Here is a 140,729-nt window from a genome sequence, read left to right on the forward strand (position 1 = left end):
GTCGAGTGGAGGCGATAAAGCCTATCAAACACCAAATTGAGAAGATAGATGATGCCATAGTTGCCATTATGGAGGATAATGCTATGACAGGAACTGTTTGTGGGAGAACAGTGGCAGAGGGAAAGGGAATCACCAGAAACATACATAACTTCAAATTTCTGTGTGGCTTAGTGTTGTGGCATGACATACTGTTTGAAAGCAAGAGACTCCAAGGTGTTGACCTTGATATATCTGGAGCAATGGAACCAACGGGACAAAGCAAAGTCATACCTACAGTCTTACCAGTCAGATGAGGGATTTCAAAATGTTCTGAAGAGTGCACAGAAGTTGGCAGAGGAACTTCACACTGAAGCTATTTTCCCACCCATTCAAGAATACAAGGATCACCGAAAAAGATGACATTTTGATTACGAGGCACAAGATAATCCCATAAGAGACACCAAACAACAATTCAAAGTTGAATTCTTTAACCAGGTGCTAGATCGTGCAATACAGTCAGTTGAACATTTTATGCAGCTCAAGGAACGCAGCAGTATATTTGGGATGTTGTATGATATTCCAAAACTCCTCACGATACCTGAAGAAGACCTACACCAGCAATGCAGGGCACTAGAGACAGTGTTGATACATGATGACATGCGTGATATTGCTGCGAGTGATTTAGGTGATGAACTAAAAGCCCTTTCAAGATACATTTCAGCAGGATCAACTCCAAAGGCTGTTCTGGAATATATGTCACAAATAAGATGACCACCCTCTTTCTAAATGCTTTTGTTGCTCTGCGCATACTTCTAACACTTCCTGTAACAGTTGCCAGTGGAGAACGCAGGTTCTCCAAGCTGCAGTTAATAAAAACATATCTACGCTCCACAATGACACAGGAGAGGCTGGTCGGCCTTGCAACCATCTCAATAGAGCATGAACTGTCTCAGACTGTGGACCTTCAGGAAGCAGTTCAAATTTTCCGCACCCAAGAAGGCATGGAAAGTACCACTTGAATTATTCAAATAGATAAAAATGCCAGTGTTTACTATACAGGCAAGAAAAATTACATTTGCTGTTCAGGCGTTTGAAAGTTAAGTGTTACTTAATATTTTTGAACAAGACATTTTAAGTTGAGTTCTCCTTTATTGGGGTAGGTAGCAGAGCGGTACCATGAGAGGAGTAGAACAGGCAGAACTGAGACCTTTCAAAGTTTTGGCCCAAGTGAGGGGGCATGGGGGTATCATTTGAGCTCCCTGCCTCGGGTGCCAAAATGTTGTTGGGGGCCAGCCCTGGCTCTAATACTGGACAGATTCAAGTGGAGATCAGCTCTTCTTGCTGTCCAGGTGGATTATTAATAAATGCAGTTACCTACCCCCACCCTAGTGGGCCACCCCATTGTCGCAGTGATTAGTGATTAATCAGGTGCACAGAGCCACAACTTGCTTCTCAAGAGTCCACCCTAGTGCATGCAAAAGGTGCTGCCTGGCCCAGGCACCAACTTTTCCCAGCGCTCGTGGGTGCTTGCGCCTCCACCCTGTCCCCTGCCCTGCCCCCATTCCAACCCCTTCCCCAAAGTCCCTGCCCCTACTGGACCCTTCCCCAAATCCCCACCCCAGCCCTGCCTCTTCCCTGAGCATGCTGTGTTCTCCCTCCTCCCAGCTGTGCGAAACAGCTGTTTTGCGGCATAAGCGCTGGGAGCTAGGGGGAAAAAGCAGGCAGGCGGTGCGCTCAGGGGAGGAGGCAGGGCAGAGGTGAGCTGGGGTAGGGCAAGGAGCTGCTCCTAGGTGCAGAACCCCCACCCATTTTTCCCCGTGAGTACTCCAGCCCCGGAGCCCCCACAGCCTTGGCGCCTATGCTGCCTGGCTCTCTTGTATTTCTAAGGTTCCTAGCTCTGTACTCAAGGACCGACTTAACCCTTCAACCGGTGCAGCTGAACAGCAAGGCCCAGCCTCTTGCTATGTTTCACGTCTAGCACGGCAGGAGCAGGTGGCCTCCAACCGCACGCAGGCCCGGGTCCCACTGCAAGGGGGCCACTTGTGGGGATGGACTGAGCCATGGGCCCTGGCCGTTAGAGATTAGAATGAGATTCAAACGTCTTGCACAGGGAACCAGAGTCCAGCCAGTAACTTGCTGCTAGTGTGGACTGGACTTGAGCCAGGGCCCGTGAAAGATGCCATCTCGCAATGTAGCATCCAGCACACCCCCTCCTCACTCATCTCCACCAGCAGCAATTGTGGGCTGCCCCACGTTCCTCTCAGGCTGGTCACTGATCAGCTGCACTGAGGGAGCTGCAAGAGCCCGTTTTCCCAGCCTACAAACATTCAAGCGTTGGAAATATTTTCCCATCCCAAAGTGGGCTGAAGGGCAAGTAACGTTTTCATGAACTGAAATCCAAAAAAAGTTAAAACAGTGTTTTGATTTTTAACCAGTTTCAGAGTCGCAGCCAGGTTCGTGTGTAGCCGCAGAAAGAACAGGAGTACGTGTGGCACCTTAGAGACGAACCCATTTATTTGAGCATAAGCTTTAACCATTACTTTAAAATCGGGGTGGGAGGCATACACTAATTAGCTTAAAATTTGAAGCAAAAAGTTGTCTCAAGTTGGGGGGGGGGGGGAATTATTTTGAAAGAGTCAAAAATCTCCCTTTTCTTTTTTTACAATCTCAAGAATTTCTTGATTCAAAGCTTTCCCAACCCCCCTCTTGCTTTCAACAGCTTAGAACTCTATTTTTGTTTTTTAAAAATGCCCACCTCTCCCCTGCAGTGGGGTGGAGAAGACAGCAGCCCAGAAGGGGGGGGGGGGGAGAATGGAGAGCAGGCAGGTTCCCACTGCCCCCATCGTGGCCTCTCCTGGGAACGGCAGGCTCAGCAGTTCTGGGGAGTGTGGAGTCAGCAACCCCCCCCCCCCCCCCCAACAAGCCTTTCATCTCTCGGAGCTGCAGCAAAAACTGTTTGTGCAACTAAACAAACTTTCAGGTCTTCAGAAAACACAGCCAGCCTGAGCCGGCAGGGAGAGAGGCGTGAGGGCAGCTGCAGCAGCCCTGCTGAATGCAGTGCTATAAACCCCTGGGGGAACGGATTACCAGTTTACAGCCTGGGGACTTGAGAGGTGAACTGGCACGTGAGGCAGTGTGGCCTGGGGGACAGAGCACTAGACTGGGACTCAGACCTGTGGTCTAGTCACAGCTCTGCCACTGGCCTGGGGGGTAGCTTTGGACAAGTCACCCCAGTGCCTCAGTTTCTCCACCTATAACTGGGGCTAATGATCGTGACCCTGAGAGTGGAAAAGTGCTACGTCAGAGTTACTTATTATGGCAGTGTGGAGGTACAGGCCCCCAGGGGCTGGTACGGGGGTAGGGAGAGGGGGGAAAGCTGTGCCAAGGTCAGGTGAGGGGTTCAGAGAACTCAGATCGTTCCCTTGAGCACTAATAAGCATGGGCGTGAGGGGGATGAAATTAGAAACAAGCCTCAACTGCAGCGGGCAGCTCTGGGCTGCCCCAAAGCACGAGCACCAGGGCCAAGAGGGCTGGGGCATCCTTCATGCGCCCCTGCAGCTGGGCTCGTGGGCCCCAGTGGCAGCAGGGGAAGAGAGGGTGGGGTGGTGCCTGTCATGCTGCACAGGGCCTCCCTCTCCCTCGTTGTCTCCTGAGGCGGGGGACGAGCCTGCCAGCTCTCTTGGGAAGGGGCCCTCTCTGCACCGGGGAGGGGAAGAATGCTGGGGTCAGCTGCTGGGTTCCATGAGCCCCAGCTAGCAGGCAGTGGAGATGGAGCAGGCCTAGCTACTGCCCCCACCAGCCTGTGCCGTTCTCACTTGCACCCCCCCCTTCCCTGGAGGAAATTTCTACTAGAACTCTGGCCTTGGCGGGAGAGCCCCCCCACTCCCACCCCAGCTGGGAACTTTGACCATGTTACAGCTCACTGACCCCCCCACTACAGCTGCTGCCTGCATTCAACTACTAGGTCTGGGCCTGCAGACCCCTGCTCACTGCAGGCCCATGGGGGTGGGGGAAGAAGTCCCTGTGACTATGGGAAGGGGAGCTGTCCTAGCCGCTGCGGCCTTAAACTGCAGCCCACGCTGGCCAGGGGCCCTGTGCTCAGACTTATCAGTGCCTAGGGTTGGCTCCACCTTGCTACAGAGCTGTGGGGTTGCCAGCTGCCTAATCCCACAAATCCAAACACCCTTGCTCTGCCCTCCCCCGCCCCCAGGCCTTGCCCCACTCACTCCATCCCCTCCCCCTCTGTCGCTCGCTCTCCACTACCCTCACTCACTTTCACGGGGCTCTTGGCTAAGCTTGGGGCAGGGCCGGGGGTGGGGTAAAGGAGAGGATGTGGGGTACAAGCTCTGGGAGGGAGTTTAGGTGCAGGAAGGGTCTGGGGGTGCAGGCTCAGGGAGTGGGTTTGGATGCAGGAGGGGGCTTCAGACTGGGGTTTGGGTGCAGGAGGGGATGAGGCGTGCAGGCTCTGGCCACGCGGCGCTTACCTTGGGTGGCTCCTGGTCAGCAGGGCTAAGGCAGGCTCCCTGTCTGCCCTGGCCCTGCACTGCTTACAGAAGCAGCCAGCACGTTCCTGGCCAATAGGAACTGCGAGGGTGGTGCTTGCAGGCAGGGACAGCACGTGGAGACCCCCTACCCCTCCTCCCAGGGGCCGCAGGGGCATGCTGGCCGCTTCCCAGCGCGGCGTGAAAGCAGGCAGGGAGCCTGCCTTAGCCCCACCAGATTTTAAGTGCTTAAAATCTCCTGGCTTGGCTTCAGTAGCCTCCGGAAGCTAGAGCCTGATTCCGGGAGACTCCTAGCAAAAGCAAGAGGGATACAAACCCTATGGAGCTTGGGAGGAGGGCCCACCTCAGCCCACTGTGGCATCACAAAGAGACCCCCTTTGCTGTAGGGCAGTGAGATCCCTGGCTTAGCCCCCTGGAGTTAGGGGATTGTGATCTCCCCACACTGCCCCTAGGTTCATCCCTCCCCCTTGTCTGCAGACACTGAGTTGTCTTAATTGCAGACCCCAGCTGGCTGCTGGTCTATGTCTGAAGCCCCTCCACTCTAGGGTTGCCAGGTGGCTGGTTTTCAGCCGGAACGCCTGGTTGCAAAGAGATCCTGGCGGGTCTGGATGGCACTGCCGACCAGGCCATTAAAAGTCCGGCTGGTGGTGTAGCGAGGGCCTGGCGTTAAGACTGGCTCCCTGCAGCTCCTGGAAGCAGCCGCCAGGTCCCTGTAGCTGCTAGACGCATGGGCTGCCAGGGAGGCTCCATGCATTGGCCCAGCCCTGAGGACTGGCTCCGCAGCTCCCATGGGCCAGGAACTTAGCGCAATGGGAGCTGCAGGGGTGGCAGCTGAGGGCAGCACACAGCGCATCCCTGGCTGCCCATGCGCCTAGAGGCTGCAGGGACCTGGGGGCTGCTTCCCAGGAGCTGTGGTAAATGCCTCAGCAACCCTGCATCTGAACCCCCCTGTCCCAGCCTGGAGTCCCCTCCCACACAAACCCCTCACCCCCTCCCATACCCCAACCCCCTGCTCCAGCCTAGAGCCCCCTTCTGCACCCCACACCCTTCATCCCTGGCCCCACCTCACAGCCTGCATCCAGAGTCTATACCCCTCTTCCCACCAACCCCAGGCCAGAGCCCCCTTCTGCACCCCACACCCTTCATCCCTGGCCCCACCTCACAGCCTGCAGCCAGAGTCTATACCCCTCTTCCCACCAACCCCAGGCCAGAGCCCCCTTCTGCACCCCACACCCTTCATCCCTGGCCCCACCTCACAGCCTGCATCCAGAGCCTATACCCCTCTTCCCACCAGTCCCAGGCCAGAGCCCCCTCCCTCACTCCAAACCCCTCATCCCTGGCCCCACCCCACAGCCTGCACTGCCAGCTGGAGCTCTTGCACCCCAACCCCCCTGCCTCAGCCTAGTAAGAGCAAGTGAGGGCAGGGCCTTGGAGAAGGTGGGGCAGGGGCATTTGGTTGTGTGTGATTAGAAAGTTGGCACCCCTACTCCACCCATGGGTGCTGGCTGAGGCCCCTCCCTTACCTGGAAGGGAAGGTGGCTGATGTGATTGCAGAGCCATTGGCCATTGCCAGGAGCTTTCAAAGATAATCAAGGGGGGTCCTGGATGATCGGAAAAAGGCTAACATAGTGCCCATCTTCAAAACAAGGGAAGAAGGAGAATCTGGGGGACCTACAGATCCATCAGCTTCACCTCAGTCCCTGGAAAAGCCGTGGTGCAGGTTCTCAAGGAATCCATGTTGAAACACTTGGAGGACAGGAAGGTGATCAGGAACCATCAACATGGATTCACCAAGGGCAAGTCATGCCTGACCAACCTGATTGCCATCTATGAGGAGATAACTGGCTCTGTGGCTATCGGGAAAGCAGTGGAGAGGATATATCTTAACTTAAGCAAAGCTTGAGATACATCTCCCACAGTATTCGTGCCAGCAAGTTAAAAATGTATTAATTGGATGAATGGACTAAAGTGGATAGAAAGCTGGCTAGGTCATTGGGCAGTGATCACAGCTCAATGTCTAGTTGGCATCAAGTCGAGTGCCCCAGGGGTCAGTCCTGGGACTGGTTTTGTTCAACAGCTTCATTAATGATCTAGATGAGGGGGATGATTTCACCCTCAGCAAGTTCACAGCTGACACTAAGCTGGGGGGAGAGATAGATACTCTGGACCCTATTGCTGCCCTCCAGTGTGACCTAGACAAATTGGGCCAAAAGAACTCTGAGGAGGTTCAACAAGGCAAGCGCAGAGTCCTGCACTTAGGACAGAAGAATCCCATGCATTGCTACAAGGTGGGGACTGACTGGCTCAGCAGCGCTGCAGAAAAGGACCTGGGGATTACAGTGGACGAAAAGCTGGATATGAGTCAGCAGTGTGCCCTTGTTGCCAAGGAGGCCAACAGCATATTGGGCTGTATTAGTGGGAGCATTGCCAGCAGATTGAGGGAAGTGATTATTCCCCTCTACTTGGCACTGGTGAGGCCACAGCTGGAGTATTACATCTAGTTTTAGGTCCCCCACTACAGAAAGGATGTGAGAAATTGGAGAGTCCAGTGGAGGGCAATGAAAATGATCAGGGGGCTGGGGCACATGACTTATGAGGAGAGGCTGAGGGAACTGGGTTTATTTAGTGTGGAGAAGAGTGAGGGGGGATTTGATAGCAGCCTTCAACTACCTGAAGGGGGGTTCCAAAGAGGATGGAGCTCAGCTGGTCTCAGTGGTGGCAGATGACAGAACAAGGAGCAATGGTCTCAAGTTGCAGTGAGGGAGGTCTAGGTTGGATATTAGGAAAAACTATTTCACCCGGAGGGTGGTGAAGCACTGGAATGGGTTACCTAAGGAAGGAGATTCCACCACTTCCCTAGGAGTTTAAGGTCAGGCTTGACAAAGCCCTGGCTGGGATGACTGAGTTAGGGTTAGTCCTTCTTTGAGCAGGGGGTTGGACTAGATGACCTGAGGTCCCTTCCAACCCTGATCTTCTGATTCTATAAGCCCAGCCCTGCCCTCTTGGCACTCAGCAGAATGAGCCAGGTATATCCACACTGCAGCCCAGGGAGACACGTGCTAGTGCCTCTTACGTTAGTCTGAGCATGGCAGAAGGAGTGCCTAGCCCCCTGAATACAAGCCTGGCTGAGCTCCTGGGTCTGAGCCCAGCCCCAGCATCCACTCTGCTCTTCGAGCTTGAGCCGAACTAGCACCTGCCCCGCTTGCCAGATTGGGAGGACTGGTCCCAGCTGCAGTGTAGACAGGCCCTGCCCTGCCCTCCTTTCCAGCTTCCACCCAGCTAAACTGGAGCTTCAGCCACAGGGGCCCTGCAGCCCTGCCCCCACCCTGCCTGCTCATGTGACCTAGATCGAGGGAGAAGAAAGGAGACCAAACCGGTGTGCGTTTCAAGTGAATACATGAGGCCGTTTTATTGAGCAGCATGAGAGATGTAGACTAGTAGGAATATTTGCAGTTCTAGAGAGTATTTAATACCAGCTGTACTGTATAGGAGTAACTGTGCATCTATACAGAGGGGGTGGGTCTGTTTGCACATCCGGGCCAGCAGCTACATGGTCAGCTCCTGTAGGAGAGAGCCGAGGGTTAGATGGGGACTGCAGGGTACAAGGAGGGGAGCACAAGGGGTTTTCTCTGGCATCTCTACAGGAAGGCCCTTGCTTAGTGCTTTTATGCTTTAAGTCACCCGTTTTCAGCATTGTTACACAGGACAAGGCCTGGGGGACACCTGGCTGGAAGGTGAAAGGGCCCCTGGTGGGAGGTGGAAGGCCCCTATCCATCAGATCTTGGCCTGGCCTTAGAAGTACCTCCCCCTACAAGCCTTCTGCTCATGAGCAGAGCTTCTCTCGGCAGGGGAGGTTTAGTAGTTCAAGCTCTGTGCTCTGCTAGGAGGTCCCAAGTTCTAATCCTGGCTTGGCCAGCTACTGCCTTCTTGGGAGACTTGCCTCTCTGCCTCAGTTTCCCCCTCTGAAGTTGGGGCATTGCTTCCTCAGATGGAAGCTAGTCTGTGACTGCATCTGCACCAGCAGGGCAGGATCGTATGGCAGGCGGCCAGGCACAGTGCTCTTACCATGATGGCGTTGACTATATCATTGTTGTTGTGTCTGAGCGCCCGCACGGCTTTGGGACGCGACACGTTGGCCTGGGCCATCACCAGCTCGATATCTCTCACCTCCAGGCCAGTCTCATCAACCTGGGGAGGGGAGGAGGAAATCATCATGCTCCAGACAGGGAGGGGACACAGTGCCACCCCCAGACCCTGCTCACACCCCAGCACCAAATGCATTTGGAAGGGGAGGGAGAAGAGGAATTGGCTCCAAAGGCAGGAGCGTTACCACTTCATCCTGCTGGTCACTTGGACAGACCTGCCCTGGACAAGGGTTGGCCACTGCCCAGGTCTGTCCCCTCAAGCCAGACTGAGCTAGCCAAGCCCACTCCTTGGCCACCTTTCTGCCTCCAGGTCTGGCCTTAGGCACAGCTATGCAGCCCTAGGAGAGCGATCTTACCTCTAGAGATTAGAGTCCAGTCTTCATACCCTGGGGTGCACTATAGCACTCACTGCTGCTCCCTAGTGGCTAATGCGGCATCCTGCCTTCTTCCCACTGATCCCTGACAATGCCCCAATCTGCACTGACCAGTTAGGGCTGTCTCCTGCCCAGGTAGAGACTAGACTACTTTCTCCCTCCCGCTGCTCTAAAGGACAGGAAGGAAGCTAGCTACCTAGGAAACTGGGATAGCTTCCAGCACCCAGGCAGGGCAAAGGCAGACAGTAGCGTGCCGACAGCATCCAGCCAGCTGAATGAGCCTCCAGTGGTTTACAATGAAGACGGGCACAAGAGTTCTCTCCCTTGTGGCTGGTTCACGTCTCCTCCTAACCTCAGGAACATGTAGGCTGGGCCCAGCGACGAGCTGCTGGGCACTAGGGATGGGGCGGAGTCCAGGACCAGACAATGGACTGACAGCAGGCGGTGAGGCAGCAGTCACCTGCCCAAGGGAAGGCCCAGGAGCTCCGCTGTACTGGCTACACCCGAGGACCCTGGAGGGGGATGAGGTGTCACCAGCTAAATCTCTTCTGCCTCCACCCCCAGCCTGACTCTCAGCGCTGAAGCTGGCACCTAGGGAGTGTTGTGGAACCAGACTGCTACTGCCCCCAGCTTCCTTCTTCCAGCCCTTACCTCCTCCTCTTCCTCGCTCTCCTCTTTGATCGTGAGGGCCGGGGCCGTCTCTGTGATCAAAGGCGAGTGCTCCATCGGCACCTTGAACTTCTCCGCGGCTGCCTTGTGCACCTGCTGCGACAGGTCTTCGATCTGCAGGGACAGACCCAAGTCAGGAGGGGAGGCCGGCGGAGACTCCAGAGAGCAGGCTAGTGATTTGCCAGCCGTACAAAGGACTGGGTGGAGTGAGAGCAGGGGGAACCTGTCTGAAGTAGAGGAGAGCTCCTCGCCTGCCTCCAGCTCCGAGGACATGGATGAGGGTAGGTCATGGGGAGCACCAGCTGTGCACCAGTGCCCCCGGGAGCCCCATGGTGCAGACCAGGCAAGGAGAGAAGAGTTGTTTGGGGCAGGGGGTTGCAGCAGGAAGACTCCTGTGCCCAGACTCATCTCCTAGAGGAGGGGGAGTCCATGGGTGGTCTAAGCCTAGACTGAGCAATGCACTGTACTAGTGAGGACCCTGTCGCGCAGGAGCTGGGTGGCAGGTGCTGACCCAGTTTTCCTTCTCTACAGCTCTCAGAGAACAGCCCCATTGGGGCTGGGAGCGAGTGATTGATGGCCAGGCTAGTGCCAAGCCCCGAGTGGCGGCTAGTCAGGGATCCTGTTTACACCAGGTGCTAGACTCTGGCCAGCAAGAGCCAGTCAGATTCCAGGCCTCCCAGCAGGACCCGAGCGGCGGCTCGTGGGAGTCCCTCACCAGTTCGAAGTCAGGCTTTGCCCGCCTGGGTAAGCGGCTAGCGCTGGGCCACGGTGCAGTGGCAGGTGAAATACAGCAGGCACCTGCCGAGCACTGGAGTCCCAGGACACATACAGCAGAGGGGTCGGGGTGCCCCCAGCCCTGCAGAGCCTCACCTTGGCCTCGCCAAACACTATGTAGATGTCGGAAGCCGGGCTCTTGAACACGTCCGGCTTGGTTATCACAAACAGGATGTTCTTGGACTTCCGGATCGTGATCCTGGTGACGCCGTGAATCTGACGCAGCCCCAGCTTGGACATGGCCTGCAGGGGAGATGGATGGACATGTTACAGTGGCCTCAGGCAGCACCAGCCACTGCAGCTGGAGTGACGGAACGGGGACCCTGGAACAAAGCCTCATGGACAAAGGCATGGGAACGGCCTTCAGTCTTTGTGCGGTGACCTGTCCGAGGCCTTTGGCTGGTGCAATGAAGTGCTGATGCCAGGACAGTCACCACGGCTGGCTGGCCATTGGTTTAGTCTCTGATCAGCAGGGTCTCCAGGGATGCTGGATGGCCTCCATCTCAGAGTGCAGGTTGGGTTGTCTGGGGCAGCACAAGCCGGGGAAATCCATGGGTAGCGCCTGCTGGCCCATTCCTAGGTCTGCTCCTTGGAGATGCTAGACTCATCTCGCACAGACCAGGGATGTTGTGCTGAAACGGGCCATTGATGGGTGGCAGGAGACACCCACAGCTAATGGTCACAGGGCCAGTCTCCCATCTCCCACGTGAGCTCTGCCCTGCCAGAGAACCCCCCGCCTCTGGGACTTGCATTATGCCTGGTGCCACTTCCTTGCTCCACAGGGATTTTACAAGCCAGGCTGGGGAGAAGTAGGCATGTGACCCTGCCCTGGCAGGGAGAGGGGCAGGTAGCCCAGTGAGTGTTCCCCATCCCGTGACATTGGGAAATGCCCTGTACAGCAAGGCCGGCCATCCAGACAGTCCAGAGCCCTTCTGTGCAGTGGTAGGTTAGCCCTGACTCCCACCCAGCCCAAAGGAGTTTGGGGATAGCAGGACAGGGCTAGTTGGGGCTGTGTGGACAGGACACAAGTGGTTGTACAAGGTGTTAATGGAGCCATCCCCAGGCACATGCTCCAGCGCCCCAGATCCTCCTTGGGTATCGGCCCAGCGGGCTGACAGAAGAGCAGGTGCTGCCAGAGGAGACCTGGGTTTGGGCCGTGCAGCTGCAGGAGGGCTGGGAGCAGCAGGGATGACAGGCCTGACCAGGCAGCACAAGCCGGAGCCCTGGGAGTCCACAGGCTCCTTGGGAGCCCAGCCCACCCCTCCCTGCCTCCACTCTGACCCCTGTGCTCTCTCCAGCAGCATCCTGAGCCGTCCTGTCGCTGGGGAATGGTGCCAGAGGCGACCCAGACACTCCCTGGGCAGACCCAGCAAAGCCACCTGCCACAGAGCCTTGTTCCAGGTCAGAGGTGCTTTAATCGGGGCTAATCTCCAGAGCCAGTGATGAACACAGACGGGCTTATCCAGCCCCTAATCCCCCTCAAACTGGTGGCTAGTCAGCCAGCCTGGGTCTCATCTCAGCCACAAGGGCTCCCTGTTTCTGCCTCCCACTCAGCTCCACAGCCCCTTGTGCCCTCACGTGGCTGAAGGGGTGGCACTGTTCCTGCTCCCCAGGAGGCCCTGGCTCACCGTCCGGCCCATGGCCTGGCCTGGTGTTTAAAGGCTCCCCACACGCTTACTCCAGCCAGTCCCCGTCTCTCCACCCAGCGGCTGTCCCTGCAGATGGAGCGTGAGGACTAGCTGCGCCCGAGGGGCTCTTGGAGGAGTTGTGCTGGGTGGTTCGAGGGTTAAGGTGTATCTCGAACCCGGGGTCAGTCGGTGTTTTGATCATTCTTTGGCCAATTCAGCAGCCCCCTCGCAGGAGCTGCTCCAAGCGGAGTCACCACCCAGGCAGATGGAAACAGGTGTCTGATGCAGGCCTGGCGCAGGTAAGAGCTTCCACCCGCTCCTCCAGCCCCCAGCGGGGCCCTGTTGGCAGCACAGTAAAGCCACCAACTCCCAGCCCCTGCCCCTAGAGGCCCTGCCCCGGCACAGAGCGAGTCCTGCCCAGAGACCCAACATGGCTTGGGACAGGCATTGCCAGGAGCCTGCAGTCCGAGGCCTCCCTCCCCCACTCCAGCTCCGAGTATCACAGCAGGAGCTCACCCGGGGAGCCAGACCAGAGGGGCTGTCCCAGCTGGCCCCTTCCCTGGAGCAAGGTGCAGCAACCCCATGTTCCCCTCCCGGCACACTGACCTTTCTGGCTTTCTTCTCACTCCGGCTCTGCTTGGCTTTGCTGATTGTTTCCTCCCCGGTGCTCAGCGAGTGCGTTAGCTGTGCCTGCAAAACAAGCGCCTGTAACAGTGGCTCCCCCATGTCCCGGCATCTAGGGGGAAGAACGGAGCCATGCACAGGGGCCAGGACAGCCGAGCATCCGGCCACAGCCAGACTGGAATGAGGGAGGCTGGAGCAGTGCCAGAATCCAGCCCCTTCAGCAGAGCGCCAGGCTCTTTCGGCCTGAACAGTCACCCCCCGGATGGCGTGTCCGGCGGGGGAAACAGGCACAAATTAAACCATTTGCCCCAAAGCCAGAGAGTCTGGGCTAGACCCAGACTGGGTGTGTGTGTTGCAGTCCCCATGGGATCAGAGTGCCATACAAACATACTGGACACTGTGCTAGCATCCCAAGTTCTCCCGTCTCAGGGCAGGTAGGAATGACCTCAAATGTCATTTGCCGCCTTATGCCCCTCCCCAGAGACAGGTGTGATAGCCACTCCCCCCACCCCCGGTTTGTCTCAGGCATTCTGGGAAGGCTCTGGCAGAGATGTAGGTCTAAAGCCACCACAGGAAGAGCGACAGCAGCTTATCCCTGCCCGGCCCTCAGTGCTGTTAGCTGGGGAGATTGTGCAGGGTTTGCAGACTGGCAGCTCCGGGCACCAGTGCACTGAGCGCGTGCCTGGGGCGGTAAGCCACGGGGGTGGTGTGCCGGTCGCCGTGAGGGCAGCAGTCAGGCAGCCTTTGGCGGCATGCCTGTGGGAGGTCCGCCGGTCCCGCAGCTTCGACGGCGGGTACGCTGAAGGCACAGGACTGGCAGATCACCCGCAAAAACGCCACTGAATCCGCATGACCAGCAGACTGCCGAAGGCCGCCTGACTGCCATGCTCGGGGTGGCAAAAAACCGAGCCGCCCCTGTTTGCAGATCACTGTAAGGCACAAAGCACATGCCCGGTGCCTTAGGCTGGTTCTCAGACCCACCCTCCAACTATGAATTGCACCTGGAGAGCTTCCCTCAGGCGCTTTCCTCCTGGCAGCCAGCACTGCCCCCCAGACCGGTCTGGAGCCCCACCCTGAGGTGGGGGAGACAGTTCGGCTGTGTCACACGCAGAGGGGCAGATGCGGCTCCTGCTGCAGGAAGGCTGTTCGGTTGCACGTAGTGCTAGGAGAGAAGCAGCAGGCGTGGCCGCTGGCTCGGCTGCAGCCCTGTTCTCTAGCTCAGAGTGAACCTGCGTCTCCCTCAGGCCACCACCACCCTGCTAGGCTCCAGCTGGGCCTGCCCCACTCGCAGATACTGCCTCATGCCACTGTTTCTGCCTGCACCTCGGGCCCCATGCCCTGGAGAGCAGGATCTCCCCAGCCCAGCTGATCCGAGCCAGGACCCCCAATCGATTCACACGGGGGGAAGCTGCCCACTGGACGTACTCCTCTCCTGGAGCAGAGCGGCATTGGAGGGAGAGGGGAGGAAGCCAGATGTGGCTCATTGTCCTTCTGCATTGCTACGAACTTGGGGGGGGGGGAAGAAGATAAATCTGGGGATGACACTGGAGCACTGTCAGACACTGCCCCAAAGTGTCTCCAGGCCAGGGACAAGGATACCATTGCCAAGGGCCATCCTGCAGCCAGATCACGGCAGGGATCACAGGGCACAGCTAGGGACAGCTCCCAGTCCAGGGACACCTGGTGACTCTGGGAGCTGTAGGAAGAGGAGTTCCAGGGCTACAGAGGCCACCTTCCAAGGTCTCTTCGCTCCAGAAGGGTGCTCTGATACCAATGGGGGGTGGAGTCACCCATTGGTAAGCCCTGGCACCCTGCCCCAGATTTATCCAGGCAGAGGGAGCAATACGACACTCCGCCTCCCATCTAGTTATATAGCTGGGGTGGGCCTGATGCAGAGATCTGGTCACAACCCCTTGACGTGGATTTGGGGGGGGGGGGGGTGCTCTTTTTTGGATGCCATGTACTTGGGCTTCACAATCCCATCGCCTGAGGCCGGTTTTTCCCCAGAGCTGGGGCTGTCGGCTGCCGAGTCACTGCTGTCCTGTACCCCAGGCCTCCCCTTTCCCAGCAGGGGGCTGGGGAGCAGATTAGTCAGGCTAGTTCAGTCACTGTGCCCAGCCCCTGCACCGGGCCCCTCAGGCTGTGTGGGCCTCTCCCCGGGCAGCCCCGTACCTGAGTCTGAGCTGTCCGGGGTTCGGAGATGTCCGGCTCCTCCAGCTCCGGAATAGACTCATCGTTGCTCTCCGAGTCGTTACAAGAGCCTGGGAGGGAGAGGAGACCATGAGTGCCACGGCTGGAGCCCCTCAACTGTCTAACCCATCCTAGCGCCCGGGGCGAGGACACTCAGTCCCTTCCCCTCCCGGCACCGAGTCTCAGCCCCGATGGCCGCGGGAAAGGCCAGTTGCACATGTAAATTCTTTCCCAGGTTGAGGCCACAGTACTGCTTCCCTTTCGACAGCGGCCCTGAAACCATTGCTCGGCAGGAGGTGCGGGGGCATCCAAGGGGCAGGAATGCAGGACAGTGGGTGGGATGCACCTGGCTCCGTTCCAGGAGGGACTTGTCCCTAGGTGCTGGACATATGTAGCGTTATGGCCAAGCTGGACAAGTGGTGGGAGGGGAAGGGACACACCCAAGGTCACCCAGTGGGTCAGTGGCAGAGCCAGGAGACCTGTGCTCTGTTCCTAAGAACCAGCCCTGTGTCCTGTTCATGGGCTGTGCTGTCTGTCTTGCATTTACACAGCCCTTTCCATCTCCGGTGGATCCCGACTGCTTTAGCAGTGAAATGCAGCCACCTCTGGGGTGGAAGGGGCACCTATTTACCAGCAGCATTAGCTCATTGTCACCTGTCTAACGGAGACATTCCACATCGCTCACGTACTGGGACTCCTCAGATTGGCGTTTGCTCAAAGTTACCAAGAGAGAACCCTGCTCCTGGGACCTTTGCTACCCAGAGTGCTTTGCGCCCCTCATTGAGGGAGGCCATGTGACTTGACAGATGGGGCCCAGGCCATTGCCCTAGACACTCGAGTGGTTTCCTGGCTCCATCAGTGACCTTGGGCTGCTCACTGCCCCTCCCATCCTTTGTCTCGTCTGTTTAGACCCAGTCCCTTGGGGCCAGGACTAAGGCCCATCTGTTCCTTACGAGGTAAGCTCTGGCACTCCTGGTGTGGACAATCCACTCCCGAGTGTCGTACTGACCTAACCCCGGGTGTGGACCTGGGTAGGCGGAGGAAGGAATGTCCCTATTGACCCAGCTACTCATTCTGGGAAGAGGGGTTCCTACCCCAATGGCAAATCCGTCTGTCACCGTGGTCTGCGTCTCCACTACGGTACCTGTAGCGCCTGGTGCCTAGGGCCCCTAAGCTGTCGGGCCAGACATGCTATGGCTGTGTTGCTAAGCTGGGGCTCTAGCCAGCGGAATGGCACGTCAAGGCCTTGGTTTGCCAACCCAGAGGCAAGAGCACCCTGCCCCAGTGAGTCACTGACAGACAGACGGGTTCCTGGACATGCCAAAGCACCGAGAGCTGCTCTGGGCAAGAGCAAAGCCTAGGACCCGGGATGATGCTACAGGAGCCGTCCTGGCCAGGGAGGGCCCCAAGGGTCTCCTGCCACACCCAGGCTCACCACATTTGATGCCCAAGATGCCTTCTCAATTCTCAGCCACCATCCTCTTCACTGAGGGGGGTTGGGGTGGGAGCCACTGCTCAGAGCTGCAGGGGTGTGAAACTCTGCAGCCTCCCACCCACACTGGGCCTCTGCCCCAGCTTTTGGTTACTTCCTGCACTGGTGGTGTCCTTCGTGGGGCTGGCAGCCCCCCCCCCCCAGCACAGAGTGGGACGGGAAGCTGGGTACATGCCCCATGCTAGGTAGGGGCACAGCCACATCCACCCTCATTTGCTTGAATATTGCACCATCGTGAACCGGGGCCTAGAACCCCACTCACCCCTCAGGGATTTAGCATCCCGGTCTGAGCGGAGATCGGCTCCTCGGCACAGGCCCCAGGCCCAGGGAGCCCGTGGTGTGGGACTGGGAAGGGCTAGTGATGCAGACCTAGGTTTTATCTGGGCCTCCAAGTCAGTGCTGGGAATTGCATGGTGAGAAGCTCTGAATCCAGCAACGCTTCCTTCCCCTCCCCCCGTGTGTTTCAGTTCCCGCTGGACAAGGAACGGGCCTGTTTGCGTAAGAGGGGAAATGGAAAGCTTTGAAAGCCCCACCGTGCAGCTGGTCCGGAGGGCAGCGCAGCCAGCCAAGCCGCTCTCCTTTGTTAGCTGCACTCAAGAGGGTTTGCTTTGCAAGAGCTCCAGCTGGAGCACCCCTCCCCCGCCCCACGGCACACTCAGCCGTACAATGCAGGAGGCCGCGCCGGGCACGCGGCCCCATTAGAGCCTGGTCAGATGCTATCCGGCAGCTATTACAGGAGCCCAATGTGGCTCTGCCGATTGGCCGGGAGACAAGGATTAGATCAGCCTTCCTGCTTTGCAGGCATCCACAAGCCAGCTCCTAGGGCAAGTGCCATTGCCCCGCCCTGCCCCCTGGGACGGAGCCTGGCACTGTTACACCTCGAGGCTGGCTGTGGTACCCAGTAGTCCCAGGGCCAGGGGCCTGGCTGGAGGAGGTCAGGAGAGCTCCATTGAGATCAGTGGAACCATGCTGATGAGCAGTGGAGGATTTGTAGGGTGTTTTCCCCAGAGGTTCTGCAGAGACACCCGCCTGCCGCAGGAGAGCTGCTGTGCTCCGGTGAACTAGCAGAGGGCGTTGGAACAGGAGAGGCTGCATGGAGCTCAGTAGGGTCGGGGAGGAGGCCGTTCCCCTTCCTCCCACCCGCAACACCTGTACCTTTATGGTTAACTTCACAGCTTCTCTGCCCCACCAGCGGCTTGTCCTCCAGCAGCGCCATGCCAGCCGCCTCGCGCAGGCTCTCGATCTCCGGGCAGCGGTAGGGCAGCTCGCTCTCGCTGGAAGAGCTTGATTCCGACTGGATGGAGCCGCGGTGGGCTCGCCTCTCTTCTGCGGAGGCGGAACCCCTCCCTCTGGCGTCTTTGTTCCCCGGGAGCTGGGGCCTCCCTCGGGAATCCTGGGTGCTGAGGAAGGGGTCTCTGCATGGGACCGGGGACACAGAGCTCTCCAAAGCTGCAGGGGAGGGAGGAATTTCATTAGGCTGGGTTCCTGCCCCCCCCTTGGACATAGATTAGTGTTTCCAGAGCGGGGGCCCACTGCATGGGGACACATTTCTCCTCTCAGTGGCAGCACTGGGACCAGAACCCGGGGTCCTATTCCCAGTCCCCTGCTCCCCCAAGCCTTCCAGCTCCTTACAAAGGGAATCCAGCTGGAGCCCTCTTTTCAAGCAGGTGTAAATTCCTGCTCAAGGAGACCTACCCGTGGCTCTCTCACTGAGCTAGTATGTAGCCATGGGGGCTAGCAGCTCAAGCCACATAAGGACAGCAGCAGACCTGGGCTAAGAAGCGGAGAGTCACATCCTCACATTCCATCAAACCAATGAAATATCGGGCAGTTAGGAGAGATCCTGTCCTAGTAGCACCCACCGTCCGAGAAAAACAGAGCTTAGGCTGTGGAAAGAACACTTGGTTTGACAGCATTCCATCTAGCAAGGAATCACTGAACAGTTATGAGTGGGAAATCTACTGCCCTTGTTTTGCCTTTGTGGGCCCCACTTCTCCATTGTTCCTCTGGCTGGTTCTTTGATCGTTTCCATCTGTGGCATAACTAATTTTGCAAGATTTAAACCAACTAAGGTGGTGAGCTCTGATGGGGGGGGGTCAAGAATTGTTTTGTAATGGGCTGTGATTGGTGAAGAATACGGTTTGGTAGGACTTCCGTTGAAAACGATTGGTAAGGTAGAGCTAATCAGGACTCAAGTTTAACTCGATAAACTGAGGTCCAGAAGGAAGTGCTTTTGGGAACCAACTCCAGGATACAGCCCGTGCTCAGAGCTGCCAGCCCGCAACATCCTGCCAACCACATCGTGCAGGAAACTGGGGAAGCCCCCTCCCCCAACCTAATCCTGACTGGCCACCAAAGTGCACCTGCTTTCTTGGGAGTGGTGAGCACTGGGTGCTTAGCATGGGCATGCTGGTCGGTAGCTGTTCATCGAGGTTAAGGCGATTACTAGGTAAGGCCACTTCGCTGATAAAAGGCCCTGCAAACTCTCAGCCCTAGGAACTGGGTCTGGGTGAGGGGTGCCTAACTTAACCAGGCCCACAGAAGGGTAAAGGTGAAGTGCCCTAGAGCGGGGTTCTCAACCTCTCGTTGAGCGCTCCCCCAGCCCCATTGCTATAAAAATGCCATGGCCCACCTGTGCCATAACAACTGGTTTTCTACATATAAAACCCAGGGCCGGCATCAGGGATAGCAAGCAGGGGCAATTGCCTGCCCCCCCCCCCCCCAAGCTACATTGCTCAGGCTTCAGCTTCAGCCTTAGGTGGTGGGGCTGAAAACCCTGGGCTTCAGCCCCATGCAGTGAGGCTTCGGCTTTCTGTCCTGGGCCCCAGCGAGACTAATGCCGGCCCTGCCTGGTGGACCTCCTGAAGTCTGCTCATAGCCCCTCAGGGGGCCCCGGACCCCTGATGGAGAACCACTGCCCTAGAGTGTGAGTAACACTCGCACTCCCATGGCGACACTAGTTTTAAGCACATGAGTGCTGCTCGGGCTGGTGGGGGTACGGCCCCTCAAGCTGGAACTTGCACGGACAGTTTGAAGAGTGGACATCTGAGCTGGTACGAGGTGGTAAAGCTCCACTGAGATCAGAGACAGGACAGTTAACAGCAGCTGGAGACCTGGCCCTTTGTCCTGAGGTTCAACAAGGACAAGTGCAGAATCCTGCACTTAGGGCGGAAGAATCCCATGCACTGCTACAGACTAGGGACTGAGGGGCTAGGCAGCAGTTCTGCAGAAGAGGACCTAGGGGTCATAGTGGATGAGAAGCTGGATATGAGTCAGTGTGCCCTTGTTACCAAGAAGGCGAATGGCATTTTGGGCTGTATAAATAGGGGCATTGCCAGCAGATCGAGGGATGTGATCATTCCCCTCTATTTAGCACTGGTGAGGCCTCATCTGGAGTACTGTGTCCAGTTTTGGGCCCCACACTACAAGAAGGATGTGGAAAAATCGGAAAGAGTCCAGCAGAGGGCAACAAAAATGATTAGGGGGCTGGAGCACATGACTTATGACGAGAGGCGGAGGGAACTGGGATTGTTTAGTCAGCAGAAGAGAAGAATGAGGGGGGATTTGATAGCTGCTTTCAACTACCTGAAAGGGGGTTCCAAAGAGGATGGATCTAGACTGTTCTCAGTGGTGGCAAATGACAGAACAAGGAGTAATGGTCTCAAGTTGCAGTGGGGGAGGTCTAGGTTGGATATTAGGAAAAACTATTTCACTAGGAGGGTGGTGAAGTGCTGGAATGGGTTACCTAGGGAGGTGGTGAAACCTTCTTTAGGAGTTTAAGGTCAGGCTTGACAAAGCCCTGGCTGGGATGATTTAGTTGGGGATTGGTCCTGCTTTGAGCAGGGGGTGGGACTAGATGACCTCCTGAGGTCCCTTCCAACCCTGATATTCTATGATAAGTAACTTGTCCTGCCACGCACAGCATCAGCATCCAGCTGTGAGGACCACCAGGCCTGCCCTCTTGGGAAGGCTTCTTTAAGAGCAGTGATTAATTGGCTAATAATTCCAGCTGTTCCTTCATGTAGTGGCCTAGTTCGTTTTAGCAGAGCTGGCCTGCCTGCCAAGAGGCTAAGCAGAAAGGGCTGCCACCTTTGGGAGATGCCAGCATCACCCAGCACTAATGGAGTTCAGAGATTTGCAGAGGTCACTGACGTGGCAGAAGGGACATGGCCAGGGCAGGAGATAAGAGCCTCAAGGTCTAGGACCCCCTGGATGAGGAATGCAGCTGTTCCTGTTTGAGAGAAGCTTCCTCCCAGTCCAAGAGCTAGTGACCTTTGCAACGCATGCTTGAGATTGTCCATCCCTCACTATAGCCAGAAATGCAGCTCTCTGGAGTGGAATGAGGTGTCTACTAGCACCAGCCTGAGAGAGAGCGTCAAGGACACTCTCCCAGCTGAAGCTGCAGATTAATTTGATTGGAGCTCAGCTAGCCCATCACCTATTCTTTCAAGGAGCACCACGGGATCCTTCATGGCCCAAAGGAGTCAGGATATTGGTCTTGAGGAGCATCAGTTATGGGCACCCAGCAGCCGGGCAAGCCCTTTCCCCTGCGCCTTGGATGGGTGCTGGTTCAGTACCAACTTGGAGGGAAGGATGCTATCCACGGAGCCGTCCCTGTGACACATTTGAGGTAGTAGTGTGCTAACCACATCATGCCTACCTTGGGGTAGGTGGTTCCTGGCTCACATGAAGGTTACAAGATGCAATGAGAGTCTAGCCTGCTCGAGTCCTAAGTCCCATTCCTAAGTCCAAACACAGGGCTTGGGCAAGAACCTTAGAGCATTGCCTGAGCCATATCAGAGCAGAACTGGGGGCCTTCACTTGCCCCATGGCCAGGGTTTGGGCTTAGTCCCATTGGTGTATGGGGGAAGGTTAAGGGCTGGCAGCAAGGGGAGCTGGAAAACTCTTGTTCAGCCCCAGGAGCTGTACGTTTGGTCAAATGCACTGCAAGCTTCTCCCTGCTCTTCTGACTCAGTGACACTTTCCCAAGGGAGCAGGTCAGATGCCAAGTGCTTTAGAGAAACACGTCTCCATAGGACTAGGCCAGAACTGCTGGTGGAGGTTTGTGTTGGAGAAGCCTATCCTCGGAGGGCCCACCAAGACCACTGGCACTAGGTCCACTAAGCCTACACTGATATTGGCCTGTTCTGTAAGGGAGAGGGTTAGAGAAGCAGCTGCCTTCTACCCTCCCTGACCTGGGCAGACCAGGTCATTCCCAGCAGATGTTCATCCCCTAATACAGGGAGCAGGAGGGGGAAGAAGGGACGTTACCTTCTAAATATTTCCTGGAATCCAGCAGGAGAGATGGCTGGTCTTCAGCGTGAGCATCCTCTGCGACAGAGAGCGTGTCAGATGCGGGGAGCCCTGAGGTGTCTTTTTGGCCTTGGATAGGATCCTCTGAGCAAGGTGGCAGGAAGGATAAAGCAGGAGGCACTTCTATGAGTTCAGAGCAAGGAGGAGGGGAAGGTGCATCCTCCACAGTGGCTTCAGGAGAGGCAGGCTGACCTGGCTGGAGGGGAGCAGCTGCAAGGATGGGGCAGGGTTCTGGTGGAGGAGACTTGGAATCACTTGCCAGGGATACTGCCGAGGGCTCAGGAGAAGGTGCATCCTCCACAGTGGCTTCAGGAGAGGCAGGCCGACCTGGCTGGAGAGGAGCAGCCGCAGGGATGGGGCAAGGCTCTGGTGGAGGAGACTTGGGAGGCTGGGAATCACTTGGTAGGGAAGCTGTTGAGGGCTCAGGAGAAGGAGAGGAACGGAGTATCAATGGACCAGTTGCTTCTGTAGTTGGAAGCGTCTCATTCTCTCTGCTGCTTTCAGTATCATCTAATGGGATTTGGCTTTGCTGATTACCTCCGTCTGCTGGATGCTGTGGACTCTGCAGGTGTCCTGCTTGGCTGGCCTCTGGCATGGCCCCATCTACACCTGCCTCCCCAGGGCTCTCCCAGGGCTCTTCCTCCCTGGGTGAGATCCCCAGCTTGGCAGGCTCCTCCAGGCTCAGTGACCTCTGGTCCTGGTCTTTGGCAGGAGTTCCAGAGGAAGCCTGGATGGCCTCTTCCTCCAAGGGCCCTTCACTGTGCAGGCCAGAGTCTTCCTCTGCTGAGAGATCCTGTTCCTCTAGCACAGGGGTCACGGACTCACTGCTGCCCATGGAGGAAGTGAGCAGCACAGGGCTGGGCGTCACCTCTGCTGCAAGCAGCGTCTCACAGATGCTCTCCAGTTGTGCTTGTTCTGAGGCACACTCGGCCTCGGAGGATTGCAGAGTACCCTGGTCCTCGCTGGGCTGCTGGGTGGCACTGCCAGCGGCAAGTTCATGAGTGGGTGTTTCAGGTTCAGGCTGAACTTCGACCACCCAGTCTTGTGCTTCGCTGGCCCCCAAGGAGTCTGGGGTGGCCTCTTCCGAGGAGCTCTTCAAGACCCTCTCCTTGAGGCTGGCAAGGACACTTTGTGCTTCTGTCACCATCTGGCTGCTCACAGGACAAAGAGGCCCCACTTTGAGCTGGGAGGTCTGGAGGTTCCCGAAGGAGCCTTGTAACATGGCGGTGATTTGCTGCCGCTCACGAGATGCTGCTGGAGGGTCAGCAGGGTTCTCCACCAAGGCACCAGATGGCTCAAGCAAGCCAAGGCTGACCGACAGGCTTTCTGCAATGACGGCTTTGGATTCCAGCGAGTCAGGGCCCGTTTTTGTTGGCGCTGAATATTCAGCAGGACCCTCTGCTTCCTGGCTTGTGCTGGGACAGCCGTCCCCAGGCTCTGCGGGGGGCTGGTCACGAACAGCAGGCTCGCCGATGTAGATCTCCTCCTCAGAAGCTGTGAAGAGCAGCTGCTGATTGTTAGGCACTGGCACGTCAGCTCTTAATCTGCTGCGCGCTGAGCAAGTGGAACGTGGAGCTTCTCGCAGGGAGGAATAGTGCAAACACAAAGCCAGACTGTGCTCAGGGGGCTCTGGGGCCAGGCTGTGCTCTGCTGAAGACACCCCTGAGGGGCTGGGCACAAGCAGTGTTGGAGTCTCTCTGCTGCGGATGCCCACGTGGAGATATTCCGGTGGTAGGACTGCTTCCTTCAGCTCTGTTGGAACGTCCCCCTCTTGCTGCTCTGTCAACTGGCTCTCTGCTTGTTCGGGGGCGCCCAGTTCTCTCCCTGCCCCGGAGGATTTCGGCTCAACTAGTCTGGTGCTCTCTCCCGTGCTCTCCTCAGAGGCCATGAAGCTGGAATCCGTGTGCATGAAGGACTGTGTGGTGTCCAGTGGCTCTGGGGAAGATTCTCTGGAGGAAGCGGCCTGGTCGGGTTCCTCCTGTGTGGAATCTGCAGTGGTCATCTTATCGTCATCAAAACAAAGTGGAGGACTGAGCGCTGCATGGCCTGGTGTTCGCCTGCCTTCCAGGGAGTCTCCACTGGGCAGGTCATTGCTGAATGCAGAAGAGCTGCCTTCGGAAGCTGCCTCCACACTCTCCGCCAGCTCCACCTCCCTCTCTCCTTTGGGCAGGGGAGTTCCTCGCCGACTCTCTTCGGGCTGAGCCTCGGCCTCCCTCTCCTCGTCTGTGAGGCAGACCCCCTCTTCGGACGTAGCCTCAGAGCCGAGCGCTTCCTCTTCCGGCCCATCGCCCAGACCCTCACTCTGCTGCAGGGCGGCTGGCTCATCTTTTGCTGCTGCCTTCACTTCCAGAGGAAGTTGGGTGCTACCCACCCACTGCTCTTGGGTGGAGGCCCCCTTGCCACCAGGCAGCACATCATGGCCGGGCTGGTCTCCAGTTGTTTTCTTGTCTGTTTCTTCTGCATCAGTGCTCTCCATTTCCCCTTTGAGCACAATGTTCTCGCTGCAGCTTGTTGAGACAGAAGAATCTTGATCCTCTCCAGCACCACGCTCAGGCTCCCAGGGAGACTCCGAGCTAGCGGTTTCCAGTAGATTCATGTTGCTGTCCCTCAACTCAGGCAAGTCTGGATCCAAGCTGCAGACACATGGGGCCTGGAACACTTGAGCCCCTGGTTCGGGCAGGGTTTGGCCTGGAGCAGCTGCAGTGGGAGATTCCATTTCAAGTTGGTCTCCCAGGGGGCAAACCTGAGCAGAGACCGAATCTGTTGGGCTGCATGCCTCACTTCCTGATACAGAAGTGTCGGTGGCTTCCTCAGCAGATCTGGTCTGCAAGTCAAGGCTGACAGTGCTGGAACAGGGAGCTGGGGTTACCATTTCCACAGGTTCTCCCAGGCTCTCCAGAGCCTGAGCAGCCACCTTTGGCAGGGTCTCTCCCATCGCAGAGACGGGCGAGGCACCAAACTTGGATTCCAAGTCAGATTCTGCAGCCTCAGCCGTGAGCCACTTCTCTTCTGTGCTTGCCATGAGCTCCTCTCGATTCTGGTCTGTGCTGCCGTTCGTTTCTGCTGGCATCCAGCTGCCAGGAGAGGCAGGGCAGCTCTCGTCCAGTTGAGGTTCTCCTGAGTTGGAGTCTTTGGTCTCTCCTGTCCCTGAGCATGGCCAGACCGGCTCAGGGATGTGGTGGATTGCCAGGGCTGGCTTCTTGCCTAGGGCTTCTTGCCCCCAGGTTGGTTGGGTGCTCTCTGGAGCGGCTGTTGCCTGAGGGAGCAGGGAGAACTCAGTAGTGCTGAAGTACCTTTTCACATAGGTCTCGATCTCCGATTCTGAGCTTGCGTCCAGCTCCCCGCACTCCTGCCTGAAGAACTGGCTGCTCCCATCCAGTCTCCTCTGGAGTTCCTGCAGGCCTTTCTGCATCACGTGGAGGTCCAGGCTCTGGGATGCGGCCTCCCCAGGTGGGAGAGGGGGCTCTTGGGGCTGATCCACTCCCACAGCCAACATGGGCTCGCTCTGGCTGGCTGTGTCTAAGAGCACGTTTGGCTGCATCTCATTTTGTCCCAGAGGGGGCAGGGAATCCAGGCTTGCTTCCAAGGACAGCTCCCCTTGTTCCTCGTTGTTGTTTACTTGATCGAGAGAGGCAGCCTCCTCCAGCTCCTCGTCAGAGGAGGAGAAGCAGGCGATCAAGCACTCTCCTGCTGGCTCACTGTCAGCTCTGGCCACTTCAGGCTGTTCCAAGCTGGCGTCATCGGAGGCTCCCAGTCGGGCTGCGAAGTGACCTTCCCTCTTCCCTCCCAGAGAAGTGCTGTCCTGGTCTAGGAGCTCCAGGAGGTGCGTTTCAGACTCCTTCAGCTTGGTGCCCATCTCAAATACAGAGGCATCACCGGCTTTCCTGGCGGTAGGCTCAGCGAGCTCGGTGGGAGCTGGCTTCTGTTTCCATGGCAAGGGTATCACAGATCCTGTCCCATCCCCGCCTCTCCATGGTGCCACACACACTTCAGCAGTAGCCGACTGGCTTAGTGGCTCTGCATTCTCCACGACTACCTCCAGCCCGGGGAAGGCCTCGGTCTCTTCGTCTGTATCAAAGCAGGCAATCAGACACTCTCCTGAGTTGGGGAGCCCTTTCTCCAGGGCCTCCTGCATGTCTGACAGCGAGGACTGGTGCTCTAGGGAGCTCTCCGAGGAGGAGCCCGTATCCCCTGGAGAATCATCCGCCTGGTCAGATTCGGCTCTCGGAGCAGATTCCCCGGGGGATGGGGTGCTGTCTGGTTTCAGAGAGGGGCTCCAGCTGCGGCCTGCGGGCGAGACACTGCCACTTCCTGGGCTGTCTTCAGAGTCGCTATGTTCAGCCACTGGTGTTGCCTTGGGTTCGGCGAATGCTGCCGATTTCAGCATCCCCTCACTTTGGGCTGGTGGCTGCCTCTCTTCTGCCTCTCCCTCTTCCTCCTCTGTGGTTCCTTCCAGCTCATCCTGGTTACCCTCCGGCTCGAACCCGACCTCCACCTCTGTGTGGGGGACTGTGCCCAGCTCCATGTCCAGAGCCGAGAAAGCCGCGTACTCCTCATCGGTGTCGGAGGCATCCGACGACGTCTCCATCTCGCTCTCGCTGCCCGAGCAGGAGGCCCCCTGCTCGGAGTCCTCTGCAGCCGGCTTCTCCCCTTCCTGAGCCGAGGGGGTCACCACAGCGTATTGCTCGGTGCTGTACAGCCGCTCATCTGCCTCGCCGTTGTACGAGGCGGAGTCGGAGGACTGGGAAGTGTCGTCTTGGTAGGCGAAGGACTCGTCCACGCCCTCATTGATGGAGTTCTCCGACAGAGAGTGCAGGAAGGAGGCAGAAGTGCTGTCGTCTTCCTCCGTCCCGTAGACAACGTCGTTCTCCACAGACTCCCCCTGGGGGAACAGCGTGATCTCCAGCGACTCGGCCTCGAAGATCAGGCTCCCGCGAAAGGGCAGCAGCGTGGCAGGGATCATCTGGTCGTTGTCTGTGAAGTCTGATGGGAGCTCCGCCGAGGAGCCAGTGGTCTCGGCCTGCAGGCTGCTGGGTGTCTCTGCATCCGACGAGACGCTTGCCCCAGACACGCTGCTGGACTCTGACTGGAGGCCTGGCAAGGGGATGGGGGAGCAGGACAACAGGCTGGACTCCAGAGGCTCTTTCGCGGCATCCCCCATTCCCAGGTTGGCATCGGCTTTATCTGCGGTGAAGACTTCCACCTTCAGGAGCTGCCTGTCCAAGGGGCTTTGCAGTGGCTCTATTTCGTCCCCAGAGTCTCCTCCTGGCTGGGGCAGGTCCTTCTCCTGAGCTGGCAGCAGGTCACCTGGATCCTCCAGCTCGGTGATGTGAGGGACCCATGCAATAGAGGTAGCAATTTCAGAGTCCCACTCTTCTTCTGGCGTGGTCTGACCATCCCCTTCCTCCTCTGCTGGCACTGAAGGCAGAGCCGTGTTTCCAGAGGAGAGTCTGTCCAAAGACAGGTCACCTTCCTCCTCCTCCAGCTGCTCAGGAGACAGACAGGAGCTCCTGGCAAATCGACCCGGCTCCTCAGAAAGCTCCAGCTCCGACAGGGATTCCCCATAAGCAGTGGAGGCTTCCATGGTCTCCGACTCCGCGATCAGGTTGGGAGAACAAGACGGGGATGTGCTGGAGGTGCCGGAGGAGGCCCAGCTGCCCCCCTCGGCGGTGATGTAGGACCCCGACGGAGAGGTGGGCGGGGAGCACAGCCCTTCGTTGTCCAGATCGCTCTGCTCCTCGCTCAGGCTGTCCTTGGTGTAGGGGAGGTGCTTGAGGTGGGAGTAGACCGTTTTGATTGGTGTCGACGGGGCCGTGAAGTACAGGTCCGGATCCAGGACTGGTTTGACCTGTGGAGACTCCAAGGGCCCTGCCTCGGCCAGCTCATCGGGGGGATCTTTGGCAGGCACGGGAGATGGGGAAGGCACATCGGCCGTGGTTTCACCCTGAGAAAACAACTTCTCCTTTAGCGCCGCGCTCGGCTCTTCAGGCTCCCAGGGCAGCGGTCGAGGAGGCCGATAGACACACACTTGCCTGTTGTCTCTGGGTTTGGGGCAGGGAGACTCCCCCAGTGTGGCCTGGGCAGAGAGTTTCCCAGCAGCCTTGGAGCTGCTCTCTAGAATTGGATTTTCCTCGTCACTCGACTCCTCTCCGGCATCGACCACGAGGCTTTCGGTGCCAGCTGCCTCTGATGCGGGAGCCTTGGCGTCCAGCAGCGAGCTGTGCGGCTCCAGCCCTGCGTCTGTCTCGTCATTGATGCACTGGGTCTCCTCCCCCATCACGATCCTAGTGTCCAGCATGTCCACGCTCAGCACTTCCCGGAGGCCTTTGGGAGGCGTTTCCAGCAGCACCTGGCCGCACTCGCTCAGCGCAGCCAGGCCAGCGGGGGAGCTACCAACAGCGGTGTCACAACTGGCTCCTTCCGGCTGGGGCCTGTCCTCTTTCTTGGCCGGCAGGAAGGTCAGGGCACCTGGGCTGCAGAGGGTGGGGTCCATGGCCACGGGGCTGGTACAATCGGGGGCTGCTGTCGGGGAGACCTGCAGTGGAGTCAGGGCAGAGGGGGGTGAAGAGTCACCGCTGGGGGTGGACGTGCTGGAAGCATTCCGCAAGCCATCTGGGGAGAGAGCAGAAGGAGAGACATTGAGTCTGGCACTTGCTCCAGGACTCCCCTATGCCACAGGGGGGCTAAGCCCGCAGAGCTGGCAGGGAGGCAAGGTCTCGGAGCCACAGCCTGGCACTAGACCCCTTGGATTAAAGCATTGCAACCCAGATTGGCTTTTCACCAGCCATGGGGGTCTGCCCTTCCTTGGAGCCTTTGAGTGGCCAGTTTTGTTTGCTGGTTCCCATGTACAAACTCCAGCCCTGGTTCCAGTGCCAGGGAGGTGGGGAGACTGGAGTCTAGCAAGAGGACACCTCCTCCCACCCCAAAAGCCTGTCTCAAGTGCTGTTCTACTCTGGAGAGGGACTACGCCAAGCTGTCCCCTTCTCACTCAAGAGATCAATCCCATTAGCAACAAGACATGATCTTGTTCCACTACCCTCTGCAGAACCCGCCCGGCTAAGGAACCGCTAGTCGACTTGGTGAACAATGGGAGAATAGAACCAAGTTCCAATCAGCTACACTTGGGCAACCTCTGCCTTCAGCAGGGAGCAGGACTTGACCTGCAGAACATTGGTGACGGTGCAGGAGGGGTGAATGCCAGCTGGATGGTTAGATCCCACAAGGGTTGGCAACACCGGCAATTCAAAGAGCACCATCTCCCTCTTGTGCACTGGTCACCCATGATCTGAACTCTAGAGTAAACAGTGCCATTTACAGAGTCACTTTTCGAAGTAGGGATAGTCACAAATGCTGAAGGACAACCCCATTCAGCCAGGCAGAGGGTAGATGGTACTTCCAGCTGTAGAGGATGCTAGTTCATTCATTTCCTTGCTGTATAGACTACACAAGTAGTGCATGAGACTGAAGTTTAGTGTTTCCTTTGGAAAAGTTTAGCCTATGATTTCAGTTTCATTAGTTCTAGTGTCTGATTTTAACCAGGTTTCTGTTGATCAGAAGTCAGACTGGACTGTGGACAGTTTTGACACAAGCATCTGCTTAGCAACCAAACCAAGCTAAAATATGGCTACCATTTAAAACATCTGGAGTTTGTGAACACAAGACAGCATCTCTCAGCAGTGTGTGATAACAAGTGTAAGACAGTCAGATACACAAGTACGCAAGTAGTGGGCAGGGAGTGCTTAACTGGATTGTTGGGCAAGCCATGCTTGGCAGACCCATGCTAAAGAAACCAAGTCAATTTAGTGTTGCTGAAAGGAACCGACAGAGCCTTGGAGACCCAGATATTTTCTATGGAGCAAGCTTCCCCACCCATTTGATTAGCATGTTGATGAAATTATTCATTGTTTGCAGTGTTAACAGGAGTTTAGCCCTTTACGTGGTTCACGGATTGATCCTGGTTTGTATAAACCACTGGCAAATACTCTACAAACATTCCAGAAAGCTGCTCACCTCGGCACCTGGCTTTTCACGGTGTCTGTCATTGGCAGGGAGATAGACAAGGAACGTGTCCTGAACCCCTTTGGGCAAAGAGCCATTGTGAAACCCCAGGCTTGGAGGTTTTCACCCACATCCAGCACCCGGCCAGGCTAGGGCAACAGATCAGGACCTGCAAGTAGCAGCATGGACGCCCTGCTTCTGTTCACTTCTTTACCCAGCTCTAGTCTCTGCCCTGACTGGCCCCAGAGGCGACCTGGGGGCCACTCCCCTAGTTTAGGTCTAGGGAATCGGCCACCAAACCCCACCACTGCTGCCTCCAGCTCTGCCGGACTAGGAACAGAGCCGAGATCAGCAGTTCGGCTCACGCTGACAACCAGACAGCTGTCGGCGGGGGAGCAGCTTTCAGCCACATCTAGCCCAGATGCCAAAGCAGCTGTTGGGTGAATGGCTCTAGATCCCATTTCCAGTCTCTCCCCATCCCCTCAGATAGAATATCAGGGTTGGAAGGGACCTCAGGAGGTCATCTAGTCCAACCCCCTGCTCAAAGCAGGACCAATCCCCAGACAGATTTTTACCCCAGATCCCTAAGTGGCCCCCTCAAGGATTGAACTCACAACCCTGGGTTTAGCAGGCCAATGCTCAAACCACTGAGCTATCCCTCCCCCCAGGATAGGCAGCTATCCCATTACATTCCCCAACCCAGTTCTGTGGGTAGAGATGGCGGGTCAGGCCTCAGCAGCTCCCTGGGCAAGGTAGGAAGAGGAGCAGAGAAAGAATTACCCGTACGCGTCCAGGGAGGCCAATGCAGTTTCCTTGTTTGATTGGAGAGCTGCAGCAATTGGCTACCAGAAAGCGCTCACTGCTACAGCACTCAGGGCTCTCGAGTTGGCAAGTTTAACGCATCCTGTCGCCAACAGTCGCTTTACCCAGCCCTGGCGTGCAGCAGCTGTGTAAGAGTGCCAGGCACGACAGGACAGATTGGACCAGGACAAAGGCTTCCTGATCCACCCGAAGCAGTGCCTCCCCCAGGTGCACAGTCATGCCAAGAGAAACCTGTGTCCTGGCCAAGTTCTAATGCCTCAGAATAGCCTGGAGTCTTGGGCGAAGCCAGCAGACTCTGGTTTCAATCCCACCCGAAGAACACAGCCCACGGAGCAGATCCTGCCGTGGTGCCGGGACACTGACAGTACCAGTGCAGAAAAGACAATGCCACTTTCTGGAGTCAGAGCCTGGGCTGCAGCACCCTAGATGTTTCCCATTGAAATGCTGACTCACCCCCATGCCCGCTTCGCGGATGTCTGGGAAAGAATCCCGCTGGAGACAGCCGGGCCTGCAGCCAGAGCACACACAATGTACACTGAAGGGACTGCAGATTGGCCATTTCTTTAACTCCATAAGGCAGCTACGTCTCCAGAGGGAGACGGGGCGGGATGGACTGAGGCGGCTGTTGACCTGATCACTACACCTGAAGGTTCAGTTGGACGGGGCGAGTAGCACTAAGGAATGCAGCTCCCCCTTGAATGCACAAGGCCAGGAAACTTTCCAGGGTGCTGGGAAGTAGTGTGGCCTAGTGGGGAGGGCTCTGGACTGGGGCTCCCTTCCTAACTCTGCTACTGATCTGCAGTGCAACTTTAAGCCAGAGAAAGGGGATGTGATCTCTCATTTTCCTTCTCACCCTTTGTTTGTTTAGGCTAATTTCTTTGGGGGCAGGGACTGTCTGTCCAATGCCTGATCTGTTTGGATCTAGAGCAGGCATGGCCAACGTGGGGCTCTGGAGTCACATGTGGCTCTTCTGAGGTTAATGTGGCTCCTTGTATAGGCCCCAACTCTGGAAAGTTGGCACCTGTAGCTCCAGCACCAATGTGCTACAGGGAGCTCACTGCTCAAGTCCCAGCCCCACTCCACTCCTTCCCCCAAGGCCCCCACCCCTTCCCGAGTCTGCCCTTGCTCCTCCTTCTCCCCCCTGCCCCCAAAGCCTCCAGCACACCACAGAACAGCTGATCGCGGCGGGCGGGAGGCGCAGGGATGGAGGGTTAGGTGCTGCTGGCAGGTGGGAGACACTTGGGGCTGGGGTGGGGGCACTATTGATGTGTTACTGTGGCTCTTTGGCAATGCACATTGGTAAATTCTGGCTCCTTCTCAGGCTGAGGTTGACCACCCCGGTCTATAGGGTACGGCAGTGCACAAGAGATGCGGTTGTGGAATAGATATTAAAATGGGAATGGCCGCCAAGCCCTGCTCCACCCTAGACTCCGGATAGCAGCTTCCCATTCAACCACCAGCTCCCCATGTCTCGACTTAGTCACAGTCTGACGTCACGGAGTGAGCGATCAGAGACACCACAGACCTGGAAACCCAAGTTACCTCTTCCAGGGTTCTCCCCAAAGCCACCATCCTCCTCCCCTCGCCTGCACCCCACACGGCCTTTACAAATCTCTATTTCCTCTCCAACTGTCACGCATCTACATGTGTAGAGCCTCAGCTACATGCAGCCATCTCTGGGGTGGGGGAGAGGGAAGTGCAACTACCTGATGAGACAGGGTTAGCCAATGACTGTTCAGTGGTGGCAGATGACAGAACAAGGAGCAATGGTCTCAAGTTGCAGTGGGGGAGGTCTAGGTTGGATATCAGGAAAAACTATTTCACTAGGAGGGTGGTGAAGCACTGGAATGGGTTACCTAGGGAGGTGGTGGAATCTCCTTCCTTAGAGGTTTTTAAGGCCAGGCTTGACAAAGCCCTGGCTGGGATGATTTAGTTGGGGGCTGGTCCTGCTTTGAGCAGGGGCTTGGACTAGATACCTCCTGAGGTCCCTTCCAACCCTGAAATTCTATGAAGCTGCTCCTGATAAGAGTCCAGGGGAGTTAGGAAGCTCAGACAGGACTTGATTAATCCTCATCCTGTCAGGTGCATGCAGCTCCATTTAGCCAAGACAGAAGGATTAAGGTCTGGAGATAACCCTGGGGGGTTGGAACTGGTGGTTCCAAGAATTCAAGGGTTTCCAACCTGGGTCGTGGCTTAGCAATTCATCCCCCCCCACCCCCCGATTACCTAGCACATTCAAGGGAGCGGAACAGACAATTTGTAAGAAGGCAAAAGAAAGTTTATTCCGCCGTCCGCAGGCTTGAGGTTAAGGCCTAGGACATGGCAGACCTGTAGTCTGAGACCTTGGGCATGTTGGCCACTCCGTGCCTCAGTTTACCCACCTCCACAATGAGGACAATGCTTGCATGTTTCAGCGGTGCTGTGAGGCCGTAGCTGTGAAGCGAGCTCTTTGGATGGGCCGTACTACACTAGGAACGCAGAGTGCTCTGGTTTAAAGAGCAGGGGCCCTGGGGTTCTGTGGCCAGGACAGCTGGCGAGTCACTGGATCGGCTCCTCCATTCACCTGTCTAGAGAGGGTGTTCGGCGTTGGCAGAGCAGTCATGCCACACCCTGACAGACTGAGCTGGACTGACGTGCCCCAAGCACACAAAGCTGGGGGTGGGGTGGGGAGAGAGGAAGTGGAATGGTGCAGGCTCCATCCCAGCCGTGCCCTGGAAGTTAAATGAGAGGGAGGAAGGCAGCTCAGACAGTGGAAATGTCCCTAGTGGGGGAATGCCACAAGCCCACCTGCTTTTCAAACACCCCCCCTCCCCCCAATTATCCAGCTGCTGGGTGGATAAGTGCATCAGAAGGCGAGACACAAAACAAACCCAGGGATTACAAGGCAATTGGCAGGACCATGCAGCGCACAGACTGCAGGAGCCACCTGCAGCTAAACCCACATAAGCCACTGCCTGAGTATTTGGCAGGTATTCCAGTTAGATGAACAGGAGAGGGAGGTGGCGGGAGGGTCACTATTTATACACAACCCCTTTCATCCAGGGGTCACCTGCTATAGTAATCAGACATCTTAGTTCACGGAGATGCAGCCACCTCTGGGGTGGAGTAAACACACTGCTCCACCTCTAGCGTCCATTAAGGTGGCTCAGCCCCAGGAGGCCTGGGCTGGATTGCTGCTCGCATCTCTTATTCTGTTCCCACCAGCAAGACAGACTGTAGTTCAGCCAACAGTCAAACCTAGATGTTTCTTTGCTTAATTCCAGCCAGCGCAGCGGGTACCACTCCCCTTCGCCCGGGCACAGCAGCGTGTCCTCGGACAGGAGAGGCGAGGCCCTGGGGATCTCTCGCTACGGGCCTTCCTAGAAACACTGCGAGGGAAGCAGGCGGTGTCACTCCGAAGACCACCCCGACAGAAAGCTTTTCCCCTTCACTCCTGGGAGTGACGAAGTGTCTCTTGTTCCCATTCAGCCCATGGCACTGGAAAGGAAGGGACTTCAGGGGCCGGGTCTCTTATCTGGAGGAGCTCTTGGGATAGTAGCAGAGGCCCTCCTCCGAGATCAGAGCCTGGCATACGTCCACTGAGGGTCTTTGCCCCCAAAGCTGCTCTTTTGATTGAGACACGAAGGAGGATTCTCCCCGCCCACCAGGTGGGGTCTGAGGCACTGAGATTCAGTAGCTTGCTCAGGAAAGCGGTGGCAGGGCTGAGAACAGACCCCTGATCCGATAGCGGAGGGGAAGCGACTTCCAGGCACTGCAGCCCTGAATGGTGAGTGGCTTTGCAGCCCCTTGCCAATCCCCAGCCAAGCGAACAACGCCATTGGCTGTGTCCGCCCTGTAGCATGGCCTCTGCTTCGGGCAGTAGGGCGGTTCTCGTCCCAGCGGGATGATGGGAGAGTTTGGTTTGACTCCCCATGTCAAGGTATCACTAGTGCCCGGCAGGCTCGACTGGCAGACGTCCAGTAAGGCAACTGTCGGGTACTTCCACGTTGGAAGGCTAGAAGCTGCCCCGGGAGCCTGCCCTCCTGCCCCATCCTGTGTCCTGTAATAGTGTCGTTATTACTGAGATTTCGCGGCTTACATTCAGCCGCTCTCCTATGCAAGGCGAGGTGCATTTGGAGTAACTAACATCTATCAGGGAGGAGAGGACAGAGACTATTGATTTTCTCCACCACATTCCCTACACTCTCCGGGAAGGCCATCCCGAGCTATGAAATCCTGCTTACCTCCAGCCACTCAAGCTACAGAACTGGGCATTTCCCTCCGGGGAGCATGCAAAGGGCGTTTGGATCTACACCCGAATCAGCTCCAACCAGACTCCCTGAATTCACGCCAAGCACTGATGGGAGCAGCTGCTGGAATGTCCCCTGCCACGTTCGGCTTTGCACCACGCCCAGCGTTCCTCTGACCTCAGCTCCATTTTGCTCGGCAGGGCTCGACGTCCGCTCTCGATTCCCGAGTGGGACGTGGCGCTGTGGGAGCCTCCCCAGAGGAGCTGCACGAGGCCAAGCATGACCTTGGGAGCGCGATCAGCGTTACAGCAAAACTTCTACACCAGAGACAAATGATCGTTTCGGTCTTCGCCATGGAGACTGCGCCCTGACTTAAAGGCATGCTCAGCCTTTTTTAAATGGACATAAAAAGCTCACACTAGAGTGCCCCTAAGGAGGTGTCCTGCTCCCCTGCTGAGGTATCAAGGTCTTTTCAGAGAGGGGATCCAGGAGCAGCCCACAGCTCACAAGACAAGTGCAACGGACCAGAGACGGCTCTGGGACACCAGCAAGGCAGAGCACTCAAATGCACCAAGGAGACAGAGGGGGAAAAATGGCTGGGTTTTGCCAGCTTCCCACCTCTTGGGAACTCAGACGTTACTTGAGCATCAAGCAAGTGCTGTGTTCAGCTGGTGTCTCCAAGGAGCTCCCATTACCAGAGGAGACTTGGCAGGACCAGGAGCCACATTGACAGGAGGGCTGGAGGCAGCCAAAGTGACCCAAACAGCAAACCACTCCCCTCCCCAGAACCTCACTGGAAGGCAGCTCCCCAGAGCCTTTGGCTGGGGAGTGACCAGTCTGAATGGGCTTAGTGGCCTCTGGCAGGAAGGAATGGTCTTCCAGCAAGACAGTTATTTGCCACCAACTGGCAGTGGCTAATTAGAGCCAGCTCCTGCGGTCAGGCCTTTGGTCATGGATTTACTCTAAGGTGCCACAAGTTCTCCTGTTCCTTTTGCGGCTACAGACTAACACGGCGGCTACTCTGAAACCTGATTTAATCTAGAGTACTTCTCTGCCTGCTCCTCCCCCATTCCTGTAACATCCAAGCACCTCACAGTCCACTGTATTTATCCTCACAACCCCCTGCGAGGCACGGCAAGGCTGTTCTCCCCATTGCACAGATGGGAAACTGAGGCACAGACTAAGGGACTTGCCCAAGGTCACTCAGGAGCCTATGGCAGAGCAGGCATTTGAAGCCCGTTCTCTGTCCTAGACTAGGGCCCTGACTACTGCTGGATCACTGGCTTCAGGCTCCTGGGGCGGGAGGAGAACAGATTTACTTGGTACCTTTGAGCAGCCAGGTTGGATCTGAGCCACTTTTGCAGCTAAACAGCACGACCTGCTGCCTGGGATCTCCCCACAGAGCCCCACAGCTGGGATTAGCCACAGCAACACAGCCAGGGGGCGAGAAACCCAGTCCATGCACACATCAATCCCTCGCGGGCACTGCAGCTGGCACACTTCCAGGGCTAGCGGCACCTCTGTGCCCTTCCTGGGCTCCAAGCACACCCCTGGGGGTCAGGCCTTACACACTTCCCTCTCCTCGGGTGGAAGGCTGCAATTCTACCACGTGGACCAGGCCCAGGGCTCCAGTCCCCTCTAGCGATCTCACTCGCCCACCCAGGGGGCTTGCCTGCGTTCTGCTGCCAGCAGTTCTCCCTGACCAGCCACAGCGACCAGCCGGCCCACTGAAATCAGACTGGCTGTTCCCACAGGAGGAACAAAGCGGAAGAACGTGGATTTGAAGGCAGCTAAAGAAACTTGTGTTTAGATCAGAGGTGGGCAAACAGACCACATCTGGCCCATGGGACCATCCTGCCCGGCCCCCGTGCTCCTGGCCTGGGAGGCTCGCCCCGGGCACTCCCCAACTGTTCCCCCTCCCCCCGCAGCCTCAGCTCGCTCCGTCGTGGGCGCAATGCTCTGGGCGGTGGGGCTGCGAGCTCCTGGGGCAGCACAGCTGCAGAGCCGGCCTGACCTGGTCTCTGTGCTGCGCGGCGGCAGCAGCGTGGCCTGGCTCCAGCCACCGGTGTTCCAGGCAGCGCAGTAAGGGGGGCAGGGAGCTGGGGGGGGTTGGATAGAGGGCAGGTGAGTCCAGGGTGGTGGTTGGGGGCAGGGGTGTGGGTGGTGGTTGGGGGGGGGGGGGGAACAGGGGGTTTAATGGGGGCAGGAGTCCCAGGCGGGCCATCAGGAATGAGAGGAGGGGTTGGATGGGATAGTGGGCAGTCAGGGGACAGGGAGAAGGGGTGGCTGGATGGGGCAAAGGTCCCGGGGCGGGGACAGATAGGAGGTGTGGTCCGGGCCACGACCCCCTCCCCTCACCAGCGCTCCATACAATTTAAGAAACCCAATGCGGCCCTCAGGCCAAAAAGTTTGCCCGCCTCAGTTTAGACTAACCCTAGGGTTCTCATCCCTGATGGTAGCAGAGGCAGGTCTAGCCTCTGCAGACCTCCCCCCCCCCCTCCCCGACCAGGTACCTGGAAGGGGGGTGGGGGTGTCAGTCTGGTTTCCTGGAACTACTTCCCAACTGCCTGTGCAAAGCTGCCGGGCTCTTTTCGATTGGGAGTTGCCAGGTCTCGTCCCATCCAGCACTGTCTCCTCACAACTCCCTAGTGTTTGAGGGGTGGGACACCCTGAGCCATTGTTCTCCTTCCTGTTTGGTTCTCAGGAGAGCCCCTTATTACTAAACCATCCCCAGTAACCAGGTCAATAAACAGCATCTGCAGGTTACTGCAGAGCGGCTCCGCATCCCGCGCACGCAATCAGAGAGATACAGCGCGAAACTCCTGCAAGTCACTGCAAAGTTCTCACCACAACAAGTTGCTAGTCACACACCGCTTCCCCCCAGCAACTAATGTGTGTCATGAGTAAGAGCTTAGTCTTTTCAGCATCCTTGCAGACTGGATGAGCCAATACTAGCTCAGAGACAGTTTTTAGGACAGTTTGCAATGCTGATGCTTGTCCCATCCAGCACCATCTCAACTATTTAGACCGCAGGACACAGGAATCACCAGTTTCTATTGGACTAATGGCCCCTCTAGTCCAGTATCTCCTCTGACAAGAGTCAATACTAGATGCTCCAAAAAGGCACAAGAAACAGCATACGGGACTATTGTGGAATACACAGCAGTTTTCCTAACATCCCCCCCCCCCCCCCATCAGTTAGTAGCTGTTTTATGCCCCAAAGCAGAAGGTTGTAACCTCTCCCCCTGAGTGGTTCATCGCCATGTAAATGTCTAATGTAAATGTCTAGTCTCTTTCGAGACTAAACTTCAATTGTAAGCCTGTCAGGGCAGGGGCCATCTCACCTGTCTAGATGCCAAGACGTGTTGGATCTTGACACATTTAGAGAATACTTTGCACCCTGAGAACACTTCACTGCCGAAGGAAAAATCAGCTGCACAACTAAGGAATGGGGAACAACGGGCTAGGCAGGAATACGGCTTAAAAAGGATCTGGGGATACAGTGGATCACAAATTGAATGAGTCAATGTGGAATATTATTTTTTTTCACAACTGCATCACAATGTGTTAACAGGAGCGTCTTAGGCAAGACTCCGGAGGTAGTTGGCCCATGCTACTCTGCACTGGCAAGTCCTCAGCTGGTGTAGTGAGTCCATAAAGGAGAGAAGGGGACAAATTGGAGAGAGCAACAAAACCATAGAAAACCTGACCTAAGCTTTCTAGGAGGAAAGGTTAAAACAAATGGGCATGTCTGGTCTTGTGAGACGACTGAGCAGGGGGACCGGATAACAGTCAACTATATTAAGGACTGTTCTAGAGGACAGTGATCAATTGTTCTCCAGGTTTAGATAATCCCTAGTCCTGCCATGAGTGCAGGGGACGAGATGACCTCTCCAGGTCCCTTCTAGTCCTGTGAGTCTATGGCCATTGGAAGTTAGACAAGGAGTAATGGGCTTGATCTGCAGAAAGGGAGATTTAGGTCAGGGAATCAGGAAAAATTTAACTCGCAGGGTAGTTAAACTCTTGAACAGGCTTCCGCAGGAGGTTGTGAAAGCCCTGTCACTGGAGGTTTAAGAACAGGTCAGACTAACACTTGTCAGGGGTGGTCTAGGTTTACCTGGTCCTGCCTCAGCATGGGGGGCTGCACTAGATGACTCCTCAAGGTCCTTTCCAGTTTACAATTTTAGAAGGAAAAAACCCCCAAAGCACTTCACAGAGTTACAGCTAGAACCACCCCCCCCCCAGCATGCAGCCACATCTGGGGTGGAGCACAGCAATCACCCCCTTCAGCATTTGGAGAGGCGGTGACAAGTGCCTGACTCAGCTGAAGCCCCACTCAGAATCTAGCTGGGCAATTATTGCCCAGTCTGCCCAAGCCACTGGGGCCAAACCCCATTGTGTGAAGTACCACGAGCTGTCAGATACTCGTAGCCGTCAGCTTTGACATCAACCGCCACTACTGCAGGCTCACACGGCAGCTCTGACCTGACCCGCCGAGTCATTAGGAGGCAACCTACCGAGTAATTAGCCTCACTCCCTGCAGAGCCTGCATTGTGCACGGAGGATTTCCCCCCACATGCCAACCCCCCACAGCTGACCCTATAGCCACAAGCTGCCTGAGGAGCTGCCAGTCACTCTGAGCAACACCCCCTAACTCAGTTGAGCACAGCCCCATTGTCCAGCTCCCAGCACGGCCCTGGGGGTGGCAGCACCAGGGCATCACCCCATTAGCAGCTGCAGCAAGGACAGGGCTGGGAAAGGAGTATTGAAGCATCCAGCCCCAGTTCAGTGCTGGGCTCAAGAGCCCTAGAGCCAGCAGCATGGGGCAGCACAGAGACCACTAGGTAGGCATCCCCACCCCAAGCCCTACAATGCAGGGCCCACTGCCAGGTTCCTATAGGGCCAGGCCAGCCCCCATAGCCACAAAGACCACTAGAGAGTCAGTGAGCAACACACTTCCACTGAGTAAGAACTGGGACCAGCAACTCATTCCAGAGCCCACCCAACAGCCAAAGATTGGGGTTTGACTGCCCAGCTGACCCCCAGCCCCACAGGGAGAAAGCCAGGACAGCATAGCTCATTAACAGAGCCCAGCTAGCCTCCCCCACTCCCTCACCCCAGTGCTGTGGAGTTACCTGTAACAGGCTGCAGCCGATTCTCTCCTGAATACATTGGGGAGAGAAGTCCAATACCCTGGGAAACTCAGAGAGCCTTTGTCTTCATCAGGCTGGAGGAAAGGAGCCCCCTCCAGCCAGCACTGGGCTAAAGCAGTAAAGTCACCCTCCTTCTAACAAGAAGGGTGGGGCCCAGTATCCTCTCTAAATCAATAGCCACTAAGAGAAGTCTATCATCCCCTAGAAACCTACAGGCCCAGCCAAGACACCAGCTTTTATCAGGTGGGAGAAGGGGCGGATCCTGAGTGCTGCAGTGACTTCTGGGACGCAGGGGGCGTGGTTTAAAAATCCTGCCTTATATAAACCACATTGGAAGCTTTAAGAGGGAAGTTTTTTAATTTTTTCCTGCTGCCTCTAGGTTCTCTCGGGCCTGGCTATGCTGCCTTTCTCCCTGTCGTGAGGCTAGTTCCAGTGTGGTGGGATGCTGAGCAGGAAGGGGAAGATGAGGCAGGCTGTATAGGTTCAGTGCAATGGAGGGAGGTGGCTAGGGGGGTTGGTGAGTCCCCTCACTCAGGGTAGCTGGGCACTGGGATGGGGCAGAAGGGAGTGAGGATGTTGAGTTACTGAGGGGAGCAGATAAGTGGGAGTAAGTAGCTGTCTTTTTCCCCAGGAGTTGAGTCCTTGCTGTATTTCCTTCAGGCCCTGCACCCCCAGCACATGCCTTTTGGTCCGAGGTTGTTCCAGAGACGTGCTCTGAGGAAGGAGAGCTGGGCTCTGGACCCCTGCAAAGGGCAATGGGGCTCCCCTAGTTCAACCTCCACAGACAGTCTGAGCTGTGGGAGGGTGGGGTTGCTGGAGCCCTGTTGGTGTTCCCATACTCAGCAAGCTGGGGCTGGTGGATGGGCCACCAGGCAGGAACACCTGAGCATTGCTTTGTCGCTCTCCTCTCTCTGAGGTTGCACTGAGCCACCAGCCTAGCGCAGGGTGGGGCCGTGGCTACCTGGTGGTGTGTGGTTTTTTTTGGGGGGGGAGGAGTGTCTTGAAATAAGGTTCTGACCACCTGTTGCACTGCAAATCCCATGAGACTCCTTGTAAGCATTGCTTCAGTGTCTTGCCTAAACTTAATGTAGGTAATTCCATTCTCCCTTGTAAAGTCCCCCCCGCCCCATTACATCATGTGGGCTGTTAGACAGCTGCTCTGTTCCACCCCAGAGGTGGCTGCAGTTCAGTGATGACTGGGCTAATCTTTCCCTATATAAAATCAATTAACAGTGAGGCCCTACCTACATAGATAGATATCACTGTGCGGCTGAATTGAGCCTTATTTCTGGGGCCTGTTTAATGGCTAAAGGGCTCAGATCCCTGAATGAAAGGCGCTATAGAAAAGCTAAGTCACGTGGGTCACTTCCATAGAGTATTACGCTGCTTGGGGCTTGGAATGTGTTGACTCTTGCATTGCATCCTGGGAAGAGGTGCATCAGGCCCAAACCCCTGCAGCTCCGTGGGAACAGCCAGAGACCTAACCTGGCCAGGGAGAATTCGTGCTGCCTGGTTGCCAAGCCTGGCTCGTTAAGAGGCAGGCATTGCCCGCAGCACTTGGGAGAGAGGGTACGGGTGTCCCCTCCAAACCAGAGAGGACGGACAGCTCTGGAACCGGCTCTGACATGTAGGTTTCCCTGGGTCGCTGTGGCGAGTCTCTCTCGTTCACACAGCAATGCTCCCGGTGCCCAAGGGATGCCCACGGGGGTGCCTGCTATTAAACACCGTGCTCAGGTTTTAGGAGCCATGCACTAGTCAAGGCAGCCAGCGCAGCTCAGAGTCACTCCTGCTCAAGGGCGACTGGTCTATGAGCCAAAGTCAGCGGTGGTGGCGGTGAGACACAAAACGGGTGTAAGCAGCAAAGGGACCTCCCTTTGCACCCATCTGGGATGGGAGGGGTTTGCAAAAGGATTGCCGCTCACGTCGAGGGGCTTAGCCCGGAGCCTGCCCCTGCTTACCTCAGGCTGGAATTTGGCCCATTGCTGCATGAGCTTCCAGCTAAACGGCTGCCCGCTTCCCCAAGCTGTTTGTCGGCGCAACAGGCCGAGCGAAGGGATCGGTGAATCTAGACGCTTGGCCGCAAACAGGGGAAACGGCCCCTTTCCAACCAGCATCATCCACCTGGTTCGCTGAGGAGTTGAACCTACAGCTGGGCCCAGTCCTAACCTCCCTTTGTCCTGGCCAGATTGGTCCCAGCTCAAGGCTTTGCTAACTCTGGGTGATCTGATGCAGGGGAGAGAAGAATGAAGCTGTAACACCTTAGCCGGTGACCTGGCTCTGTAGCTTGAGAAATCCTACGGAGACGCCCCTCGCCTGCCTTTCTCCCTGTTAGCTTTGTGCATTCAGAGCTCCGGCGTGTCTTTCCAGCCAGTATTTGGACTGATAAGGTTGACAAACATAACAGCCACAAGGGTCAGGTTTTCCTCTGCCATTCATATTTACCACACCAATGCAACAGAGTTTACAAAGGGGACTAGTTAAAGGGCATCCTGCCAACTTATTTTCTCTGTTCCAACTTGGGTAACTACATTCTGCCTCCATAAATTCCCCTGTGTTTTTTATTGGCTCAGTTATTCTGACCTAAATTATAGTAGGACATGGCTGCGTGTTGTCATTCAGCGACCGCCTTCCTCCTCGTCAGTAGATCTCAAAGCGCCTTACAAAGGAAGGCAGTATCATTATCCCCATTATACAGATGGGGAAACCGAGGCAGCGGGAGGGGACATGACCCGTCCAAGGTCACCCCGTAATGGGTCTGGGGAGCATGGCACATTTCAGAAAGCAAACTCCTGTTCTGGTCTGCCTAGATTTTTTTGTACTGTGCCTATCCCTGAACTATCTGCTCGGGCTGTAGCCCAGGGTTCACTTTTGATCAGGTTTCTACAGCACTTTATGTAACATACATTGCCAGGCAAAACACAGAGGCTGGGGTGAAGGCAATAAATATAGTGCAGTGACTTGCAGGGAAAATGTGAAGGTCGTTTAAAGAAACACAAGCTGAAACCTGGCCCATTCGACGTGTGGTGAATGCAGGGCTAAGATACCCAAATCAACTTAACTCTGTCCTCGTGCCCCTGGCATCCTCCACGAATCAGAGAGAGGTGCCTATGACGAGCATGGCGGTTAGCTGACAGCCGCAGCGCCGGTCGGTACCTGGGCTGCTAAGGATTTCTTAGAATCTGTTGCTATGGCATTGCACCTGATGATGCAACATTTCAAACCACCTGGCCTCTGGTTTTCACAGCAGCATGTACGCAGCCTAAGCCATGGGGTATGGGGGGCTTAAGAGGTCTTCAGCACTAGCAAGCCTGCTTGCTGTGGAAGGGGAAGGGTTAAAATGGCTGCAGGCTTTCCAGCCCAGGGATAAATACTAGGAAGGTGGGAGCGGGGATGGCTAGGCCTTGGCTTTGCATTTCCATAACACCTTCCATCCACAGATCTCACCATAGCAACCGTCGCCAGAGAACCGGAGCAGGTGACACACGTTAGTCAGCTCAGCCTCTCGAACGCCGGTGAGGTCGGGCAGGATCATTATCCCCATTTTGCAGATGGGGAAACTGAGGCAGAGAGGGGCAGTGAGTTGCCCAAGGTCACCTAGGGAGCCAGAGTCAGGAATAGATTCCAAAGCTCTAGATTCCGAGTCCTTTTCTGTAACCACAAAACCCTGCTTCCTCTCACACAAAAGCAGGGTCCTGCCAACCGCCTGCCTGGGGCTGTGTGCAGGTAATGGTAGTGTCACCTCCCTGAATGTAGCTAGATCCTGTCACAGCCCTAGTCACGGTGCTGCTGCCCTTCGTCAGGGGTCAGAATGAAATGCTGACGTTCTCTAGCTATTCAAGGTATTAAGGGCAGTAAGTGACAGAGGTGGGATTAGTGCTTGGGGATTGCGAGCTCCCAGCCCCACGCGCATTTCTCTAGGCCAGGTAGTGAGCAGCCAAACACCACCACCTCCTCTCCTGGTACGACAGGGCCAAGCCGGGGCTCCCCTCTCCTCCCTCCTACAGCCTGGGGTGGGGGGTCACCTTGACTCTGCCATTAACCAAGCCCTGAGCGAGGATGACTCCAGCCTGGAGCCTGTCACATGATCCCAGCTGTGCAGGACACAGAGCAATGCCAGAGCTGCACCTGCTGCCGGCTTCCTGTCTGCCAAGCCATGGCCGCCCACTCAGACACTCTATCCCTTGCCCAGGAACTGGGGAATAAGCAGGAGCAGATCTAGGCCAGATATGGCTGGGCTGGAGCCAGGCAGTGGGGCCTGATGATCGTGAGCCTGTTTCTGGGAGAAGCAGGGAAAGTGGTGCCAGGAAATGTGGGGTCTGTTCAGATATGGGGGCTCTCCCGGCTGCTGGGGGCAAGACAATCAGGGCAGCGGACCCTAGATCTGCTCTAGGAATTATTTGGGGCCAGTTCTTTGGCCCGGGCTATGCAGGAGGTCAGACCAGATGATCACAATGGTCCCTTCTGGCCTTGGAATCTAGAAAATCCTGGGGTCAGAGGCACCGAACGGGGGGTTGCCTTAGGGCCCGAAAGCCATGGATGGTTTGGGGGGCAGGGTTATGAAATAAGGGGGCCCCTCTGGAGAACCCAAGCTGGCTGGGCAGGTGGGCTTGGCACCATTCCATGGGGCCCCAGAATGTAGAAACAAGTTGATCCTGCTTTTCTCTTCCCACAGGACACTAGCTAGAGAAACGGGAAATGGATCAGCCGAAAGAAAGATGGGGCTGGTGCAGCAGCACAGGAATAACCGTAATCCCAGCTCACGCCACCCTGATTATTTGTATTGCCAGTTCTCAAAGCGCTTTACAAAGGAGGGCGGCGTCACGCTCCACATTCGACAGATGGGCAAACTGAGGCAGAGAACGCGCAAGTGACCTGCCCATGGTCACCCAAGTCATTAGTGGCAGAACTAAGGCTCGAGTTCATGTCGTAGTCCAGTGCACTACCTGCTGCACCAGGTCTAAAGCACGCAATGAACTAGCTAATCCCTCACCCCGCCTGAGAGACCATCTCTAGGGCTGAGCTAACCCACGCTCCGCCGCTGGGCCCGTGTTCCACAAGCCACTCAAGGCAGCGTCCTGCCCTGGGGACCATCTGCCATCAATTGAAGCAATTAGGTCTCAGCTAAATCTGGCCTGGCTGTCAGTGTTTTCCCCGTAGTGACGTTAGCGTGATCAAGCGTGGAGCAGCCGCTCGAAGAGCTCACGGCAGCCTGCCCGGCACGGAGCAGGGAGAGGCCGGGATGCATACGTAAGGCGTACAGCGCCATGCACATTGCAGGAGCGTGCTCGGAGCAATGGCTGCAGCACTGCAATGCCCAGTGGTGCCCTCCTCTTGCGCTAGTAACCACGGCTCCGTGTCTTTGGGAATCCACCAGGCCAGCAGTTCGCTTTCTCCCCAAGGAAGGAGCCAGTAAATTAGCCCCCTCCGTAGCCAGATGCTCACCTGCTCTCAGGGCCTCTGTCTCCCCCCGTCTGCTCAGGGAGGAGGTGGATAATCCAAAGCAGGCAGGGCGGGAGGATTAATTAGCTAATGTTCCCAAAGCGCTTGGGAGACGTTACATGCTAATTATTATTATCGAGGGCGGGCTGCTGGGTTCGCTTCCCCGGGGGTGGCTTGGGGGGTTGTTCCCCAGCCAGCTGGGGACTCGGGGTGTCACTTTCTGCCCACACCTCAGGCAGGGAGCGCAAACCCTCTGTTCTGTCTGGACCTTGCGTTTCGCTGCCCGGTAAAACAGCCTCTCCCTGGTCTGCTGCAGAGGAAACCAGGCTGCTAAGAGGATTAGGTTACGATGCCCTCAAGCCAAGCCAAGCTGCAAAGCCATATGGGCACTGTTGGCCATTGCCATGGGGAGCTGCCAGGTCGAAGGACACCTGAGCCTGGCTATGGACTGCGAAGGTTCACCCCTGACTGCCTCTGTCGTTCCTGTCTCGAGGTGAGTGTCGGTAAAAGGCTGGATGGGCCAAGACCGCTGATTAGCCTCTGGGCCCCATGGCGGCAGCTGGCCCACAGGGGGGTTGAGGACATGCAGCCTGGCTGGGGCTGCAGGATGAGGGCCAGGAGAAGGGGAGATGTTAGGGCTGATGGGTGCCTTAGCTTGTAGTGTTATGTCTATTACATGCGAGCCTACGCATGCACCTGAGGTCAAGGCCCCATGGTGCTGGGCACAAATACATAGTGAGAGACAGGCCCTGGCCTGCCAAGCCTCCAGCCTCCATGGACAACAGCTGGGGGAAAGAAGACTCAGTAGCGCCAATGTACGGCTGGAGAACGGAGGTCCAGCACGATGAAGTGACTTGCCAAGTGGCAGAAAGAAGAACTAGAAGCCAGATCTCCTGGATCCCAGTCGAGTGCCTTAACCACGGACTCTTCTACCTGGGTGGGTTTCTTTCCAGTCTGCTCCGACCTCCTGGGGTGCCCAGGTGTGGGGCTGTTTGCCGTTCAGTAACCCCACGGCCCTGTCAGGTTCATTAACCCTTAAATGACTATCTTCTCTCAGCCTGAACGGCGGCTTTACAAAGCTGTGGCCTGGGGACTGTTCTTTCAGGGAGGCCCGGCAAGCCACAGCGGCCCAAAGCCCACAGCCAGCAAGCGTGAAAGGTTGTGCCCCAGTGGCTCAGAACCACGCTGTGCACGACAGTGTTTAGGACAGGAAGTGAAGAGGAATATTGTAGCCAGCTGAACCCGCCGCAGGAGGTTAGGGAAGCAGGATGTAAAGGCCTGCTGGATTCACCCTAACTGGTGCACGTTTCACCGCGGAATGTATCGTGCTCACAGCGGGATGCGGGCGCTTCGTTTTCAATCTCAGCAGCGCAGCGTCCCCCTCCCCTGGGCTGGAGCAGTACTCAGTACTGACTTAGAGGGCAGAGCAGCCCCCCGAACAGCCAGCCCCACTTTCCGCAGCAGCTTTGATCCCCTTTAGAGACGTCCCCCTCTAGATAGGCCCCGTGCTGCTTAGAGTGGGCTGAGACGGAGGTTGTCTCCGATCCAGGATGGCGAGCTCTGCACATCTCACAGCCACCACGCAGGGCAGCTGGCTGGGAGGAGACTCAGCAATGTAAGGTGAGGTGAGTGGGCTGCAAGGGGCCAAGTCTGGAAAGCAGAGGGGGCTGCGGGTCAGGATTGAGGGGCGTCAGCAGAGCTACGTGGAGAAACTTTCCCACCCAACTTCTTACCTGCTCCAGGCCCCTAAAGCAAAAGCAGCTAGTTTACGTTGCTGTGAGCAAGTGGAGCAGCTAGGCCCCTTTGTACCCTCGCTCTGAGCCCTGCTAACCCAGCACGACTCCCTGCCCCAAGCTAGCTGGCCACTGGGTCACCCCATGCTCACCCCATCAGCATGGCCATTCCTTTCCACTGCCGACATGGCCCCTGGGCAGATGGGGAGAGACCCTAAAAGTGTGAGGGGGGCCCACAGGCACCCGAACTGTGATCTCGCCCCCTGCGTTGCCCCTCCCCTGTGAGACACCACCCCTGCACACCCCTTCCCCCCAAGCCCTCGCCCTTGCATCACCCCTTCCCCCAAGACCCCATTCCTGCGCCACCTCTCTCCCCTAAGACCTCGCCCTCCACTCGCTCCTCTCCGCCCCCTCCCGCCGTCGCTTGCCCTTATGGCCGATAAACAGCATGGGGCCTAGCCCTCCCCCTTTTAAAAGTGAGGGGCCATGGCCCCCTGCCCCAGCACCCCTGGAAAGAGCACATCATGCAGTGAGAGATATCCCATCTCCTAGAGCTGGAAGGGACCTTGAAAGGCCATCGAGTCCAGCCCCCTGCCTTTACTAGCAGGACCAAGGACTGATTTTGCCCCAGAACCCCAAGTAGCCCCCTCAAGGATTGAACTCACAACCCTGGGTTTAGCAGGCCAATGCTCAAACCACTGAGCTATCCCTCGCCCCTTAACAGCTTGTGGTGGCTGTTCCAATGGAGAACTAACCCCCCAAATGATTCTGGGTAAACAGAACTCGCCCAGCCCACAGTGTATCTGCAGAATCAGTGCAGCGATGGCAGACCCAGCTGGGCTCCGTGTTGGCTCCTCGTTACTACCCATCTCTCTCCTCTGGGCTGCTCGCCATTTTCCTGTGCCAGGGCATAGATCTGGTGACCTCCTCCCATACTCCATGGCCCCTCTCCCCAGCCTCCATCCTGCTCCCCATATTCACCGATGCCTGCTCTGTCTCCCTTCTCCTCCCCACATTGCCCTGCCCCTCAGTTGCCCTCCCTACTGCTCCCACCCTTTCTTCAGTGCCCCCGTCTCCCTCGAGCAGTTCATGCACCTCCACACCGCTCTGGCCCCTCACTGCCTCCTGCCTGTCACACAAGGCCATGGGCAGTGGCCATCTCCACTGAGGGCAGCTCGGCTTCCCGCCCACTGATGACAATGGGAGACGGCAGCCATCTTTTCATGGGGGAAGGGGGAGAGGAAAGGATGGTGGCCATCTTGGCTGAGGGCAACGTGTTGCTTCAGTCCTGTTGGGAACAGTGGGAAATGGAGGCCATTTTTAATAAGGGCAAAACCATGATGGGGAAAGGCCTCAACTTGGCTTTACATTGTGAACAGCTTTAGACAAACCTCCCTATTCGCCTGAGCCCTTGTGATACCCCCAAACCGGCCCCTTTGCTGGCAGAGAGGCCACGGACTGGCTGGGCCATGGAGACTGAACCCCACTCTCCTCGGAGATGATCCCCTGGATTGAGACACCTTGACCGGGGGTGGGGTGTGGGGGAAGCGAGCCCAGCCCCAGCTCTGTGGCTAATGAGAGAGCTCCAGGACGGGCAGCCTGGCACCTCCACCCGCCCTGAATTCACCCCCCAGGGATGTTAGCGAAAAAGGGAGGGTATCCCGACAAGAGGCCGAGGCTCAGAGGAGCCCATCAAGCTGTCCCCAGATGCAAAGTGAAAAGGCTGAAGCGGAACAGAAGACGAGCTGCTCCTTCAGCCTTTTCCCATCTCCTGTCCGCTCGCTGGGGAAGCCACGGTGAAACCCAGCTGTGGAGTAGCCGGGGGGCTGCCAGTCAGGACACGGCTGCATTGGCCGAGCGGTGTGGGAAGGCCGGGTAGGGTCGTTAGTGAGCTGAGCCAAGGTGATATTTCCAAGGCCCGGCTCCCAGGCTAGGGTACAAGATTTCCACAGTCAGCTAGCGGGGCGGTTTGGGGAGGGCTGAGGAGATTTTCTCCCCCTCCCCTGCCCTTCCTGCCTGCGGTGAAAAGCAGCCTTTGCCTCATGAATGCGCCTAGCTCTGAGCAGAACTGGAGCACGCTCCTTGCTCCCGCACAGCCGTTCCCCTGCTGCACAAGCCCTGCCAGGTCTGCTCAGGGGCCTCTCCCCGATGCTGGCAGCCAGGAGTGATGGGCCTGCGCTGCAAAGTGGGGGCTAGCTCGGAATTCCCCCAAGGGGGGTTAGATCCAGAGGCCTGCTGTGTGCCATCCCGAGCACCACATGGGGGGGAAATGAGGATTCACCCAGCGCAAGGCTGGGCGGAAAGGGACTCCCTCCCCGGAGAGGGTGCAGGAGACTCAAATCCTGGGAGAAGGCACTCACGCCTTCGTCCCTGTGGACGAGAGAGAGGTGTGCCCGCTGGGTGGAATCGTACCAGTGCCCTCTCTCCTCGCTGGAGAGGCAGGCTCACTAGCGTGCCGATGAGCAGGCTGCCCTCTGCGGGCCACACAAATCATGATGCTGTGGCAGCTACCAGGGGTTCTCTTTTAGCTCAGATTGCTAGGGGCCTGTGGGCACAGGCACTGACGTTTATTTTTCCCTGTGGGTGCTCCATCCGTGCCCTGTCCCCAGCCCCCCTTGCCCTGAGGCCCCGCCCTCATGCCACCTCTTCCCCTCCCCCAAGGCCCCCCCACCTGCCCACCGTTCACTGCTTTCCACCCTCCCACAAGTGCCTCCCGAGAGCTGCCAAACAGCTGATCAGCGGCCCCACCTAACAGCTGATCTGCGGCCTCACCCAACAGCTATGGCTGGTGGGTGCTGAGCACCCACTATATTTTCCTTGGAGCACCCATGGAGTCGACACCTATGCCTGTGAGTCTGGAGCCGAAGGTCCTGAGTTCCGCTCCTGATCATGGCCATAAACTTTTCTTCAGCCATGGAATGGTTACTAGATCTGTCAGCTCAGCTGAGACCTTACAACCAGGATCCCTGTGCTATGCCTGGTCATGGCCGAGCCCTCAATGCCTGTCACAACACCACAGGGATTTGCTGTAACATCCTTCTATAAATATAGCTGATCCTACTTCAGCCATCCGAGGGGCTGGAAGCTGGGTTTGTCAGCGCTGAACAGGTGAGCTGCTACTGCCTGAGCAAAAGGAGTAATTCCCCGGCCAGTTAGCTCCCCCTCTCGTCTCCTAAGTACTGTTTGGAATGGTGTCCTCCACCTTAGAGGTGGCTGCATCTCAGCAGAGCGTGAAACGATAGCAACCTATTGTATATGCAGCTTGTAATGTAGTTGAGAATGAAGAGCGATATGTGTATCTATTTTGAGTGCCCCAGGGCCTTTCGAGCATCGTCTGCCCAGGGGGAAACAACCAACAATAGCACAGAAGATTTTAGAGGCCATTTGTTTTGAAAATTCTTCCGTGGATTTTTGTCCAACTTAGCGACAATCTTAACCAGGCTGATTTTAGAGGCTGGCCACCATCGGGGTAGCAATGGGGGCCTTCTGCAAAGCTAGGGACCACGGGTTGCTTGCTATACCGTGAGCTAAAGAGCTGAGCTCTCCGGCTGAGAGATAAAACAGCCTCACATTCTGTGTGGCTCAGGTAGAGAGCGGGCGACATGTAACACACTCAGACCAGTGGGTTACGCGTTATTCTTGGGCAAACTCTGTGTTTTTTTTCCTATGAGGCTGGAAAGGGGGTGGGACAAAGATCGCTCCTGGTTTGAGATCATTTAACATTGAACACAGCTGTTGGGATTTAACAACATTTCCCCCTTCAATGGTATCTTGGAGTGCATTAAGGTTTGGGGATGGGGGTCTTTAAATCAAGAGTGGGGATCTTTAAAAGGCACACTCTAATTCAACCCCAAGGGATTGGGCTCGATGTGGGAGTGACAGGGTGAAGGTCTGTGGCCTGTGGGATACAGAAGATCAGGTTAGATTATCAGATGGCCTTAAAATCTGTCTCTCTATGCAATGGCCACTCTTTGTCTATGTAGCACCAGCCATGTCGCCTGACGTTGGAGTCAGCACTGCTCTGGGATGGGGGTTGGGATTGTAGTTAGTTGCTTTTGTTGCAAATCCAGCAAAGAAAACACTTTTTTTTTTTTTTTTTTTTAGGATCCATAAAAAATAGAAGCTATTATGCTGCTGGTTGTTTAAAATGATGATTGTTTTTCAGCAGAAAAAGTGGCAGGTTTGTTTTTTCTCTTTTAAAGAGGCACTGTCAGGTTAAAACGCCGGGCCCTGCAAACCCTTTCTATTGCAAGTAATCCTGATGTGCGTGGCCCTGCTGAGGCCAGGGCAGTACTTGCATGGGTATGAATCTGGTGAGAAAAGGTTGCAGCATTGGGCTCCACATAGTTAAAAGCCCATTTCCTTATCTATGTTGCAAATAACATGAGATTGTTGAAGTAAAAAGGAATTTCTCCCAACTAGGCTAGTCAGTTTCATGTTTGTTTCTTGTCAGTTTCACATCCAGGCTCTGGTGCCTTCAGGCAATGGTGCCTTCTCTCAGTTAAGCGGCGGTTTGTTATGTTGTTATAGCTCTTCCCTTTATTACTTTGTTACTGAAAATCTTATTTTTTTTAAAAAATCATGAAAACATTTCTACTAATAGGAGACTTTGCGAAATCTTGTTAAACAGAGCCAGAGTCCCAGGGCTTATACATCAGGATCGTTCTCCAGCTCGGGAACTGTCCTCAAATCTACATCGACAACGGCCCTTTCAGCTAGATGTATCAAACCCAGCGAACCCCCCCTCACGTCTGGTTAGAATCATCTTAGAGCAGGCCAAGCTGGGGCCTAAAATCTCCAGAGTCCTTGTCAGGATGTATTTCAAATTAACCCCTTCAGTGCTGAACAACGCACTTGCACACGTTCATCGACACGCGTTACAGATGAACTCACTAGGGCAGCCTTTCTGTTGATTTCAGTGGGTTTTGGGTCAGGCCGTGTCTGTGTCCGATACACAGAGCCAGGCTGCCCCCACAGCGTCCAGGAGAGGAAAAGGACGCCGCCTCAGTTCTAAGCTAGCTTACTTCAAGGCCTTGTGGGTATTTAAAGCCTAAAGTCCTCTGGTCCACCTGATGGGCCCTCTCTGCCCTATGTTCCATCATGGCGGGTGTCGGGGGGCGTAGAGGATGGGAGATGGGGCTTCTCAGTCCAGAGCCCCTGGCGTTTTAATGTTCTCTTCTCTTAGCTGCTTTTGTTGCAAGACGGCTGCTTTGCCTTTCTCGCCAGGAGCGGGATCTCTCCATCTCTCTCTCCCTCCCCGCACTCACCCTGGCAATAATCGGCCGTCAGGCTTTTTTCAGCGGTGGGTTTGTGGACATTTTAAATGCTGTGTCAGATACCCAGATAACCCAGACAACTGAAATAAACTCACAGGTGCCTCCAAACCATCCCCTGCCGAAACATGCACGCACGCACACACTCCTCCCTGGCAAGCACACACACACACAGATCTGTACACACATACCACACCAGCAGCGACAAACACACACACACAGATCTGTACATACCCACCAGACAGGCAGCGACAAACACACACACACAGATCTGTACATACCCACCAGACAGGCAGCGACAAACACACACACACACATCTGTACATACCCACCAGACAGGCAGAGACAAACACACACACACACACACACACAAACACAGAGCTGTAGACACCCACCACATAACCAGAGACAAAAACACACACACACAGAGCTGTACACACCCACCACAAGAGCAGAGAAAGAGGCACGCACAGACACATGCACATCTGTACACACCCACCACACAGGCAGAGACAGATACACACACACACACACACACACACACACATATCTGTACACACCCACCACGCAACCAGAGACAAAAACACACACAGAGAGATCTGTACACACACCATATGGGCAGAGAAACACATGCATACTCAGACACATCCTCATCTGTATACACCCACTACACAGCAGGAGACACACATCCTGGTGTGTACACACACACACACACACACACACACACACACACACTTTACTAATGATAACCCAGTGCCTGTCTCTAGTCCCTTTCTGCCTGGGGTCTCAAAGCACTTTACAAACATGCATTAGTTAATCCTCATCCCCTTCCCGCCCCGTGCTGCAGGTCAGTGCTGTCCCTTTTACAGATGGGGAAATTGAGGCACAGAGAGAGCTGTGTCTATACTCCCACAGAGCCTCGGTGACAGAACTGGGGATAGAAAGTGCTGGTCTGTGCTGGGTGTGGGCTCTGCCTGTCCAGTTAGGCCCTGGAGCTCCTTGGGGCAGGGGTTGTGTGGCCCTTTGTGTTCCACACAATACGTAGCCTCAGGCCGGAGCCCCTGCTTTCACCACTAGATGACACTCCCCCTGAGCCACCCCATCAGGGAGCGGTGATTACAGCCCCACGCGGTGGCATTGAGGGCTATGGAGCAAGGCTATGCCCAGTGGTTTGACCTTTGCCTGCCTGCTAATGGGGAAAAATCCCCCCTCATGTACAGAGGGTATGTAGCCCTTACGGTACTGGACAGGCCGATCTGGCTGGTCCTGACCTCCCTGTCCCTGGAGGAGCTGTCCTGGCAGCCCGGACGCGGCTGGGACATGCGTGTGTGTGCTCCATGCAGGGCAAGGCCCAGAGCAAACACCTCATGGCCTGGGAGTCCCCCAAGAAAGGGGAGGGAGCTGCCAGGTCCAGGTACAACTGCACTGCTCAGGCCTCCAGGGCTGCCCCTGCCCAGCCAGGCTCAGCAAGGACATTCTGTGGGGTGAGGAAACGTCCCCAGGCCCATGTGCAGGGCAGGAGTGGGATCCGGTGCCATCGCGCTGGCCTTTCCAAGGAGACCAAGGAGAGCTGAGGAGTGAGCACTGCTGACGACTCTTATCCAAGCCTGTGACAAGAGGAGATGCGTCTGGGAGGGGAATTCCCGCCTGTCAGCTCTGCATGGCACTGTGGCTTCAGGAGGCACCTGGTACAGTCCTGTAGCACCTCTCCCCTGCTCCTCAGCTCTGCCATCCGGCCCCAGGCCCTCCCTTCCCCACCCGCTTCGGGCCACTTGCTGCTCTAGGATGTGGGCCAGGCCTGGAAGTGGTGACTTGCGGGCTTTGCGTGCGTGAGGGCTCCATGATGGACCCTGAACTGCACTGGGGCAGGTGCTATTAGCACCGGGATCAGGGCAGGGAAAGGTGTAGGGAGGTACTTGTCCCAGGGCCACAGCTGCCCTGGCACGAGGGACCGTGGGCTAGCGGTTCAAGTGCCAGCCTCAGACTAATCCAGAGCTCCTGGGTTCTTGTCCTGTCTCTTGTCACTGACTGTGGGCAGGTCACTGCACTGCCTGGGGCCTCAGTTTCCTTATCTATAAAATGGGGCTAGTGATCTAGACTGACCTCCCAGGGTGGAGCCGGGTGCCTGAGAACAGTGGCTGGAAGGTGCCCTGGAAATGCCAGCTGAGTCAGCAGGGCTGGGAATGACTTTCAGGCTCACTGGACTGTGAAGGATCAAACCGGAAAACCCAGATGCCCAGTCTCTGACTGACCCCGTTCAGCGGCTGTCCTGGACGCTTGGACGCAGCAGGAAGCCAGGCCTGGACGCTGGTGAATGAGATGGGAATGGGTGGGAGGGGCAAAGGGGAGCCCGGGGGGGCTGGGAGATTCCTTTGGTGTATTCCAGGGGCCGGACGCTGGCTCCTGGTAAACATCTGATGGAGGCTGAATCCCCCCAGGACAGGGAAACGCCCCCCAGCCCCACCCCATGTTCGCTTCACATACTGGCCTCAGGCCTACATTGCTCCTGGGAGGCGGGGGAGAGGAGGGGCAGGCGCTGGCCTGGGAGTCAGGTGAGACCCATCCCTGTCGCCGACCAGACTTTGCTATCTCTCTGTGCCTCGGTTTCCCTCTTTGTACAAAGAGGGCCTGGAGCTCTAAGGAGGGAGCGTGGGTGCGGAGGGCTGCCCTGTGTGACATCTGCCCCCGTGTTCTCAGCCCAGCAGGAAGGTCAGTGCAGACAGCTCGGCCGGGCTTGGGGGGGAGGGGGAGCATCATGGCAAACAGCTGAGCAGTGCGTTCTGATCTAACTTCGCAGGGCGCTTTGGGTCCCTGGTGAGCTCCCCCAGCAGACGGGGAAGGGACTGGGGCCCGATTGCCACCTGTGTCCCCAGAAAGGGCATGTGTATGAGAGCCACCTCCCCTGCCCCATAACCAGGCTCAGCAGAGACCCCCAGAACACAGACTCCACCGGCCCCCCCAGCCCCAAGCCGGCTACTAATGTTGGTGTTAAGGGCCCAGGTCCCCACCACGTTAAAGCCCCTCTGATCTCCCCCAAGACAAACACAACCCCTCTGTTATCGTCCTGCTAGGTACGTTCTCTCCCCTGCCACTCTCCAGTTTGCTCCCAGCCCCTCACCACTGGGGTACAGCCCCTTGCTGTCTTCCCGCCTCCACCCAGCCCCACACCGTCTTCCCCCCTCCATCCAGCCCCACACCGTCTTCCCCACTCCCTCCAGCCCCTTCTCCTCTGCCCTCCCTCCCTCCTCCAACCCCCCTTTTCTCTTTGCCATTCTGGCTGCTCCAGGGATGGGGGGAGCTGCTTCCACACCCAGGTCAGGGACCCCTTCACACGCCCCCCCCCAGCCCCCAGCCCTCTCGGCCGTTCCCCAGCGGGGCGTGCGTTCACTTCTCCAACTCCCGGCGCCAGGAGAGATGCCAGGGCTCCCCTCCGCACTCACCTGCCTCTGCCGGGCGCAGGCCGCCGGGGTCCATCGGCAGCAGAGCCCCTTCAGCCTTGGCGGATTCTCCAGGCATGATCTGTCATCCAGAGGGAAGGCCGGGGAGGGACCGTGCGCGTGCGAGGCTCCGGCTGCAGCCAGCGCTCTCGATCTGCGTGCCAGGCAGGAATCCCACGGCTAATCAGCGAGGACAGCGCGTAGGTAGCTCGGCCGCCCAGAATGGGCTCTGTGACCTGCCCCCCTCCTTCCCCCCACAGCCCCAAGATGTGGCTGGAGGCTGCGCCGTAGCGGTCCTCGAGAGCCAGTGCATTAGTGCCGCGCGGGAGGGGGGGGCCGGGGCTGCTGCTGCTCGAAGAGCCCTGTCATGCTGGATGATGTCAGCAGGATTTTTTTTTCCTCTCTTCTCTCTGTAGAGAAAGCAGGGTGTGTGCCAAGCACTGCAGAGCCGGGCGGGGGGGATGGAGGGAGAGACGAGGAGACAGCGACTGCCTCCCTCCAGGGTAATTGCATCAGCTCCCCGCCGCGGCCCCCTCCTCTGAGCGCAGGAGGGCCCGGGGGCAGGCCGGGGCCCCGTGGCTGCCGGAGGGCTCGGCGTGTGGCCCGGCGGAGGCGAGAGGGCTGCGTGGAGCCACTGAGAGATGACACGCCAGCCCCGGGGCTCGCACGTGCTGGCTACCCCTGGGGACACGCTCAGACACACACACACACGCAGTCACGAGGGCACAGGCCTGCACGCCGACACCCCCGGGCCTGGGAGAAGGGCAATGGAGGACCAAGTGGGGGAGATTCCTCCAGCCAGGACTGGAAGTGTAGCCCCGTATTCCCTGGGGCGCTCCATTACAAAGGCCAGGCCGGGGGCAGCAGCAGAGAGGCCCTCCCCGGCGCCAATCACCCTGCCAGGGGCCCATCCTCTGGGAAACCCCTCCCATTGCTGACCCCTCCATGTACCCGGGGAATGGAGTGGGAATCGGGCCTGGCTCCAGGGTTAGATAATGTTTTGGGGAGTCGGTGGGGAGGGGTGTTGGCTGGGTACAGCCCTGGGCATCACCAACGCCCACTGGGGAAGTTGGGGACCACCTTGCCTCAGTTTCCCCATCAGTGTGATGGGGATAATAACACCGGCTTATTTAACACAGTGGCCGTGAGGTCAAATCAATGCCTGGGGAGTGCTAAGTGCACATGGGTGAAGTTGGGGCAGCACTGTAAGATGTTTGGGGTATCAAACCCAGAGCCCCCTTTTCCCCCCATGTCACAGTCTGAGGCTAGGTGGAGCAGGTCAACTGGGGAGTTATACCAGGCAAGCATGGTTCCCATTGGCTCAGTTAGTGGGTTTCCTCCTTTCTGACGCCCCTTGGCGGGGCTGTGGTAACAGGCAGGGCGCGTTGCCAGGCAGCACATGGTTCTGGTGCGTGGCCATCCCGGCCAGGCAGACGGAAGCAGCACGCTGGGGTCTGTGCCATAAGCCAGCCGTTGTCACTGCCCAGCTGGGTCTGCAGTACCAGGAGCAGGCGCGCTCCAGGGGAAGGCAGTGGGAAGCCACCCACGGATTTCAGATCAGGCCCCCAGCGAAGCAGTGGGGACCTAGGCAAAGCCCTTGGTTACACGGTATTGCCAAGTCGTTTGTTCATGACCAGAGGAGTCTGTCTCTCCTTGGGAGTAACTCGGCTAGATGATCATGATGGGCTAGAGTCGATGAGTCTGTGACCCACACGGCGGAGGCTAAGCGTTCTGATAGACCCGTCCTCAATCCACCCCCAGCGACATTCATAACAAACAACGGTCCCCAAACTTTTCAGGGTCGCACCCCGCCCCTTACCCCTGTTCTTGCCCCTCTGCCTCTCTGGAGCCAGGGCCAGGAGCGGGGCCACGGCTCCCAGGAGGGGAGGGGGTTATGTGGACAGGGAAAGGGGGACCGCGGCTGGGTGCGGGGCTGGGTGCGGAGCCGCAACTGGGCCAAAGCTGGGGGCTGGGGCCGGGGCCAGAGCAGAGCTGAGAATGGAGTGGGGCTGGGTGGCACTCCCTTTCCGCCCCGTGGGGGCTGGCCCAGGCCCCATTGTGCACCCCATGAATGTTCCTCCATGCCCCCTTAGGGGGGCGTGCGCCACAGTTTGGGGACATCGGGTATAAAACTAAAAGCCAGAGACAAAACGCACTGGAGCTGACAGCAAACATTCCAGACAACGTTATTATCACCATCGTAAGCAAACAGTCAGCAGGGCCAGATCCTCCGCTGGTGTCAGTCAGCAAGGCTCCAGTGGGGCCAGATCCTCCGCTGGGGTCAATCAATGTAGTATTGCTGACTGCAATGGAGCTACCCCAGTTCACACCAGTCTGACAGCGTCTCGCAGGTGCACGTCCGATGTGGCGGGAAATGCGTCTGGAAGCGCTCTTGGAATTCAGGCTCTGCTACACCCAGCTTCCTTGGGCAGGAAACGCGAATGGTCAAGAACCCGCCTGACGCCGACCTCGCTGTGAAGGGAGCGATGGTGGAGCCCTCACACTGCTTACAGGAGACCTTGTTTTGGTACCAACTTGTACAAGTCCCAACCTGGTATTTGGTGGCTGACTTTTACCCAGCTGATCCCCCCATTACCTCCTGCTCTGATAGACCCATAGGCTCTTTATGAGAAAAAACTCTCCCCAGAGCCGGTCCCCAGCATGGATTATGGTATCTTCCACTGACTGGGTGCACTGAGATGCCCTTTGGCTGCTTGTAGCTCCCAGTACATGTGGGATGGGCCATCTGAACTGAGCAGGACTTGAGAGGTGAGCTCTTAGACTTCTCCAGTCGTCTTGAGTTGCTTCAGAGAGGTTCCTTTCTGGTTAGAAGCCCGTAGTGTCACCAAATGGTGGCCAGCTTGATGACCAAGAGCCTTGTCATCCAACCAGGAGGTCGGTCTTTCTTAGCCTCAGTACCCTGCAATACTTCTCACCACGGTGCGTGGCTTTCCATTCAAATGTCAATAGCTATGGTTACTAGCTTCATGTAGCTATGCCAGAGAAACATTAGACACCTATGGTAGAGCGAGACCCTTCTTGTTATGTTCACGGCATGTGTACACACAGAGACACTAGGTAAAAACATAGAATACTCTTGCTGGAAGGTTGCAACATAGCATGACTTTGTTTCTTAGAATCCAGAACCCTAACAATCAAGATCCCAAAACCAGAGAGAGACAAAGCAGGCTGCTCCCTAAAGCAGAGAGGAACAACTCACCCCTCCTTACTCTAGGCTAGCTCTGCAGACTGACAGCAGATGACCCAGATCTCAAGCTTCCCTACAGAGCCCTCTAGCCTTCAAGCAGGACCAGGAAACAAAGTAAGACAATACAATAGCTTGTAATTTTATCACAGTTTTCGGTACACTACACTTGTCACCAGCATGTCTGTGTTCCTGGACAGGGATGATTTTCTCGATCATGGGGTATGTTTCTTCTTTGCTGGAGGACGTGGCAACCTTCCACTTCTAGAGAAACTGGTTAATGACTAGAAGAGCCAATGACCATTGGATGAGAACGTGACGCCATAGGCTATTGTATTGTAGGTCCACAAGAACCAAAGCACCGTTCAGTTCTTGAACCCACCTTGGTGTGGTGGAAAACTCACTGAAACAGCTCTTTGGTGACCCTTTGATCAGAGACGGGAACCTTGCATCCAGAGCCAGCTCCAGGGTTTTTGCCGCCCCAAGCAGTCGCCCCCCCCAAAAGCTGCGATCGCGATCCGCGGCACTTCGGCAGCAATTCAGCGGGAGGTCCTTCGCTCCGAGCGGGAGTGAGGGACCATCCGCCGAATTGCTGCCAAATAGCTGGACGTGCCGCCCCTCTCAGGAGTGGCCGCCCAAGCACCTGCTTGCTAAGCTGGTCCCTGGAGCCGGCCCTGCTTGCATCTATCCTTGACTACGTTGTTCAGGACAAGACAATTCCTGTTGGTTTGCTGAAGGCTGGGCCGCTTGCGAAAGTCGTCCTGACGGCGCGTTCACTGGTGCACTCACTTGCACCAGCCCTTCAAGGAGTCCTCTTCTGATTCTCACTGACCCTGCACGGTGACACTAGAACAGAACTGGTGCCTTCATCCCCTGAAGGAGGTGTTGCCTGCGTGTGGAAGGGTGCGCTTGGGGTAACGCGCTGGGCTAGACCTCAGGAGGCCTGGATTCAATTCCTGATTCTGCCCCAGAGTTTCCACCTGACCTTGGACAAGTCAGTCGGCCCCAGATCCAAAGGTATTTAGGTGCCTAACTCCCAATGATTTCAATGGGTGTTAGGCACCTAGATCCCTCCACACTTCCCCACCTGTAAAATGGGGCTAATAAATCTTCCTTTGACGGCCTTTGTCTATTCCGAGCATCAGGGTGGAGGCGGGCCCTGGCTCTGTGTCTGTCCGCTGTGTTGTCACTGCCCCATGTGCCCGGTGTTCTCCTAGTATAATGCACTTCTAGATGCTGCTGGACTACATGCACTAGCCCCTTATTGTTAAAGGGAATGAGTCTCCAGTTCCCTGGTTTCACACGTCACTTGTCACGGAAAATGCCTTATTAGTCCATAGCTATTCCAAGACGGCGGCCGTGATGTATGTCCCACAATCCTCTCTCACTTCGGGCGTTCGCAGTGGCTTTTCTACTTATCTAGCACATTGTAGGAGAGCGTCTCCCACTCCCCTGGGGAGGGCAGAGACGTATAATCCCCCTTTTACAGCTGTGGAACGAGGCACAAAGAGACTTGTCTAAGGTCACACAGGAGAACTGGTGGCCAAGACAGGAATTGAACCCAGATTTCGTGCGTTCCAGTCCAGATCCTTACCCATAAGCTTACCCCTGGTGTAGGCTTTGCCACCCCGGTGAACTCATCGTGTTATTTGAACAACTCTTCATCTTCGACAGTGCAAACCCTCCTCATTGGCTTCTTTGGGGGGCACCGGACCCACTTCCAGCCGCCCCTTATGGAAAAGCCCCATAGAACTGAATTGAGAAGGGACAAACCAGCGACCAGAACTCGAGAGCAAAGAGATCGCTGGCTGCTAAACACTGCAGGGGGAATCCCAACCCTGTTTGAAATCAATGGCAAAACTCCCGCTGACTTCAACAGGGACTTTCACCCGCTAGGTTTGTACAGAGGTGAATTAAGATTTATTGGGGCCCTGGGCACGAAGAACATTTGGGCCTCCCACAGCCCAGGGAGGGGGGCCAGATTGGCTGGGGCCCGGGTGCCGTGCGTTAACCTGCCACTGTGTAGAGCAAGTTCTTTAGAACCTTCTTTAGCTTTGATGGGGCCCTGCCGGGTTTCATCCCTATTCAACTCCTTCGGACTTTCTGACAAGGGACGGTGGTCCCAGGTTCAATCTCCTCTGCCGACAACGCCCTCAGGCGTGCAGGGGCACACGCTGTGTTGAAGCTGGCTGCATTCAGTAAAGCTGTTAGCGCTGTAATTCCCAGGGCGCTAGGCTCTGCTTTCTGCAGCCCAGCTCGCCACGCCTGGAGCAGCCGCTCCTGCAAGCCAGAGCTGGAAGCCAGACATTTGAAGGGGCGGTGTGATATCTATGACCCAGTTCTGGTGGATCAGCTCTACCTTCATGAGGCTCTTTCCTGTAGCAGCTCACCCAGAGGTTGCAATGCAACAGCCGCCCCCGTACAGAACAGTGACGCTGGCGGCTGAAATAATGACGACACGGCCTCCAGTTTATAGTGACAGGTTGGGCTCTTTCACACCGTGATCATTTCATTTGCAGTATGAGCCTCTCCTCACCAAACCGCACGTGCTTCTTCGCTGAACTGCCGCCTGCCGTCACAGCGTTCATAAGTGTCATGACTGAATGATTAATATTGAAACTTGGCACTTACACCATATAGCGCCTTTCAAAATGCTTCCCCCAGGGGGGTCAGTATTCTCATTTTACTGGAGGGGAAACTGAGGCACACAGCGTTGAAGAGACATGACCACGGTCACACAGCAGGTCAGTGGCACAACTGGAAAGAGACCTCAGGCCTCCTGCAGAAGTGCCCCCAAAGTGGGGGGGGGGGACAGGTGTCTGAACTGTGGCCCCACCCCTGTGTGCTGGCCCCCCAAGACCCTGTACCGCTTCTTCCCTCGAGGCCCTGCTCCTTCGCTGCCTCTTCCCCCCAGACCCCTGCCCCCTCCTTGCTCCCCTCCACTCCCCCCCCACCCCGGTCGCTTGCCTTACAGCTGGTAAAAGTGGGGACCTGCCTCCCCCCATTCCGGCGCCCCGGCCTCCGGACTCCCAGTGCCGTGCTCTGACCGCTAAACAGCGCTTGCCTCCTTTAATAACGCGTCAGGGGCAAATTCCCAGCTGGTGTAAACTGGTGTTGCTTCATGACTTTTGAGCTGATGGACACCAGTTAAGGAGCTGGCCTGTGCCATTAGCAAGGGCCGGGGTGGATTCTCCATCGCCGGCCATTTTAAAATCAAGCCTGGACGATTTGCTGCGAGATCTGCTGCAGGATTATTGCGGGGACTCCCCCCGGCCTGTGGGACACAGGGGGTCAGACTTTGGGATCTGCGAACTCAAAATCTAGTCAGTTTCAAGCACGAGTGTATTGCTAGCATTTCTCTGACAAGGGCGCCCCGCAATCGGGACTGGGGGGCTGCCGGAGCGTGGTCATCGTGGGGTTAACTGGGTTGCCACAGTGTGAGAGGATGGAGCCTGTGCGCCACATCTCCCCACTGCCTGTGTGTCAGCAAGGGAGTTAGGCCCCGGGCTCCCATTGAAGCTAGTGGAGGATCGGGGCCCTGGTCCCCCAGCCCGCATTCCTGTGAGCAAAGGGTGATTTTTGTTGGGCCGAGCGGTCCCTTTACAAACGGCGCCCTGCAGCACACCCCCAGGAAATCACAGGCCTTGCCCCACAGAATTTACAGCTACTACGGCCCTGAGCTGGAGCGAGCTTAGCCCAGACGGAAGCCAATTAAAGGCAAGGGCTCCCGGATCTCATTCTAAGCCAAGCAGCAAGGCGCGCATATGGCAACAACAGGGGGTCGTAGAGGAGGGAGGCTGAGGGTAACAGCAATACAAGCATGTGATTACATAATAATACATAGCTCTTACCCGCTGCTTTTCATCAGCAGCTCTCAAAGTGCCATTATCCCCATTCTACAGGTGGGGAAACTGGGGCACCAAACTTTGCCCTAACTTGCCCGGGATCACTCAACAGGCTGAACAGAACCCAGCTTTCCTGGGTCCCGAGCTAGTGTGCTACCCTGTAGGCTACATTGCTGCCGCCCCAAATCATTCACCATTCCCCCCCTTCATTAAAAATGAATAAACATTAGCCACGCCCCTGCCCCTCTCTAGCCCAGGTGCCGCGCTGCCTCTGGGTCCTCAGGGCCAATTTTGGTGGCTTTACAGTCGCATTTGGCAGTACTTTCCCCTCTCCCCTGTGGCTGTGCGAAAGACGGTCAAAGACCCACCCAACCCACAGGATTGTGCAGGGGAAACAAAGCCACCAACTGCTGCTACCTGTACAGAATAAATATGCCTTCCCCCTCCATCCCCCCGTCTCTCCGAGCTCTGGGCCTCTCCGGCGCTGCCTGCCATGCTGGATAGCAACCAGAGAGGAGGGGGATGTTTGACGTTGACGGGGTCCCTTTAAAAAACGTGCCGCCAGAGGAGGAAATGAAAAGGCCGGGGCAGCGTTCAGGCAAGTCTGGGCGAACGCTGGGGAGCTGACGGAGCAGAGAGCGAGGGAGGCCTGGGCTGCAGAGGAGCAGGCCCTTGCGCCGGCCGTGGGCAAGGAGAGGCGGCTGATTCTTGATAGACCGAGGGAGTGGGGTGGGGGCTGGTTCGCAGTTACGCCAAGGCCCATTGCTAGTCCTCTGGCTGTGCAGAAGGAGCCTTCAAACGGCCCCCGGTGACGCCCCCTGTGCAGGTGGTGTCTCAGCCCAAGGGAGGGCTCTTTGCTGGCCGCCCCCAGGTTGAGGGGGGTCTCAGGAGGTGGGGCGAGAGCACGGTGTTGAGGATGGCACCGTTAACCTGCACAAAGCGCGCTGCCGTCCTACCAGAGATCTCGCGCTGCACCCTCATGTCTCCGGCGGGCGGGGCCCACGCTCAGCGCTCTGCCAGCAGGGACAGGATTGGTTCTGCCTCTTCGCTCCACCCGGGCCCAGCAGAGGCTGCTGCAGTTGAGGGGCTGATGCCATCATGGGGGTCCCCAGCGGCCTGCCCTGATGTCAGGGAACCCCGGTGGGGAGAGCTGGGTGGGGCAGATTCTCGCCAGACAATCACACCAGGGCTGTTTCCGTGTGGGGCCTGGAACTTTATCTCCCCCCATATGCCCAGCCTGGGGTACATATCTTAATGTCAGGGCTGAAAGGGGGGTGGAGGGCTCTGGATATGGGTAGTGGTACCTCCAGAACCGTGAGTCTTAACCATTTCCAGACTGTGGCCTCCTTTTCCTTACTGGGAACCCCCCTCTGCCCCACTCCTTCCTTCCATCTAGCCAGGGCCCTCTGCCGATTTCATGCCCCCCAGGGTGCGAGCCCCTGCGCTAGGGCATTGGTTCCAACCCTGCCCGGGAGAGGTCGCTACCGTGTGACGGCTGTAATGAGTGGGTGGGTCTCCACCCAGACCCAAAGGCCTGATTCAAAGCCTGGTGCTCACCGCTCGAACCCGTGCCCACCCCAGCACTGCAGCCGCCTAGGAATGGGTCTGGCTTGGGGTCAGAACTTTCCTGTAGAAAGGGGTCCCTCCGTCATAGCGGCTGTGTCTGTCTAGGGCTTCATTCTCCAGGGCTGTTAACCTGGTGGAGTTCGCCAGCCCGCCGCTGCATCTGCCCCTACTCTGTTCCCACGCTGCTGCCCCCGCTCAGCGGCTTGGGGATTGTTCTCCCACAGCTTTCACCGGCTCACTCATCTTTTGCATCATCCAGGGCCTGCAGCTGCCGTAGGCTCTCTAGCCCGGCTTGGGTTTCTCTGCACTCTATTCCCCAGAGCGCAGGGCCTGTCTTTTCCCCTTACCTCTGGCTGCTGGCGTCCTATTGCACGGCCGGTTTTTTACCCTGGCTGGCTCAGCAATGGGGTGCACTTCCTCCCCACAGCAGAGGGGGGAAAATGGCTCTAGGAAGAATGTGGTGGACCCCTTTCCCTTGGGTGGAGGAGGGGCAGCCTTTGTGCCCAGCGGCGCCCTGAGGCTGGTCTCTGTCCTTTACACAGAAAGGTACATTCTTTGGGCAAGTGAAACAGACGGAAAATCAACCTTAAAGGGACAGTGTCCGGTGGAAAATGAATGTCTTTTACAACCCCCCAACTCCCTAGCCTGTGTCACTAACACCCTTGGGCTGGTCCTGCGTAAAGGATTGTAGGAATCTGATCTGATTGTCACGGTTTTTGCTGCAGCTTAACTCTGAGTGTCAGCCAGTTTGAGGTAAGGTGAAGAGATTGGTCAGTTCAGGGATTGGCAACCTTTCAGAAGTGGTGTGCCGAGTCTTCATTTAATCACTCCAATGCAGGGGTCTCAAACACGCGGCCCGCGGGGTGATTTTCTTCCTCGCAGCCCCCCCGCCCTCCCCCAGTGTTTACCAGAACGGCTCCAGCCGGACATGCACCGGGAGCAGGGCACGCTGCCTGCCTGCCCTGCCCTGCCCTGCCCTGCCCTGCGCAGCTCCGAGAAGAGGCTGGAACGTGGGGAAGGGGGCGCGGAGGGGCTGTGTGTGGCTGTTGCTTCAGGCAGCGCCCCCAGTAACTCCCATTGGCCGGGAACGGGGAACCGCGGCCAATGGGAGCTGCGGGAGGCGGTGCCTCAAGCAACAGAAACACACACCCCTGCGCCCCCCCTTCCCCACGTTCCAGCCTCTTGCGGGGGCAGGGCAGACAGGCAGGCAGGCAGCCTGCCCTGCTCCCGGTACGCGCCGGGCCAGATCCTGCCCCCCGAACCCCTCCTGCACCTGAACCCCCTGCCTCACCCTGCACCCCTCCTGCATCCCGACCCACTGCCCTGAGCCCCCTGCCGCACCCCTCCTGCACCCCGACCCCCTGCCGCACCCTGCACCCCTCCTGCACCCCGACCTCCTGCCTCACCCCTCACCCTTCCTGCAACCCAACCCATTGCCCTGAGCCCCCTGCTGCACCCTGCACCCCGACCCCCTGCCATACCCTGCACCCCTCCTGCACCCCGACCCCCTGCCTCACCCTTCACCCTTCCTGCACCCCGACCCCCTGCCCTGAGCCCCCTGCTGCACCCTGCACCCCGACCCCCTGCCCTGAGCCCCCTGCCATACCCTGCACCCCAACCCCCTGCCTCACCCCTCACCCTTCCTGCATCCCAACCCCCTGCCCTGAACCCCCTGCCACACCCTGCACTCCTCTTGCACCCCAACCCCCTGCCCTGAGCCCCCTGCCGCACCCTGCACCCTGACCCCTTGCTGTACCCCTCACCCCTCTTGCACCCCACACCCCAACTCCCTGCCCTGAGCCCCCTCCACACCCCATGCCCTTCCTGCCCCCCCTGGGGGCAGGGAGGGGGCAGAGTTGGGGTGGAGATTTTGCGGAAGGGGTTGGAATGGGGGCAGGGAAGGGGTGGGGCAGGGGCGGGGCCTCATGGAAAGGGTGGAGTGGGGGCGAGGGGGGGAGGTGTCAGTAAATGCGGCCCTTGGGCCAATGTACTAGTCCTCATGTGGCCCTCGTGGTCATTTGAGTTTGAGACCCCTGCTCTAATTTAAGGTTTCATGTGCGAGTCATACACTTTAACGTTTTTAGAAGGTCTCTTTCTATAAGTCTATAATATAGAACTAAACTATTGTTGTATGTAAAGTAAATAAGATTTTTGAAATGTTTAAGAAGCTTCATTTAAAATTAAATTAAAATGCAGAGCTCCCCGGACTGGTGGCCAAGACCCGGGCAGTGTGAGTGCCACTGAAAATCAGCTCGCGTGCCGGCTTTGGCATGCGTGCCATAGGTTGCTTATCCCTGGGTCAGTTTCGCTTTTCTAAGGGGTTACTTTCACTTTCCTTCCTGGTCAGTTTCACCTGCCAGTTCACTCCCACTGGCAGGAGGCTGCAAGGTTGGGGTTGCAGAAAATGCAGGGGAAGGTTATTCCTTTCCGAGGGCCAGAGCCTGCTTCCATTGTCGAGTCCTTGCCCCAGAGGAAGCCCGCCAGCTCCCTCGGCAGTACGTGCCTTTGCCACACTGGTCTGGGGGTTGTTATAGGGCTACGCTGCACCCCACTAGGAGGTTTACACAAGTTCTGCTATCAAGGCTCAACTGTATGTGATAACTTACCTCTAGATGACGAGCTTAATTCTTGCATTGGAAAGGCAGCTACCACATTTGGCCAACTGACCAAGCGTGTGTGGGATAACAGGAAACTAACATTGAATGCCAAGATACGGGTCGACCAGACGTACGTTTTGAGCTCACTGCTCTATGGTGGCGAGAGCTGATCCATCTATGGCAGAAGGCGAATCAGAGGACTGGAAGGGGTCATCTAGTCCAATCCCCTGCACTCATGGCAGGACTAAGTATTATCTAGACCAGGAGTGGGCAAAATATGGCCCGTGGCCCAGATCTGGCCCATCTAACATTTCTGTCTGGCCTCCTCTGCCCTATCGTGATCTCCGAGTCCAGGTTGCTAAAAGTCCCGCGGTGCAGCGGGGTGCTCAGGCAGGCTGCCTGCCTGCTGTGGCCCCACGCCACTCCCGGAAGGGGCCAGCTGCTGCCGGCATGTCTCTGTGTGCCCCTGGTGGGGGGGGGGGAAGGCGGCTCCATGCGCTGTCCCCACCCCCAGAAACTGGTCAGTGGGAGCTGCAGGGGCGGTGCTTGCGGGCACGGGCAGCGCATGAAGACCCACTGCCCCCCCTCCCCTCAAGGGGCATGCAGAGACATGCCAGCAGCAGCCAGCCACAGCCACTTCCGGGAGCAGCGTGGGGCCATGGCATGCAGCCAGCCTGCCTGAGCCCTGCTGTGCTGCTGGCCAGGAGCCGCCTGTAGTAAGCACCTCCCGGCCAGAGCCTACACCTCACACCCCCTCCTGCACCCCTGCCTCAGGTCAGAACCCCTTCTTGCACCCAAACTCCCTCCCAGACCCTGCACCCCAATCCCTTGTCCCAGCCTGGAGCCCCCTCCTGCACCAAACTCCCTCCCAGAGCGCACACCCTTCACCCTCTCCTGCACCCCAACACTCTGCACCAGCCTGGAGCTCCCTCCTGCCCCTAAACTCCTTCCCACCCCCTCCATTAATAGAGTAGAAATGTGTGGCCCGTGATGACTTACCAAAATTTTTGGAGTGTCCCCCTACAAACATTATTACCCACCCCTGATCTAGACCATCCCTGACAGGTGTTTGTCTAACCTGCTCTTAAAAATCTCCAATGATGGAGATTCCATAACCTCCCTAGGCAATTTATTCCAGTGCTTAACCACCCTGACAGTTAGGAAGTTTTTCCTAATGTCCCTAAACCTCCCTTGCTGCAATTTAAGCCCATTGCTTCTTGTTCTATCCTCAGAGATTAACAAGAACAATTCTTCTCCCTCCTCCTTGTAACAACCTTTTATGTACTTGAAAACTGTTATCATGTCCCCTCTCAGTCTTCACTTCTCCAGACTAAACAAACCCAGTTCTTTCAATCTTCCCTCATCGGTCATGTTTTCTAGGCCTTTCATCATTTGTGTTGCTCTTCTCTGGACTTTCTCCAATTTGTCCACATCTTTCCTGAAATGTGGCGCCCAGAACTGGACCCAATACTCCAGGCTGAGGCCTAATCAGCATGGAGTAGAGCAGAAGAATGACTTCTTGTGTTTTGCATACACTACTCCTGCTAATACATCCCAGATGATGTTCACTTTTTTTGCAGCAGTGTTACACTGTTGACTCATATTTAGCTTGTGATTCACTATGACCCCCTGTCATAACTATAAAGGGAAGGGTAACAGCTGTCCTGTGTACAGTACTATAAAATCCCTCCTGGCCAGAGACTCCAAAATCCTTTTCCGTGTAAAGGGTTAAGAAGCTCAGGTAACCTGGCTGGCATCTGACCAAAGGACCAATAAGGGGACAAGATACTTTCAAATCTTGGGGGTGGGGTGGGGTGGGGTGGGGGGGGAAGGCTTTTGTTTGTTCTTTGTTTGGGAGTGCGTTCGCTCTCGGGACTGAGAGGGACCAGACATCAATCCAGGTTCTCCACATCTTTCTAAACAAGTCTCTCCTATTTCAAACTTGTAAGTAAAAAGCCAGGCAAGGCATGTTAGTTTTCCTTTGTTTTCTCAACTTGTAAATGTACCTTTTACTTGAGTGTTTATCTTTGTTTGCTGTACTTTGAACCTAAGACTAGAGGGGAGTCCTCTGAGCTCTTTAAGTTTGATTACCCTGTAAGGTTAATTTCCATACTGATTTTACAGAGATGATTTTTACCGTTTTCTTTAATTAAAAGCCTTCTTTTTAAGAACCTGATTGATTTTTCCTTGTTTTAAGATCCAAGGGGTTTGGATCTTGATTCACCAGGAGTTGGTGGGAGGAAGGAGAGGGAATGGTTAATCTCTCCTTGTTTTAGATCCAAGGGGGTTGGATCTGTGTTCACCAGGAGTTGGTGGGAGGAAGGAGGGGGGATGGTTAATTTCTCCTTGTTTTAAGATCCAAGGGGTTTGGATCTGTATTCACCAGGGAATTGGTGAAAGGTTTCTCAAGGCTTCCCAGGGAGGGAATCCAATTGGGAAATGGTGGCAGCGGGACCAGAGCTAAGCTGGTAGTTAAGCTTAGAAGTTTTCATGCAGGCCCCTACATTTGTACCCTAAAGTTCAAAGTGGGGATACAGCCTTGACACCCCCAGATCCCTTTCCGCAGTGCTCCTTCCTAGGCAGCCATTTCCCGTTGTGTCTGTGTGCAATTGGTTGTTCCTTCCGAAGTGGAGTATTTTGCATTTGTCCTTATTGAATTTCATCCTATTTACTTCAGACCATTTCTCCAGCTTGTCCAGATCATTTTGAATTTTAATTGGATCCTCCAAAGCACTCGCAACCCCCTCCCAGCTTGGTATCGTCTGCAAACTTTATAAGTGTACCCTACTCTCTATGCCATTAGCTACATCATTTATGAAGATACTAAACAGAACCGGACCCAGAACTGATCCCTGCAGGACCCCACTCGTTATGTCCTTCCAGCATGACTGTGAACCACTGATAACTACGCTCTGGGAGCAGTTTTCCACCAGTTTTGCACTCACCTTATAGTAGCTCCATCTAGGTTGTATTTCCCTAGTTTGTTTATGAGAAGGTCATGAGAGAGAGAGTATCAAAAGCTTTACTAAAGGCAAGATATACCACGTCTACCGCTTCTCCCCTATCCACAAGGCTTGTTACCCTATCAAAGAAAGCTAACAGGTTAGTTTGACACGATTTGTTCTTGACAAATCCATGCTGACTGTTATTTATCACCTTATTCTCTTCTAGGTGTTTGCAAACTGATTGCTTAATTATTTGCTCCATTATCTTTCCGGGTACAGAAGTTAAGCTGACTGGTCAGTAATTCCCCAGGTTGTCCTTATTTCCCTTTTTATAGAAGGGCACTAGATTTGCCCCTTTCCAGTCCTCTGGAGTCTCTCCCGTCTTCCATGACGTTTCACAGATAATCGCTAATGGCTCAGATATCTCCTCCGTCAGCTCCGTGAGGATATCTTCCATACCCATTGGCTTCACCTTATTCTAAATATCAAGTGGGAAAACAAAGTACCTGAGACAACAGAATCGCTTATTCACTATTCTCCAAACCAGATGTCACCGTTGGCTCGCTTGTCGGCATGGGACGGATGGTGGCTACATTCCCAAGCATCTCTTGTATGGAGACCCTGTGGGTGCTCCCAGGCCACTGAGCGAGGTTCAAGGCCATTTGCAAGAGGGATCTGAAAACTTTCGACGTCGGCAGCAAGCTGGGAAGGGGCATCTGGCAACGGGCCACAATGGAGGGCGTCCAAGAGGCTGAAGCGAGGGAGGTGAAGGGGAAAGTGCAGCGGCCCTCAAGCGCCAGTGCTGTGCTGGTTTCATCTTCTGGCCCTGCACCATCGGGAGCGAGGACGGCCGCTCAAGAATTGGACTTTTTAGTCACTTGCGATTCTGCTGCGTGACCCACGGTAACTGACCTGCTTTGGCGCTTACCCCGTGGTCTATTGAGATGGACGGTTGCCATCTAACGATACACACCCAATGTGACACGTGCCCCTGAGCCTGCGAACCAGATTAGAACACATTCGAAGTACCCGGCTCCCATCAGTTAGGAGCAGCTTGCGGCGGTGGGAGTCCATGGGGCCTTGGTGCAATGGTGTTAGAGTAGTGCCCGCAGGCCTCCAATGAGAGAGGGGTCCCGTGGCGCTAGGTGCTGCACATCTCATAGTGAGAGACGGTTCGTGCTGCAAAGAGCTCACAGTCTGAACAGACGAGCCAGACAAAGGAAGTAGAATCCCCATTTACAGATGGGCAGCAGAGGCCCAGAGAGAGTAAGAGCTTGTCTACATGGTGCCATAGTCCGCATCGGGGCAGCGTAAATTCTAGTGCGCGCCAACTGGCCCGTGTGGACCCTGCTGGTGGGCACTAAAAATCCCTATTTCCAAACAGTTCCACATTAACGTGCACTGGGGAACTTTTAATGCACGCCAGTGGGACCCGCACAGGCCCCAGTTAGTGCAACACGCTGGTACACCCTAGAATTCACGTCCCTCTGATGTGAGCTAAGGTACCCCAGGGACCAGACCTTAGGCCCAGATTCCCAAAGGTATTCAGGCTCCTAAGGGACTTGCTCGAGGTCCCCCGGAGTTGGGATTTGAAGCTAGCTCTCCAGAGTGCCCGGCTCTTCCACCCCCACAATAATCACCTCCCTCTTCTTTAGCACTTGCCTCCAGGAGCTCTCCAAGGAGGACAATATCATCGGCTCCATTTTACAGCTGGGGAAACAAGACCAGTGCAGTTAATGAACCATATTTTGGGTGCACAAACATGGCCCCATTGTTCGACGTTCCGGCCCACATGGTTTCCCGTAATCTCTACCCTGCGGCCCAAGCCAAGCCTGTTACTTCTCATTTCCCCTCCTCTCATGGGGATACCTGGTCCCTCCCCCTTCAGAGCATCCCTCCACAGCTCGTTAGCCTCTCGGGTGTCTCCTCCCCACACTGCATCAGGATTGCCTCCGGAGCCAGAGGTTCAGATCCTCCTCTCAACCCTTCCTCCTGGGGAGGATGAGTGCGCTGAGCAGCCTTCAAGACCTGAAATCCACGTGGCTGAGGGGGCGTGAGCGTTCGTCAAATTAAACCTGAACCCCCTTGGTTCTGTGTATTCTGCACAGCCATGAAAGCCTCCATCACTGCCCATGAAAGACCCGCCATTGGCCCTGGTGTAGCTGACCAAAGTGTCTGACGCTCACCGGTCTGCTCTTGACTATGCTGTGGAGGCAGCCGCCTTTCACTGGTGTGACATTTACACACACACGCATGTGCAGTTTGTTGGACAGATGGACTCAGACAGAAACCTCAGACCCGAGGCCCTTCTTGGAGTGACTCCTAGATCTGAACCTGGCTTTGGCTCTGGGGCCGGTGCGGGCCTCAGTTTCTTGCCAGCTCGGCTGATTTTGCAGACTGAATCGCCGGGCCCCAAACCTGCTAGATCAGCTGCTGAAACTGACCCCGTCCCTCATTCCGGACCCAGAAGCCTGCGTCTCCACCTGAGCCAGATCCTGATGTTAGCTCTGCCTTCGTGGCCCCTCCTGGGAGGTGTGGCGTGTGCCCTGAGAAGCAATGCGTGTCCTTGCTCAGCTCCCACCGATTTCACTGGGAGCGCGGGGCGCTCGGGGGCTGGCAGAGATGCTCCCATACTGCTCGATGTCGTCTGGGAGAGCTCTGTTATTGGATCTCAGTGCAAGCAGGAGCGGGCCGGGATCCGAACAGGAGTGGGAAATGTATTATCTAGACCAGGGGTGGGCAAAATATGGCTCTTACACACAGCCCAGTTCCTGCCCATGGGCCACTTCTCTGGTTTATGTTCCACGAGGCGCCTCCAGTTCTTTCTCCCATCCAGATCTGGCTTCTGTTGAAGTGACTGGCCAAATCCCACAGCCAGGGGGTGGGTGCAGCATCGGACCCCGGGTCTTTGCTTGGGTTGTTCCCTGGGGCGCTGTGTGTACCCATCTCTCATTGTAATAACGCTGATTCATAACAATGGAGGCCGGGGTGATGAGTCAGCAGCTGCAGCCAGTGGAGTCTTTCCCATGTTTATAACAAGGAAGCAAATCAGTTAACGTACGCAGGACAGGGAAGAGAAACTACCCAGCCTGGGGTTCACCCAGGCCCTATGATCCTTTCCAAAGGCACCTTCCCCTCGCCCCCCCAACTCCTAAACCCTTTGAGCGCTGGGGTCTGGATAGTGCCCATGCCCAGATCATCCATGTAGGGCATAACACCCCCCTCCCTGCCCAACCTGGAGTCTCCTGGATTGTGCTACATGCTTGGCGTGCGGGATTTGTAATGATCCATTCGGCGCCAACAAGCTGAGGTGGGCTCCATGTGTGATTAGAAGTGGGTTCCTTCTGTGTTCCTCGGCGGGCGGGCTGGCTTGGGGGCACCGGGGGCTGTGTTATCTGGGCAGGAGAAGCCCAGAGTGGCATTTGCTGCCCTATATGGAAGCACGAGCCCGCCTCATTTATTTATAGATCGCCTCCAGCTGCGAGCTTGAGCATTCTTGAGCGTGTGGGCTGCTGTGGTACTCCCCGCCATGGCAAGTCTCCGATCCCTGGGGGCCTGCTGGACGCTTGGCATTGTCCACCTCCCTTATCCGTTCGCCTGATGAGTGCCGCCAGCCCCTGCTGTCATGGGAGTGCCTCCGAGCGAGGGGAGCGGTGCCAGCGTGTGGCTGGGATCAGTAGAGGCGTCAGGGCTGAGAGCCTGGAGTGCTTCCCAAAGCGCCTGCTGGCTACGAACGGGGATGTGCTCCAGTGACTGATAGACAGGGATGGACCCCAGGGGCTGCGCTGGCCAATGCAGAGCACGGCTGCCCGCTCCCCCACCTGCCCTGCACACGGCCCCGAGGACGCAGGGAGCACGCAGCCTTTCAGCGCTAGGCCACTGGGTCAAACCTACCCGCATCCCTCCAGGTCCTGGGGATGGCAAATGGGCGTCAGGGGCGCCCCCTGCCCTTCCCATATTGCCAAGTAGGGAGGAGCTCTGGCAGGTTGAGAACCACGGCTTTAGCTATTGGTACCACGCCCGTCACCTTAGCCTCTGAGCCCCGCCTCCCCCCCAGCGCACGGTGGGAGCTGCTGTCTGACATGGCCCTTGTGGACCATGAGTCTGGTGGGTGTCAGTCCATTGCCTGTTGCCCGGGTGCCTACATCACCCCCGGTCGCCTTCCTTGCTGGCTGCCTCCACAGAGAGGCCCCGCAGGGCTAGCAGAGATCCTCCTTTAGCTCAAGGGGCTGGGCTCTGTGCTTTGGGAGCACAAGGACAGGAGTTCAAGCCCTGGTGTTGCCACAAAGCCCTAGCTGGCCCTGGACTGCTGAGGTGCCTTGCACGAACTGCCTGTGGGGGGGTGAGTTTGGACAGGCTGACCCCAGTCCGAGGTGTCCCTTGCAGCCGGGAGTGGGTGTGGAACGCGAGCAGGGAAAATAAACGACTGGCTCTTCCCGGTGTCAACCCAGCCTGTAACCATAGAAACCTTCCTTCCCCGCTCACCCTGGGTCTCCATGGCGACAGCAAGTGAAATCAGGCTTCCAACAGGCCGATTACATAGCAAGGAGGGGAAGATGGGAAATCTTTATGATATTTCCCCCGCCCCCCAGCCCTTCCTCCCATGGAAAGGGGCTCTGAGGGGTCAGGGGGTGGAGGTCCACGGGAGGCTGTTGCACCAGCCGGGGATTTCCCCACCACTTGGAAACCAGCTGGTCTGTCTCGGGGTGCCTGTCCCAGCTCCCGCTTTGCAAAAGGCCAGGGCACGGCTGGGGATAGCCCCTGTGCACAGATATGCTCTGTCTCGGGTCTCCTCCCTCCCCCTGACCCAAAGCTCAGCAGACGGGGGCAAATGGGCTGGCTTTCTCCTCTGTGGCCTGGAAAGGAAAGGCTCCCGCTGTCCAGCCAGGGAGCTTTCCCTGGGCCGTGTGAGGTCGCCACTGCTCCAGCCGCGTGGGCTCAGGTCCCTCCCCAGCACGGCTCCCTGCCGAGGACGGTGCTTTTGGGGTCCCTGGCTATGGCCTGGCTCGTGGGTCTCTCACAAGGCAGTGGTGACTAGCGGACTGAGCGTGGGACCGGGAGCCAGGAGGTCCTGGTGTCGAATGCCAGCCCCACCCCCAGCTGGGTCCCTGGCCCCTCAACTCCAGCCAGACCCGCCCCAGCAGGGCCCCTGACCCCCAGCTCCTGCCAGCCCCCCCCCCAAGCTGGGTCCCTGGCCCCCAACTTCAGCCAGTCTGCTCCCAGCTGGGCCCTCGGCCCCCAACTCCAGCCAGATCACCCCCAGCTGGGTCCCTGGCCCCCCAGCTCCAGCCAGCCTGCTCCCAGCTGGCCCCCTGGACTCCTAACTTCAGCCAGCCCCCCCTCCAGCCAGGCTCCTGGCCCCCCAACTCCAGCCAGCCCCCCCAGCTTGGCCTCTGTTTGCACTGAAAAAGTTGTTTGCCACCGAGCTCAGCCTACATTAGCACCGAACTGGGCCGCTGCTGCCGGCAGTATGCAGCAGGGGGCACCAGCAAACTCCCTCCCCTGCAGCACCCAGTGGGCGTCCTGAGGGCTTGATTTCAGTGGAAATGGGGCTTTTCCAGTCTCTGATTTTCACCCAGGTCCGTAGGATTGTGCCCACGGAGACAGACAGAGCCATGCCCTCGAGTTGAGTGTAAGGCCTTGCTTTTCCTGGACCATAACAACAGGGACAGTGCCTCTTCCCCCCCTGAGATCTCCCAGTGTTTTACAAAGATGGGCATGCACCACTACACCCGGATTGCAGATGGGGAAACTGAGGCACGGGATGGCGTATTGAGGAAGCGCTGGGGGGTCCCATGAGGCTCTTGGGGGTCGGGGCACAGATGATTTACAAACCTAGTCAGCTGGAAGATAAATAAGGGAGAGACAGGGCCCCCAGCTCTGGGACAGCTGGATTGCAGTCCTGAGCTGGGGGAGGGGGAGTTCTGTGAGATCTTAGACTCCTCACTTGCCTCAGTAACAGCCTGCTGCAGTGAGTTCCACAGATGAACACAGCAAGACAAAGCCCTTTCCATGACTCGGGCTGAATTTAGTCACATGCCCTTTTGTTCCTGTGCAACGGGCTAATCCACAGGCCTTTGCTGTATCTTAATTTCTAATGCACCTGGACAGATCCTCAGCTGCCGTAAATCAGCATAGCTCCAAACTCTGACCTGCCAGCTCGAGCCACGCTCCTCCTATGTGGTTTAGTGGGACAAGTCTGGGGCCAGAAGGCCCCCACTGGACTGCCTCACTGTGTGATCTGGGGTGAGTCAGTTTCCTCAGGGGCCTCGTGTGCAGATATGATGGTGATCCCAGTGATCCCCGTGCCCTGTTCTAGTGCCGCGCCGCCCATTGATTCACACAAGAGCTGTCGCTGCATTGTTCCCTGGCCCCTTCTCAGTGCAGCCAAACCAGCCCTTCCAGCCTTTCCACCCCGGCTGCACACACACCAGGTGGGTTCACTGGGCCGCTCACAATGGGCCCTAGTTGGTGCCCCAGAGGGAACAAACAGAACAGGGCAGTTATTGAGTGGGCCAGCCCGTCGTCCCGGCCCAGCTTCCGGCAGTCGGAGGGAGGGCCAGATGCACCTCTGAGCAGCATCCTCAGTCATCCCCTTGCACTGAAAGCAAGGGGCAGAATCCCAAGACCCTGGGGCTGAACAGGTGGGACTGGGGGTGGAATTGTTGATGCAGAATTTTTATTGCCAGCCACGAGCCAGCTCGAGCCTCCAGGACTGGAAGCGCCTGGCTTTCTGGAGGGCCCCTTGTCGGAGAAGACCAGCATTTGAACCCCCTCCGGGGAAGGGCTGCATCGAAAGCCTTAATAAACAGGAGGCACGTGCTCTCCGCTGTGCACTCTCTAGTGACAGGTGAGCTGGCCAGGAAGAGAAGCAGGTCTGGGCCCTTGACGGTGGCTTTAGGATACAGACAGGTGGCACGAAAGGGTTGGTTTTTCTGCCTCCCGCCTTCTTTCGAAGACAATTGGCGCTGGGAATGACCAGCCACCAGCTCCTTCGAGCAGGGCTTTCATTTGAGAAAGCGCAGGGCCAGCTGCTACGAACGCAGCGGGAGACTCAGTTGCAATGAAAGGGGGCAACTTTACTCTGCTCGTGGACCCACTGCACTTGGCCGGCTGCCTCCTCTGTGTAAGCGCTGGCAGGGAGCACGGAGGATGAGTCTGGTTTACACCGTTATATCTAGCTAAGGATCGAGGCTCCTGACTCCCGTTGGGGCTGGCGGTAGCCTCGGTCATTTCGGCAGTGTAGTGATTGTGCCGACGCTGGAACTGCAGCAAATGGAGCTCTGTTGGCCAGCGCTCACCTGCTTCCCTGGAGTGAGGCTGGCGGGACCCAAAGCTCCAGCCATCATTCTTAGGCTCCCTTACAACCTCTCTCTTAACAGGGCCTCTGCAATGCAGGAGTGGCGCCAAATAGCCCCAGGCGTGGTCGCGTCCATGCCAGACCTGCAGCATCCAGGCCAGTGGTTGGTGCCACTAAGCAGCACAGGCTGTTGGACCCTCCTCTGTGACTCCTAGCTGAAGCAATTAGGCCATTTCTGTTGGTAACGGGCTCTTGTGAGCAGGGTCCCTGAAGAGGGATAGGGCCGGGGCCGGGGCCGTGGGCACAGAGTGGAATTGGATGATGGGGAGCACCATGGAGATGATCGTTAGCACTCCGGTGGAACGCGGTGACTGGAGCCGCGGTGGCTCCCGTTTGCTGGCGTCGTGAAGGTGCAGTGGGCATTGGTGAGGAAGGTTGGCGCCCCCTGCTGTATCTTGGCCTTTCCTTGGCCTGGTGTTCACCTCCCATGCTGTGGTATTTGGGGGGCAAAAGGGTCAGCGGAATGTTTGCTTGTTTTCCTTTGAAAAAGCCCCATTTCCTGGGGGCTTTCAAAAGAAACCCAGGGAGAGATTTCGACTGAGCAGAGGGGTCATTTACAAATGGGACGTTCTGGGCCAAATCTAACCAGCCCAACGGCTCTTTAATTGATCTCTGGGGTGTCAGTTCCCCCTGAGCTCAGCAGGCTGGCCTGAAGCCTTGACCCACAGAGACCCATATAAGCCCGTAGGGATGGGTGGCCAGTCTGGTTTGAATTGCTAGGTAGATTCCTTGTCTGGGCTCACCCCTTCCTGAGCTGTAGTTGTGCTTGCAGCCTTGTGGTCAAACACTCACCAGCGTCTCTTCCCTTCAGCGTTCTTAAACGAGGTCACCCCTTAGCGAGCCAGCCAGGCTGGAGCAGCCCTGCAGCTCCCCGCGTCCCTGAATCACGCCTATCTCCTCCCTGTGGTTTCTCCATCTTCCCTCTTATTGCCTCAGAGCTACCCTCCACCCCCTACTTGCTGCCCGACCCCCCCAAACAAGAGGTCCTGCTACTCCCCCAGTAGCTCCCAGGGTGCTATGGCAGGCTAAGCATGTCTCTTCTGGAACGCAGAGCTGGGGGCACTGGCTGATTGCACTAGCTTTGCACTGGCCTTTCATGGGCTCTCGTTGAATCCACTTTCCAACCCCAGGGTGGGCACATCCCAACGGCCTCATTGCTTGAGGCATTTTGGAGGAAGCCTGGAGGAGCAGACTGCAGGGGACAGCCCTGCACTGACCCCTGATGGATGGACATCACCCACCTCCAAAGCCCCGAGGCTGCCACCGCAACGCCAGTTTGTGCATCACTCCTTGCAGCTTTTGGACCACGATTGTGCATCCGCACCTATACACGCCATGCGTCTGTACCAGTGCATGCTGGGAAAATCTGGGCCGCTGCCTCAGCAGGGGATGTAGTGTGTGACTGACATACAGACAGAGCAATGCACACAGCAGAGAGCTGGAAGACTGGAGGCCCAGCTGGGGCTGGTTATATTGCAAATTACAGTGTGTTGGACTGGTCCCAGAGAGACACCCACGGGGCAGCCTGGCCCAGTGGCAAGCATGGAGCATTGTCAGCAGCTGAGGTTACCATCAGCAACGCTGTGATTGGACACCAAGGATGTTTAGAGCCATCCATGCCACGAACTGGCTCCCAACTCACGGTAGTGGGGGCAGGCGTCTATAGGGGTTCAAAGGGTGAAATGCTCAGACAGAACCTATTAGCTCGTCCTAGTCCAGATGGACAAATCCCTTTCAACTCAGCTGATCTCAAGCACATTGGAAATGTTTCCAATCCAGGTCCCACAGGAGCCCAGGGTCCCCGCAAACTCTCCCATGGCACTGCAGCCTGGTACACCAGGCTCCTCCTATGGCACCACCAGCTCACCAGGGATGGCAGGCGGTTCGTGCTGCAGGCTGGCAGTGGGATATCGGTATGGAGCTCTGCATTCAGCACCGAGGCCCCCGTGCCATTGCACGGGGGTTTATTGTGCTTCGGGCATGCAGGAGTGAACGTGCAGCCCACACTCGGCGCTGATCCAACCCAGGGAGCAGCGCCAAAGCCAACGCTCCAGCAACGAAAGGATTCTGGAGCTGAACGCAGGGGAGGGGGGGATAGAGATGTGCTGCCGTGCAGTCAGCTGGAGTGACAGCCCCGGGCAGTGACGCTCAGCAGCCCACGGACCCCAGGAAGCGCGCTAGGTTATATAAGCCCTTACAAAGAGAGGGCGGCTGGTTTGGGATTTCTTTGGAGCATGAGGATTCAGAAGAGCCCATCCCTAAGGACATGTTCTGCAGCAGCTGTGATGGGGAGATGGGAGAAATCACCCCCTGGCTGCTGCTCCCTACCTCCTACACTAACGTGTAACCCCCTTTTTTCCACAATCACACACAACTCCACTGGCTTCTTTGCAGATCCAGCTCAGATTTACTGTTACACATATCCCTGAAGGCACCTGGGATCTGGCCAGGCCACTGGGGGGCCACAGCTCTGTCAGGTGGAAAGTGCCAGGGGATCTTGAATGCCCACCCGAGCTTGGTTTTGCACTTAATCCACAAGAGAGAACCTGCCTCTGGAGTCGACTCAGAGGGATGACTGCTACGGGTGCTGGACCACTACCGGAAACAGGGAAGGATCCTCCTTAGAGGTCTGATCTCCCACTAGTAACGCGCCCAGACCCTGCTCAGTGCATGAGATCTGCCAGCCCAAGATACACATTGCTGCAGGTGAATCGAAGCCGCACTGATTCTTCCGAGGCACACTGGTTCAGTGAAAGCTCCTGCTCGCTGAGAAGAGCACCTCCCTCCCCTGTGGTGGACTGGGTCAGGCCATGCTGATGCCCCCAGTGCAGATGGCTCCTATCCCCTCCGCCATGCTCGCAAACACATGGTTGCTGCCTAGGGCCAGCAGCCTGTGGTAGGCAGAGACCTTGGCACAGCTGTGTTAAGACGACCCAAGTCAGCCTGATACCACGGTCTTGGCTGAAAAGAGCTGCCCGTGAGGGAAAGTACCACCTGGAAGCCCGCCCTGCACAGTTCATGATCTCCAGGGCCCTCCCCTGCTAGTGAGCAACAGGTGAGCGCTCATTAGGAACCAGAGCAGCTAATGGGCTAGGAATCCTGGGTTCGAATCCTAGCTCCTGCCCTTGACTTGCTGAGTGACCCATGGCAAGTCACGTCACTGCTCTGTGCTGCAGGGGAGATGAGGCGTAGTTAATGTATATAAAGCCAGGAGATCGTAACATGAAAGGTGCTATAGGCCTCCTTGTAATACACTCAATGTCTGGGATAAGCCCCTACCAGCAGCCCAGGAGGTAAATTCACTTCTGCTGAGAGCCTGCGTCGGCGCTCGTGTTCCCCCCCCCTTCCCCCAAAGCCTCCCGAGCTGGAGAGCAGCAAGGGAGAAAGCCCAGCTGTAGAAGGAAGCTACCAGTGGAACTGCTCAGGCCACAAGCAGCTTCTGCTTCCATTTTACAGGGTCACCCAGACAGCGCTGAGAGGGCAGATGGTTCTGGGCAGCCTCCTCCAGTGAGCGGAACAGAAATAAACAAGCCTCCAGTCAGAAGGGAAAGAGAGGAGCTCTTCAATGGCTGCATGCCCATGCCCCTCCCCCTGGCCTCTGATCCAAGAAGTGGTGCTGCTCCCACCAACCCCACTCACCTTCTGCCAGGGACAAGCACCCACACCAGCCTCTTGCCTTCGCTGGGAGCTCGCATGGCGCCAGGCCCCTCCTGCAAGCTCATTAAACAGCTCTTCCAGGTCCCATTGTGCTCTCCTGGTGCGCAAGGACTGGAAAGCGACCCTCATGCATCCCCTTCACGAGCACACTGCACGTATGGGGAGCAGCCCGAGGTAGCCGGGCATGCAGGCTGTGACGCACCCCCCCCCCACTGGTGAACATGCAGTGGGGCAGCAGTGCCCTGTGCAAACTGGCCTGTACAAGAGGGAATTTATTCCAATACATATTTATATACACAACGCTACCCCCACCTCTGCCTTCCTCCTCCCCACCCCTGGGGAGCACAACACCCGTTCACAGCAGCAGCACTCCGGTCGCCTGAGGCAATCCTCTCTCTCTCATGCCGGATGCGAACACTAGAATCCATCGTTCGACAGGTGCAGGGGTCACTTAGCCATCACTGCCCCTACGGCTTTGTTCATTTTGTCCTTGAGGTAGGCTGCCTTCTGCCACTCCGATTTCAGCTCCAGAAACTCATAGTAGGGAACCTGCAGCGGAAGAGGGCAGGGAGCGGAGTCAGGACTTACGCTGGGGCAACCGTGCTGATCTCTCTCGGGGCCGGGCAGTGCTGGGAAGCCAGCTTGCTTGGCCCTGGTGGAGAGTGGCAGGACTGATCGGCAATCAGCCAGGTGATATTGACCAGCCCCAGAAAGGGAGGTGGTCCCTGCAGTGGGGTGTCTAAGGGGTCCCAGCCCCAAGCCTGCCAGAGAATCCTCCAGACACTGCCAGGGATGCAGAGTGGCCCTAGGGACAACTCTTCCATCATACCCAAACCCGCTGGCCTGTGACTGCCTGGCTCTCCTCCGGGAGTGTGGTGTTAGCACAGAGCACTAGGGGGAGCTACAGGAGACAGGCTCAGCTTGAAAACCAGATTCCCCCTCCCTAGCTGCCTCAAGAGCAAAGATACAGCCCTTGGGAGTCTCAGCGTGAGACTCCAGCAGGACCTAACCTGCCTTGAGAGGCAGTTACAATCAGCCAGTGTCTCCAGCCCACTCCAGGGAGGGAGAGCTCTCTGGCCACCTCACTGTCTGGCGCTGCAAAATGCCCGATGGGAACCAGCTTCTGTGTGGCTGGCCTGGGCTAACGGCGGACAGTATCTAGAGCGTCAGCACCCCGCAGCTCTGCAAAATCTCCTATCCCAACAGCGGTCACATAACTAGACAGTGCACCAAGGACTGGTGACCCCACATCTGACCCCTCCTGTGAGTGGCAGCCGCACCAGCTAAACTCACTCACCGTGGCTGCAACACACTTCAGCACATGCTTTTAAAAATGCTTAGAAATAAAAATAAGGGTAATGCTGGACGGAGACACTAGAACCCAGGTGCATATGTATAGAACGTACTGCACTGGTAGCCTCTGTCCAGCCTCTCTGCTCTGCACCAACCATCTGGGAGAGTAGTCTGCAGTCAGTCCTTGGCCCTTCTGCCAAGACTGCCACAGAGGAAGCTGTTGTCACGGGTAGTTTCTACAATGCGGACGTGGGTTTGGTAGGAAAGGGGCTCAGCCACCCCACCTCCTTTCATGCAGGCCACCAGACAGCCGTAACAGCTGCCGCGTGAGGCAGTCCCACACGGTTCTGGCAGCTGAAGGAACATTTCCTTATTTCAAAGCAAGATCAATACTATCTCCCAGCCCGCACGGGGTGGCTGTAGCATATTTTTATCCCCAGCACCCAGTGGTAGAGATGTGGGGCCCATGAACTACAGATGTTGCTGTGGCAGCCGACCAGGGCAGTACCCACCAGGGCAGAGGTGAGCACTGAATTGGACAGGGCTGCAGGGCAAATGCCCTAATTGAAAGTGACATTTCCTGGCTACCCCGTGTAGGTACTGTTACCGTATCACTGTCACATGGGAGCATCGCCTACTGCTGGTGGGGACCCGGCCAAAACGGTGCAAGAGAAGCTTAGGAAGTGTGCAGCGCGAGCAGGCAGTTCATTGGCAGCGCCACCAATGTTGCTGGCAGCCGGCCGCCGGCTATTATTAATGGAGTAGTTTGGTAGCAGGGCCTCTGGGGCTGCCAGCCTCTGCCAAATCAGACACGCTGGAGCCTTTCATATACCTCTCCACACCAGGTGGGGGCAGCGTCTTACACTGACATTTGAAGGTTGTGTCTGTTGAAGGCTCTGAAGTCGTTTGTATAAACGGTAACTTGCAGGTGGCCTTTATAAATCTTCAGCGCTTTAGAGGCACAAAGTGCTACAACCAAATGCCAACTATTATTAAATGGATAGGCAAACGGTAATAGGGAATCACTGCAGCCACTTCTGGGGTGGAGCACAGCAACACTACAAAGCTAGTAGCGATGAATACAATACCCCACCCAAATTAACATCAGAGAGGCAACTATCTAAAGCGGAGGAGCTAAGATGCTGACTCTCCGGGAAGAATCGGGAGCTATAACGAGCACAGGATTAGGAACTGCTTAATTTTTTTATTGGAGAGACAGCATTTCAAATGTTGCATGGTCTATTTCGTCTCTTCACCCACCCACTTTATTATCCCTTCCCCACTACCAGGGCGAGAGGCAGACAAAACACGGATTTAGAAATGAGGAAAGAAGAGATGCTTGGCAAAGAGGGCTATTGAAGCTTGCAGCCCCGCGGAGAGGGTGGCACGTGTAGCCAATGGCCAGGTGGGGGGAGACATACTGTGCAGAACGTAAGTCACTGGTCTATAGATCTATCAAGGAAACCGGGGCCCCAAGGCAGCACAGCTGGAGTCAGGGGGAATTTTGTCACTAGCTTCAGCTCAGGTCCTGCCTCAGGCTGTTGCTATTGGCCACAAACTGGAATGGAAGCTGACTCTGCACTGGCTTGCTCTGGGATATGGTCTATTGTACCGGCTTTAGTAGCAAGGGAAGGTGGCTGGCGGGCCCAGGGAGGCGGCGGTTACTAACAAGCCTCAGAGTGCCGGCTTCCGCAGCGCCTACTGCTTTCCTGAGGGTGGGCTGCGGATTGTGGGCCATGGAGCAGCAGTGGGGAAAGGCACTGGGCTGGGACTCCAGTTCCCGGTTGTGCCACAGACTTTTCCAGAGCCCTGGGCAAGTCCCTTAGTCCACGTGCCTCAGCTGCCCACCGGGGTGAGACTCCCTGGCCTGGGTTCTGCAGCAGCTCAGACTCAGTGATCAGTATGGTCCCTTCTGGCCTTAAATCGCTGTCTCTGTAAGCTTTGCTGCCCCCCCCCTCCCCCGGTGGCAGGGAGAATAAACACTGACTGAGGAGCACCGGCACACCCGAGTGCTGGGGCCAGACAGGTACCTAGGTAGAAAGATAGTGAAAAAACAGAATCCTATCGTCTCTGCCTTTGGATCAGCGCTTTCACCTCCAGCTGCACTGGCAGCGTGGGGACGAGAGCCGTCCCTGGGAAAGGGATCTAGTCATTTACACCGGGAGAAAACATTACAGCTTGGTTGGATTCTCCCTCTAGGTATAGCTCGGGGGAGCCAGAAGCCGCAAGGAGCTGGAAAGGCCTCCAAGGACCCACAGCGACAGTGCGCGGGCAGGAGGCTGAGAACAGAACAGGCTGTGGAGAAACAGCAGGAGTTCCGTTGTGCTCCTCAGACACTTGGTGTAAGTGTCGCACCGAATGCAGGTGTTGCTGCAGTGCCTAGAAAACTGGGGAGCTTTGACAAACGGGGAGGGAAGGGGAGCGGCAGGAATGAGTCTGCAGAGAAAGCGGGAACAGGCTAATGTCTGGTTCACAGACACAGTAATACCTTGTATTCAGATAGCACTGGAGGATGGTAAACGCCTTGCTAAGTCACACAACAGCCCCACTGTGCAGAGGTGTTGATTCCTGGGGGGTTATCAGCCACCATTTGGATAAGAGGCAGATGCAGCGTCCGGGATTAGGCCATGGCTGACAGCAGCACGGTATGTCTGCACTCGGGTTTGCACTAGTAGTGCAGCTGCACTGGAGACTGAAAACGCACCTGGAAACAAGGCCCAAAGCGGAGAGAGCCAGTGACTTGCCCAACAGCACCAAGGGAGAGAAGGTCAGCGCCAGGGTTAGGCCTGTGGCGTTCCTGGCTCCCAGACAAGGCTGATCAAGGGCCAGCTACTTTGATGGGCTCTCAGGTAAGTGTGGTTTATAGACTAGATGTTCTAGCCAGGGACCAGGACCCCAGTTCTAAGGCCTCTGCTGGCACCTCCGCTGTGCCCAATCAATAAACAAATCACCTAACAGCTTCCTCACGCCCAGGCCCACGGCTGATGCCCAGCAACCCGTCGGCCAGAGTTAAAAAGGCAACACCCCAGCCTTCAGCCTCATTCGAACACGGCATGCAACGGCGCCCCTCTGCTTCCAACCTCTTTGCTGGGAAGTTTACACCTGTCCTCTCCAGAGAGGGGTGCTGCCGGCCACCATCCTTCAGTACAAGCCACAGGAGGCTAAATCATGAATGGCTGGTCCGCAGGCAGATGGATCAATGGGCATGAAGAGGCAGGGCTGACATTTCACTTCACTGTCGTCCCCGCCACTCTCCCATCTTGGGGTCTAGAACAATGGGTGGCCCCGAGAGGACTGTTTGCTGATCCCAGGGGGCTGGAGCCCAGGTGACCTACAGACCAGATCTCTGGGCCCACAGGGGCAAAGACAGCACTGGGTGCCCCACTCATCCCTCTGGTTGCCTTGACAGGCTATGTTTAAGGCTGTATGCTCAGACGTACGCTCTCGCTACACTGAAATTAATGGAGTCCCAGCTGCTGGGGCCAGAGGCAGCCTCACCGTTGATTATGGCTATGAAAGTGTCTTCAAACCAACAGCAGCTGCAGAACACGCAGCACCAGAGACACACGGCGGATCTCACGTAAGCACCTCCGCAGCAGAGTCTTCTAGTCAAAGTGTGGGACCCTTTAACAACCTGCCCCCAAGCTGAGCCAAAGCACCTCCTTGAACCTGCTCATAACAGGGGGACCCCAACATCCACTACCACTTGGACATGTGTGTGCGTGAGAGTGTGTGTGAGAGAGAGAGAGAGACGGGGTAACTTTCAAGTGACGGTGATTTTTGTGTGACCAACTGGAAACCCCCTGCAGGGACTTCACTCTTCAAGGGTGGGTGCTCAGGACTTCCTGGGAAAAGGCCCCTTTAAGGCCCCTTAAATTGGACATTTGATAAAAACTGGCCAAGGCAAAGCGTTCGACGGAGCTAGGTAAGGTCACATCTCCCCAGAGGTGCAGCATAGACAAACAGCAGGGCTGCTCCCCTTTGGATGTCGGCCCCCTACTGCTGATCTGGGGACCACTTTAATATCAGTTACAGAAAGAGACCCACTAGGCCATATAGCCCCTTCCTTAGTCACCACGTGCAGGATGACTCCCTACTGCCCAGTCACTGGGCTCTGGCTACTCCAGTTTGCAGCTCCTCTCCGTTTGCCTGGGAAAACTAGTCCCCAGATCTCCCTGGCAGGAAGTTCTGGCCTTCATCTCATCTCTCTGCATTAGACTGACCTCCTCTCCTGCACCACCCTAAATAATCCCACCCCTTTGTGCTGATTCTATCAACCTTTGGCCCCGTAGCCAGCTCTGAGGCCAGGTCTTTTCTGTATCCAGCTCCTAGTCCCCCTTCAGATCAGTCCCTCAGGCCCAGTGATGGTTTCGGCTGCTGTCTTTCAGGTAAGTTGTGCAATGAATTTGGATCACTGAGCGAGGCCACATTCCTCCCAAGGGGAGAGGGAGACTGGAAGGGCTCCCGGCCATGTTTATTGGGCTCCCGTACACCACTAAGGTGCATGGTGTGCTGTCTGACAGCTGTCGGGGAATGGAGGTCAAGCCCCCGTTCACTCTGGTATTGGGAGCAGGGGGAGAAGGCATCGGCCCTCGCTGGCTACTCACATCCACGATCAAGAACCCGGCGGCTTGCACGTGTCGTCGGGCCATGGCGAAGCGGCCCAGCAGCTCCTTGCTTCTGCTGCTGAAGTTTGGGAACTCCCACCCCAGGAAAGCGATCCTGTGAGAGACACACACAGAGGGAACGGAGTTGACTGACTCAGGAGCAGGCTCAAATAAGAGCCTAAGAAAGACCGTACCGGGTCAGACCAAAGGTCCATTCAGTCCAGTATCCTGTCTACCGACAGTGGCCAATGCCAGGTGCCCCAGAGGGAGTGGACCAATAGGCAATGATCAAGTGATCTCTCTCCTGCCATCCATCTCCACCCTCTGACAAACAGAGGCTAGGGACACCATTCCTTACCCATCCTGGCTAATAGCCATTAATGGACTTAACCTCCATGAATTTACCCAGTTCTCTTTTAAACTCTGTTATAGTCCTAGCCTTCACAACCTCCTCAGGTAAGGAGTTCCACAAGTTGCCTGTGCGCTGCGTGAAGAACTTCCTTGTATTTGTTTTAAACCTGCTGCCTATTAATTTCATTTGGTGACCCCTAGTTCTTGTATTATGGGAATAAGTAAATAACTTTTCCTTATCCACTTTCTTCACATCACTCATGATTTTATATACCTCTATCATATCCCCCCCTTAGTCTCCTCTTTTCCAAGCTGAAGAGTCCTAGTCTCTTTAATCTCTCCTCATATGGGACCCGTTCCAAACTCTTAATCATTTTAGTTGCCCTTTTCTGAACCTTTTCTAGTGCCAGTATATCTTTTTTGAGATGAGGAGACCACATCTGTATGCAGTATTCGAGATGAGGGCGTACCATCGATTTATATAAGGGCAATAATATATTCTCAGTCTTATTCTCTATCCCCTTTTTAATGATTCCTAACATCCTGTTTGCTTTTTTGACCGCCTCTGCACACTGCGTGGACATTCTCAGAGAACTATCCACAATGACTCCAAGATCTTTTTCCTGACTTGTTGTAGCTAAATTAGCCCCCATCATATTGTATGTATAGTTGGGGTTATTTTTTCCGATGTGCATTACTTTACATTTATCCACATTAAATTTCATTTGCCATTTTGTTGCCCAATCACTTAGTTTTGTGAGATCTTTTTGAAGTTCTTCACAGTCTGCTTTGGACTTAACTATCTTGAGCAGTTTAGTATCATCTGCAAACTTTGCCACCTCACTGTTTACCCCTTTCTCCAGATCATTTATGAATAAATTGAATAGGATCAGTCCGAGGACTGACCCTTGGGGAACACCACTAGTTACCCCTCTCCATTATGAGAATTTACCATTAATTCCTACCCTTTGTTCCCTGCCTTTTAACCAGTTCTCAATCCATGAAAGGACCTTCCCTTTTATCCCATGGCAGCTTAATTTACATAAGAGGCTTTGGTGAGGGACCTTGTCAAGGCTTTCTGGAAATCTAAGTACACTATGTCCACTGGATCCCCCTTGTCCACATGTTTGTTGACCCCTTCAAAGAACTCTAATAGATTAGTAAGACACGATTTCCCTTTACAGAAACCATGTTGACTATTGCTCAACAGTTTATGTTTTTCTATGTGTCGGACAATTTTATTCTTAACTATTGTTTTGACTAATTTGCCCGGTACAGACGTTAGACTTACCGGTCTGTAATTGCCAGGATCACCTCTAGAGCCCTTTTAAAATACTGGTGTTACATTAGCTAACTTCCAGTCATTGGGTACAGAAGCCGATTTAAAGGACAGGTTACAAACCTTAGTTAACAGTTCCGCAACTTCACATTTGAGTTCTTTCAGAACTCTTGGGTGAATGCCATCTGGTCCCGGTGACTTGTTAATGTTAAGTTTATCAATGAATTCCAAAACCTCCTCTCGTGACACTTCAATCCGTGACAGTTCCTCAGATTTGTCACCTACGAAAGCCAGCTCAGGTTTGGGAATCTCCCTAACATCCTCAGCCGTGAAGACTGAAGCAAAGAATCCATTTAGTTTCTCTGCAATGACTTTATCGTCTTTAAGTGCTCCTTTTGTATCTCTATCATCAAGGGGCCCCACTGGTTGTTTAGCAGGCTTCCTGCTTTTGATGTACTTAAAAAACATTTTACCACCACCTTTGGAGTTTTTGGCTAGCCGTTCTTCAAACTCTTTGGCTTTTCTTATTACATTCTTGCACTTAATTTGGCAGCGTTTATGCTCCTTTCTATTTGCCTCACTAGGATTTGACTTCCACTTTTTAAAGGAAGTCTTTTTATCTCTCACTGCTTCTTTTACATGGTTGTTAAGCACGGTGACTCTTTTTTAGTTCTTTTACCGTGTTTCTTAATTTGGGGTATACATTGAAGTTGGGCCTCTATTATGGTGTCTTTAAAAAGCACCCATGCAGCTTGCAGGGATTTCACTTTAGTCACTGTACCTTTTAACTTCTGTTTAACTAACCCCCTCATTTTTGCCTAGTTCCCCCTTTTGAAATTAAATGCCACAGTGTTGGGCTGTTGAGATGGTCTTCCCACCACAGGGATGTTGAATGCTATTGTATTATGGTCACTATTTCCAAGCGGTCCTGCTATAGTTACCTCTTGGACCAGCTCCTGCGCTCCACTCAGGACTAAATCTAGAGTTGCCTCTCCCCTTGTGGGTTCCCGTACCAGCTGCTCCATGAAGCAGTTATTTAAAGTATCAAGAAATTTTATCTCTGCATTTTGTCCTGAAGTGAAATGTTCCCAGTCAATATGGGGATAATTGAAATCCCCTACTATTATTGAGTTCTTAATTTTGATAGCCTCTCTAATTTCCCTTAGCATTTCATCATCACTATCACCGTCCTGGTCAGGTGGTCGATAATAGATCCCTAATGTTATATTCTTATTAGAGCATGAAATTTCTATCCATAGAGATTCTATGGAACATGCGGATTTGCTTAAGATTTTTACTTCATTTGATTGTACATTTTCTTTCACATATAGTGCCACTCCCCCTCCTGCACGACCTGTTCTGTCCTTCCGATATATTTTGTACCCCGGAATGATTGTGTCCCATTGATTGCTCTCAGTCCACCAGGTTTCTGTGATGCCTATTATAGCAATATCCTCCTTTATCACAAGGCACTCTAGTTCACCCATCTTATTATTTAGACTTCTAGCATTTGTGTACAAGCACTTTAAAAACTTGTCCCTGTTCATTTGTCTGCCCTTTTCTGATGTATCAGATTCTTTTTTATGTGAATGTTTATCATCTGATCTGGCAATCCGATGATAAACATCTCTCAATCTAGAGCGCTGGGTACCCTGATCGCTCTCGCTCTAGAGCGCTGGGTACCCTGATCGCTCTCGCTCTAGAGCGCTGGGTACCCTGATCGCTCTCGCTCTAGAGCGCTGGGTACCCTGATCGCTCTCGCTCTAGAGCGCTGGGTACCCTGGGCTCAGCAGGCAGGACACTTTGCTGGCTCTGAGCGGCTGCCAAAGCTCCAAAGGAACAAGCAACGCCAAGAGGAGCCGCTCTGCCCAGGTGCGATTGCTGACTGCTCTGGATCAGACCTCTGGCCCACCGACCGGCGTCCATTATCCTGCGTGCAGCCGTCACCAAAACCTAACGCTTCAGAGGACAGTAACAGGAGCACCACAGTTGTTCAGGGCTGCATGTTTGGGGTCAGGAGCAGCAATGCCAGGGGTCAGGGTCGGAGAGATTAGTTCAGGTCCTGAGGCAGGAGATCAGAGGGCCCTTGTCTGAGCATTTATAGCCACAAGCACTATGCCCAGGAGATGACTGGGCCCTGTGATTTGTTTGATGTGAGAGTGAATATGAATGCTGGGGAAAGGTGCTAAAATAATTTAACCACAGAGTAAGTCCAGCAACAATGCAAGAGGGCAGTTTAGTCTGATGAGGGGCCAGTTACAGTGGCAGATTGACGTGGACATGGCTCCTCCTGGCACTAGATCCAGATCGAGCCAGCCACTACTGACTGGAGTAGTGCTTCGTAAGTTCGTCTCAGCATCCATGCTGTGGCCGAGCCCTGGGGCGCTAAACCTTGAAGGTCCAAGCAGGTTAATAAGGAGAAAGAAAGGGGCCTTGCTGGCTAGGGAGCCTGCGCTGCCCGATTAGCATCAGAACCTTCTCATACGGCCCCCGCCCTCTACACCCCCACCCTCCCACTTCCCTAACAAGGGAGGCTAGTGGTTCTGCTCACAGCTGCTTGGGCTGAGTGTGGACATGACCAGGGGGAACACTCATTCCAGCCTGAGCCGGGGAAAGGGCTATGGGTCCCCCCAGGATCCCCAGCTGAACTTCTTTCCCAGTGGCTGGGTAAGGGAACTTTCAGATGAAGATGCTGTTTATCCCGATTGGCTTGTATCCTGTGTCTCTGTGGGGACTTCTAGGGAGGAGGGAGAGGTAGGGAGGGTACTCAGAGGAGCCAGGCAGCTTGAGGAAGGCACCTTCTGCACCAGCAGCTCTGATGTTCCCAGACTCTGCTCACAGCGCCCATCTCCCTTTGCCCGAGTTTCAGTGGTCACGATGCAGTCATTGCTGGCAGTGGCTCTGTGCCATAAGCTCCCAGGGAGTTAATGCACCTGTTTTGCTTTCACTGCTGCAAACGCAGAAACATCTCACCTCATCCTGAGCCCGCGCACACAGCAGCCTCCCCCCCCCCCCTCACTCCCACCGGGCTGGGGTGGATTCAGACCCCTTCATCCTGGCCTACATGGTAGCAACCAGGCCTGATCTCTGGCACTCACCTCATGGTGTTGTGGGGCGGGGGTTTTGTCCCTTCTGACTGGAGCAGGTGGGGGGAAGCGAAGTCCTTTATGGGGAGAGGCTGATTGTCGCTGTTCAGCATCATCTCAGCGTCTACACAGGAGAGAGGGGAAACCACAGGGACTCCTGAGTCCTGTCTGGCTCCTGATTAGCATCCGTCGTCCTATTGGGCCACATCCCCAGGGAGATCTGACGATGTACAGAGCCTTGCCTAGGCCCATCGTCTCACCAGTGAGAGGGTGACACTAACTAGCCAGCAGAGCCCATCACCGAACACCTGCCCTGCTACCAACCTACCCTGGACAGACCTGCATTTTGGCTTTGATTTGCTAGCCAATGGCAGTGGGTCCAGCAGGGCCATTCCACTGTGTCTTATGCTCTGTGTGGATGGCAGGGAGCTGCAGCCACACCCAGCAGCCTCTCTCCTAGCTCATGGCAGGTGTTTGTAGCATGTTTTTATCCCCAGGGTCCAATGAGCAGGACATGGGGCCCATGAACTACAGGTGTTGCTGTGGCAGCCGGCTGGGCCAGTACCCACCATGGAGAAGACAAGTACTGAATTTGACATGGCTGCAGGGGGAGGGGGAAGCTGCAGAGTTCTTGGGTGGACCTGACAGCTGCTGTTCACACAGCGGTACGGGAGGATGGGGCGTTTCCTCCCCGAGGTAGGGACTGGTCTGGCCGAGCCAGAGGGGAGACAATTTTCCATGTGCCTTGTCGCTTCCCCGAGACAGTCAGGCATGTGGCTGAGACACAGTGTGTTCCACCAGTGATCTCGAGCCATGGAGCTGGGGAGCACGGCAGGACAGAGCCTGTCGCCCCTGTAGGCAGGGGGTAGAAAGGTCACGTGCACTGAGGGCCTCCTCTTAGTACCCATCACCAAGCCAAAACCACCTGGCACCATTAGCTGTCTCTGCTCAGGATTGGAATAGCAGAGGATGCTGGGGGTCAGGAGGAAGGCGCACTTGCAGGTCATGGATCAGTGGGTTAACGGTGGGGCGAGGGAGAGGGGGGCTGCATCAGGACTGCCACGCAGTAGGTGAATGTCAGGAGAGAGGAGTTACACGCCATGTGCCCTCTGGACAACGCAGCGGCTGCCCAGTTCATTAGCACTGAAGTCACCGCAGCCTTGGGCTCGGGTCCCAAGAACACACTCACCGAGCTGCCAGCCATAAATGGTGTGTACATTGAACCGCCTGTTAACCTCGGATTTGGCCACCTTGTTCAGCACCTCCTGCAGGCTGCTCTGTAGTGGAGTGGCCTTCCTGTCCTCTGGCGGCTCCGGGGCACTCAGGGCCTCTGGCGGAAGGAAGGGCCCCTCATAGCCCGGGGACTCCAGCCTGGCGGCAGCGTTGATATGCATCAGTTTGAGCCTGTAGTTCTGTCCTCTGGGCGTCTGGTCGTCTGAAGGGTAAGAAGGGCAGCAATGGAGACCCGGCCCAGGGGAGGGGCCTGGACCGAGGGCTCAGCCACTCAGATCTCCTAAAAGTTCAACTCGGTCCACTTCATAGCAGGAGTCAGGGCTGGTGGGCTCTAGCCCCACATCTGCCACTCGGAACCCGATCCTGCAGGGCCCACAGTGACAAATGGGATTATACGCTGGGGCTTGCCTGCAACAGGAGGGACTGCACTCAGTGACCCAGCAGGGGCACCTACCCCCATCCCCCGCTGCACCTAGCACCCAATCTCCAGCAACTGGGCAGTTGCAGCTTTGGCAGCACCAAGCCTGTGAGACGGGCTTTGAGGGAGAACCCCCAGTAGCGCGAGGAAGGGACATGCACTCTGCCCGGCACAGGGTCCTTGAGGCGTGTCGGATAAGAGCCCCACGCCAGATGAGATTTGGTGGCACTGGTATGGCACAAGTGTTATCACTGCCACGTGAGTCTCCACGTCAGAAGCTCTGTGCTACAGAGACGTGAACACACAGACCCGAGCATGCCCGGCCATAGTTACTCCAGGAGGGAGCGTGCCCATCTCTAGCAGCAGAGCCAGCACCACACGGGAACCCCCCGTCTCAGGCATCACCCTGCTAGACAGATGCCCCCTGTGGCAGACTCCAGAAGCGGCTGTTCTAAGGAGAGGCCGTTGCCAATCCCCTCTGTGGTGCACTCATGCTGAGAGGGGCTGGGGCCTTTCACACTGCTGAGCCAGCAGAACAAAGCTCATTCCCTCCCCACCAGAGCAGCTTTGCAAACCTCAGAGGCTGGGTGTCTGTAGCACGGTTTTATCCCCAGGGTCCAATGAGCGGGACATGGGGCCCACGAACTACAGGTGTTGCTGTGGTAGCTGGCTGGGCCAGTACCCACCATGGAGAAGACAAGTACTGAATTTGACATGGCTGCAGGGGGAGGGGGAAGCTGTAGAGTTCTTGGGTGGACTGGACAGCTGCTGTTCACATATGTCCTTCCCAGACTTTAGGATTCAGCGGGAATGGGTGGGGGAGTGCAGGACAGAGCAGCAAACTAGCCTTTTAACATTCTAGAGCTGTGCTCAGACTCCAGCGTCCAGGACAAGTCAAAAATCCAAGGCTGGTGGCATCAAACCACTTCTTGGTGAAGAGTTACCCACATCAGGAAATACACAGCACCAGTGTGCCCAGGGCTGGGACAGCAAGGGGGGCACTTACAGTGCATCAGAAGGGCGATGTGGGGCCAGGACTGGAGTAGCCCAGGGCTGTAGATCAGCAGAGATGCCCACGGGCAGATCACTGTGGGGAGGACACACTCAAGCCAGTGCTATTGGCACTTCATTTTCATGAGCATGGGGCACGGGTCACTTGCTGGAGGATTCTCTGCACCTTGAGGTCTTTAAACCACGATTTGAGGACTTCAATAACTTAGGCATAGGTTAGGGGTTTGTTACAGGAGTGGGTGGGTGAGATTCTGTGGCCTGCGTTGTGCAGGAGGTCAGACTACATGATCATAATGGTCCCTTCTGATCTTAAAGTCTATGAGCATCACACTCACTTCCACCCCGCTCCCCATCACACCCACAAACCCAAACGCGAATGCCCAGCAGAGATTAGGAGCTAGTGCTGCTGGGTCAGCCACAGCCCCCATGCCCCACAGCCTGGCTGCTGAATTATTGATGTGCAGAAGCCATCAGCGCTTTGATGTGCTTCCCAAAGCAGTGGAATCCCCAGGACTGTCCTGGGGGTTATAACAGGCAGCAGCGAGGCCAGCTCCCCATATGTGGCCCAGGCTGTGGGGAGGGGAGACTGAGATACCATCCCTCATTCAATCCTTCATCTCTCTGCTGAGACTGTTACAACGGGGCCACCTGGTGGTGGATTTCTGACATGACATCCGTTGGCAATGGAACTGAGACTACATTCATCTCACCCCTCATGGGATGGGCAATGACGGTCACCTGGGCCAGAGGGGAACTGACAACCTGGAGGACAAAAGTGCAATATTCCCATTCCCTTGAGCTCTCAGGATCTCCTATGTCTTAAAAAGCTCCCCCCCCCCCCCCCATCCCAACTGGCAGATGCAGGCACACCCCACGTCCTTGACATCTACATTTACCTAGAAGCTGCCCATAAAACTGTGGGGCCAGCACGCTTTGCAGGTAGGGAGTCTTCGCCTGCTGCAGCACACACAGTGACCACACCAGGTCTGTCAGCAGGTGCGGGTTCAGGCTGCCCAGTTGGTCACCAAGCTTCTCATGGATCTAGGGAAGGAAAGTCACAAGCTGTCAGATGGGTTTCCTGGGCTGGCTCTTCCTAGCTCTGCCAGGAATTCCGAGGCCACTGGACTGATACCTGGGTGGCTTGGCCTGAACACAGCTAATGAGAGACATCGTAGCTAGAGAAACACTTCTCCCAGCAGAGGGGGTATTTGCAGTCAAGGGATTTTTCTCAGTTTGGTTCTTTGGAAATGTGGAAGTGGGTTGCCCAGCAAGACTCTCTCTGAATGGTACATGCTCTCTAGGGTTTGTTATTGTAGGATTGCTACTACAGAGGCAGCACACACCACTCATTGTACGCTTGCTGCTCTCTGAAAGGCCACAAACTCACTACAACCGGATCACTCCGTTTTTCATGGACCAGACAGCACCGAGGGCCGTGGGATGCTTCAAAGCCATATGCGTGAAGGACACGGCCTTCGCCCAGGAATGAACGGGATGAGAAGCCTTGCATGCCCTCCCCGGCCGCAGTGGGGCGCCAAGCGTCATCCTCCTCCTGAGAACACCTGGATCAGTTGTGCTGACAGGATGTCCCTCTGGGTCCGCAGCAAGCAGCCGGGCAGCTCCACCACTGCAGGGCCTCTTACCATTATACTGAGGTTTTGTAGGCAGAGGCTTTCATAGACTCCCAGAAATGAAGGGCTGGGAGGGACCTCAAGAGGTCATTTAGTTCAGCCCTCTGCACTGAGGCAGGACCAAGTAAACTAGCCCACCCCTGACAGGCGTTCATCCAGCCTGTTCTCAAAACCTCTACTGACAGGGATTCCACAACCTCCCCTGGATGTTAGTCCAGAGCTTAACTATCCTCAGAGCGAGAAAGTATCCGCCTTGTTGCAGATTAAGCCCATTTATGTCTTGTCCTGCCTCTGGTGGTCAGCATCCTCTTTACAACAGACCTTAACACATTTTTAATAAGCCAAAGTTGGTAGTTTATGGCTTAATGAACTGCCTCTTTAGAGATGCCGTCTAATTCTGGTGTCCGTGACAACCCTGCAGACGGGGGCCCTCGATCAATGCACACAACAGGCATGGGGCGGCAAGGCAAGCTGTCCCAGGCACTGCCCTGCCACTGCGCCTCCCCCTGGCCCTGAGAGAGACCCCATAAGGATGAGTGGCCCCATGGAGACCAAGCAGAGGCCCCAGAGGCTGGTAAGTGAATATGGAAGGGAGTGGGGGAGCGGAACAGACCAGAGGACAACTCCTGGAACTACAGACCTCAGACCATCTCTGCACTTTGGCTCCAGGGAAGTGGTCGCTTTGGTATGTGACAGCTCAGCAGATGGTACAGAGACAGTTAAGCCTGTGGCCAGAGCAGGCCAAAGGACAGTGGGGGAAACTGAGGCGAAGGTGCTGCAATGCCACATCCAGCCAGGAAGGGCTGTGTTGAGGCAGCAGCTTTGCTACCGGGTGGCTTAATGATCTTGCCTCTCAGTCCCCAGTCAGACACACCCTTCCTTTAAATACCTGGCCCAGTCCTATGACAGGCAGGTTTGCCCGTAACCCTTTCCTGACAATTGTTTTACCCTATCACATCATCCATAGCATGGGGCCTCCGAGTCAATGCTTGACTGAAAACACTGAGCCTAGCACTTTGACATACGCAGCAGGAGGAGCGAGTGCCAGGCCCTGCTGGGATGCCCTGCTTCCTGTTCACAAGAGCTTCACTGAGCAAACGTGAGCACTTACTCGAGACGACCTGTGGTGCCCCCCGGGTTTGGACAGACTGTAGATCATGCATGTGTTCTGGGAGATGGGTGTGTGACTGCGGGGCTATGGCATGGCTGTCCTGTTTCCTACAGAAGTCAGGGCTGGAGATCTTCTGGACACCCCTAAGTCTGCAAGCTCAGATGTCTTCAGGAGATCTGCAGCCTTGGCAGACCTGGCTCTGGTTCTGATGTAGCCTGAGGGCGTGACGGGGACGGGAGGGGCGAGAAACGTTACCATGTTATAGAAGTTCTCGCTGCGGCTGGGCTGGAAGTTCAGGCGGGCGAAAGACAGGATGATGTCGCACAGCTTCAGTGTGTTGAATCTGTCGGCATTGTCCAGGGTATACTGGAAAGCAGAGAGGGAAAGCGGTAAGTGTGGACCCAAACTGCTCCAAAGCAAACATGGACACTGACGCTTACAACATCCAACCCACGGACAGCGCTGCCCTGATGACGCAGGGCGGAAATAAGCCAAATGGCTCCTATCGACCTGTCAAGGACTTTGTATTAGCATCCAGCACTATACTGAAGGAGCACAAAGATACGGGGGTGTGAGCATAAACCGAGATAGGCAGAATACCCTAGCTGTCAGATGAGGAAACGGAGGCACAGACAGGTTAGTTGGGGCTGAGCTGGGGTTAGTTGCCAAGCAGTCCGGGGCTCCCCCCAATGATCCCCTCAGCGTTAGCTGCTGCCACACCAGGCAGCCATCTGCAGCGAGCCAGCTCTGATGTGCCCCACACGGTGACCTCCAATATAGAAGAGCCATTTGAGCCATTTTTACAGTCAAGTCAAAGAGCTGCGTGCGCTACCACTGAGCAAGGCATCAGCTTGGTACCATAGTGTTCAGACTTTCTAGACTTTACAAATACATCTCAGCATTGTTACCCTATCTTACAGCTGGGGAAACTGAGGCAGAGGGGCCCAACAATGGCTGTTTCCCCCTTTCCTTCCCCACTCAAGTCTCCTCACCTGAGTGAAGGCCTCGAAGAGCGGTAGGCTGAGCCACTTGAGGTAAGCGAAGGACTTAATGCAGCGCCTCACGTCGCCAGGAGTCATCTCGAACACGCGGGCGTGCAGGTCTGATGACATCTTCTGGAAGACCTGGGTATCGTGGAAATTCAGCTTTCCTTAAAGAGGCAGAAGAAATCAGCAGCTGCTGAGGAGGAGTCAGCCAGGAGCTCCAAAGCACTAGTGGGAGCAGTGCAAGGGGGGAGCAGGACGTCTGGGGGGTAAGGCACAGGGGGAAAACGAGCAAAAGCATCAAGCCGTATTCCTGGAGAGGTAGAGGCTCTGTGTGAATGCTGTTCCCTTCCCATCTCTAAATCAGATCTTAGCTGCAACTACAGAGAACCAGGCCAGGCCTCTGCCCCAAGCCCATCAGCCTCTCTCGATCACCAGGCGGTGCTGAGAAGGGATGCAGACTAATGATGCTGGCCTGTGCTGGGTGTCTGGAGGAGATTTTTATCCCCCATCTCTAGACAGACATGGCATGAACAATAGGCGCTTCTGTGGCAGCTACCTGGGCCAGTACCCGTCGCTGAGGAAGAGAGCACTGCATTTGACAAGGCTGCAGAGTGCTTCACACCTGATGCTAATCTGACTGTAGGCTCATTAGCTAATACCAAGGGGCAGCATAAATCCCGTAGAAGTACTCATGATATCCACATGAATGCTGAGCCAGCCCACCAGGTGAAACGTGCAAGGGGAGAGTCAGACAGACAGCCCCAGATAGGCGCATGGGGGCTTTGTGTTTGAAACCATCAAGCAGCACTGTTACACTGATGCTGATGTAATCAAATCGAAGTACTAGTGGGAAGAGGTGCGGTGACAAAGGCCAGGAGGCAGGAACTTTGCAGTTGCTAGCTCAGCTTTCTCGGATTCCCTCTCTGGCATATCATTTAACCTTTTGGGGCCTCAGCTGTACCAACTGCGTAATAGAGATAATATTCTATTTCCCCCAGGCTGTTATCAATGTACTTCAAGTGTCTGCAAGATGAAAATAATTTGAGATCAAAGTGCTAGCATGTTCATTTATTTGCCTTCCTAATCATATAAACAAACCCACGTGCACAATTTCAGAATGCAGAGCTCCAGATAGTCCCATGCCAGTGGGTGCGTGTCCCTACAGCTCTGCACCGAGGGATGGTACTCATTTTAAATTCTTCATTAAATCCAAACAATGTTCTTAACACACAAAGGAGCTTGTCTTGGCTCAGGAATAAATTCGCTGCAAGCTTGAAGTTAATACTAAGCTGTATCCGAAAACAAAATCAGGACTTTGGGTGATGGATGTTACAGAAAATAGGGAGCAAAAGAACCACCATCATAGGTGAGGAGTGTTGTGGGCAAAAAAAATCCCCAGAAACAGACAATACCAAGGGAAGTAAAACAGTTTCAGATAGGCCAGGAGAGCTCTCCAGAAGACAGGGACGAGAGAAGAAAAACCTGTGAAAGTCCACCAGAGTAATATTGAATCACTGAATCCTGCCGAGTTAAAAAGTTTGGAAAAGAACTTAAGTTCAGTTATGGTCAGGGTGGCAAACTGGTACCTAATTACTGAACAGATCTGCTCCAGGAGTTTGAGTCGTACCTAAGCGACATCTGTTATCTCTGTAGAACCACCGCAGCTCTGGGAGGGCGAGCAGGACTCTTTCTGGCTCACGCCACCAGAACCGTTTTCTAACTACATTCTAATGGCAGAATTTCCGTGAAAATGCGCGAACCAGCAAGAGTCTAGTAAGACTCTAAGACTGTAGGAGTTCTGGGGCTGGCAGTCAATAGAGGTATCGTATTTGTTCAAATCCTCATAGATGTTAAGGCCAGAAGGGACTAATCAATCACCCAGTCTGACCTCCAGTATAACACAGGCCAGAGAATTTCAACCCAATCCCCCTGTATTGAGCCCAGTAACTTGTGTTGGACTAAAGCATCTTCCAGAAATGCATCCAGCGTAGATCTGAAGACATCAAGAGATGGAGACTCCACCACCTCCCTTGGTAGTTTGTTCCAATGGTTCATCACCCGAATTACAGGCGAGATGATCTAGTTCAGATTCACTGAGAGAAGCAGGGAATGCTCTGAATGCCATTTCTACTGTCGCTTTTTAGAGTATAACCACCCAATCTAGGACTAGTCAGTTGGTCTAGTTCAGCCAGTTGGTCGCATGCAAGACAGACAATGAAGTGGACTGCTCAGCTGGAATCAGCCTGTTTATAGAGGGGCTCGTGTCACAGTTTTACCTGGTAGGAGGATACACTGCCCATTTGTCTGGACTGTTACCAACAAGAAAGCAGCATTTGTGATGTCCTGCACAGGATGAGAGGCAAAATGTCTAAAGAAACCATTAGCCAGCAAGGAGAGGCCAGAGAACTAAGACACCCATTATTATGCCTATGGGTGTGTTACTTTCTGCTCAAATTAATGTTGTTTATACGTAAGCAAACTATGACTAGGTCCATTCTTGTGATGGATCAGAAAACTCTGATCTACTCTGTAGCTTGCAAACAGAGATATCCAAGTTAAGACTGAAATACATTGGCCCACCACATCCAAGAGCACAGGCAGAGACCTACTGTACTATGTAGTATATTAGCCACTGGATAAAATAGTATCACTTTACAAATATTCCTGAAGTAATACTTCGATGGGGAGAGATCAAATAATTTTGTGACATCACCCCTTTACGCCTAATTCCATCTGAACAATCCAGTTCGTTGCCAATCCCACAACCACAGCACTTCTGACCTGTTGAAACAGGCAGACAGTAAGACTTACACCTTTTGCAGGTGGGGAAACTGAGGCACATAGGTTAAATGACTTGCCTTTGGTGACAGGGGGAATCCGCTGCAGAGCTGGGACTCAAATCTGGGAATTTCTGGCTCCCTACTGTGTGCTTAGAGAAGTTCTCTTTCAAACTGTGCGGGTTTAAGTAGTTTTCTATGAAAGCCTTTGTTGCTAGAAGTCTGTGGTAGGTGTGGATGGTGACGCTTAATGCACTATTGGATACAAGGGTGACGAGCATGATAAGAAACTAAATAGAACAGAATGCAAAAGCTGAGTGAGCTGGTAAGGGCTACGTTGTAACTGACAAAATCAATTCCATTGCAGGTGTGTATTAGAGGTACCAAATAACTCAACAGTTACCTCCCCAAAGCTGGGTCAAGAGAGATTTCAACCCACTGGGTCAAGTTATTTGTATTTGAATGTATGAGCTTAGAACTCTCAGCCAGGACGGCATCATCATGGTAGTGATGTCCTAAAGTCCTAGTTCAACGCAATGACTGTGCTGCACTGGACTCTGCTGGTGTGATACTTGACTGAGTAGTTCAGGGGATGGCTGGACTCACTTACCATATGCAAAGGCCAAGTCCACCAGAACGCTAGTGCTGAGGGTAAAGTGCTTCTGAACCAGATGGTAGGAAATGGCCCGGAGCAGGGGGACAGAGCGCCGCTTCTGGATCGCTAAAGCTAATGTCAGTTTCCGAATGTCCTCAGCAGTGAATTGCTCGGCTAATTCCAAAGCCTGCCAACAGACATTAAGCATAGAGAGTAAAAGTGGGATAAAACTATTTACACGATTAATCACTTACAGATCTGGCACATTTCAAAGTATCTTACAAAACACCCTCTCAAAGATCATCCAGCACTGAAATGCAGCCACCTCTGGAGCAGAACATAGCAGCTCACAGTAATAAACAGTATGAGATATGATGTGAAAACCATTGTATCCAGAGGGGAGAATTAAAGGAGGCAGAATGTAATTACTTCTGACTGAATGTGGTCAGGGTATCAGTGCTACACTGATTACTATGCAAAAAATACTATGGGACCTATTACAACCACAAGTGGCCAGTATGGACTCAATACAGGAGCAACTGGGTGAAATTTATAAACATAAGAATGGCCATACTGGGAATGGTCCATTTAGCTTGTATCCTCTCTTCTGACAGTGGCCAATGCCAGATGCTTCAGAGGGAATGAACAGAACAAGGCAATTATCCGTCCTGTTGCCCAGTCCCGGCATCAGTCAGAGGCTTAGGGATACCCAGGGCACGGGGTTACATCCCTGACCATCTTGGCTAATCTCTGTAGGAGCCTGACTATTTATTCCTACCCTTTGTTTTCTGTCTGTTAACCAGTTACTGAGAAGACCTTCCCTTTTATCCCAGGACTACTTAGTTTGCTTAAGAGCCTTTTGGGAGAGACCTTGTCAAAGGCATTCTGAAAGTCTAAGTACACCATATCCACTGGATCACCCTTGTCCCTGTTTGTTGATCCCCCTCAAACAATTCTAATAGATTGGTGATGCATGATTTTACAAAAGCCATTTTGACTCCTCCCCAACAAATCGAGTTCATCTATCTCTATCAACAACTCATGTCTGATAATTCTGTTCTTTAATTTAGTTTCAATCAATTTGCCTGGTACTGAGGTTAGGTTTACGGGCCTGTCGTTACTTGGATTGCCTCTGGAGCCTTTAAAAAAAAAAGACCTTTCCTATGCAGGAAAGGAGACTAGATGATGGAACGGTTCCTTCCGGCTTTAAATTCTGAGCATATGTTTACATTTCATCCAAAAGACAACAGCACTCTAACTTTAAGGATTTATGCCGGGCTCAGTCCCATGGGATCTGAGCATCTAAACCAATGCACCAGCAAAGTGAGTACTGACACAGGGGAAAGAGTGTCCCCTAGTGAATCACTAACACCATTTCCTGGTGTTTCCCTTGGAATCTCACCAATTACTAACCTTACCCCACTGTGTTTAATTTGCTATCTGGCAAGATCCTAACCCAACCAGTCTAAACTGTGGTATTTTTTATTAGCATATACCAATGTCTGTAGCAAATATTTATCCCCAGGGTCCAGGAAGAGAGAGACATGGGGCCCATGAACTACAGATGTTTCTGTGGCAGCTCTTTGGGCCAGTACCCACCATGGAGAAGGCGAGTACTGAATTTGACATAGCTGCAGTCAAACAACCACCTAGAGATCTCATTGGTGGTTTCAACCTGGGGAGCGTTTCCCCAGCCCAGATCACGTGCCTGAAGGACATCTAGTAAGCACCGGAACAATGAGCTAATCCACGGGCACAGGCTTGCAAAGCTGTGATTCACGAGCCATCTGATTCAGAACCAGGCTGAACTGGAAGGAGAGAGGAATGGAAAGGGAACTAAGGTAACATTCCTTTTCTCCCAGTCTGTGATAATTTAAAGGGGGGGGAGAGTCTCAGGGCAGCCTGCCCCCACAATGAGCAGATTCTGCAACTCTGTGCTCAGATCTCAGTGGAGTCTGTTCCTGGGGGTGAGGCAGGCTCTCTACAGAGTCTCACTATGGAGCCATTTCAGTAAAGTGTAAAGTAAACCACAACAGTTCTCTCCTTAACCTCAGACCAGATCTGTGGGTCATTTGGCTTGTCATATTCAGGATCACTGCTTTAAAAAAAAAAAAAAATGATGGGGATGGTGGTGGGAAAACATTCCACATCAAAAACCCCTAGGAGGCCCCTGAAGGAATATCCTGCCACGGATGCCTGACGTGCTGTATAAATGCCTACGAGCGCTTATTTGTGAGTAGATTTTTTTAAATCACTTGACAGCCCTAATTTTGCTAAACTTTTTCCTTATGTATCCAGCACATTTAAGGTAGTTTATTTAAATAAAACATGTAAAGTTCTGTTTTTGTGCATTTGCAATTAAATTTGACTTTCCATCCGATACAGCTTGACACAAACTGCAAGTAAAAAATTAATCCTCTAGGAAGTGAGAAGTGCATCATTCATCATTCTCATGGAATAAATGTAAAAATTAAGAATCTAAATACATGTAAGTTAAGCTGTATCTAGTTCAATATCTGTGTATAGATAGAGTTTATCCTCCTGGTTAACAAAAAGCAGCACCAAATTTGGTGTAGAGGCCGTATTTAGTTGCAAATCAACGTTTCAATGATTACTAGCCAATGAAAATAACTAGAAAGCACAATTAAAATTGCTGATTTAAATCAAGGCTTCCAGCTTGCTGATTTAAATCATGATAAAATTGGAGATTTAAAAGGATTTATTTAAATCAATCCACCCTGCAGGAGACTCAAGCATGTCTGAGCTGCTGACTATACCTTGTCCTCCAGCCGGTCCATCAGGGTCTTCGAGAGGTGTCCGAGCTTCACCATCATTACCACCACAGCTCTCGTGTCCCCAATCTCCGTCCAGCGCAGCTCCAGGTGCTTCACTATGTCGCTCAGCAGCTCATTCTGATCCTCCGCCTGCTTGCTGGCTGCCACGTACTCTGCCAGGGAAGCAATCTGCCTGAAATCCAAGCGTCTCAACCGCCAGCGCACCTCCTGCTTCACCGATCTCAGCTCCCTCTTATTCCTCTCCAGCCCCAGAAGGTCGAGGCTCTTCAAGAGGGGCAACAAAGAGCTACTATAGACTTGGGAAATCTAGGCAGCAAAGAGGAAATATGGGAATGTTGTTAGGCACAAAGGAGGCTGTAACCGAGCAAGAAGTGGAGTTAGAGACTAGAGGATTTATCAGATGGGATCAATCATCCAGCATTGGCAAATGCCAGACGCTCCAGAGGAAGGCACCCCCCAAAGAGTGGTTTTAGTGCTCCCGTGTCTACACTCCACATTCACTGCCCCTTTAACTTCAGCCACAGCCTGCAGGTTTCCCAGCAGCTGCTATGTCCAGCCCCGGTCTGGAGACAGAGCAGTGGCGCTCTAGTTTTCCCAGGGCTGAGCTTTCATTGCCTTTAGTGTCAGTCAACAGGTCTCTCTTTTTCCTCTGTATTCAGACCAAACTCCCCCTCCACCCGCCTGTGTACATTCCACAACTGCCTCATGATTCCACAGGCACAGGGCACGTGCAGCTCTTCTCCAAGGAGAAACTGATGATGAAGCGGCTGCAAGGCCATCATTCTTACGCTTCCAGATCTTGACTATATGTGCAGGATCCAATGACCTAGGCCACGTACAGGGCAGCGTAGGGCTATCACTGCTGGGCCATGGGGTCAAATTAAGCTTTTCTCACTGGAACTGCCAATAGGCAGCTGGAAGGAAAAAAAAAAAAAAACGGAAGTCCAAAGTTCCACAGATGATACTCTAGATTCTAAAGCACTTTTCATGCTGACGAATCCCCATGGGTTGTGTTGAAAACAAAGGAAATATCAGCAAATTGCAGCCACCTCTGGGGTGGAACATGACAGCTATTTAACAACAGTACAAAACAGTTTAAGGAAAGGGAAGAATCACTTCTCAGCTTGAAGCGGAATTAAGGGAAGTAGAATGTAATGACTCAGATAGAATTTGGCCAGGGTGCTCTACCAGTGCTCTGGCAAATGGTACCACAGACATTGTAATAATCAAGACTTCAGTCTTACGAGTTGTCAGAAACTTGGCGTTTTTTAGTAGCACAGCAGCCTCTCAGAGCCATCCCTTGACACTGACTCGATCACCACTGTAGAATAGTCATTCTTAGAGATCTCAGAGTGGTTTGCAAAGGTTCTGTAAACAAGTATCACCCATTAGGCAGCTGAAGAAACAGATCATGACCTACCAAAGATCACACAGGTCATTGGCAAGCCAGGAACAGTATCTCAGCATTCCCACTCTCAGTCTCGTGCCCCATTCAGTCTTTCAATACAAACCACCAACACCATTTCCTGCAGCACCTTGATACCGAATTCCATTGAGAGACTTCTGTCCAACTGCTGGCCTGGTCCAATCCTGCCTGTCTTTTGATATCTCAGGGCTTGTCTACATGGGGTCTTACATCAGCTTAACTTTAGTTTGTTTGCATTAAAGTGTCTTGTGCCCACACTCAACTTTTTTTTAATCAAGTTATTTAGTATCATAGTTGGCAGCAATTAATCCTCTTTGGAAGAGAAGTTAACTTCTCACTGCAGTGAGTTTATTTGCTTTAAGGTTCGTGTGGACAAATTCTTAAGTATTCCGCTTCAGGCAATCCTCCCACTGCCATCCCACAGTGCACTGCTTCACACCTGGATCAGACGCCTGTGGATCTGTCTGTGCGCCTTCCATTGCTCCATGGTCATCTCGACCAGATCCTCATTTAAATGCTGGCACACAGCTAGGTGTGGCACTTATTGATACCAGTAGTGGGTAGCACAGAGCTGTGTGGCATAACAAAGTAGTGTGAATGCCACTCAGTTAATTTACATAAGAACGGCTATACTAGGTCAGACCAAAGGTTCATCTAGCCCAGTATCCTATCTTCTGACTGTGGCCAATGCCAGGTGCCCCAGAAAAAATGAACAGAACAGGTAATCATCAAGTGATCCATCCCCTGTCGTCCAGTCTGAGCTTCTGGCAAACAGTGGCTAGGGACACCATCCCTGCCCATCCTTGCTAATAGCCATTGATGGACCTATCCTCCATGAACTTATCTAGTTCTTTTTTTGACCCTGTTATAGTCTTGGCCTTCACAACAAGGAGTTCCACAGGTTGACTGTGCGTTGTGTGAAAAAATACCTCCTTTTGTTTTAAACCTGCTGCCTATTAATTTGATTTGGTGACCCCGAGTTCTTGTGTTACAAGAGAGAGTAAATAACACTTCCATATTTACTTTCTCCACACCAGTCATGATTTTATAGATCTCTATCATATCCCCCCGTAGTCATCTCTTTTCCAAGCTGAAAAGTCCCAGTCTCATTAATCTCTCCAAATATGGCAGCAATTCCATATCCCTAATCATTTTTGTTGCCCCTTTCTGAACCTTTTCCAATTTCAGTATATCTTTTTTCAGATGGGGCGACCACATCTGCATGCAGTATACAGGATGTGGATGTACCATGGATTTATAAAGAGGCAATATGATATTTTCTGTCTTATTATCTATCCCTTTCTTAATGATTCCCAACATTCTCTTCACTTTTTTGACTGCCGCTGCACATTGAGTGGATGTTTCCAGAGAACTATCCACAATGACTCCAAGGTCTCTTTCTTAAGTAGTAACACCTAATTTAGACCCCGTCATTTTATATGTATAGTTGGGATTATGTTTTCCAATGTGCATTACTTTGCATTTATCAACATTGAATTTCATCTGCCATTTTGTTGCCCAGTCACCCAGTTTTGAGAGATCCTTTTGTAGCTCTTCGCAATCTGCTTGGGACTTAACTATCTTGAGTAGTTTTGTATCATCTGCAAATTTTGCCACCCCACTGTTTACCCTTCTCCAGATCTAAGTGCAACAATTTGGTGCACTTAGAGTAAACAAACTAATCCAATTTAACATTCCCATGTAGGCATGCTCTTACGGTGAGATGCTGAAGTATTTCTACTGATCTATACCAGGTGTCTGTAGCATTCTTTTATCCCCAGGGTCCAGTAATAGAGAAATGGGGCCCATGAACTACAGATGTTGCTGTGGCAGCCGGCTGGGCCAGTACCGACCACAGACAAGGACAGTACTGAATTTGACAAGGCTGCTGTAGTTTAATAGGTAGTGGAGAACATAATGTAACGTGTGAAACCCACTCTTATTCTCTTGTTTAGCTATCCTATCATTTTACTGAGATTTCATTGGGCTAATCCAGGGTTCCACATGGCTGTTGAGAGCTGGGTGTGAATTCATTGAAGTGCCCAAAGGGGGAAACTAAAGTTCTTAACATGGGTACAACACTGCTGCTGGCAGCAGAATTCACCAATGATCAGTCCAATTCAAACTTTAACTTTATTAATCCTTGTGCAGCTGTTCACCACAGCCCTTGTGAAGACAACAGAATTTAGCAGGGCTGTCTGAAGCACCACTGCTTCGTGTCACCAATAGGGGAGGAAGCAGCAGGATCTCAATAGAGAGACTGCAAATTGGTAAGGCAATGTAGTGTCTGCTTGGCTATCACCCCAATTCCTGCTTGTGCCCAACCACTGGGACGCATAGCGCCCACAGCCACTACAGCCTTTGAACACACAGAAATGGAATACCTAAGTAATGCTGCAGTTTTAGTGGTTTATAGTGCAATAAGTATTCTGCCTTTTCTGAAAGCAGTTGGTCACTCTCTCTCTCCCTTCCATGTGCTCTCTCTCAGCTGGAAGTTCGGAGAACCAACATCATGTGACCAGCCAACTCTGCACAGGCCACCAGCTAGGGATCTTTGGGAAATTACGTCTCATCAAGTGTGGTTAAAAGCACCAGGGAAAGGGCACTTTCTACGCTTCTTCTCCCAATCACACTCCTCCCTCCGAGAGCGCCTGTCCGCAGCATCATGGGAATGTACCTGGCTATGTAGAACGCCGAGCACTCGCTGGAAGCGACTGTCCTGCAAGATGCTCTCCGGTTTTAGGTTTTCCTTCACCACGAGTTGGGAGAGTTGGATGATCAGTGCGGAGGCCTGCTTCCCATTTAGAGAGTCATGTTCACCCACGTGCAAGAGATCGCCAGGGCTAGGAGCTGATGCAATGAGTTCATCAATCTTTCTGTTCTCTGGATGTCCACTGTACCCTTGCTTCTTGACTGAGTGTGTGTCTATTTGCCTGGAGAGGCCTGAAGTGTATAATGAAGCGAGAGCTCCCTGAGGCAGAGCTCTTGCTATCACTGTCTTGGATGCTGGTGCTAACAGAGAAGCTGGGTTTGCCAGGGATGCGAAGGTGGAGCCACCAAAGAGCCGACGACAACAGCGTTGCACCAGTCTGGCTGCCATGACACAGCTAGATCTATTGGGAGGGAAGAGGAGGGGTACAAAACTGAATTGGGGTCAACTCCACATCTCAGAGGCCTACAAAAGGAAAAAACAAAAAACACTTTAACAAAAGTATATTTAAAAGTTAAAAAAGAAGAGGGAACTGGATGACTCTAGGGCATAGAGTTTTCCACCAATAGCCTGGTTTGAATCTAGCCCAGGCCGGTAGCGACCGAAAATCATGTGTCACATAGGTTATGCCGACATTTGTAGTGGTGTGTAGTGTAGACATACTACATACCCAGCTAGTATGGGTATAAACAGCAGTGTAGATGGTGAGGCACTGCTTAGGTAAGTAGAGTACAGACACGCCAGAACCTTAGGGTATGTACCCCACACAGCTCTCTACACGCCCAAGCTGTGTCTCCCACTTCTACTCTGCCTCCCCTCTGCCAAAGCCTTTCACTGCCTCGTGTAGCTACACACCACAGTGGGGAGGCAGCCTGTTTCTCACTATGGCATGTAGCTACATCTACCCCACATGCTGCCGCAAGTGTAGACAAGGCCTTAGGGACATTCAACTGCTCTAGAAGATAAAGTGTAGTCTCGTGCTGGGAACTGTCAATGAATTTCAGCCCTGTTTGTTTTACATTCATTCATGATATTTATATGGCATCATTAAGGTCTGCGAATGCAAGAAACACTTCCTTTCACTTTCACTCATTTATCCACAAGTCAGTCTAAGTCTTAGGAACATCATCAATAGCTTATGCTAAATTGAGAGCAATTGGGGGAATAAAACCCATGAACATTTAAAAGTGCCTGTGAGAAGTTACAGTGAAAATCTAAGGTTGGTATTAACTCCCACTGGCGACCACTGACATCCATCATAGGATTGTATCTGCTTCCTATCAGTCACTGCAATACCTAGGCACTGCTGCATGGTTTGGCGCGGCGCATGCTCATTTAAGTACCCTGTTTTGTCACATGCACATTGCAGGCACAAAACGCTGGTGGTACTGCTAGGTGCTGTCTACTAGTCCTGCTGAAGCCAGTTGTGAAATGCCCGAGAACAGCCCTCTCCTCCCCCGACACACAGGCCAGCTCCTCTGGGGCAGCAACAGCACCTGGGGACTGACACCAGGCCCAGTTCTGACGCCCCCCCGCCCCGAACCGTGTCTGAATTGGATCGCCCACTTCCGGGCTCCGACTGATAAGTTTCATACCGAAGCCCCCTCTACACTAGGGCACGTTGCCAGCGCAGACAGACCACGATGCGATTTACTCACAAATCAGACACGGCTCTAGGGGGGAAACTCGGCTTTCCCCCGTATAACGGGTGTCCCCCTCCCCTCGGGGCTTTTCCCGGCACGGATCGCACGCCGGAGTGACACCGCTACGCTACGGCGAGTCAGTCGTGTAGACACAGCCCGAGAGGAGCCGCTAAGGACAAGACAGGCCGCACCGGGGAGCGAGCCAGGGCAGGTGAATGTCGCCGGGGAGAGGCCCAAGGCCCGGCCCACGGGGCGGTGCCCCACGCGCGGCGCTGAACAGGCTCCAGGCCGGCACGGGGAGGGGGAGGGGAGGAACCACCCCGCTTCCCGGTGCCGTGACCGGCCCGGCCCGGCCGCCCCTCCTCGGGCTCCCGCGGGACCCCAGCGCCAGGGCCCGGCCGGAGCCACTCACCGCCCCGCCTCAGCCAACGCCGGCCCCGCCAAGCTGACCTCGGCCGTCCGCAGCCGAGGAGAGGGAGAGAGCGCGCGTGAGCGGCGCGGGCCGAGCGCGTCACGGCCCGCGCGACGCTCCTCCCGCAGCGCAGCGCCTATTGGCGGGAGACACGCCACGGGCGCCATTTTCACGGAGGGCGGGGCGCTCTGCTCGGGCGCCATTTTCACGGAGGGCGGGGCGCGCGGCGCGCGGCGCTCTGCTCGGGCGCCATTTTGGGTGGGGGGAGGCAGGCAGGCAGGGCTTGGCGGGTGCAGCAGCAGCCCCGCGGATAGCGCTGGGAGATGGGGGAGGGGCGGCTATATGGTGCTATGAGCTCCTTGGGGAGGGGGGAAGCGCCCCTCTCAGGCAGGGGGGGGCCACGCCCGGCTGCTGGGGGGCCTAGATGGCGCCAGATGCGGGGGCGTCTCTCCAGTCTCTGGCCCTTGGGGAAGGAGAGGGGCTAGTGTCCCATTCTGGCTGCAGCCAAGCTCTGGCGTGTCCTAGGCCAGGTGCAGGGCCTAGGGGAGAGCTTGGCCTGCCCCCAAATGAGCTGTAGCGAAGGTCTGGCTGCCTGCGCCGCGCCTGTCCCTGTAGTACCTGAACGGCCGCTCAGGTGGTAGAGGCTTATTCCAAGGCCAGGGCTAGGTCCCGCCACCTTCTGCTGACACAGAGGGGATTTGGGGTGGGACCCTCTGGGAAGCTAGTGATTTTGCTAAAGAGGTGCAGGTCTATCTTTCCTAAATGGACACGATCTAATGTGCCGAAAGGAACAATGTCTAGTATTTCCAACGCCGAATGTTCAAAAATCATATCAGGCTCACAAAAAAATCATAAGATTGGCTGTTAAGGCATGAGGGTATATTTAAAAAATAGACTTGGTGTTCTTTTAATGTGCCTTCTGAGCCTCTAGGATCTACTGGGATCACAGTTTGAGGTTTTCTCCACAGCCATGAGGGTTAGCTATCTATCTTTTTATTTAAGAAGGAAGGTTGAAATCCTCACATGTCCTACTTGACTCTAGGAGCTGGGGCTTTAAGGAAAACAATTATTGAGACTCATGACAGATTCATGAGAGTTGGCAACAGTAAGAGCCTTGCATCTGTAACTGCTGTTATCCCGTGTTCATTACTAGCTGTTGCGAGTCATAGCACTTAATGTCCTGTTTTCAGGCTTCCATCAAGGAACGTGTCTGATAAATGTTAGGTGGGGCTGATTCCAACCCATAGAGAGCAGTAGTACATATAAGTACCAGCTGCTGTTACAAGTATTTTACACACTGCTTGCATGCTGCTGGTCTGCTATTCTTTGCACATTTGATTATTTATGTAGCAGTAGCAACCAATGGTGCAAATCCATATTGGGGCCCCCTTTGTGCTGACAAACAATTAGGATAACATTCCCTACTCAGAGTTTACAATCTAAATAGATTAAGGGTGGTCAGAGGGTATAACATTCAAGCAAACCACTTGCTATTTCCATTTTGTTTTTGAAGTTCTTGTTTATTTTACATTGAGGGGTGTTTTGTTTTTATACTTTTTCCTGGTGCTAGAAAATCCTGCCAACTGGGCTTAATAAGCAGAATAACTACTGTTCTACACAAACACCTCCCATTTAATCAACCAACTAGAGAATTTGCCCTTTAAGCAGATTCTGTTGACTACCCACTATATACCTCAATTCAGTGTCTGTGATATCAATTAGTCAATGTTCTCTCCTTCTTGAACTGTCTGATTAGTCTTTCCTCTAGGGAAGCACGTAACACTTGTTTTTATTGATACTTGTATAACTTGTGGTTCCACTTTAAAGTGAAGCAGTTTCTCATGTGTCCCCACCCCTCTTTTGTACTTGGCCTGATGGGAATTATCAGATGTAATTATTACATCTAAAAAATCTTAAGTCTTCCAATCTCCTAGATAATGTGACACAAATGTCTGGGATCCATTTTAGTCTTGCAACCAAGTTGTTCCAAACAGTAATCAAGGCATCCTCACCCATCAGAAATAATCTCCTTTTTTTAGAGAGAATTTTATCATTCATTATAGAGAGAAATTGGTGGTCACTATCCATATGAGAAAGTGTAGCGAAATCTCTTTAGAAGGGCCAATTAATTATGGGGATAATATAATCAGTAATACCACCAGTTTATGAAATATAGGTAAAATGGCTTTCTCTATCCCTTGCACTCATTCCATTTATAGGTATCAGATTAAATTTAATCTATTAAAGCATTTGGTTTTTGTCCAGAGATGTTAAACACTGGATCTCTAGAGTTTCAAGGGGGAAGTTCAAAAATCTCCTTACTGTTTTCGTCCCCTTATACTGAGAACCTATTGGAGAACCTATCTAAGCATTAATCTCCCAAAATAATTAGACAGCAATTGGGAACTAAAGACCTACTATACGAGTTTGCTTGTCCGGGCACTCCCACAATAAAACAGGGAGGATATGGGGGGAATGTATGCATTTAATACTAGAATTTGCAGATCAGAGATTTGTTTTAAAATATAGTCTGAATGTCCTTTGATTCCCAAGGTAAAATCTGGGGTCTCAGGTGTAAGGTAACCAACGTGACAAGTTCTGATACACAACTCCTTTTTGATGATTGGCTTCCTTCTTGGAGAAAGGATTCAAAACCAAGAAAGACTATGATTTCAGATTCAACTAACCATGTTTCTTGTAAAAATCAATAAAAGTTTTGAAAATGTAAAGAATTCCATATCATTCATCTTATTTTATACCAGGATAAAGTACGTAAATTGTTCTGGCAAAAGTTCTCCCTGGGTGGAGGGAAAGAATCTAGTCATATATAAGAAATGGACACAATGGCTTGATTATAAGAATTTGATTAATCTCCAAATACCACATTCTTCTGAAGAGTTTCAGAGTAGCAGCCGTGTTAGTCTGTATCCGCAAAAAGAACAGGAGTACTTGTGGCACCTTAGAGACTAACAAATTTATTAGAGCATAAGCTTTCGTGGGCTACGGCCCACTTCTTTGGATGCATATAGAGTGGAACATATATTGAGGAGATATATATAAACACATACAGAGAGCATGAACAGGTGGGAGTTGTCTTACCAACTCTGAGAGGCCAATTAAGTAAGAGAAAAAAACTTTTGAAGTGATAATCAAGATAGCCCAGTACAGACAGTTTGATAAGAAGTGTGAGAATACGTACAAGGGGAGATAGATTCAATGTTTGTAATGGCTCAGCCATTCCCAGTCCTTATTCAATCCTGAGTTGATTGTATCTAGTTTGCATATCAATTCCAGCTCAGCAGTTTCTCGTTGGAGTCTGTATTCTTCTGAAGAGTAATCTATGTTGGAGATTGTGAACACAAGAGGAGGAATCGTATCTCAAAGCTCCCATAAAAAGATAGCACCATTTTTGGGAGGGGGAATGGTAAAGCTAGTGGGCCTAGAAGAAGAGACTGGAAGTTCAAATCAATAGTACAAAAGTTCTAGAATGCACCTGACTAAGAGTTGATGTAAAATCCTGAGAGAGAGGATTATCATAAGATAAATAACAAGAACTAGCCTCTTTTTGTATACATTATATCAGATATAGTCTATTTTTTGTCAAGGTATAGTCAAGGTCCAGACTCCAGAGAAACATTTTTATATCACAAGTGCCTGTATTAAAAAAACAAAATGCTGTGCATTAGTAATATATCCCATTGTTTATATTTTTAGTGCATTAAATGAAAAATCAAACCATTGTATAACCTAAAAATAACCTCCCAGAAAGATGTAAAAAATTACATTTGAGACTTTGAGAAAGTACATAAATAAAATGTCAGATGCAAAAATTAGCATTAGGACACTTTCAGACAACTGTTTTAAGTTTTGAATTTGTTTTGAATTTACAATGAGGAATTTTGATTTTGTCAGATAAAATTATTGTAAGCATATATGTATATAGATGAGCATATTCCAAATTTTCAAGCCTTGTGTGGCTTATTTAATATTAGTGTCAGAGTTTGAAAGAAAATAATACTTAAAGGATTTAGGATTCAAGCCTTTCCAATAATAGATACACACCTACACGTGTGTATTAAGCAAAAGAATCATGAATAATTACTGTGAAATACCTGTTACATTTTCAGTAGTGATATTACAGTTTTAATTTTATATGGCAATACAAATTTAAAATAAAATATATGTGAATGTTTACTTATAATACCATCAGTGGACAGTTACCCCAAAATTTGGACCCAAGACACCCCAATAGTGGCCTGTCTATAACTGTAAACCAATTAAAAATTTGTCCCGTTTCAATGGATAACAAGAGGTGGACCACCTTGGAGGAATTGCTCCGGTTTTACCAGGGAGTTTGTCTCTGACCCTCAGAGGACTCCCCAGAATAGACTAGTTCTGTTAACCCAGGAGAGGACATGAATACAGCCTTCCGCTCAAAAGATTGATGCTCAAGCAGTAATTTTTTGAAAACAAAGTAACATTTATTTTAAGAAAATATTCAGTTACCATACATTTAATAAGTGAGAAAGAATGCACTAGGACAGTACTTCTCAAACTATCTGATGTGGCAGACCGGCAATTTTTGTTTGCAATGTGCCAGGGATCGGTACTATATTTGTGCCATATTATTATCGTATTCGCATAGGCATGTAGCACATCAGATCAGAAAAACTAACATTCTTCACTGGATAATTGGAATGGGAGCGTGCATACCAAGTGTAGCGTACTCACGGAGATGTTCCCATTTAAATATATTGAAGACTGACTGAAAGGCTGTGTGTCTGTGTGGATAGTATAAAATGACTATTACTTGTTTACGATCCCAGAAAATATTTGAACATTTGTAGTAATATTAATTTATATTGGAAACAATATAATGAATATAATAAAAGTTGGCAGACATTTTTTATTTTGTTTATTTTGTAAACAAATAATACAATATTACAATACAAATACAAAATATTAAAAAAATCAAACCAGCAAAGTCTCCTAACAAAGATATTATAAAAAAAGTATATATAAGTAATAAAATAAAAAATTATAATGAATAAAGTAAAGGTTAAAAAAAATAAAAAAAGATTGAAAGGAATAGGTAACATTAAATTGAAATCATAATAATTTTGAAAATGTCATAATACTAAAATATCAAATTGATAAGCTATTTTATTAACACAATAATAGGCATGTTAAAACCTTAACCTTTACTAATGTGAAAAGTGAGCCTGCTTCTTCTTTGTCAGTTTATCCAGTCGTGGTTCAATTGAGGATAGTGCTACATGCAATGGAGAATGACTATCCATACTATTCCTGTACTTTGTCTTAATGACACTCATGGTTGAGAAGCCAGTCTGGCAGAGGTATGTTGAAGGAAATGGGAGAAGAGTTTTCAGAGCAATTTCAGTAAGCTCAGGATATTCTGCTTTCTCTTTTATCCAAAAGGAAGCAAGTAATGTTGTAGTTTCGAAACTCATCTTCAATCTTTCGTCAGCAGCCAGTTCCAACAATTTATCCTCTATAGTGACAGTTAAGTCATCTTTCAATGGAATAAACAGATTTTGGATCCATCCAGTCCCTTTCCATGGATCTTCTAACGTTCCGCCAAATTCGTCAAGTGTTCACTGATGACGTTTCTTAGCGATGTAACATTAAGGTCTTTGCCTGCATTGGCGACGATTGTTGCTAATTTGTGAAACATGTCATAACAATCTCTTGACACTCGGCTCTTCCATGCTTCTAGCTTTCGTTTCTGTCCGTCGATCTTGTCTGCCATTGTAAGTCACAAAGCCATCCTTCCCTGCCTGGAAGTGTTGAGATCATTAAAGATGACAAAGATATCAGCCAAATAAGCCAGCTTGACTATCCAATCCACATCTTGGAACAATTAAGACCAATTTGTTTTTTTGTCCTGAAGAAACTCGGCAAGCTCGTTTCGGAGCTCAAATACTCTTGACAGGACTTTTCCCCTCAATAACCAACGTACATCGGCATGCAATAGGAGCTGTTTATGATCAGCTCCCATATCATCACATATTGCAGCGAATAGTCTTGAATTTAAAGCATTCGCCTTTACATAGTTCACAATTTTTACGACCTCGCTGAGTACACTGTTTAGTTCTGTTATTTTTTTTGTTGCAAGACTTTCTCGGTGAAGGAAGTAGTGCGTCGACTTGCATTCGGGTGCAAGCACCTTAAATCTGGGTAACCACTCCAGAATGCCATCCTGTCATTGCGGCAGTGCCATCAGAACATACGCCTACACAAAACTTGAAATCCAACCCACATTTGTTAACGATGTAGTCGCTCACAGTCTTGAACACTTCAGAACTAGTTGTTTTTATTGGTAGTGAAGCAGAAAACAAAAACTCTTCCTTCAAGTCACCCTCATGTTCAAAGTGCACATACACCATCAAAATTGCCATATTAGTAACGTCTGTACATTCATCAAGCTGCAAAGAAAAGTACTTTGCTAATGTAATCTGTCCTATGAGCTGATCTTCCATATTGTGATCCAGATCGTGAATTTGTTGAGCTATAGTGTCATTTGAAAGTGGCACCTGAGCCACTTTCTTTGCCGCCGGCTCGCCCTGCATTTCCATGCAGATATCTTTAATACAGCCTATCACTAGTGTCTCACTGATTGTGTATGGCTTTTTAGCCTTAGCAACACGAAGCACTACTTTATAAGAAGCTCTCAAAACACAAGTATTTATGTGTGACACTTCAAAGATCTGTTTCTGACGGCCTTTTAAATCAACATGCTTTCTTTCGAAGAACTCTTTCGGCTTTGAACTAATTTCATTATGTTTTGTATTTAAATGCCTCTTGAGCTTTGACGGCTTCATTGCATCATTAGCCAACACATCGCCACAAATAATGCACTGCGGTTTTGGCACTCCACCATCATTCGTGGCTGCAAAACCGAACTGAATGTATGAGGAGTCATATTTCCGAGTAAAGCCAAAACGAATTTTTGTTGGTGACAATACTTTGGTTTCATTTACATCGCCGTCATCTGATTCAGAATTATTTCCATGTTCACCAACCGGATGTCTCTGCTTGATAAATATGTCGATTGGGCCTCACTTTACCATCTGTAAATTAGGCATAAAAATAATGAATATAAATTCCATTACCCCGAGTATGTACTTAATTTATGATATTGGGATGAAAAATTTATAATATTATTAGTACAGTGGAGTCACATCTTATGCGTGTGGGGAAAAAGATGCTTTCTCCCTATGTCTGGGCATAGCTCACTGTCCAATTAAGGGGGAGGCTGTGCACGGACAGCGTGAGAGAGTGTGGCTTGAGGTTTCTGGTCCTCTCGGGGTGGTGGGTCTTGTGGGCCAGTCTGGGCCGGCCTCCTCCTGCTGTGTGTTCATAGAGGCTAGGTGGCCGACCGGACCGCCCTATGGGACCTGATCCTTGTCCTAATGAGGGCGGGGAATTTGTTTACTATGTGCTGATACCCGTCGGGGACAGGGAGTACGATTAAATTCCTTTGTTTTGCATTAATAGTTTCCTACTTTGTGTTGATTAGCTTTGTGTGGCTCGGCCTTCGGGGACTGGTCCCCCCGAAGGACGATTGACTGGCTGCTAGGTGACCCCGGGAAAATTGGATCCTACCGTGAGTAGGGCGGAAATCCAAGGAATCCCTGGATCCTACTGTGGGTAGGCTGGAAATCTAGGGAATCCCGGAGTGGCCGAGGGGTTTGGCAGGGCTCCCACCAGCAATAGGCTGGTAGTGGTGAGAGATGCTGTAACAGAGATCCCGAATTAGGTGTGCTGTGTGACTGTGGGCCGTGAGGTGACCCTACCCCTGTTTCCCTTGAAGTGCCGAGAAGCCCCTCCTTGCTCAGAGAGCAAGGAGGCCCCAGGAAACCGCCCACGTACTCCTGGGCAGTAGAGTAACCCATCCCGTTCTCTTGAAGTCAGGCCGGTGCTCTCTGTCAGAGGAGGGGTGTGCGGGGATCGTGCCTTTCCTAACCCTTTGTGTAGTTGACCTACGACCGAAACCTTACCCCAGATCTTCCTTTTGGAGCCGTGGGCTCCCTCCCCTTGCTCGGAGAGAGGGGAAGTCCCTGGAAATCGCCTGCCGTACCGGAGGCAATAGGGTATCCTACCCCGTTCCTTTAAAAGACGGGCCGGTGTCTTTGCCAAAAGAGGTGTGTGTGAGGACCTCCCTTATAAATCCTCCCCATTGGTGTGAATGTTGAGGAGTTGGCCTCTCCTGTAAAGGAGGCTTGGGGAGTTGGCCTCGCCTGTAAAGGAGGCCAGGGCTTACTGCAGTGTTCTAGTGACTAAGACTCAGAGAAATACCACTTTTTATAGTAAGGAAGTGCTAGTTTCTGGATCTTGGCCAATAAACTAAATAGCAATTGCTTCATTGAGCACTTAATCCTCACCTACGGGAGGGGGGTTGCATCATCTAGATCAAATTCACTATATGCATATAGAATTGAGGTAAATCGAGCCTTTCGTGTCGTCCTCGGTCGGGGTGCTGCATCTGGTACCGACAGAGACACTACGAGTCTGCCGGGCTTGGTGTGGGGCCCTGATAGGGGGAAGGGAAAACCACTCCTTGTTTGGGGGCGGCTGGTTTTGTTTGGATAACTGCTCACTTGTATGTTGAATAGCCTTTTGCCTGGATTACCTTTGTAGCTCAGTAGGTGGTCCAGGCGAGGGGTTGTTTGACTGCTCACCTGCACCTGTTAAGGGGGGTTTGTTCGGACAAGAGCCATCTAGCCATGGGAACCTCACAATCCAAGCAGGTCCCAGTGCCAGAAAAGGGCACTCCGGCCGCATATATGTATTCCAACTATGGGCCCTTGACCTGCATATTTCTAAAGGAGTGGAATTGGAATACCAGGGATAATCCAAGTTTGCAGTTCCCGGAGGAAGGGATTTTTAATTTTAACAAAATTTTGCACCTTCGGGGGGCCTTAGTAGTTTACAAGGCAAATCAGACCCAATGGGATGCATTTTTTAATTGGTATGGGGGAATGGAGAAGCGGCGTCGGGAATCTATTCAACGGAGTCTAAATAACTCCCATGATAAAGTTAAGACCCAATTGGAAGAAACAAAAAAACAATTGAAGGAAGTACAATCTAAACCCTTAACTCCCCTGGCTGCCCCCATGTTCCCCGTTAGGCAAATACCCTCAGCTCCCCAGGCCCCGACGGTACCCCCTCCCTATAACCAACCCCCCGAAGATCTTATAGATTTTTATTTGGATCACGGGAGACCGCCTAGGCGGGCGCAGGCACCCCAGGAGCAACCGGAGGGGGAGCAGCTACAGGAAGTCCCCCAGCCACAGGAAGTTCCCCACGATGTGGAGGGGGTGGACTCGGAGGGTGAGGATGAGGCGGGTGGACAGCAGCCCGCTCCCTCTTCCTTCACAGAATCTGTCATGCCCTTAGTATCCTCTCCAAATTCCCCAATTGGGGAATTGGAGAAATGTATGCACCGCATCTTCGACCAGGCAGACCAGTTGGCTGAGATGCTGCGCATATCTCCTGGCCCAGCCTACCATACTCAGCTGCAAGTGGCCCGCCATGACAAATCAAAAGGGCGGGGGGAGGAAGCCCGCCCCAGTAAATTTAGAGAAACGGAGGACGATATCTTAGGAGATGTAAGTAAGGCTCGAAGGGAGCTTGTACGGAAGTTCAAAACCAGTGCAGATGGGAAAATCGGGACCTCCCATGAGGTGAGAAATTTTCCCTTGAAACAGCTCCCTGCGATGGACGGTGGGGTAACGGAGGTTCATGCCCCTTGGAGCCCAACAGATATGTGTACTCTGGGCCTCAAATTCCCAAAAATTCGGGATGACCCTCTCCACTTTAAAGAGGAGTTAGAGGTTGTTATTAATTGCTATAACCCCACTATGGGAGACCTAGACCAATTCCTGAGAAGCGTAATGCCCAGAGAAACACAAAGGCGTCTTTATGAAACAATGGAGTGGACAGACAAAGTGGAACCAGATAGAGAACAGTTGGCCGAGATGAGGGGAAAATTGTTAGAAGCTATTCTTAAGGTCTGCCCACCAAAGGCCGACTGGACTAAAATAAACACTTGTAAACAAAGTAAAGGGGAGAACCCTGCTGATTATTTGGACTGGTTAAAATCGGTCTTTGAAAAATACTCGGGGCATTAATAACGCTGAAACCCAAGCAGAGCAAGCTATCGTGGCCGTTTTCGTCCAGGGTCTCCGCCCAAAAATTAGCGAACGATTACGTTTGGGTCTAGTGGGTTGGGAAGGAAAGGGTTTAAGAGAGATCTTAGCTGCAACCCAACATTATTTCCACCAAAGCGAGAAAAAAAGGGAAGATGCGGAGACCCACCTAATGGCTCTCCAAATCAATAATTTAAACCCCAAAATACAAGAAAGGAAATTGTACAATGGAAAGGAATTCCCTAATCCTATAGGTATGGGGAAGGAAACGTCAGGGGAGAAATACCCCCTGCTGCCATGCCACGGATAGGCGGGACCCCCGGAAGCCCGCCAGCCTATTACTGCTTTGGATGTGGAGAGGAGGGGCATATCAAAAGGGCCTGCCCCCATTGGGATCAATGGGACTATAGAGAGCAAGGAAGACCCCAGGCCCCACAGTGGGAGGGCCCGTTTGCTGCACCTCCACCACCCGCACAGGTGGACTATAGATAGGACAGCCTTGAGACCTCATGTGACCTTATTGCCCCCGTTATCTCCGTGGATCAATCTGGCCCTTATGTTACCTGTACCATTAACTAAACCCCGGTAAAGTGCTTAGTCGACACCGGGGCTTCTCGGTCCACACTGCGAGTGGAGGAGTTCCCCTCCCTTCCCTTATCTGGGGAAATTATTAACGCAGTAGGGGTCGGTAATGTCCCTATCCCCCATCCTGTGTCAACCCCACTGTTGATATCAATAGGCCCTTGGACAGAACAACATGCTTTCCTCCTTAGCCCTTGTTCCCCCGTCAACCTCCTGGGAAGGGACCTGTTATGTAAATTAAACTGTTCTATCTTTTGTACTCCTAAAGGGGTGTTCCTGGAGGCTCCAGAGACCGCACAGCACGAGGTCTTGGGGGTCCTGCAGGCACACTCCCCCGACAAAACAACAAGCCCAGATCTCTCCCCAGTACAGAAAGAAATATTGGCCCAAGTTCCCCCAGCTTTGTGGGAGGATCATCCAAATCAAGTGGGCTGTATAGAATCGGCGCAGAATTCGGTTAGACCCAACTAAGCCCCTTCCCAGGATCCCACAATACCCCCTTTCTAAAGCAGCTGAGGAGGGGATCAGGCCAGTGTTGGTATCCCTGATTCAACAGGGGGTTATTGTTCAAACTAGTAGTGAATGTAATACCCCAATCCTGCCCGGCTGAAAACCAGGCACAGGGAAATGGTGCTTTGTTCAAGACCTGCGAGCTGTAAATGTAGTAGTCCACCCCCTGTTCCCGGCTGTGCTCAACCCTGCAACCATTCTCTCTTGCATTCCCCCTCAGCTACCTACTTCACAGTAGTAGGTCTATGCTCAGCCTTTTTCTCTATCCCCATTCACCCAGAAAGCCAGTATCTGTTTGCCTTTACTTTCCAGGGCCTGCAGTACACCTGGACCCAGACTGCCACAAGGTTACACGGAATCGCCTACCATTTTCTCCCAGATCCTCAGGAAGGACCCGGAGAATGTTACGCTTCCTAAAGGGTCCACTTTAGTCCAATATGTGGACGATCTCCTGATAGCCTCTCCAAGGTTGGAGGCTTGTCAGGTGGATTTTCTGGCCCTGCTGCAGGCTCTGGTAAAAAAGGGGCATAAAGCTTCCAAATCAAAGCTGCAACTTTGCCTCCCCCGAGTCCACTACTTAGGGCACGATTTGACTGCAGGAGAGAGACATTTATCTTGCGATAGAATTAAAGCATTACTGCAGGTTCCCAGACCCGCTACTAAAAGGCAGCTGCGTGGCTTTCTTGGAATGGCAGGCTATTGCCGGCAATGGATAGCTGAATACGCCTCTGTTGCCAAACCTTTACATAACCTAACCCACGAGGATGTGCCTGAACCCCTCCCCTGGACCCAAACAGCTGAAACCGCTTTTAAAACTCTTAAAGAACTATTGCCTCGTGCCCCAGCCTTGGGCATACCCGACTACTCTAAAACCTTCACCCTCTTTTAGTCAGGAAAAGGATGGAATAGCACAGGGGGTGCTGACTCAAAAACACGGGGACTCCCAATGGCCTGCCGCTTATTATAGCGCCCCTCTAGACCCGGTGGCGGCAGGACTGCCCCCGTGTCTTAGAGCAGTAACTGCAGTGGCAATTTTGGTGGACACCTCGGCCGCACTCGTTCTGGGTTCCCCTCTCCTTGTGTCAGTATTGCATGCTGTAACCGCACTCCTCCTAAGAAGAGCGACCCAACACATGTCCAATTCTCGCTTGACTAAATATGAAATGTTACTCCTAAATGCCCCCAACGTAACCCTAGTCCATTGCCCTGTTCTCGACCGGCTTCTCTGCTCCCAACAGCCTGGGATGGGGAGCCTCATGACTGCCAAGCGGTAACCACTGAACTATGCTCTCCCCGGATAGATTTGGGAGAGACTCCTTTACCTAACCCCAGACTAATATATTTTGTTGACAGGTCCTGTTTAAGAAACTCCAAGGGTATCCTTGTAGCAGGTTATGCTATATGCTCACCCCACGACTTAGTGGAAGCTCACTCTCTTCCAGGGGTGAACTCGGCTCAAGTGGCTGAGTTGATTGCCCTTACCCGTGCCTGCAGCCTAGCGGAAAAACGGTCCGTTAACATCTACACCGATTCCCGCTATGCCTTCGGGGTAGTACACGATTATGGGCAACTCTGGAAGTACCGTGGGTTCTTCACTTCTGCAGGGACTCCCATCCGAAATGGGCCTTAGGTTAATGCACTTCTTAATGCTCTTTTACTCCCTTCTGAGATAGCCATTATAAAATGCGCTGCCCATCAAATTCCTTGTGATGAGATCACACGAGGAAATGCTCTGGCTGATGGATCAGCCAATCAAGCGGCCCTTTCCGGGTCTCCGGCTGAATTTTCTGCTATTTATTTTATAGCCCTAGATAACTCCAATCTAGGCCTGACCCCCGTCGAACCATCTTCTCCTGACATGCCCCCAACCCTCATACGAGACTTGGCGGACATGCAGGAGTCGGCAGAGGAAGGGGAAAGAACTACTGGAGAGCAAAATTGGTTGTGAAAAGTCTCCTGACAACGTATGGCACACACCGGATGGTCGCCCGGTGGCACCTGGAGGCTTGCTCCCTTACTTGGCCTGCGGGCTAACCCATGTAGGGAGCAGGGGAATGATACAATCAATCGAACGGCATTGGTATGCCCCACTCTTTGCAGCAATGGCCCGACATTACTGCGGCACCTGCCCAGTGTGCCTTGCTCATAATGTGGGAAAGCCTGTGAAACCCAAACATGCAGCCCATCCTTCCCCATGGTGCCCTTTTGTAAATATACAAATTGACTTTGTCAGCATGCCTAGATGCTGCACATTTGAATATATTTTGGTGTGTGTCTGTAGATTCTTAGGGTGGGTTGAGGCCTACCTCTGTGCCAAAGCCGACTCCCTGACGGTGGCAAAGAAACTGCTACATGAATTCATTCCCCGGTTTGGACTGCCCCTTTCTATCAACAGCGATCGGGGTACTCATTTCACAGGCCAAATCATGCAGCAAGTCTACAAGGCACTAAGGATCACTCAGCACTTCCACTGCGCTCACCACCCACAAAGTGCTGGGGCAGTGGAAACGGAGTGCTGAAAAACAAAATTGCTAAAATGTGTTCAGAAACCAACCTTAAGTGGTCAGTCGCCTTACCCCTGGCCCTAATGGAAATGAGGAACACCCCTGTCCGCAAACATGGTCTTTCCCCCCATGAAATTTTAATGGGTGGGCCAATGAGGATACCAGCGGCCCCTCCCATCACACCCAGCTGCCTAGATACAGAGCTAACAGATGAGAGGGTCCTGGCATATTGTAAAAAACTCATGCAATGTATTAAGTGTTTACACAAACAGGTTCAGTGTGCCTTCCCTGCTCCAGTGGACTCCTGTCACGACTTGCAACCAGGAGAGTGGGTATACATCAAAAGATATCAATGAAAGAATTGCTTGGAACCTCGCTGGAAAGGCCCGTTCCAGATATTGCTAACCACCCACACACGGCTGTCAAGTGCCACAACCTGCCCAACTGGATCCACGCTTCCCAGTGCAAGTGAGTCACGGCCCCAGTTGACATCAGAATCTCACCTCCACTCTGGGAAGCTGCAGAGGAGGCTCAAGACCTCTCCTATAAAAGCCCTTGCTACTCATTAAGAGAAAGAAAAAAGAAAGGCCAAAATAAAGCCTCCTGAAAATCCTGTGGCGAGCCAAGTGCCCACAGGTACAACCGTGTAACTAGGACAGACCCAGGCAATAGAATTAAGGAATCTGCTAAAGTACGGAAATGGCTCATGCCTTCCATCGGGTTTATGGGCGTGACAATGCTATTGCTGCTAATCCTAAACTTTCATGATTCGCTTGGTTTTTTTTGGACTTCCGGGTTGACTCCTGCCCCAGCCTCAACCCTCGGACCGGCACCCTCTACATCCCAGCCCCAGGCTTCCCGGAGAACCCGAGTCACCCGATCTTTGGATGCCCTGAAGGAAAAGAGACTGATTACAACAGAAGACATTAAAAACTTGCCATGGTATCTGCGAAGAAGTATTAGTACCTGGCCGGGAGGGACATGTGGTTTGGGAATGTGGGGTTCACTATTACCTAGGATTTCTCCCGGGGGAAGCCCCTTGCCGCTACCCCCAGGTTCCTTCCTGGTGCACTGCAGTCCCCAATTGGGTGGACGAGTCAATTACCGGTCAGGTTGTCACCCCTTCTCCTCTAAGCCCCGTGGGCACTCCCCTAGCTAGATCCCAAGCCACTGTCGTAAATGCTTCCGACTGGCCTAGGCCAGAAGGTTACCCTATTCTCAACAGAACCTAATGGCCACCTGTATGGCCACACTATCAAGTGGCGTAAAAACAAAACCGTCACTAAGGAATCCTTCCCCCTTTCCCTTACCGACACCAACCTTGAGGCTCTAAGAGAAAACTCCCGTGCAGGAATTGACATATTAGCAACAGCTGACACCTGCGAACTGTCTTTTAAGGAAGGAACCTTTTCCTATTTAAGGAATAACCCCCTTAACCCCCCCCCAACTACGAAAACTATTTATAACTATTAACAACTACTAATCTAAAGAACACAATTAACAACTATCTACAAGAAACAACGGGTAAAGCTAGGAGAGTGGAGAACAGCTATGCCGCGCTCCACAGTTCCAATGACCGTCACGGGCGGTAAGAAGGAACTGAGGGGGCGCTGGGTCGGCTGGGGTATATATTCAGCGCCATGAAGGCGCCACTCCAGGGGGCTCCACAGCCGACCCACCGGGTGTTGCTAGGGTAGAAAAAACTCCAAAGATCGTGCACGCGGCGCGCACACACCTAATTGGAATCGATATGAGCAAGCACTCAAAGAAGAACTAGGTGGCCTTCTTTCTGACAGCCAAAGTAACACCGAAGGCCCAAATTCAGGCCCTTTGACAGAAGCTGACTATACAGACGGCCTTTACATAAAACAGTACAGGCCAGGGCCTGAACGAAATTAAGCTGTACAATTCCCTGCCAAATACAGTCATGGGCTTTGACCAGAGGAGGGAGGGGAAGGAAGCAATGCAATAGGCCTTAGCAACAGAATAACTGCTTGTTTATGAAATACATGATAACTGCTTGTCTGTAAGAACATGATGACCGCTTGTTTATAAAACATAATAACCGCCTATATGAAGAAATTGCTTCTAGTAAAGGTCAACTTCTCATATAGTTCCAGCTATCTAATCATATATCATCTGTGGGCATCCCGTAATAAACTCCTATGACCCCGGAAAAAAACAATATGTACCCTGATGAGAACAACACCTCAACTGGGGCCAAGTACCACCCATGTCGGAAACCACCAAGAAACCCCCCCACCCAATAGGCACCCAATTCTCATAAATAATGACGGAGCTACTGGGAAAAAGGGACAGCCCCTACGCTTATTTTCACATAAATGACGTATTATTTGTACTATGCTTGCGGTTTGACGGAATAAAGGCAGCCTGTGTGCTATGCTAGGTGTGGTAGTTTTCGGACTGCTACCCCAACGCGTTGGTATGTTTTGCAATAAACTGGCCTCAGGCTTGAGTCTGTGAACTAAAATCAATGCGTGGGTGACTTTTTCCACGACACGTGGGGGTTAGGTTCTAAGGTCAGCACGTAAGAGGAAAATCACATATAGTGAAAATTACCCTAAAGTACAGTACACACAGTACAGTGTATACACTAGAACAGGGGTCCTAAATCTACCGCATGCGTGCCAAAGGTGGCAGGTGAGCCTTTTGTTTTTAAATGGCAGGCTGCGGGTCCCGGCCGTCGCTCAGCCCGCTGCCAGTCTGGGGTTCCGTCCGCCGACCCTGCTCAACCCACTGCCAGCCAGGGGCCCAGCTGCCGGCCCCGCTCAGCCCGCTGCTGGTCTGGGGTTCCGGCTGCCAACCCTTGCCAGTTGGGGTCCCAGCCGCTGGCCCCGCTCAGCCCACACTATTTAAATTGTTAATTCTCTCTCTCTCTCTCTCTTTTTTTTTTTTTTTTTTGTACCAAGCGTGACTCTTCTGGTACTTACATTCTCAGATCAGTGGGTTCAGACGGGGTCCCAAATGACAAATGCGCAGAGATCCGTATGATGCTCTTTATTCAACTTCTCGATGGTAACTGCCGGTTGGTGGGGGAAGTGAGGTAAGCGTGCTCTCGCGTGTCTCATGCAAAGCATGCTGTAGCGCTATGGCATAATTATCAATATTATAATATGTGCTTCTGAAAACATAATATTACTTAATATTGTCGACTTTATCGACTGATAATTATTCTTGGTGGAATTCCGGTGCGATTTTTAAATTATACTATTTCTTTCTTTCTTTCTTTCCTGGAAACTCGCCGCGGACTGGCAGCCGATGGCTCATGGCACGGCACCGGTCCACGGACCACCATTTTGAGTAGCACTGGCGTAACATTCCTTCTTTGCGATTAGTCCGTAATCCAGGAACAAATGCGTTGTGAGGAGACTGGAAGCCTTGCAATATTGTATGGAAGGTCTGGCAAGTTAGTCTCACTGCTATGAGTTCCTTTATATTGATGTGGAGTGGGATCTTGGACTACGACCACTTGCCCTGGGTCTGTAGGTCTCCTAGGTGGGCCCCCCAACCCAGGTCTGATGCATCCGTTACTAAGGTCATGGATGGTTGAGGGGTGCTGAAATTCTATTTATGACAAACTGCTGTCATGTGTTTATCACGGAATGTCAAAACAAATTGCACCACAATTTTGCCTTAAAAGAAGCAGATATTTTGTAATGATTATAAAAAGTAAGCGGTTTTAAAAATGGGAATTTTTTTAAACCACTTCATTACCGTTTTTAGAACTTGGAAATATAATTCAAGTTATTTTTATGTCAGGATTATTACTGCTTTCTGAAAAACATTTAACAGAAAATCTGCTCACAGCATTAGGTGTTTGATAGAAGTAAATTTTAAAAAGAGGCTCAAACTAAGTGATAATAAGGACAACTTAAACAGCAGGTGCTGCTAAACTTGCATTGTGTTTTCCCGCAAATTACCGCAGGCTGTTTTGATTTTTTTTGTTTTTTGCCCACCCAATCCTGCCTGCAATAAAGTACATTTTACCCGCTTCAACTATTATGGCAGCGGGTCCTGTGGGACCCACGGGATCCTACTCTCACTGCAGCACTCTAGTGAACATCAGTATTCGCTGTAGATCTTGTTTACAATCCACATAGAATTGCATGATGACATCTTTAATATGCCAAGCAATGCATGCAGTTAACGGGATAATACCAGCAACTGCATTGTGGCTGAAATCATTCTGAGATTGAAACAATGTAGAAGATTAAATTTTTTTTCGCTTCCATGTTGGTGACTATCAGTGTATGAAATCATGAATTGCGTACACCTGCCATGATCTGACTCTGGACTATTGCATTAATAGACTGCGCACATTCCAATACACAGTCCTTGCTTCTCTAGCTGGTAGGAAGAGCAACATTTGGCTACGTGTCTATGAATGTGCTGTACAGAGAACATGGATAAATTTATTTTTATAGTAATGAGTACATTGTCGATCAGTATTTTAGTCTCAATTTGCTCGCTAGTGCTCCCTCATTTCAACGTATATGTTTTCTTTCAGTGTACTCTGCTAGTAAATGCTGAATTACAAAGCCACGTTTCCAGTTGCATAGATTAAATGTATCAACATGAACTTTCTGAACTAAATGCCATTTTAGATAGATGTCCATTCCATTTTGTACACGATCTATTAATTTATTCCCCATTTTTCATTTTTTTTCTTCATAGTGGATAGCATAAATCGACGATTCAACTCATTAAATGGCTATTTCAAATGTAGGATCTAGTTTTGAAGGACTTTTTTTCACAATAATCATTAGCTTTGCATCAGTAATTATTGTCGGCCATGTACTTGGATCCGATTCTATGTCAGTCTCTCCACCTTCCAATAATTGTTCTTCAGTTTTCGATTTGGATAACAGTTCTTCGTTTCTGGACTCTTTTTAGCTGAAGAAGTAAATCTTTGGATGGATTGTGATTGTCCGTCTTTATCAGTTAGCGAAGATAATCTTTGGTCGGATTGTTTATCTTTATCAACTGATACAGATAATCTTTGGTTCGATTGGTCTTCATCAGTTGATGAATAATCACTTTCAATGCATTGCTTAGAGCTTTCTCCTTGATTGTCGACTTTTTAAAAATACTTATTTGAAGTACAAGAGAGTTTTTCTTCTTGCCATTTCTCTTTGTTGCCGGTAGGCAGCACCGGAAAGTCATTTTTGTTTTTGTCCCGGCATTTTAGCTCTATAACCACTGACACCGACGTGACACGGAAATTGGCGTGAATGGCGACGATAGAGTGGCACAGTTACACACAAATAATCGCAATTCCTGATTTAATTAATCAACGGTTAACGTTTACACATTTACGCACGTTCACATTATGAGTGACCGTGTCATGACGTGACACGATATTTTTCACGTCACGTTCCTATCGCACGACTGGAGGTTTTTTTTGATCTTCATGTATTTTTTTTCGTACATTGGTGGATATTTCTGAAAAAAAGGATGACCACAATGCCGCCTCTGGAAATGTGCTGTCCCAAGCACATGCTTGCTTTGCTGGTGCCTAGAGCACCTGGTGGGGGGATGCGGTGGGGAGGTCCTTCTGTCTGTCAAATGCTCCTCCATCTGCGCTTCTGCTGCTCCTTTGCTCTGATGGTCTGCTCTTCTTCTCCTGCTCTGCTCACACACCCACACCCAAGCCTGTTAGCTCTCTGCCTTATGGACGATTTTTGATCCTTTCTGATTAGTTGCTTTCTCAATATTAGCAATTAGTGTATGTTAGGGGGCTTATTTCTTCACCCTCTCACTTTTCTGGTTCTTTTTGCATGAACAGAGAGCAACAATACCCAAAGTCTGAAGGTGCAAACAATTCAATGTTTATTGGGGTGAACTTTCAGCAAGCATGATTCCAGTTTCCTTCCTTAGGCCTTGTCTACACTACGAGAGTAGTTCGATTTTACTTAAATCGAATATTTGGAATCGATATTGCAAAGTCGAACGTGTGTGTCCACACTAAGGACAGTAATTCGACTTTGTGAGTCCACACTAACGGGGAAAGCGTCGACATTGGAAGCGGTGCACTGAGGGCAGCTATCCCACAGTTCCCGGAGTCCCCGCCGCCCATTGGAATTCTGGGTGGAGCCGCAAATGCCTTCTGGGTAAAAAAAAAAAAAAGGGGCCAGGGTGCTTTTGGGTAACTGTCGTCATCCGTCCATCACTCCCGCCCTCCCTCCCTCCCTGAAAGCGCCGGCGGGAAATCATTTCGCGCACTTTTCCAGTCATTGACAGCGCGGACGCCACAGCACTGTGAGCATGGAGCCCGCTGCAACCATCGCTGCAGTTGTGGCCGCTCTCAACGCCTCGCAGCTTATCATACAGGTTGCCCTGAGGCAGATGCAGAAAAGTCAGGCGAGGAGGCTACGTCAACGCGGTGATGGCCTGAAGTCTGAGAGTAGCACAGACCTCTCAGAAAGCAGGGGACCCAGCGCCGAGGACATCACGGTGGCAATGGGTCATGTTGATGCTGTGAAACGGCGATTCTGGGCACGGGAAACAAGCACTGAGTGGTGGGACCGCATAGTGCTGCAGGTCTGGGATGAATCACAGTGGCTGCGAAACTTCCGCATGCGGAAGGGAACTTTCCTTGAACTTTGTGAGTTGCTGTCCCCTGCCCTGAAGCGCAATGACACCCGGATGCGAGCAGCCCTGACTGTCCAGAAGCGAGTGGCCATAGCCCTCTGGAAGCTTGCAACGCCTGACAGCTACCGGTCAGTCGCGAGCCAGTTTGGGGTGGGCAAATCTACCGTGGGGGTTGTTGTGATGCAAGTAGCCAAGGCAATCGTTGATGTACTGCTGCCAAAGGTAGTGACCCTGGGAAACTTGGAGGCGATCATAGATGGCTTCGCAGCGATGGGATTCCCAAACTGCGGTGGGGCCATAGATGGAACTCACATCCCTATCCTGGCACCGGACCACCAGGCCAGCCAGTACATTAACAGAAAGGGCTACTTTTCCATGGTGCTGCAAGCACTGGTGGACCACAGGGGACGTTTTACCAACATCAATGTCGGATGGCCGGGCAAGGTTCATGACGCTCGTGTTTTCAGGAACTCTGGTCTGTTTAGACGGCTGCAGCAAGGTATTTACTTCCCGGACCACAAAATAACTGTTGGGGATGTGGAGATGCCTATAGTGATCCTCGGGGACCCAGCCTACCCGCTAATGCCCTGGCTCATGAAGCCCTATACAGGTGCCCTGGACACTGAAAAAGAACTCTTCAACTACCGGCTGAGCAAGTGCAGAATGGTGGTGGAGTGTGCTTTCGGACGTCTCAAGGGGAGATGGAGAAGCTTGCTGACTCGCTGTGATCTCAGCGAAACCAATATCCCCATTGTTATAGCAGCTTGCTGTGTGCTCCACAATCTCTGTGAGAGCAAGGGGGAGACCTTTATGGCGGGGTGGGAGGTTGAGGAAATTAGCCTGGCTGCTGATTACTCACAGCCAGACAGCCGGGCGATTAGAAGAGACCAGCGGGAAGCGCTGTGCATCCGGGAGGCTTTGAAAGCAAAGTTCCTGAGTGAGCAGGGTAACCTGTGACTTTCTAATTTTGTGTACAGAGAAGCCTTCACCCCACTTCCAACACACGTTTCAAAATAAAAATAGTTCTACTTTGTTAAAGCACACCGTTTTCTTTAATACTGTTTTCGCGGGAATTTTTTAAAACTGGGACGCAGACTGTGGTGCGGAGCGGGTGTAGTGTAGTCGCGCGAATGCAGCTTCTAAACTCAAGGACTGACAGGCTCCGCTGCGGTGGGATGGTTCTTTCAACGGAGCCTGTCACCCCTCCTGATACGGACTGTGTGTATGGGGGGTCTATGTGAGTTTGTGGCGGGGGGGGACGGTTACAGATCCCCTGCTGTGTGGCTCTGTGATCCTGCCTAAGGACCGCCGCTTAAGATCTCTAACTGCCCTCCCCTGACACAAAGTCACAGAGCAACCCACCCCCCACCACATAACATGAAAAGAACCTCCCAGACTAACCAGGGTAAGTAGTCACTGCATCACTGCACTATGTATGTGCCCTGCTGCTGTGCCTGCCCCCGACTATGTACCCTGCCAAAGGTGACTGTCCTGTCCAATTACCAACCCCCTTTCCCCCCCTCCTCCAAAAGAACATGATGGAAACAGTAGTTAACAGAAACATATTTTTTATTATCAACTACACATGGGACTGGGAAGTGAAACTTGGACGGGGGCTTGTGTCAGGCGGGAAGGAAAGTACTTGTCAAACTTTGGGGAATGAGAGCCTTCTGCTGCTCGAGCTCTCTGCAGGGGTGGAGTGAGAGTTAGCAGGGACTCTGCCGCCTCTCCTTCTGTGCACTTTGGGTGAAGGGAGTATGGGACTTGGTGGCGGGGGAGGGCGGTTAGAGATGGACTGCAGCGGGGCTCTGTCCTCCTGCCTCCGTTCCTGCAGAACATCCACAAGGCGCCGGAGCGTGTCCGTTTGCTCCCTCAGTAGTCCAAGCAGGGTTTGAGTCGCCTGCTGGTCTTCCTGACGCCACCTCTCCTCCCGATCCATGTTGGCTTGGTGCATTTGGGACAAGTTCTCCCGCCACTGGGTCTGCTGTGCTGCCTGGGCTCGGGAGCAGGCTATAAGCTCTGAGAACATGTCCTCCCGTGTCCTCTTCTTCTTATGCCTAATCCTCCCTAGCCTCTGGGAGTGTGATGACAGGCTAGGTTGTGAGACAGTCGCAGATGGGGCTGTGGGAATGGGAAAAAGGGAGTGAATTCCTCAGAAAGATAAATGTAGTTGTGAACAAAGAACATAGTCTTTCTCTGTGAACAGGACCATGCACAGCACCTATCACATGCGCACTCAGCACAAGGTCGAATTCTCGGCCTTCGCATTCAGTGTCTGGGGTTTTGCAGAGCACTTTTGAGAACCCTGTCAGGACAACGGAATTGCTCTTGCACGCAGACATGGTAAGCCGTAGATTCGTGGCAGCTTAAAACTTTAATATTAGCAATGGCCTCATTTCACATTGAAATCAATGTCGGTCCCTGCTGCCAGCAATCCGGCAAGCAGGAAGTCTGCTCCTGTCCCACACCCTCGCGGCTGTCCCCGGGAACGATCCCTTTCGGCTGACCCTCTCCCGCCTCCACCGCGTGGCTGCAAACCAGCGGTTACAGTTCTGTAAAGGAACGGTAAAGCAGTCCCAACACTAACATTCCCCTACCTCATTCAAAGCAGGTCATCATGAGCGACATCACCCTCATGAGGATCTCTGAGAGCGACAGACAGAGAATGCTCTGGGAAAGCCTTCAAAGACCAGGGCCGTATGCCGCCATGCTGTGCCAAGCAATGATTCCGGAGTACTTGCTAGTCTCGTGGCGCGGCAACGTGTCCTACTACGGAGGACCCAATAAGGCCGCTCTCCCCAAGAACCTAATGCAGCGGATTTCAAATTACCTGCAGGAGAGCTTCCTTGAGATGTCCCAGGAGGATTTCTGCTCCATCCCCGGACATATAGACCGCATCTTACTGTAGCTGCAGTAGCAGGGACTAAACAGTAGAGCGGCTTGGGCAGGACAATCATGCAAAACCGGACATTGCTAGATTTTTTTCAAATAGTTGCACTGCCCATGACTGAACCGTTAAGTTAATCAAACTAATCATGAGAAACCCATTTTTTAAATTGTTAATAATCATGTTCTGTTACAAATAAATGTTTAGATGTTTACAACACTTACTGGATGATCCTTCACCAGATTCTGTGTCCGGGGTAACGGCTGGGGAGGGTTGGTAGGGGATCTCTGTAAGGGTGATGAAGAGATCCTGGCTGTCGGGGAAATCAGCGTTGTGAGCGCTGTCGACTGCCTCGTCCTCCTCATCTCCTTCCTCATCTTCCCCGTCCGGTAACATGTGCGAGGATCCGGCCGTGGACACTATCCCATCCTCAGAGTCCACAGTCAGTGGTGGGGTAGTGGTGGCGGCCGCACCGAGGATGGAATGCAGTGCCTCGTAGAAACGGGATGTCTGGGGATGGGATCCGGAGCGTCCGTTTGCCTCTTTGGTCTTCTGGTAGCCTTGCCTCAGCTCCTTGATTTTCACGCGGCACTGCGTTACATCCCGGCTGTATCCTCTCTCTGCCATGTCTTTAGAGATCTTCTCATAGATCTTTGCATTCCGTCTTTTGGATCGCAGCTCGGAAAGCACGGACTCATCGCCCCACACAGCGATGAGATCCAAGACTTCCCGATCAGTCCATGCTGGGGCCCTCTTTCTATTCTGAGATTGCACTGCCATCAGTGCTGGAGAGCTCTGCATCGTTGCCAGTGCTGCTGAGCTCGCCACGATGTCCAGACAGGAAATGAGATTCAAACTGGCCAGACAGGAAAAGGAATTCAAATTCAAATTTTCCCGGGGCTTTTCCTGTGTGGCAGTTCAGAACATCCGAGCTCTTACTGCTGTCCAGAGCGTCAACAGAGTGGTGCACTGTGGGATAGCTCCTGGAGCTATTAGCGTCGATTTCCATCCACACCTAGCCTAATTCGACATGGCCATGTCGAATTTAGCGCTACTCCCCTCGTCGGGGAGGAGTACAGAAGTCGAATTAAAGAGACCTCTATGTCGAACTAAATACCTTCGCGGTGTGGACGGGTGCAGGGTTAATTCGATGTAACGGCGCTAACTTCGACATAAACGCCTAGTGTAGACCAGGCCTTAGTGTCCCCCTTCCCAGCTCTGACACCACAGAGCCTTGCCTGTGTCCCTGTTCCCATCCCCCCCCTTAGCAAAACATGATCCCAATTCCCCCACCCCCAGACCCTGTTCCCATTCCCCCCTTACTTCCTGATTGACTGCAGACTATATAGTAAAACTTGAGTTCTCCCTATGTGATACCTATTCAGGATATCATTTGAGCCGGACCTGGCTGAGCACCTTCTCCTCATGTGACTGACCGCTTCCTTCAGGTATTTTGGAGTGAAGTTAGCCTCACACGTTTGAACTTCATTTCACTCCAGGTACCTGTCTGCTATTGGTCAATTCAGCCTGAGTCCTCCATTTTAATTTTTCTAATATAAAATCATTGTGGCCGCCATTTTGGAAAACCCGCTCTACACTATCACTATTTATTACTTATCAAAAGCCTTAAAACTGCATGTTTAGGCATTATGATACTGTCACCACTTTTGTTATGCTAACTGGGGAGGTGAATTTTATGATGATTTCTGTCCCTCTCTGTGTGCTTTCAGTTGTGTGCTCTTCTTGGTGCTGCTTTTCTTACACAGCATAGAGCAGCTAAACGCCTCTTGTATCAACAAGGGCCTTGAAGTTTGGAGAGTTCAGTCAAGACAAGACAGAGGCAATTGTATAGATCATTATCAGTCAAAACGGAGTGATTATGTGATGTGTAAGGGAAAATCCAGTATTATCCAAAACCTTGTAGGCCCAGGCCTCATGTCAAGCTGCCAAGGTTGGCCAGACAAGATAAGCAAAGGAAGGGGGGCAGGCATGGAGAAGACAGTGGAAAGTACCTAATAGTCTCTCAGCAGAAAAACAATTTTGCAGTATCCCCTACTGTCAACATCTAACTGCAAAGAACAGACAGACAATAACAGGAAGAGCCTAATATGGAAGAAATTTACTTTTGCTCCAATCGGCATTAACCTTGCAATATTTTAATAAGAAATAATAAGGAGATGATGTATGTAACTTGTGTATTAAGTTTGTGATTTTAAGCTTTATAAGCTTGTCTGTAACCAGCTTTGGGGAGGCCGTTTCGATAACAGTCCTCCCCTGCGCGCTTGTAATCAATAAAAGGCCTCAGGCTGATCTGATTGAAAACACAACGTGTGGATCGATTTTTCCACAACAGATGTAATGTTCATGTATGAGAATGCTGACTCACACCTTTCTTCGAGCCAAACATACTCAAGATGTTAAATGTCACCTTCCTCAAGTGTGACTACTTGGAGTCCAGCACAAGGGTTGTCAAGAAAGTTTCAGATGTAGCTTCAGTGTGCCGCATCCTAAGCCCTTCATCCACTTGTAAATCAGTAAGCTTCAGCTTTTTCAGCATCAGGAAAGGATGCTTTTGCTTGATTGCACCAAGTGCCCTTTGGTTGTACCATGAATGGGTTCCTTACAAACAGGAAGATGTCTTTAACACTTTTAAATTTTTGGATCCTCTGCTGGAAGTTTTGAAGAAGCCTGTTCAGAGATGATGCTATCTGATTCACGTCTGCAGTGTCCCGGCAGCTTAGCAGTATCAGGAAATGGATGGACTATAGCTTTCAACAGTGTAAATGAGCCTATGAGCATACAGTGGAAAATGTAATTTTTTTAAAAAAGGAACATACTCTCTTTTTTTTTTATTGGCAGAAACTGATGCTAGTTCAAATTAAGTGCTTGCTCCTTGACAACCTCTGCAAATCACTTTTGAAGAGACTCATATAATGTCAATGGTGATTAAATGTGTCAACTTCCTTTGGTCCAACTGAGCACTGTAACACAAAGTTCAAAAGCTTTCTTTCAGAAGTATCTGCCGATTACGATGACCGGTGGGTTCATAATGACATCTGTTGGCTGAGCAGAGGGCCGGTACTAAGAAGGCTGTGGGAAATTTGAGTTCATTTGGAAGAAAAGACGGTTACTCACCGTTGTAACTGTTGTTCTTCGAGATGTGTTGCTCATATCCATTCCATTAGGTGTGTGCGCGCCGCGTGCACGATCGTCGGAAGATTTTCTACCCTAGCAACACCGGCGGGTCGGCTGTGGAGCCCCCTAGAGTGGCGCCTTCATGGCGCTGAATATATACCCCAGCCGACCCGGCGCCCCCTCAGTTCCTTCTTGCCGGCTACTCCGACAGTGGGGACGGGGGGCGGGTTTGGAATGGATATGAGCAACACATCTCGAAGAACAACAGTTACAACGGTGAGTAACCGTCTTTTCTTCTTCGAGTGCTTGCTCATATCCATTCCATTAGGTGACTCCCAAGCCCAACTTAGGTGGTGGGGTCGGAGTGAGACATTGCTGTGTGCAAAACCGCTGATCCGAAGGCAGCATCGTCTCTGGACTGCTGCACTAGTGCATAGTGAGTGTGGACTGATGACCAAACCGCCGCTCTACAAATGTCCTGTATCGGAACATGTGCCAGGAAAGCAGTCGAGGAGGCTTGGGCCCTCGTGGAGTGAGCGGTGAGGTGCGGTGCTGAGACACCTGCCAGGTCATAGCAAGTCCGGATGCAAGACGTGATCCAGGAGGATAGGCGTTGTGAGGAGACCGGTGAGCCTTTCATTCGGTCGGCCACTGCAACGAAGAGTTGCGTCGTCTTTCTAAAGTGCTTTGTGCGGTCAATATAGAAGGCCAGGGCCCTTCGTACGTCCAGGGAATGCAAACGTTGATCCTGGCGAGTGGCATGTGGTTTGGGATAAAAGACCGGGAGAAATATGTCCTGGTTGATATGAAATGGAGAAACCACCTTAGGGAGAAAGGCAGGATGTGGACGAAGCTGTACTTTATCCTTATGGAAAACTGTATAAGGGGGCTCGGATGTAAGTGCCCTGAGTTCAGAAACTCGCCTTACTGAGGTGATGGCTACGAGGAAGGCTGTCTTCCAGGACAGGTACAAAAGTGAACAGGTGGCTAGTGGTTCGAATGGAGGACCTGTGAGTTTGGAGAGAACCAGATTAAGGTCCCACGTCGGGACGGGCTGACGCTGTTGTGGGTACGTCCGGTCTAAGCCCTTGAGGAATCTAACGACCATCGGGTTAGAGAATACCGAGGACGCGAGTTCCCCCGGGTGAAAGGCTGATATAGCAGCCAGGTGAACTCTGATTGAAGATATCGCCAACCCTTGCTGTTTTAGGGAGAGGAGATATTCCAATATGAGAGGAATGGGTGCCTGCAACGGGGACGTGGCTCGCTGTTCGCACCAACAGGAGAACCGCTTCCACTTGGCCAGATACGTGGTGCGTGTTGAGGGCTTCCTACTGCTCAGCAGAATCTGTTGGACAGAGTGCGAGCACTGCTGCTCTGCCTGGGTGAACCATGGAGCAGCCACGCTGTGAGGTGGAGTGATTGCAGGTTGGGGTGACGCAGCCGACCGTGGTCCTGAGATATGAGATCCGGACATAATGGAAGCGGGATCGGTGTCTGAACCGAGAGCTCCAACAGTGTGGTGTACCAATGTTGTCTCGGCCACGCTGGAGCGACCAGAATTACCTGTGCCTGGTCTCTGCGCAATTTGAGCAGTACCTTGTGGACCAGAGGAAACGGAGGGAAGGCATAAAACAGGTGGTCTTTCCAGGGAAGGAGAAACGCATCCGAGAGGGAGCCCGGAGCTCGACCTTGTAGGGAGCAGAACACGTGGCACTTCCTGTTGTCTCGAGATGCAAACAGGTCTATCTGGGGAAACCCCCACTTCTGGAAGATGGAATGTATGATGTCCGGACGGATAGACCACTCGTGCGTCTGGAAGGACCTGCTGAGTCGGTCCGCTAGAGTGTTCTGGACTCCAGGGAGGAACGATGCCGTGAGATGAATTGAGTGGGCGATGCAGAAGTCCCACAGGCGAATGGCCTCTTGGCATAGAATTGACGAACATGCTCCTCCTTGCTTGTTGATGTAAAACATGGCCGTGGTGTTGTCGATGAGAACTAACACACAGCGGCCACGTAGGAGATTGAGGAATGCCTGGCACGCCAGGCGCACCGCCATCAGTTCCCGAACATTGATGTGCAGGGCTAACTGGGGTGCAGTCCACAGGCCTTGGGTATGGTGTTCGTTGAGATGGGCGCCCCAACCCAGAGATGACGCGTCTGTGACCAGGTGCAGAGAGGGTTGTGGGGCGTGAAATGGTATCCCCTCGCAGACCACATTGTGATCTAGCCACCAGGTGAGGGAGGCCAGGACCGAGTTCGGGACCGTGACCACCATGTTCAGGCTGTCCCGATGTGGACGGTATATTGATGACACCCAGGTTTGAAGTGGGCGAAGCCGAAGTCTGGCATGCCTGGTTACGTACGTGCAGGAAGCCATGTGACCCAGCAGGGTAAGGCACGATCTCACCGTGGTAGTTGGGAAGGCCTTGAGCCCTTGAATGAGGTTCGTGATGGTGCCAAAGCGATTGTCTGGCAGGATGGCTTGTGCACGCCTGGAGTCTAGAACTGCGCCGATGAATTCTATTCTCTGGGTAGGTTCTAGAGTGGATTTGTCCTTGTTGAGTAGGATGCCCAACTCGTTGAATGTGTGCACTATTCTGTGGACGTGAGCTTGAACTTACTCCTTGGTGCGACCGCGCACCAGCCAGTCGTCTAGGTACGGGAACACCTGTATCCCTTGCCGACGAAGGTACGCTGCCACGACAGCCATACATTTCGTGAACACTCTTGGGGCCGAGGATAGGCCGAAGGGAAGGACTGCAAATTGGTAGTGCCCCGTGTCTACCACGAATCGCAGGAAGCGTCTGTGAGGTGGGTAAATTGAGATGTGAAAGTATGCGTCTTTCATGTCGAGGGCGGCGAACCAGTCTCCAGGATCGAGGGAAGGGATAATGGCCCCCAAAGAGACCATGCGGAACTTCAACTTTACTACGAATTTGTTGAGTCCGCGCAAGTCCAAGATGGGCCGCAGACCTCCTTTGGACTTGGGAATCAGGAAGTAACGGGAATAAAATCCCCTGCCCCTTAACTCTATCGGAACCTCCTCTATGGCCCCCATGGCCAGGAGCGTAGAAACCTCCTGTATAAGAAGTTGCTCGTGAGAAGGGTCCCTGAAGAGGGACGGGGAAGGGGGGTGGGAGGGGGGGATAGAAGAAAACTGGATAGTGTNTACCCCCGGCACTGGGGGAGCCGGCGTCTTCGGCGCGGAGGTCCCCGTCTTATGGGCTTTTTTATGCCCCGGGGATAATGACCGGCGTCGAGGCACTTGCTGTGCTTGCGGTGCCGACGAGGTCCGGTGCCGGGGAGGCTTGTCCGTGGCCGGTGTCGCCGGGGCACTGCGCACCGAGGCGCTAGGTGCCGGGGCCTGACTTGTAGATGGAGCGTCCGGACTAAGTGCCGCCTCCATCAGGAGTTGCCGGAGCCGAAAGTCCCGCTCCTTCTTGGTCCTTGGTCTGAAGGCCTTACAGATCTTGCACTTATCTGTTTGATGGGACTCTCCCAGGCACTTCAGACAGGAGTCGTGCGGGTCGCTCGTGGGCATAGGCTTAGCGCAGGAGGCGCACTGCTTGAAGCCGGGAGCGTTGGGCATGAGCCCGGCCCCGCGGCCGGGGGAGAAAGGGGGGGACGACCCCCTTAATCCCCTGAACTACTAGAACAACTAGAACAACTTTTAAAACTATTTAACTATTTAACTATAAACACTATAACTATAACTATAACTATAACTGCGAATAACTAACTAAGCTAGGGAGAGTGGAGAACAGCTAAGCAGCGCTCCACAGTTCCAACGACCGTCAGGGGCGGTAAGAAGGAACTGAGGGGGCGCCGGGTCGGCTGGGGTATATATTCAGCGCCATGAAGGCGCCACTCTAGGGGGCTCCACAGCCGACCCGCCGGTGTTGCTAGGGTAGAAAATCTTCCGACGATCGTGCACGCGGCGCACACACACCTAATGGAATGGATATGAGCAAGCACTCGAAGAAGAATATCTACATAAAATTCCCGGGAA

The 140,729-nt window shown here is 53.4% G+C and overlaps 3 protein-coding genes and 6 non-coding genes across 11 annotated transcripts; all 9 read right to left on the minus strand.

Annotated features, from left to right (window-relative positions):
- Positions 1 to 7,860: 7,860 nt before the first annotated feature.
- On the minus strand, positions 7,861 to 23,668 carry LOC117871913 (NAC-alpha domain-containing protein 1-like). Its single transcript, XM_034759740.1, has 8 exons — positions 21,649 to 23,668; positions 17,533 to 17,826; positions 14,868 to 14,956; positions 12,678 to 12,761; positions 10,540 to 10,686; positions 9,652 to 9,783; positions 8,547 to 8,669; positions 7,861 to 8,042 (listed from the first exon to the last, which is right to left on the minus strand). The coding sequence occupies exons 1-8, from the start codon at positions 23,597 to 23,599 to the stop codon at positions 8,028 to 8,030; spliced, it is 2,835 nt and encodes a 944-aa protein (XP_034615631.1). The 5' UTR covers positions 23,600 to 23,668; the 3' UTR covers positions 7,861 to 8,027.
- Positions 23,669 to 81,201: 57,533 nt separating this feature from the next.
- Positions 81,202 to 110,442, minus strand: TBRG4 (transforming growth factor beta regulator 4). Of its 3 annotated transcripts, none has more exons than XM_034759742.1 (11): positions 110,314 to 110,442; positions 108,226 to 108,723; positions 104,105 to 104,428; positions 101,343 to 101,514; positions 97,962 to 98,119; positions 97,225 to 97,335; positions 95,124 to 95,268; positions 92,755 to 93,000; positions 91,578 to 91,689; positions 86,850 to 86,964; positions 81,202 to 81,498 (listed from the first exon to the last, which is right to left on the minus strand). In XM_034759742.1, exons 2-11 carry the CDS (start codon positions 108,646 to 108,648, stop codon positions 81,397 to 81,399), a joined length of 1,908 nt encoding a protein of 635 aa, XP_034615633.1. In that variant the 5' UTR covers positions 108,649 to 108,723; positions 110,314 to 110,442; the 3' UTR covers positions 81,202 to 81,396. The 3 variants fall into 3 exon arrangements, with proteins under 3 accessions (XP_034615633.1, XP_034615632.1, XP_034615634.1); XM_034759741.1 differs by having other exon boundaries at positions 108,226 to 108,661; positions 110,314 to 110,440; XM_034759743.1 differs by lacking the exon at positions 110,314 to 110,442 and adding an exon at positions 109,917 to 110,124 and having other exon boundaries at positions 108,226 to 108,661.
- Positions 82,654 to 82,791, minus strand: LOC117873965. The gene has a single exon (XR_004644839.1). It is a non-coding gene; the product is annotated as a small nucleolar RNA SNORA5 (small nucleolar RNA).
- LOC117873963 lies at positions 92,034 to 92,171 on the minus strand. The gene has a single exon (XR_004644837.1). It is a non-coding gene; the product is annotated as a small nucleolar RNA SNORA5 (small nucleolar RNA).
- On the minus strand, positions 93,802 to 93,939 carry LOC117873964. The gene has a single exon (XR_004644838.1). It is a non-coding gene; the product is annotated as a small nucleolar RNA SNORA5 (small nucleolar RNA).
- LOC117873966 lies at positions 98,435 to 98,564 on the minus strand. The gene has a single exon (XR_004644840.1). It is a non-coding gene; the product is annotated as a small nucleolar RNA SNORA5 (small nucleolar RNA).
- LOC117873961 lies at positions 102,824 to 102,963 on the minus strand. Its single transcript, XR_004644835.1, has one exon. It is a non-coding gene; the product is annotated as a small nucleolar RNA SNORA5 (small nucleolar RNA).
- On the minus strand, positions 107,301 to 107,438 carry LOC117873962. Its single transcript, XR_004644836.1, has one exon. It is a non-coding gene; the product is annotated as a small nucleolar RNA SNORA5 (small nucleolar RNA).
- A 4,962-nt stretch (positions 110,443 to 115,404) lies between the features above and the next one.
- Positions 115,405 to 117,392, minus strand: LOC117871503 (SCAN domain-containing protein 3-like; the record flags this gene model as incomplete). The annotated part of the gene is given in 3 exon segments (XM_034759342.1): positions 115,405 to 115,906; positions 115,909 to 116,503; positions 116,505 to 117,392. Coding segments are annotated over 3 exon segments (1,872 nt in total), but the record flags the coding sequence as incomplete, so codon positions are not given.
- Between the last annotated feature and the right edge of the window lie 23,337 nt (positions 117,393 to 140,729).

Source organism: Trachemys scripta, chromosome 2, assembly GCF_013100865.1.
Source record: "Trachemys scripta elegans isolate TJP31775 chromosome 2, CAS_Tse_1.0, whole genome shotgun sequence".
NCBI classification, from domain to species: domain Eukaryota; kingdom Metazoa; phylum Chordata; order Testudines; family Emydidae; genus Trachemys; species Trachemys scripta.

What these genes read in the sequence shown, in the direction of transcription:
- LOC117871913 (XM_034759740.1), bottom strand. Translation starts at nt 23,599, where the DNA reads ATGCACACGGATTCCAGCTTCATGGCCTCTGAGGAGAGCACGGGAGAG. An exon ending in CTGTGAAGTTAACCATAAAG is followed by an intron (nt 14,957 to 17,532) that starts GTACAGGTGTTG and finishes TCTCCCTCCCAG; the next exon opens with GCTCTTGTAACGACTCGGAG. An exon ending in GTGAGAAGAAAGCCAGAAAG is followed by an intron (nt 10,687 to 12,677) that starts GTCAGTGTGCCG and finishes TCTCCCCTGCAG; the next exon opens with GCCATGTCCAAGCTGGGGCT.
- TBRG4 (XM_034759742.1), bottom strand. Translation starts at nt 108,648, where the DNA reads ATGGCAGCCAGACTGGTGCAACGCTGTTGTCGTCGGCTCTTTGGTGGC. An exon ending in GGACTTGGCCTTTGCATATG is followed by an intron (nt 98,120 to 101,342) that starts GTAAGTGAGTCC and finishes TGCCTCTTTAAG; the next exon opens with GAAAGCTGAATTTCCACGAT. An exon ending in CATTTATGGCTGGCAGCTCG is followed by an intron (nt 91,690 to 92,754) that starts GTGAGTGTGTTC and finishes TCTCCTGTGTAG; the next exon opens with ACGCTGAGATGATGCTGAAC.